The sequence below is a fragment of the Sciurus vulgaris genome (assembly GCF_902686455.1).
Source record: "Sciurus vulgaris genome assembly, chromosome: 10".
In the NCBI taxonomy this organism is placed as follows: domain Eukaryota; kingdom Metazoa; phylum Chordata; class Mammalia; order Rodentia; family Sciuridae; genus Sciurus; species Sciurus vulgaris.
The window spans coordinates 24159660-24303838 of NC_136470.1; positions in this window are offsets into that span (position 1 = coordinate 24159660).

The window sequence follows — 144179 nt, forward strand, 5'->3', positions numbered from 1 at the left end:
TTCAGTTACTTACAAAGATCAAATTGCATAAAAATAAGGTTGCTGAAGATTAAGAAGCTGAACTGCTTTACTGAGTGTGTATGTGTATGTGTTTGTGTATCACACAATACTTTGAGTGTGTGTCTTGTTAGTTGCTGCTCCACAACTTGAATCCAAATCTCATCCCCCCCAACCTGCTGCAATCCCCTTGCCTACTGGTTTTATTAAAATTTTCCCATTCACTTGGAATTCCTATCATCTTTAAAAACACTAAAATACTTGTCTCATTTCTATTCCCATCTACTCCATAATTTTAGTTAGCTCTCCATATGAACGTGACATTCAGCAGCACTTACTCCTGATACTTCCCAACAGGGTAGTTATAGTAACTTGCCATGTATTGTTTTAATTAATTAACAGCGACATCTGCTTGATGAGCTTGGTGCTTTCTAGAAGATAGGGGCCAACCACCAGTCTTTTACATTTATAACAATTGGAGTAAACCTGATACATAAAAATAGTGCAAGTTAACATGTTGGGGATAGGAAGTGATCTTAAATTGCTGTTTAAGTGGGCAAAATGACCTCAAGTATAACATGCATTAGTTCTTGGAAGCAAAATATTATGTCCAGAGCAAAATACCTTTGTTCATAATAAGCTTTATTTCCTGATATTATTTTAAAAATTTTATTTAAAAAATTATACTTTGATGTGCCATTTTAAAATGGATCTATTTTAATCACTATAAAATATTAATCAAAATGAATTAATAATATTTTAATAGATATTTTCTTGTCAGTGCTTTTAGTTTAAGGATTATACTGAGCAACAGTTGTGAGCAAATTTCATCTTTGACAATTAATATGTCAATATCCCAATTAAAACTTTTCCCAACAAATCAGCAATGCTTCAGAAAGACTCACCTGTCAAACGATTTTTCAGTAAAATCCTTTCAAGTATGTACTTTGAGTTATTCCAACTATCTCATCAAGATCTTACCAGATAATTAATCTTACATTGGTACATATATGCTCTTAGGCATTACTAAAACAAAATGCCTGACTTAAACATTAGAAAATTAAAACATTCCTTTCTTTTGCATCATCACCCTCAATTGGAAAACAGTAATTTATTATTTCTTCCTTTTAATTTGCTTGGAGAAAATTGAGAAACTCAAATAAATTTAAATGTGTTAAGTTAAAGCATATATTACTTTAAAAATATTTTTTATATTAATCAAGACTATGGGAATCTCTCCAAGAGGAGGTGTTTTTGCATTAATAATGCAACTTTTAAACTTCATATAATTCAAAAACCATTTGATGTTTACTTTTGCCTTATTCCAGATTGCTGCTAATTTCAGGGTGATTTAGCGGCCATAGAGATGGCTCAGATGAGAGCTTCAGAACTGTTTAAGTCACCCCCAAATCAGCACTCCTTTTCTGCTCAATTTTCTTGATGTCTTCCTCCTTGCTTCTCTCTGCATATAGAAATGAGACATTTTCCTTGGATTCTTGGAAATGAAATAAGAAAAAGATTAATAAGCACATACTTACACAAATTTTGTTCCATGGCAACTTTATTGAAATCATGGATAATGCAAATTTTAATTACAACATACCAGAAAATATCACATAAAATCGGGTATCTTCACAGTCTGAAATTCTTTACATTCCTCTATTTCTGACTTCATACAACATTAAACTCTTCTCTAAGAAAAACTTTTTTTCAATCACCAAAACTTCTCCAACACTTCTATTACCACTGCCACTGCTGTTATTTCCCCTAAGGAAATTTCTTTTACAAAAGAAAAATAAATAGAAAGTTTCCCATTTTCATAAGCAAACCAGTTCAGCTCTTATGGAAGTATTATGTTCTCACCTTTTCTATTTGTATGTTGCCTGGGGTGCAGTGGCTTAACATCTAAACGGACTACTGGACGAATTCCTAACTCAATAACATTCTCCCACTACTAATTGCCAGTTTCTAAGAAGTATTTTTCTCAATTTTTTATTTTGAAAAGCACATTTTCATGTGACTGTATTAATGATAAATTAAATAGTTTGTTGCTATACTGATTTATAAAGAAAGCATTAATCACAAGATTTGTTTCTATAAAATATCAATACATTCAATACCTGCTATTAGTAAGTAAATAAGATGCAGCTATGATTGATTTTTTTCTTGACTTATGGGATCTTCAAATATTTTAGTGAAAATTTCCATGTGTATTGAAATATATCCATAGATATCTAGGTGAAAGATAATGGTTTCTGATTTACCAAATATTATTTCAAGGAAGAAAACAAATGACTTAACATCATGTTCCTAAGGCAGTAGAATGAAGAGTGTATATTTTAACATTGGACTCAAAGGATATAGTGAGCTGAATGAGAAATGATATACAAGAGATATTCTTTCTTTCATTTTGTCAGAGCAACTTTCTAACAAAACATATTTGACTGGGTATGATTTATGCAGCACAATTGCTTTTTTATGTGACACTTATGTTAATCTTTTTTCCCCTTTCCATTACCTGAACATATCAGTATGTTTTCTTGTTGAAATAATTTGGAGCAGTAATTTGCAAATTTCCTCTGACAGCCCTTAAGGTATAATAAATTTCTCAAATCAGTAGAAGCCCTTGAAATGTGTTTTCAATACCCCATCTGCAAATGAAACTAGCAAGCTACAAATGTGCAAATGCACAGAAAATCAGGAAGAATGACTTTTTCACTTAAACAAAATTGGATGTCTCCTTAATTATTTGTAACCCAGGGCCATAAGGGAGTTTCTTGTTTTAGAATTTGATTTTACAACCAGGATATTTTGGTTTTCATGACTACAGTATATTTAATGTTTGAGGGTCAGAAAAAACATAAAGACAAAATTGATTCAAACACAAACATTCCTTTTTAATAAATTGATAGTTTTCCAATAAATAGAAGTAAATCAATATTAAAACTTTACCTTGGAATAGAATAACAATAAGGATTTTTCTAATCTGAATTTTGGCATATATTAAATATTTTATTCTGTGAATTACAACTAGGTAAGAGCAGATGGCAGGGGGTCAATATGTTGAATTTCTCCACAGGATGATATTCCATATCCTCTGTAACACAGTTCTGTTAATATGATAGATTTGTGATGATTTGTCTTTTAAAATCTTTCTAATATTTCCCATGTTTGACAGTTGTTCTTTTGCCCTCAAAGTTGCATAATGTAGTGATTAAACAGGTCTTGAAATTAGACCTCACTGAATGTTGATTATCACTATTCACTGAAATCTCAGTTGGAGCTATCAGTGGAACATCTCCACATATCATCTCCATGGGGTTTTAGGACTTTCTTCCTAAACAGGCTACAGTAGATGTCCAAAAGAGAATTGGCAGAAACTGTGAATTCCTTTCTTATCTAGACTTGAACCTCAAAACAATGGCATTTGAATGCACTCTTGTTCCTTCGAACACACACGAGGCTTCCTGTAGTAAGGGAGAAGAATTAGTCTCTACTCTTGGTGGGACAGTGGTAAGTTTCTAGAAAATCATATGTTGCAGGAGACACTACTTTGGTCATCACTGGAAAATTCAATCTCTTGCTTTTACAACTAAGTCTCAGATAATCTAGTTATTTTAAAGGGTGTATTTCCCCCTGCAAAAATTCTAGTTTGACTGCTTCTGGAACAGAGTGGGATATTAAGCTCAGGTCTTTGAATGAACTCCGCATACTTATCTGTAAAATAGATAATAAATTCCATCTCTAAAAAGTTATAATTATCCATCTCTAAATTTTATAATTATCAAGTGAAGTAATGCCAGCTATAATTTTGGGGATGTTGTAGAATTATATGATGACCTAAGAGGGTCCCCCACAGCTTGATGAGTTGTTTCACATGGATTTCCACGACCCTTCTGTGGCATGATAACACCCTATTGCCATGGATACTTTCCAATATAATATCAAAGCCACATGATTCCCAGCATTTTCATATCATGAAAATACCATGATATGAAAATACCATGATGTGAAAATAAGTGATTGGTTTTATACAGAAACTGGTGTGTCTAAAGTTTCTCATAACCCTGAGTTGCCAGGATAAAGAATTCTGGACAAATCACATCCATCTCAACTCACTTGTCTGTTGATGAAATCAATAACTTAGCGCACCTTGAACACACTCTCAACTGTTCTCAACACTTCTTGAGCCAAGAAACTCTATCCTATAAATAAATATAGAATTCTCCCTCCTTCTCCGATTAATGAGTTGCTTCATCATACAAAATATTCCAATTATTACCAGGAATTTATCTAACTCTAAAATCTGTTTGGATTTCCAAATTTCTGAACTATAAATTTAAATCTAAGTACCATATGCAATGGAAACCATTTTGCTCTAAATATCTATTAGTTTGGGGTTAGGTAGGCTGTGAATTTGTATTTCTGTAGAAATCTCTGAGACTAAACTTTACATTTTGTATACTAAATTTATTTATGCTTTTTAGTAGTATGTTGCATGCCTTTTTTTCTAACTCTTTCTATTAAAGCCAGAGCAGAATAAAATAAAGCAAAAAAAAAGGAAGAATATAGAAAGAAATAGAAAGGAAAGACGAAAACTTCCCACAATCATGTGGACCTTCTAGACATGTGCGAAATATTGAATAGTTCGTGTGAAGTGTTGAATGGCAACAACTTAAATTAGAAAAGTAGAAATTATTTCAACTGTGATATTTGAGTTGCATTTTGTTATAAGACCTGAAGTTACTCTGCTAAGATCTGAAGGTTATCTTATCTTACATATTTCATATATACCTTTCTACTTTGGTCATAGTGTTTGTATGTTACCAAAATTCTTAGTTGAAACTTAATCTCGTGAGCGATTAGCATGAAGAGTTGGGGCACTTTGAGAAGTAACTAAGTCTGGAGAGCTTCCTACTCATTAATAATTTGTAAAAAGATGTGGAGAGAGATGCCTGGACTTTGCATTTCCTCTGCCATAGGAAGGCCCAGCCTTCAATATCCTCTTCCTTTCTCTTTTGTAATGTGAGGACACAGCAATAAACTGTCATCTAAGACAAGGAGAGCAGCTTCCATCAGCCACCAAATCTGCTAACTTGGTTGTGAGATTTTCCAACTCCTGACTGTAATGAATAAATTTCTGTTACCTATAAATTGCCAAGTCTCAGGCATTTTGTTATAAGTGCTCAGAATAGATTAAGACATTTTGTTCTTTATCCTTGTCTTATCTTAATCACATTTCTTTCTGATGTAAAAATTTTGTGATTTAAAATCTTTATTATGGGCTTCCAGCAAAGCATTCTAATCAGTTTGTGCAGATATTTCCTTTCAAAATAAGTTTTCTTCCTAAGAGGAATTCTAGTTCCAGGTATCCTGGTACCTATAATCATTTGCAGAAAAATATCTTGAATGAGGAAAATTGTGTTGTGGGAAATAACTGTTTTGCAACAGCAATCCTCAAGAAACTGTGAAGTCCGCCATCTCACAGCTCCTCAAGTTGAAATTCTCCCAGAGCTACTTAAGGTTTCCAATTACGTTGTTTACTGAATGCTTCCAAAATCTTTATTAAAAACAAAGAATGGAATGGAATAAGTTCATACAGTGAGTATAGGGTACAAGTGGGGCGAAATTACAATATTTTGAATTTTTTGTTACACAATATTTATATGTCCTGTGTCTCTCACTCTTTGTGACTGTAGCCTCCTCCCCTTTACAATGCAGTTATAAAAATCAAAACTGAAGTTTGAGCAGGGCACATGGTCTAATGAAGATGCCTGGAATCAAGTGTACCAGCTTCATTACAAACCTCTGGGACAGTATGCATTCCCAATTAAGAATAGTTTGCCTATAATTTGCTGAGTAACTGCTTGTTAACTGCATTTCTGGGTGAGAGTCCGAAAGAGCTCCAAACAGGGTCACAGTCAACGTCATACGTAGGTAGCTGACTTGAGGTAGGTAGCTGGTAGGTTGCCACTTGACTGGCAACCAAAGTGGTATGATTTGTTTGTTAATATTTTTTGAAATCTTTTTTTAGTGGTCAATGGACTTTTATTTTTCATTTATTTATGTGGTATTGAGAATCAAATCCAGGGCCTCACCCGTGCTAGGCAAGTGCTCTGCCACTGAGCCACAACCCCAGCCCTATTAATATTTCAAATGAATTTTTCTCTCCCATTCATTTCTACCTGTAGCAGTACTCTTGAGCCTTTACATGGGCCATTTATTCTATTTTTCCCTTTACAGGTCACAAATTTATGTTCTGTTCATAACACACATTATGAATTCTTCCTTTGTCTTACAAGCTACTTGCTTCACCACTCTCTATGTTTAACAAGTCCTATGAGCTTCATCTACCCTATTCTTTATCTTTAGCGTTATCGAATATACTTAAATAATAGAGCACATTGGGCTTAAATAATATAATTGCTTGAAAGTGTGGCTACGTTTAATGAGGAAGAACGTAAGCACTACAGGCACTCTAAACTCGATTGCCCACATTCCATCTGAAATTCAACAATATTGATCCTGTTTCAGTTACCTTTGCCATCCTATATAATTACTTTCAGCAACTAGTGATAAGGATAATTTATGAAATGCAAGGGCACTTGTCTGGTTCCTTGCTAAATAGTGCCTTCAAAGCATTTCTTTATTCCATTTTGCCTTTTAGTTTAGGATTCAGGGATCTCCTCAGATACAGTTACAGATCACTGGTAGATTTTAGGAGAAGATATTATTCAAGAAAACACTTTAAAAAAGATTAACGTCCTTCATTTTTGTAGAGACAATTAATTTATTCATATACATCTATTGACTTTAATCCAGGCACAGTTATAGGTGATGGGAATAAAACAGTAAACTAGGCCTCTGTGTTTAAATGGGTAAATGCAGCCTGGTAAGTCAGGAACAGTGGTGTAGGCCTCTATCCCCCGCAATCTGGGAGAATGAGGCAGGGGAATTACAAGTTCAAGGCAAGTCTAAACAACTTAGTGAGACCCAGTCTCAAAATAAAAGTAAAAGTGCTGGGGTAGAGTCCAGGGGTAAAGTTCCCCAGTATAATAAAAAATAAAACAAAAATAAAAATAAATAAATGCAGCCTGTGTCTGTGGCAACCCTACAACAACTTTCAGACTCTTGAAGGCTGTAATTGCCAGATACAGCTTTACAATGTACTAAGGCCCCATTTTAGGTGTACTGCCAATGACCTAGTAAAGACGGAATGTTCCTAGGTCTGTGGTAGTAAGATGCTTGCCTTTAACTTCATCCTTCTTTCCTTTACCCAGTCCAGCTGACATTAAGGTTGGGCAGTTTATTAGACTCTGCAATCTCCTTTCTTCTTTTCCTTACAGGCATTGTATCAGAAAGGTCTCTTAAGTGAATAATTCCACCTTTTTCTTCTCTCTTTTAGGATTCAGAAAAGCAAAATTGCAAAGGAACAATATGATTTATACTTTATTAGATTTTTATAATTGCTCTGGAGGAAAAAAAAAAAAAACAAGGAGGAACACAAAATTAGGTGGTAAAAGGTAAGTAGATGATCCTTTTTACAGTATTTGGACAGCAGAGTTCATAGACTTCAGGAAGTAAAGCAGAAAGTATGCAGGAATCAGGGGGACTGCATTCCTGACCAGAGACCAGACATTTTATACTTGGGCGCTGCTGTGCCAGCTTACACGGGGTGGGGGGTTTGCATCTAGAGGAGGGAAAACAATGTTGAATGTTGTTGTTTTCTTTTTCTCCTTCTCATGGACAGATATTTTCTCTATTTATATTACCCATGGTGATGAAGATCATTGCATAACATGAATCAGTTAAATACAAACAGCAGGCACACTTTACCTCAGAGAAAAACACGGAAGGTTAATATTGGCAATACATGGGACGATGTTATGTTTCCATCCAGTATTGTGGTTTAGAATAGAAAAGCCACTGAGACCACAGTAACTTATTATAAACAAAGTTACTCTAAATGGTGTACATTATGTACAACAGATGGGCCAACTGCTCACAAATGAGGAGTTTATTCCTCTTTACTAATTTGTACAAACAAAAGATTTTGCTTTTAAGCCAGAGCCAGAATCTAATGATATTGAAATCTGGATCTGCCATGCAGATAAATTATTTTCTCTCTTTACTTCCCCAGTTCTTCATAATTGAAATAACCTTAAGTGATTCAATGGTGTATTACAAGAACTAAACAAATATTATCTATTATATATATATTAAACTAAATGAATTTTGAATAATCACAAGCAAATGCAGGTGTCATCAATTTTAATAGCATTGTCACTGAAGACAACACAACAAACTGGTTGAATTTAAGAACAAAGTTTCATATAAATATTTTAATTTATAAAGTTTTAATTTCACTAGCTGACTTTTGGTTCATAGAGACACTGAATTTTATTATATTTTATGTGCTTTAAAAATCACAATGCAATCATATTGATATAAGCATTATGTGTATGGCATTTGTAGACAAAATAATTTAATTATACTTGGAAAATAAAGCAATGCATAACAATTTATTATTAGCCATTTTCTGGATAATTTATCAAGACCTCAGAACAATTATTTAAAGCATATGTATGTTAATAATGAAATATCAGAATAGAGATCAAGAAGAAATATCACTTGAAATACATGCAAAATACATAAATCACTATGATACTTAGGAATAATCTAACCAAAGAGAGGAAAGATATCTACATTAAAGCTATGAAACATTGGTGAAATTAATTGAAATAAATTGAAGAAACACACACACACAAACATAAATGGCAAGACATCTTATTTTTCATGGATTGAAAGAAACTATATTGCTAAATATTCATAGTATGTAAGGCAATGTACAGATTCAATGCAACTCATTATAATACCAATGACATTCTTCAAAATACTGGAAAATACAGTCCTAAAAATCTTATCAAACATAAACCATACATATACACACACTTTGCTATAGGTGTCCTTACTTATCTAACATTAGACAATGAAATTCAGCATGATGATGTTTTTCTGTTTTATTTCTTTTTTTTGCTTATCAACTTTGCCCATTTGAGTTTTATTCTCCTGCAGGAAAAATAAACATGATAAAACATTATATGATGAATGAAGTTTCTTAAATTTACTTTTAGCATAGAACTACATCTTGAAGATCAAGTGTATTTTTTAAATAAAAAAAAACACTTTAACAAATATTTCAAAGAGAAAAGTTTAAAATATTACAAAGGCACTTGAATACACAAGTTAAAACTTTAATTTTACATAAAATTTTTAATATGAGCTACATATGAAAATTATGGATTGTTTCTCAATGAAAAGTATATAGTTGTTTGATTTTAAACACTACAGTAGGAATATTGATTTTTCAGGTAATTAATCACTAAAAGTATTTTAAATGAACAAACAAACAGAAAAATATATCCAGATATAAAAGAAATTACTCAAATATTAAGTAGACGTCATCAGCATATTAATTAATATTTACATTGGAATGGTCCCAAAGTCACACTATTTTATTGAAATGTTCATGATGATTCCAAAATACATAAATCTGTAACATACATCTTTGAAATGGTTTAGAGAAGATGACTCTATCCTGCTGAATTATAATTTGTACATACCTTTTCATGTGCAGAAAAAGTGACAAAGTAGTACATTAGGGTAAATTTATTTTAGAACAGTTGTAGAGATTATTATTTACGTAACAAACATTCACTTAAGTGTGATTCTAAAATTTATTTAATTAATAGAAATTTATCTTTCAAGTAAATTAACTAATGCTGCATAATTTCTTTTTTTACCTTTTGATATGAGAGTAGTGCATAATGATCACTGAATCTCTGGAGGACAATTTTTCCTTTCTTATAATGATTTCATCAATGGTAATCTCCTGATTAATAAAACAATGTTTATTATCAATAACCTCATAGGTTTAAATGTGTAATGACATTTAGTTTTAAAAACTCATGCATACGACAAAATCTTCATAACATAGGGTCAGCAATTTGATTTATCATTTATTGATTATTGAATTCCTTTGAGTGCTTTACTTCTTAATCTTAATCTATTCATTTCTAAAAAATATTTTAGTGTCAATTCTGTATTTAGCCTTATATGCACAGACATTAATATCTCATTTATGTGCAGCAATTTAGGAAGAAAATCTGAGTATTGAGGGGATGCTAATCAATTCCACCTACATTTCACAAAAAAGAATTGGATCTCAATATTAATTTTGGAAGCTGTCTGTTTTGAGATATGATAGCTACTGCAGAAATTCAGGAAAATAACATATCAATGAATATGAATGAGTAATAACGCCAAGTGAATAGACTATAAAAATGTATACTTTTTCTTCACCAACATTTTTATTTTTATGGAAATATTAAGTGATCTCTACTGGAATACATTTTATATATAGACAGAATATAGAGAAAATATTTCATATAGAAATTACAAATTTAAAATGAAAAATAAAATTTGCATGAACTATTTTAATATATTAAAATTAATATTAATATTAAATAATATTAATATATTAAATAGTATTCTAAAATGTAAAGACAAGTTTAATATAATTCAATTTTTCATTAGGATTCTAGATTGACTTACAGTTGACTTTACAAAGGCACTTGAATACACAAGTTAAAGCTTTAATTTTACATAAAATAATTTTATCATAAAAAGACTAAGAAAAACAAATACTTTTGACAATGAATTGAATAGAAAATTCAAGTTTCTTAACTTTGGATGTAAATGTGGTAATATTTCCTTTAATATTTATTGAAATGCATAAAAATTTTCAGTAATTATAATCGTCGTTTTAAAGTTCTAGGACTATCAGTTGCTTTTGATAATTTTTTGATGATATATACCATTTGTCTGTAAAGCTGAACATTATTTAGCAATGGGTACCTCTGATAATGTATCATTTTTATCAACTGTTAACGTGTTCCCCTCTCATTCACCTTGAGGTTGAAACTAATTTCCTTGCAGGACATTCTTCTCTTACAAAAGTTCAATGTATTCTTCTCTTCATCTAGTCTAAATCATGGTATTTCCTAATCACTGTTTCAATATGTAATCATCAGCATTTTGTTTTTACGAAGTATCAGAATCCTTTTAATACCCTTCATTCTTGAGCTAGTTCAATGGCACAGAATATTTTAAATATATTATTCAATTTAAAAACAAATACATTCAATTGAATAAAGGAAAGTAATTCATATATCTGCCCTTTAATGCTTCAGCATCTTTATTTTCTCCCTAAAGAATTGATGAAATGATCCTAAGCCCTTTTCATTCTGTATTCAAAAGACATGATTTAGTCCCATTTTGTGTTTTAGTCACAGCTTTATACAGGGACTTACAGGGAGGGTATTTTAGAAAAAGTGTCCTTATTGCTGTAACATGTTGAATTGTGTCCTTCATACAATGAGATGTGAAAGTACTGACCACCAGTACTTTCAGAGGATTTATTTGGCAATACAGTTGTTGCAAATATAATTAAAGATGAGTCATGTATAGTTTGGTATGACTTTACTACAGTATGATGGTATCCTTATAAAGGGGGTTAATGTGGGACACAGGCACAAAAGAAAATGTTGATAGGAATGAGAGGCAGAGATAGGGAGGATACTGAAATTGGGCACTATACCACAGGAAGCTAAGAGAGACACATGGAACATTTACAGCATCTTGATCAACATCAAGATCTTGAACTTGAACGTCAAACCTCCAGAACTGTAAGAAAATCAGCTCTGTTCTTAGGTCACCCAATTTGTGGTGCTTGGTTATGGCAGTCCAAGCAACCTAAAATGATTCCTATTCCTTAAACTCACTCATTATGATCTTTCTTTCAAGTATTTTAAAAAGATGATGCCTCAAAAGATTTGCATTTAACCCGCTATTTTACTTTGACCCTTATGTTTATGCGTATGTGTGTGTTGACTAAAAATTTAATCCCAAATTTTTTTTAATGTAAAAGATTACTCTAGAATAATGTGATATATGGCAAAAGCTTAAGCTTCTGTATTTTGTTTCTTTTTTTCTCTTTTATTCAAACTTCATCCCAGGACATTACTTGACTAAAAGTCTTTTCCCTAACATAAGAAGAAATTTTCTTAAAATACTTGTGATATTATTTATGGACTATATTTTTTGACAATAGAAAAATTATCTCTCTCTTTCTATTTCTTTATCTCTCTCCCTCAATGATCAGAATTATAATTTTTCTCACTCATTTTTTTTTCTAAATGGCAGAATTTGTAAGAATAGATTATTCTAAGCTATGTATTAGATTCTTCAAGGATTCAGAGAGAACTAGTTCACTATATAGACCATGAAAATTTCATTGCTACTGAGAGAGATTTTCATTGATTTTTCCTGCATTGAAAGACCTCTGCATTGTTCTTTGACAGAAGGAGTAGGAGTGTGTAACTATAGGTATTTTTCAGAATTCATCTTACAATGCTATTTCTTTAGGCTTGCATTTTCTGAATCCCTTGAAATTCCTTTGAAGAATTTATTTCCATAACCCTACAAATATTCTAATATTAGTCACAGTAGGTGATACCTAGAAAATTATTTTACTTTGCAATGTTTCTCTTATATTATCTAAATTCTATTCATTGTATCTTTATTTTTATTTATTCCAATTAGTTATACATGGAGAAGAATGCATTTTAACTCATCATAAATAAAAGGAATATAACTTCTCATTCTTCTGGTTGTACATGATATAGAATCACACTGGTCATGTAATCATATATGTACACAGGGTAATAATGTCTGATTCATTCTACTATCCTTTCTCCCCCTAAACCCCCTATCCTTCCCTTCACTGCCCTCTAACTAATCCAAAGTACCTCTAATTTTCCCTAGCGATCCTCCCACTTATTGTGAATTAGCATCCACATTCAGTCTTTGGTTTTGGAGGATTGACTTATTTCACTTAGCATAATATTCTCCAGCTCCATCCATTTACAGGCAAATGCCGTAATTTCATTCTTCTTTAGGGCTAGTAATATGCCACATTTTCTTTATTCATTCATCTGTTGAAGGGCATCTAGGTTGGTTCCATAGTTTTGTTATTGTAAATTGACCTATAAAAATTGATGTGACTGTGTCACTCTAGTATGCTGATTTTAACTCCTTCAGCTATAAACCAAGGTGGGATACCTGGGTCAAATGATGGTTGCATTCCAAGTTAGGAATCTCCATGCTGCTTTCCATATGGTTGCACTAATTTGCAGTCCCACCAGCAATGTGTAAGAATACCTTTTTTCTCACATCCTCATCAAAATTTATTGTTACTTGTATTCTTGATAATTGCCATTTTACTAGGAGTGAGATGAAATCTTAGAGTAATTTTGATTTGCATTTCTCTATTTGCTAGAGATGGTGAACATTTTTCATATATTTGTTGAACGATTGTATTTCCTCTGTGAAGTATCTATTCAGTTCCTTAAGCCTATTTATTAATTGGGTTATTTGTTTTATGGGCATTGAGTTTTTTGAGTTCTTTATACATTTTAGGGATCAATGCTCTATCTGAGGTGTGTGTGGTAAAGATATTTTCCATTTTGTGGGCTCTCTCTTCATGTTATTGATTTTTTCCTTTACGTGAAGAAGAATTTTAGTTTGATCCCATTCCATTTATTTACTTCTTGAGCTTTAGGAGTCTTGTTGAAGAAGTCAGTTCCTAATCTGACATGGGGAAGGTTTAGGCCTACTTTTTAAAAATGTATTATACTTATTAGTACTCTTATAACAATAGCTTTGTTATTTGTTATAGCCTACAGGGCTAGTCCTGTTACTCTTCCCTGGTTTAAAATGCAAATATGAATTCAGAAGTGAGCAATAACTAAATTAAGGTAACTGGTAAACATTGCAATGATATGTTATTTGCTAATATTGTATATATCAATATACTTCTTTCTATGTGAACCTTCTATGTGTACTTCTGTTCAGTGCCAAATGTTACTTAGCATAGAAGTTTGGTTCCCTAATTTAAGACAGAGTTCTAAGTCAATATTATTGACTTTATTTTTATTGATTTTCTGATATGCCCAAATCTATGTAATAAATCAAATATCATCATTCTCTACCAACTGCTAGTAATCAGACTTTTATCAAAATGTTGATATTTCCACAAATGTATCAGGCAATGTTTGCACGGAGTGCAGAATTGGGAATAAAATCTATGAGACCATATTAGTGATGATTGAGGATACCTAACCTCTGACAGAAACACACTAGGGAACAAAATGTTGTTTTCAAAAATCCTTTCAGAGGTCTAGACACAAGGATAACACTAAACTCATATGTGAACCTGTAAAGAGTGAAAGAAAACAAAAGAGAAAAACATAAAAATATCTTGACAAAGGGCTCAAATCCTGAAGGAAATAAGAATCATGTGGTCAGTTTACATATTGAATTGTCAGAATGAATGACTGAGAACAGTCATAAGGAGATAGGTTTCTCAGAAGGCTAGTGCCTTAGAAATAAGGATACTATTTATATGGCTTTCTGACATCCTAAGGAAATACAGAAAAAAAAAAAAAAAAAAACAAAAAACCCTGATTAGTACATTTCTGAAAGAACACTGAAAAATAATTTGTAGAGCATTTTATGGTTTGTATAAGGTTTGCTTTTGCTCCCTACGTGACCTTGTGTTGGAAGCTTGGTTCCATGGGTGAAATCCTTAAAAGGTGGCGGGAACTTTAAGAGGTGGGGCCTAATGGGAGGTTGTTACTGGACCCTCCCTGGTGCTGCTGTTCTTTCCATTCTGGTCATGTGAGTAATCCCTCTCATTCATATGAAATCAAACCATAATGCTATCTCCCATGATGTGACCTACCCAAGCAGGGCATCACCAGAGGATGAATTGGTCTGGCTTTGATCTTGGACTTCGACCTCCAAACCTATGAACTAAATAAATATGTTTTCTTTAAGGATTTTAACAGCCTAGGATTTTTATAATGAAACATCACTTACATTCTTAATCACATTGACTTAACTCCTATGTCACACTTAAAAATAGTAGAGGCTGAAAATGTAGTCAGTCCATCCATCCGAAAGACTGGATGATTTTGATGTATAGCTGGCAGGTTTTGTCACATAACTTTTGTGAAATAATTATTGCAAGAAAATTCAGAAATCTTACAAAATTCAGAAGGTGTATAATTTTGATAAAGTATTATATGTACAATAAGTAACAATGAAACATTAATATTAATTATCAAGATAAAATATGATTTTCAACTTTAAACAGTATTGTAACTCAGTAAAAACTATCAACATTACATAGAATTACTTATGAAAGAAACATACTTGTGGGTATTATCTTTATGAATTTTACCAATAATCAAAGAACTATGAGAATCAGTTAAAAATTTAGAAAATATATTGTAACATGTGTAGAAATATTAAAATGGAAGTGGTGAATTATAAATTATATTTTTCTAGTTTGTGGTAATTCTAATACACACAGGATATAAGGCAATGTTTATCTCTTTTTTTCTATGATCACACACAAACTTGATCATCCTAAAAGGATAATTATTTCTTATTCTTTTAGAATAAGAAAATAATTATACATGCCTTAATAATACTTGGATATAAATCTGTTTTACCAATTACTTGCTGTTCAGGAACTGTGAGCTTAAGTTTCTTCATTTATGGAATTGTGATTAATAAAAAGCAATCTTTTGGACTCATGATATTTACATGAGAAAATAGCTGTGAAAATATTTAGCAAGTATCTTTGCATCAGTTAATAATTGTTGAAGCTAACACTTTTTAAAGAAAACTCATCAATTTCTATATTGTCATGTAATTTCAACCTAGGGAAGATAAGTTAACGATATCTAGCATTACCTTCTTTGTCAATTTATATTACTAAATGTTTAATCTAGTTAATAGTTTTGATATATTTATAATTAGTTTATAATTGTCAACAATTTAGAAAGTTATTCTAGGAGTTACTTTATGGAAATGTGTTTATACAATCTCTCTTCTAAATCTTAATGAGACAAGATGAACAGAGTTTCTGGAGTTTTGTTTTTGAATTAGTTTAACTTTTGGTAGTTGCAGTGACTGTACTTGACATTACCATATAGTCATCAATTGTCTCGAAGAGTATTACAGCATAATTCCGTCAACGAAAACTCAAGAATGTTCTTGGTTTTTAATTTTATATTTGTAGTTGAATCACAACACCTTATAATATTTTATTAATTAATTAAATTGGAAAAGAGATTCTTATCTTATTCTGAAAAATCTGTAGTACCTAAGCTTTTGTATAATATAGGAATACAATGTGATATGTAACAAAACTGCATCATTTCAAATCATAACATCAGTATGACTGGATGAGTAGGTGTTTTAGTTATCTTCTTTGCTACTGTGACTAAAAGACCTGACCAGAACAATTGTAGAGGAGAGGAGTTTACTCAAAGTTTCACAATTTCAGAGGTTTCAGTTCATTGATGGCCAGCTACATTCCTTAGGGCTCAAGATGAGGCTGAACATCATGGCAAAAGAGTGTAGCAGAGGGAAGTAGTTCACATAATGATGAGGAAGCAGAGAGGGAAACTCCACTCACCAGATAGAAAATATATTATCCCAAGGGCATGTCTCCAATGACCCACCTCCTCTAGCCAGAACCTACACACTTTCAGTTACTACTCAGTTAATCCCATCAGGAGGATTAATTCGCTGATTGTGTCAATCATTTCACCTCTGAACCTTCTTGCATTGTCTCACACATGAGCTTTTGGGAGACACCTAATATCTAAAACATAACAGTAGACAAGGTGAATAATTATTTAAGCTTCTGAACTGAATTTGTGATCATGTTTTATGTCACAATAAAAGAATAATAAAGGTTTTGATAACTGCAACTAGCGTGCTAATAAAACAAATACCTAAAATAACCGGAGGGGTTTTAGAATTGAAGATTGTGTGAAGGATAAAAGGATTCTGAGAAGCATCATAGAAATAAACTGAATTTCCTTGAATCAATTGTTAGGAAAAATATGGATATTAAAAATGTTAAATGGTGAGAACTCAAAAATGAGGAAATTTACAGAATAATCCTAAATTGTCTTAGCAAAATCCGATTGTCATGAAAAGGCTTTTAGAATAAATCTATACTTTAAAAGCATTGCCAGGTAGAGTTCAGAAATAATGGAGAAATACCTCTTTTGAAAAAGAAGGAAGAAATTTGAGAAACACGGTTGAGAAAGCTTAATTTAGTTGGAAACAATACAAAACAAAAAACTTACTGAAATTTTATGCTGCCAATATCTAGTTAGTAGAATTTGGAAGTGAAAATTTTGAATGTAACTAAGAAACTACTTAAATATTAACTGTACTGCTTGTTTTTTTCTTTTCTTTTCTTTTTTCTTCTTACAATAAAATATGAACAGAGAGAAAAATTAAAGCCATACTTATTCGACAAAAAGTAACCAGACTGAGATTGGAAATTTTAAGTTCTTCACATTGATTGAGCACTAATATCTAAAATGCCAGGGGAAACTGGTGCACAGATAAAAGGAAGTATATGTCTCTTCAATCCTTTGCAAAAACCCTGAAACAATCAAAATGCCCAAGTACTCACTCAGAATTAACAGTGTCCCTTAAAGTTCTGTTTAATCAAATCAGAAGGATATTAGCACCTTAAGGTTCTATAGCCATTTTGACTGAAACAAAAAATTTCAAAAAAAGAATTCCAAGAAATGTCTTGAGAAAATATCCTTTATCGACTAGAATGAACCCAATATGACTTGCATACAGCTCATAAATTTTCATACTGAATTTATCTCATGAGAACTACAATGTTGACTAAAAGAAACTGAGAAAGTATCAAATGGAGGAAAGCTGTTGGATCCAAAAATCAGACTGGCAAATGGAGGTCAATAAACTACTTTTAGTTGGAAACTTGAGTTACTTTTCATTAAAAATAAAGGAATGATTCAGGGGACAGAAGAAAAAGTTCAGGGATTGGAAATAAATGCCTAAAAAGTGACACAAGTTCAGAAGCAGGATGTAAGAACCACAGGGAAATATTTCCAAACCCTGTAATCTGATCAAAAATTCAACTTGACTTTATTAGGATGATATTGAAATTGCTTTGAATCACTTATTCCTTCTTGTCTTCTACTCTTTCCCTGTTTGAACTGGAATGTGTATAAGTTTAACATCTTCTATACATGTACCATCACCTTATAATGGGAATGTTTAGGTAAGATAATTTGACACTTTATTTTTTATTTTTAAATATTTTACAGATTGCATTTTGATTCATTGTACACAAATGGGGTACATCATTTCGTTTCCATGGTTGTACATGATGTGGATTCATACAATTAGTGTAATCGTTCATGTACGCAGGGTAATGATGTCTGTCTCATTCCTCCATTTTTCATACCCCCCCTCCCTCTCATTTCCCTCTACATAATCTAAAGTTCCTCCATTCTTACTGAAGTCCACATATGAAGAGGAATCATTGTAGGAATTTTTTTTTTTTTTTTTTGTACCAAGGATTGAACCCAGGGTCATTTAAAATTGAGACACTCCCCAGCTATTTTTAAAATTTTTGTTTTGTGGCAGGATCTTGCTAATTTGCTTAGGGCCTTGCAAAATTGCCTAGGCTGGCTTTGAACTTGTGACCATACTGCTGCAGCCTCCTGAGTTGCTGGGATTACAGGCTTATGCCACTGCACCAAGCTGGATCTTTTCATAATGGATTACACTCAGGGCCTTTGTCTATAGCTGATTTGGGTGATTTAGAAAATTACTTTTCAAATTGCTGATAAAGTTTTAGACTTTGAACTGTAAAAGGATAAGAAACATGAAAAAATGCAGGAAAACAAGTTATTTTGTATATGCAGGGACTATAAATAATAAGAAACAGAGTGGATTGTGTTAGGCAACATTTTAAGACATCCCCCATTATGCCTCCTCATATTACCCCTGTGATTTCATTGTGCTATGTGAAAAGAGATTTTGCAGGTAAAATTAAGGTTTTTTGTTGTTGTTGATCATAACCTAGAAAGATTTAATGGATGATTCTGAGTCACATGAATCCTTTGAAAGCAGCACATTTTTTTTTTTTTTTTTTAACTGATAACAGATGAGTAAGTCAGAGAGAGTCATGGAGCAAAACTAACTTGAAAGTGGATGTCAGCTCCCAGGTTCCAGCCAGCAAAGAAACAGGACAATTCCAAGGAGCTAAATGCTACCAGAACCTCAGTGAACTTAGAGGTAGATTCTTCCTCAAAGTTTCCAGGTGAGTGCACAGCCTGGTGACACATTCATTCATTTGTCTTGAGACTTTGAACAGAGAATACGGCAAGCTAGTTGGGACTTTTTACCCGAAGACTGAAATAAAATAACTAGGTGGTATTTGATATTATACACATGCATGGCAATTTGTTAGGTGGAAATAGAAAATTAGAGCAAATATTTTTGCATTGTGGTATGTTTATAAAGCAGCTACTGGTAATAAAAATATCTAATCTGTAGTATGTGCTGATTTCCATGATAGTATTGTCACCAACACTGACTCCTACAAACTTGATATCACTTAACTCGGAATTGGAAGAAGGGTGCATAATTGGCTCTCATGAGCTCATTATAGCCAATAGAAGTTGGATACAGTAAGTACACTGCTATTCACCACTTACGCATTAAGTTTCCTTCAGATGTTGTCTATATCAATTCCTTTTCTTTGGGGAAGAGGGGTTGTAAGCAGTGATGAGCTCAAGAGAGCTTCAAAAACTACTTCATTGCCACTATAGTCTTCCATTTTTCACAGTTTTTTGAAAGTGAAGCTGTTATATTTAATTCAATATTTTTCTACATGAAGTTTAATAAAATATAGCAACCAAATATAATTTACAGGAAATAGAAACATGAAGAATTTAAAAAATATCTATTGTATTTATAACTTGTAAATTATTCATCCACAGCAATAAAAATTATTTAAACTTTCCATATGAATTATTTTCCCCTTACTTTGTGATTTATATATACACAAAACCATAGGCAGAATGATATATTGTTATTAAATATATTTTAAATTATAGTGCATTTAAAGGAATAAAAATAGAAATTTAAGTAACTTTTCTGTTAATAAGGTAGTAGGAACTTAATAAACATACAAAGATACAATGAAATCAACCTAAATAAAATCAATCAAGGAGAATAAATAGGGAAAGCCTTTTTGATAATATAATAGAGCCCACTAAAGCAATGTGTGTGAATTTACAGGACTGTACTCAGGGAAAAGAGCTTCAACATAAACTGTCCACAAATACAAGGCACAGATTTTTTTTTAATTTATTTTCTAATTTTTCATTCAAGCTCAGAAAATGCTTATTCTATTGAAAGATTATTCTCAATCTTTTTTCTTAATTACCAAAAAATATGATGAAGATGCTTTTTCTCATTTAAAAGAGTCAGTTTAAATTCCACATCCAAATATGAAATTTTAGTTACTCTTACTTTTTAATAATTCAGCACATTGTATTTAACAGGTGAGGCCTCCAATCCTGATAGACAGATAACCCAGATAACCTCTTTCAGATGTATTCTACTTCCTGGTGGAAATCATTAAGATCCTGTAGTATTTTTTTTTTTTTTCAGAATATTTAAAAGCATGATTGTTGGGGTCTTAAGCCCCCTTGCTCTTCTCGACCAGCTGCAAGGGAAGGGGACACTCCCCAACAAGGTCAGACCGGGATAGGTAGGGCCGACTGACCGCCCGCTCCCAGGCTTCCGTGCGGAGGACAATCAGATGCGTCAAGAAGACCCATCACAGCAGGAACTCATTTATTGAGGAAATCACACAGCTTTTATGTAGGGTGGGGGCTAGGCGGGACCCAATCAGCTTAAAGGTCAGCAAGGCATGGGGTGTTCACAGAGGCAAAAGTCCATAAGACTATATGGCAAGCACGAGCTGATCACGGTTTCGCGGAACTATTGTTAACCAATCCCTGACGGTGGTCCGATTCATCATCATTAACTATTGAAACCCGCCTTTGAGGCCTTGATCTTGCTCACTCGCCAGGGAGTAAGGAGTCAGCCTGAGTTAGTTAACGTGTCATTAGTCCCAACACATGATTACATAAAACATTATTTATACTTGAGTAGAGTTCTCAGAAATTAGTAGATAATAAATGCCCATTGAAAAGACATTGATCAATCAGCAAAAATCTCTATAACTTTTTCTATTTCAATTTTCTTCTTTAATGAGAAAAAAGAAAGAAAAAATATTTTTTAAATAGAATTTTGTTCAATATCCAACATTTTATCATTAGCACTAATCAGAAACATTCTATTAACCATCTGGGCACTAGTAAGTACTATTATTACTACCAGCATAAGATAATCCTCAAATGTATGTTCATGAAAAAATAATAAAAATTCCTTTGTCCTTCACATTACAGTCTAGAAGGAAATGAGCATTCTGGGAAAGATAAATAATTTTATTCCATGATTTCTCTCTTGTCATGCTTCATCACCCTAGAAAGTTATGCTACTGCATAGCCAAAGCTGGAACAACTTCCTTCCTAAATTCCAACTGGCAGAAAATAGTAAATTGATAAAATGAAGAGCCACCCACTGACCTAGAACCTACATTCTTACATTCTGCTAGTAAGAGATTAGTCATGTGATTATAGTAACCTCTTAAGACCAGTTGTGAAATGTAATCTTAACAAACCCTTGGGAATAGAAAACTTCTAATACCATGGAGACTGGAGAGAACATATTTGGGTAGGGCAGAGGAACAGATCAAGAGATCAACTAACATTCTGCATGTGAGCAAACATAATGTTTCCTTATACATTGTCCAAACTCTGAGTAATTTTGAATGGAATCACACCACATGTGAGGTTTTTTGTTGTGGTTGTTTTTCCTTTTGGTGCTGGACACTGAACTCAGGGCCTTGTGCTTTCAAGGAAAGCACTCTACCAACTGAGCTATATCTCTAGCCCCACACATGAATTTTGAAAGATCACCTATCCTCAGCTTTAGTCACTGGTAACACAAACTGAGATAGGATTTTTTTTATCTTCATTGTATCTGCCAGTCTTTATTCTTGATCTTGACGTTGTCACTTATATAGAACATCTGCACACATTTCTACTAAGGGGGAACATGTGGCTCAAATTTTTGGTAAATCATTCCTCTGACCATTACAGAGACTAATGATACTGGTAGAGTAAAAAGACATTTTTAACATTGCTTCACATATAAATGTAAAGCAGATGGCTCAAAATCAGTGGTAAGTATAGATTTCTATTTTCATAATTGAAGGAGTCATCCCAAAAGTTCTCACTGGTAGTCCATAATTCCAGGAGAGAGGCCAGGTTTTACTACAGCATTCATGACTTTATTGTACTTAAAGTCCAGTCTCCAGAGACACATTTGGACTAAAATTTACTTAAAAGGAAGCAATTTTGAAGATACAATATACTCCAACCTGTTTCTATAGACTTAAGAAAATTAAAAATAGACTTTATTTTCTGACTACTATGTATCAGTCTTCAAATTTTTAATGAACTTTTGATTAGATGATATTATTGGGTAAATATTCTGCTCGTTTTCTCTATTAAGCAAAGCTGAGAAAAAATTAGTAAGGTAAGATATGCTTTAAATATTGTTTTTGTGAAATTTAATTTTTAAATTTTTTTTAAAATTTGTTCTAATTAGTCATACATAACAATAGAACACTTATACATTTTGATAAATCGTACATAAATGGAGTACAATTTCTTATTTTTCTGATTGTATATTGTTTACCACGGGGGCTGGTGTAATGGGGGATGAAGGGCACAGTGTCAATAACCACACAGACACTGGGAGCCAGGTAAGAGCAGGTGAGAGCTGCTGACTCATTTATTGCGGAAGCTTCTTCTTCTTTTATTGAGTACCTGTCTAATCAACCCATCAATCAGCATGTCACACACTCAAAACCACCAATCATTTAGTCTCCTAGAACAACCAATCATTTGAGGGTTTTGTATTTTGCACCAATGGGGATATATGACTCCACAATTGTACATACAGTAGGATCACATCAGTCCTGCAGTCATATATGTACATGAGGTAATGACATTTGTTTCACTCTACTGTGCTTCCTACTCCCATACCCCTTCCTTTCCCTTCACTCCCTTCTACCTAATCTAAAGTAACTCTATTCTTCCCTGGTGCCCACCACCCCCCTGCACCCCTCCCCGCCACTTATTATGAATTAGCATCCTCATATCAGAGAGAACATTGGTCTTTGGTTTTTTGGGCTATTTCACTTAACATGATATTCTCCAATTCCATGCATTCACCAACAAATGCCATATATTCATTCCATTCTTTTTTAAAGCTGAGTAATATTCCACCATATATATATATATTTATTTATTTATGTATATGTATATCACATTTTCTTTACCATTCATCTGTTGAAGGACACCTAGGTTGGTTCCATAGTTTAGTTATTATGAGTTGAACTGCTATAAACATTGATGAGGCTGTGTCACTGCAGTATGTTGATTTTAAGTCCTCAAGTATAAACCAAGGAGTGGGATGGCTGGAAATTTAATTTTCGATGGAAAACATATACAACATGTATCCATTTTGTAATATGTATTTTCATAAGATCAAAAAAGATGTAGTATATATGATGACTTAAAATTAAACATTATTGATATAAAGGGCATTCATGTGAACATAAATGCCAGATTATCACAATTATTAAAATGGTTTAAAATTCAGTTGTTATTTTAGAGACTATGAATGATCCAGAACTGCTGCAGTAGTTGTGGGATGGGGGGTGTGATTGGCTTCTCACCAGGATTAATGCATTCTGATTACCACGAGTAGACTTCTTATGAACAGCCAACTAAAGATGATTCGTGGAAGAATGACAGCATTGACCACTGATCTCAGAATATATTGTTCAATGGACACTTTCCTTTTAGGTGCAAACTTCTCTTAGAAAAGAGGTTTGGTTAGGATTTATATAATTTCACCCCAATTTTTTTCTCATGGCTAAGGAATGATGTAATATTTTCAAGGATAATGGATTAAGATAACCCAATTGATATACCATTGAAACTGCAAAAAATGATAATATATAGCAAAGCAAAGTCTCACATCTAATTGGAAGGCCAGAAAAATTTAACCGTATATAAATTCATTTAAGCCAAGGGCATCATAATATAAAAGTTTGAAGATATGATGATGAAGTGAGATAATAACTGTAAAGCATTTACATAATGTTTATCATTGCATTGATTCATATTTGTTGCGTTAATATTTAAACTTACATTTTAAAATGTGCTCTAAGAAAAATTTTCAAACATTTCTTTAAAAATTCAATAAAGCTGTGATTCATCCATTTCTAGAGTTAATGTGCAGTGGAATAATTGAAAAATATTCACTGCAAGTGTTTTTATAGTCACTTTATTACCTTTTTTACACATAAAAACTTATGTAATTTATGGTTGTCATTCACATAAGTGTAAAAACATTCATTTATGATCAGTTAGTATGTAGCCATGAGCAAAAACAAACTCAAAAATGTTATTAAGACTTCCAGATAATGGATTTCATAAGTATGTTACATGATTCTGACTTTAATGTGCAATTAGTTTTCTAATTAAGCTATTGCTTTTCCATTCAGTTTTTCATGATTGCTCTTCGAAAGAAAAAACATTTTTATGACCTCTAGTCATCAGTGTGGTTTTAAATTCAGTAAAGCATTTCTGTTCACTATAATGAGGGCTTTATAGAAACTCATACTAATTATAATCCATTTTTGGGCAAATAAATTAAAGCATTCCATAGTGCTCAATAACAGTACCAATAATACTATTTACTCCAAAGAAATACTATTTTTGCAAACAAATTAACATATATGTATTAAAATGTTTATTAAACTATGCATTATCATAGTGATTTTATATAATAAACATGTAAGATATTATAGACTTTTTATACACGGATGGGTTATATATTATATATAAATTATATTACATACCTAGTATATAAATAAACTGAACAGATTTAATGTCTATCAGCAAATGTAAGATTTCACATGTGTGTTAGTTTTCCATCGTTGTGATCAAAATTTTTGACCGGAACAACTTAGAGGTGGAAGAGTTTTCACCTCTAAATTCATAGTTTCAGAAGTTCTGTCCATGGCTGGTTGACTAGATTACCCTAGGCCCAAGGTGAGGCTGAGCATAATGGCAGAAAAATGTAGCAGAGGAAATCTGCTCACTTCATGCTAACCAGGAAGTAGGCAGAAATTGAGAGAGAGAGAGAGAGCAAATTGATCCAAGGAGAAAATATATAATCCTCAAGACATAACCCCCAGTGACCCCCTTCCTCCAAGCATGTTCTACCTGCCTATAGTTACCACCCCATAAGTCATTTAAATCATTAATTCATCAAATGCATTAAGTAATTCACTTATTAGTTAATACATCATTAATTAGCTAATCTGTTAATCCAATGGATTGATCCACTGATTATCTGATAATTTCACTTCCTAGTTTAACTCAGGAGCTTCTGGGGGACACCTCACACTAGAATCATAACAATATATTAAGGTGACTACATGACATGACTTTGTATAAAAGCACTAGAATATCATGATTATGGAAAGTGCAAAGATCAGTTTTAAAGAATAAATAAAATAACATATAGGACTTATTAGAAGAGCTTAATTTTTCTATAGTAATATTATTTGCTGCCAGGAGCAATGGCATATACCGGTAATCCCAGCAGCTTGGTAGGCCAAGGCAGGAGGATCACTAGTTTAAAGCCAGACTCAGCAAAAGGGAAGTGCTAAGCAATTCAGTGGACCCTGTCTCTAAATAAAATACAAAATAGGGTTGGGAATGTGGCTCAATGGTTGAGGGCCCCTGAGTTCAATCTCCTGTATCAAATAAAAAAATTATTTGCTTGTAGTCATTTCTCTTAGGAGAGACATTTACTTGGGAGTTTGATAAGTGAGATAACTTCATAAAATTAAGGAGTTTTTTTTTTTTTTTTTTTTTTTTTTTTTTTGCGGTGCTGGGGATTGAACCCAGGGCCTTGTGCAAGGCAAGCACTCTACTGACTGAGCTATCTTCCCAGCCCAAAATTAAGGAGATAAGCATTTTGTTCTAACAGATTTTTCACATTTAAAAATAATAGGTTCTTACTGACTTGATAAAATATCTGACATTTCATGATAGAAAATTTAAATTTTCTGCAACCCCTACAGAATGTTATCCCCACAATAATATGAATGTACAAGAATGAAAAATTTGACAACATTTTAGGAATCAATTTATATTTTCTCGAGGCTTATACATGAACATGCATATATTCATACATATGTGTGTATATTCACTTATATATGTACATTTATGTATATATTCATGTAAATCTATGTATATATAAATGAATAGTAGGTAGCTATATCTAAACACTTTTATTTCTAAATTATACCTCATAATATTGATGGAGTGTAGCATTGATTAGAAACTCTGATATCTCACCCTAGATAAATATCATTGAGCTAGAGAAATGAAAGTGTTCACACAAAGGTAACCCTGTGTATTAGAAGGATGCGTGATAAGGAATTATTTCAGGGTATTCCTAGGAATGAATGGTTCTATAATATTAGAGTTTCTGATGATATTTCTTACCTAAATGATGTTAAGGAAAGACGCAATATGTATATTATTTTGGAAATGTCAAGAGATTAGGGGAAAAAAGGTTAACTGTACACAATGCTAAATTGTATTTGCCATGATTTTGGAACTTTCTGTATTTCAAGTACACACCAGAGAATGTAGTTCATCCAAAATATGATGAATGGAATTCCTGCCAAGATGGCAGCCAGGGAGATCTGAATCTCATCATTGTGAGACTCTGGGATGAACTCTTGGAATAGAAACTGGGGGAAATCACACTGAAATAAAAAAGAGCGTTTGCCTTTCTGCGTAGATAACTGAATAGGAACGAACATCATCACTGACCAGATGAACCATCTTTCCCTATTTCCTCTAATAACCCTCCCCCTGCATTGATAATGAGTCCTTGTGATATGTGACACAGGGGAATGAAGGAGTAAGACATTCTGAGAAAAGAAAACACTTCACCTTTCCAGGGCTGCGAAGTGCTGAGGCACTATGCCACTGACTGATGAAAGTAATTGTTGGGTAAGGTGAACCGTCTAAGGTAAATTGGATGGGGAAGCAGGTTAACAGCCTTGACTCAGATAACAATTGCCCATGGGTAAAAAGGAAAATAATTATTTTAATTTTGATGTTAGCATTGAGAAGAAATGCATGACTTGTGGAATATTGTTTCATGGACTTCAGAACTCAGATTATGCCTATGGCTCATATAATGGAATATTTGCTATTCCACTGTAGTTCTAGATTTCATTTTTTTATTTCCAAGTTGGACTGTCTTATTTTTTTAAAATTATTATCATTGATATTACTTTGATTGATAAATCATAATTACATACATTTATAGAGTACAATGTGATATTTTTATATATGCCTACTCTATGGTATGATTAAATCAAGCTGATCAACATAGTCATTGCTTTATTTCTTACCATTTGATATGCTGAGACATTTCAAATTTACTCTGTTATTGAGTACCTGTAATTCATGGAAATTATTGGAAGAAAGTTTCATAACTTGACAGTGTTAGAAGACTACATCAGTGTATTTGCCTGAATGAGCTATAGTGTGATTATCTTCTCTCTCTCCTCATATTGGTATTGGTCTGAACTTAATGCTACTCCTAGCTCAGGTGAGGGACACTAAGAACTCATTTATTTTTATCATGTGGGAAAGTAAAATTGGGTATTTAAAATTGGGTTTGGAGAGGAGCAGTTGAACCTTCAATATGTCTGATATGATCTTCTCTTATTCAGAAAATACCTTTAACTCTGTAACCCTGAAGTGAATCACTGGTCTAATTATCTCATTCCCTAAATTCTGAAGGATGTTATTAATCTATTTCTTGACCTGGCTGACATCTTTTCATATTTTTTTTTTCGTAAACAATGCTTAGTTTGATAGTTTTTTTCCCGAGAGATTATTATACTTAGTCTTTCTGATTTACTGTAAATCACATTTAATACTTTAATATTTTGTAGTTCACTAATTACATGTATTTGAGGATAAAAAGACTGCCTCCAAACTATGTAACATGCTTATATAACATATTTTCCCCAGATTTTTAGAGGACAACATTTTTCTCTTCCAAACATGAGGATTTCTCATTCTGTCACCTTTTTCACTTCTATGGGCATGATTTACATTAATGATTACCATTTCCAAAGTAATTGTAATTCCTAGTTTAGACTGACAACTAAAGCACAGATAGCTAAAGAAGAACAGAAAGTATAGCTTCAATACATAAATATTTAAAACATAAAATCTTAGAGTGGTGTGTTCTTAAGATTATTTTATTAATAGTGAATTTAACTAAAGATATTGGGATTTGATTATGTAACTGTATATGTGTCTGTCATTGGACCTTTCTCATAAAGAATTCCTCCATACATACTTATTTGGGTGTTTTGAGGGGTGGAAGCAGATTTCGGCTTGCCAGTCTCCTCCTCAATCCCAAATATTCAAGAACTGGATTTTCTCTGACATTAGCAAAGGTTGGAGTGTAGGTTGTTACAAACACACTGCAGGAAAAACCTTCATGAAAAATAAATTTCATATTTTGAAGTCAAGATGAATTTGGTTATTCAGGCTTTCTTTTTTTCTTACTTTTTTTTCCTTTGGTTCTTTGCAAATTTTAATCATTTTTCTGATTTTGTGAATAATGTCATTGACATTTTAAAATTTTCATTTATTACTTATTTTTTATTTGTTCTTTTTAGACAGTAGAGTGTTTTTGGTATTTTTACAGACATTGCATTAAATCTATAGGTCACTCAGGATACTATGGATGTTTGACAATATGGATTTTTCCAACCCATGAACATGAGATGTCTCTATTTTATTGTGTTCTTTTCAATCTCTTTCATTAATGCTATATGGTTTTCATTGTAGAGATTGTTCCCCTGTTTGGTTAAGTTTACTTTTTGTAACTATTTTAAATAGAATTACTTTCTTGATTCCTTTTCAGATAATTGACTGTGGTTATATAGCAATAAGAATAATATTTGTATGTTGATTTTGTAGGTACTTGAATTATTTTCCACTTTGAAAGTTCTTTATCTCTTTTTCTTGCCTGATTGCTCTGGCTAGGACTCCTATGTCAAATAAAATTTTTGAAATGGAAATCCTTGTCTTGTTCCAGACTTCAAAGAAAAATATTTTGGCATTTCCCCATTCAGCATGATGATAACTCTGAACTTTTCATATGTGGCTTTTATTATACTGAGATACTTGCCTCCTGCACATAATTTTTTCAGTTTTTATAATGAAAGGATGTTGAATTTTGTCAAATGTCTTTTCTCTTTAGATTGAGATGATCATATGATTTCAATCTTTCATTCAGTTGGTGTGAAATGTCACATTTATTGATTTGCATATGCTAAATTATTTTTGCCTCTCTGAAATAAATACTTCTTGATCATTGTTTTAGTCATCTGTTTCGCTGCTGTGACTAAATGACCCAACCAGCACAATTGTAAAGGAAGAAGAATTTATTTGAGGGCTCATGGTTTCAGAGGTCTGAGTCCATAAAAGATCAGCTCCATTTTTCAGGGCTTGAGATGAGGCTCAACATCATGGTAGAAGAGTGCGGCAGAGGGAAGCAGCTTGCATCCTCAGGGAGCAGAGAGAGAGAGACAGTCTCCACTATACAGATACAAAATATATACTCCAAACAATGCCCCAATTCCAATCTCATCCAGTCATTACCTACTGCTTCAGTTACCACTCAATTCCTAACAGGGAATTAAATCACTGATTCAGTTAAGACTCTAACAACCCAATCATTTCTCCTCTGAACTGAAAGAATAGACATTTTTTTTAAAAAAGCTGTCTGTTTTATCTCAACTCCCTAAGGTCTTCCTCCCAGTGATGGGAACAAAGCCCCTAAAGCTGTCCCAGGAAACAGCCCCGAAAAGAGAGCAAACAGAGCAAACAGTGCTCTGACAGTTAAGATAAACAGGATATAAGATTACCAGACGAAACTGTTGACTAAAATCTATGCCCTGTTGTGAAACATGTTATTAACAAGCCCAGACCCTCTTTGGAATTTCCCGGCGGCTTTGCTCCCCTTTCCCCTCGCGTGTGCGCCCCCTCCTGATGTGTGGTTTCTGCCTTTATAAGCTTGTAAGACTTCCTGCGGGGGCCTCAACTCCTCTGCTCCTGCACAAGTCATGAGTTGAGCCCCAGCGTGCTGGAATAAAGCCTCTTGCTGTTTGCATCAAGTGACGCCTCCTGCGGTTGATTGGGGTTTCCCTTGAATCGTGGGACAGAGTTAGGGTCTCCCTCTGGGGGTCTTACAGAACCTCTTACATTGTATCACACATAAGCTTTTCGGGAACACCTCATATCCAAAACATAACATTCTACCCTTGGACCTCAAAAGCTCACATTCATCTGACAATGCAAAATACATTTAGTCCATTTCCAAGAATCCCATAGTCTCCATAGTTCCAAGATTGCTCAAAGTTCAAGTCCAAAGTCTCTGAGGCTTAAGGCAATCTCACTTGTGAGCTCCTGTAAAATTAAGAACAATTAAAAAAAAAATATCCAATATATAAAGGTACTGAGTAAACATTTCAGTTTACAAAAATAGGGGTGTAGAAAGAAGGAATAGGACCAAAGTAAGACTGAAATCCAGCTGGGTAAATAAGTCCTATAGCTCCATGTCTGGCACCTGGGGCACATGGCACCTTGATATTCCCTCCAAATGGCATGTGTAGCTCTGCCCCCATGGCCTTGTTCCTTGCAGCCCAAGTGGCTTTTCTATTGGCTCGTCTCTGCACATTTCTTGCAACTTTCTTAGGATGATATCCCACATTACTGGCATTTCTTAAACTTGGGAGTTTCCACTGCAGCTTTGTCTTCCTCCTCTATCTCCACACTTTGCCTTCTCAGGGGTGCCCACAGGAACTCTGACCCTGCTGCACTTTGCCTGACCTCCCAGGCCTTCCTTTGAAATCTTGATGGAAACCTCAATGATCTGCTAAATCCAGCATCCTGCATTCCTGCAGAATAAGCACCATGTGGTTCATGCCAAGGTCTGCCACCATCTGAAACAGTAGCCAAGCCTCCAAGGGCCCTGGCTGCAGCAGCCTCTGAGGGTCTTGGTAGCTGAGCACTCTGAAAAACCTTCCTAGTCCTCCTTGTGCAAGAAGGGTGCCCCACTGGACTCTTCTCAAGAGAAATTTAACCTTTCCTCCCTTGAGGTTGAGATGGGTGTGGTCTTCCAGCTCCTGAGATTCCTTCAAGCATCTTTCTCATTGTCTCTGGGCATAGTCTTTAGCACTCCTTTAGTGGTGGTAATGTCTTTAACAGCTGCAACTTCCTTAGCCCTAGTTTTACTCCTGCCTTTCAAGTCCACTTTTTAAAATCTTTTTGTTCTGTTTTCTGCTCCTGATTATCACAATAAATTTGGCTAAAAGCTGCAAGCAATATCAGTGCCAGTACTTGAATGCTATGCTGCATTGACATTTCTTCTGCCAGATTAAGAAGTCCATTGCTTCTAAAATCAGCCTCAGAGAAAGTCTCTGAATATGGGCAAAATGCAGACAACTTCTCAGCCAGAACATAACACGAATGACCTTTACCCCAACTTCCAATGTAATCCTCCTTTTCTGAATCCTCTTGAGCCCTGTCTTCACTGACCACAGTCCTATTGCCATTTTGGTCTTCTGAGCTCCCACCAGAATTGCCCCTTAATCTCTGCTTACAACAATGTAAAGCAATTCCAGCTAGTAGTGCTAAGCATATCAAAATTCCTCCCACCAATTCCAGAAAGCTCTAAAAGCTTCTGAACCACATGGCCAGGTTAGTCACAGCAAGGACCCCACTCTCCGTACCAATTTCTGTTTTAATCATCTATTTCGCTGCTGTGACTAAATGACACAACCAGCACAATTGTAGAGGAGGAAGTGTTTATTTGAGGGCTTAGGGTTTTAGAGGTCTTAGTCCATAGATGGCCAGCTCCATTCCTTGGGGCTTGAGGTGAGGCAGAATATTATGGTGGAAGAGCATGGCAGAGGGAAGAAGTTTGCATCATCAGGAAACACAGAGTGTCTCCACTATCCAGATACAAAATATATAATATACCACAAAGTCTCACCTCAATTCCAATCTCCTCCAGCCACACCCTACCACTTCAGTTGCCACTCAGTTAATCCTTATCAGGGGATTAAATCACAAACCTACCATTTCTTCTCTGAACCTTCTTAAATTGTCTCATACATAAGTTTTGGGGGACACCTCACATCCAAACCATAAAAATCGTGGTGAATAATTCTTTTAATGTACATTTTAATTGCTTCTGCAAATATACTACAAAAACATAGTAGTCAAAATAGCATGATTTAAAAATTAAAGCAGAAACATATATCAATGGAACACAATAGAGGGTTTAGAAGCAAACCTGTACATTAGCAGTTTACTAATTCTTGATAAGGTGGTATAAACATGCATTGGAAAGAGGACACCTTTTTCAATAAGTGGTACTTAGAAATTTGGGGTTCCATAGGCAGAAAATGTAACTAGACCCTATCTTACTAGTTATAAGAATCAACTCCAAAATGGATTAAAGCATTAATAGTGAAACTTACACTATAAAACTATGAGAAGAAAAAAGGAAATTCTTCTGAACATTGGCATTTCATTAAGACATCAAAAACATATTTATGTATGATTTATCAAAATGTATGTATGAATGCATTCTACTGTCATGTACAACTAATTAGAACAAAAATTTTAAAAATTAAAACAAATGTAGTGAACAAATGCAAAAACAGACAAACAGGATTACATTAAACTAAAATGTTTTGGACAGTGAAGGAAATAGTCAATACAATGAGAGACATTAAGCAAAATCAGAGAAAATAATCACAAACTATGCATGTGACAAGAGATTAATATCCTGAATATGTTAGAAATTCAAATGCTGAACAGAAAATATATCCAAATAGACCACTTGAAAAAAGTGCAAGAGAGCTAAATAGACTTGTCTAAAGAAGACATACAAGTGGACAGTAGGTACAGGAAAACAATGGTCCATCATCATTAATCACCAAAGAATTGTAAGTCAAAACCACAAGAGTACATTGCTTCACTCCAGTAAGCATGCCCATTAATAAAAAGACAAGGTATAACAAATGTTGGTGAGCATGAGGAGAAAAGTGAGCACTTACTCTTGGTAGGAATGTAAATTTGTACATCCATTATGAAAATCAGTATGTGATGATTCTTTTTACCTGGGATCTTAATTACAGGTAAAAAGTAGTATATTTAAACTAGACCCAGTAGTATATTTAAACTAGTTTTTTCCTGTTGATGACATAAAAGCCATTGGAAGGGTTGCTACAAATGACAGTCTGGAGCAGATTACTATTGTGAAAAATGTATTATCATAAATGGAGAAATGGAGAGATCATTTATATTATTTTGACCATGAAGATGGTGAGAAGTGATTAAATTCTGAATGTATTTTGCCAAATGTGTATATTTATTCAGAACATATTAAAATGTGAAATAATATGAAAATAAATGTAAATATAAAAATCATAGTATTAATGTATAATTTGCTTATGAATTTAGTAATTAATACAATATATAAATTATCTCAGGGCATTAGGTTATACATATACATGTTTGTGTATTATACACACCAAACATTCTTCAAAGTCTACACCCATTTTTACATTTTTGTAAACAGAGAAAGTAATGCAATATTTACAACCAAATCTATCATTTGAATGCATCCTTATTCTCTCAAGATGCAATTTAAAACAAACCCTAAGTACATCTGCAGACATTAGGAGTTTAAAACATATTTAATTTATTCTCTTAAACTCAGTGAACTTGAATATACCTTTATAAATGTTTGTTTTGCTTGATGATAAAAAGTTTTCCAAATTCTCATTCTCTCAAATACCTAAAAGCAAAATAAGTAAAAATTGAATAGATAGATAAATGCATACACAGACTGACAGAAAAATGGATCGTAAAACATAAAAAGAAAGAAATGAACAGAGAAAAGAAAACAAAACAGTAAAAACCCAGAGAGTTCAAGAAGTTGATAGCAGAAGTCTATCAGAATTTATTTACTTCTTTTGTGAGAATTGTCCATTACTTCTCAACACACATTGATATGGGTCCTGACCATGGACAACTGATGTCCTGAGATGTCAACACATGACTGCTTTTGAGCTGGAAATTGCGAGCCATCACCCCAGGGCAACAATTATTGATAAAGTTATATGCAAGTGAAAATTCAGAAATGTAATCATAATTAGTCAAATTATTTTTTCAGAATTCTATAAAGATAATTTAAAGAATGTAAGGCAGTGTGTGCTTCAGTAAAATTGGAATCACTGAATTAAAATTGAATTCAATTTGCAAATACAAACTACAAAAATGTTTCTTTTTCCTTTTTCTAAAATGACTGCTTTATGTAAAATAGCTCTATTACTGTTGGTGATTTCTCACATCAGTGTGGATGTTAGAGAAGTAGGGGAAAAACTGAAAGGGACATAAATATGAAATTATTGGTCTTAAACTCTATTATATTTTCTCTAGTGGAAATACAATGGATGACAGATGGTAGGAAAGGCAGTTAGTAAACCCCATGCAGTAAATGAAAATGGAAAATTAAGAAAACAAGCTCAGTGCAAGAAAAAAAAAAAGTAGAATTATTTTACTTCAGCAACTCAACATTCAATTCTTTGTAATCCCATGAGAAATAATGGCTCTCCTTTGATTTTAATACTATGAAAAAGATGAGAGGTGATAAATAGGAAATAGAGAAAAAAGCCACAGAATTGTTCAAGACAGTTCTGGTAAATTCCCAGAATCATGCTGTGTTTATCAAACATCACACCTTGTTTGACAAGGTACAGGTTATAAGCAAGGCTTGCTAGGTTCATGGTACAGTGCACATTCTAATTACAGTAATGTGTTATACTTTGCAAAGTGACACTTGCACAATACAACCAAAATAAACATTCAAAAATTGTAAACATACTCCTATAGATACAAAAGTATCTGTTAAGCTAGGTTAAATTAATTTTCATCTTCTCTTTTGTACATTTTAGCAATATTTTTTTTATTTTCTTTACCTATCTTTGAGATGAAAACAAAAAGGTTTCTGTTTTTAACAAATGATCTTTTTAATTCTAAAAATTTTTATATTCAATTCCTTATATTGGTTGAAGTAATCCTATTGAAAAACATGTCATTTACCTAATAGCAATTTTAAAAAACTTTCCCACCCCTTCCTTCCCTCCTTTCTCTTAGTTCTCAGGTTACTCAATTCAAATAATCTCTTTGTCTTACTAATAGTAAATTGGAGCATTTGTCCCAAGTTACAATTCCATATTCTGACTAATTTCTATATTTTCTAACCCATACCATATGAATGATTATAGTCTGATGTAGAATGTAAGAACTGCTCTTATCAAATTCCAGTTTTATGACAAGGTAAAATTTATATTGAAGATAAATCTCTAAATCAACTTGTAGGAAGTAAAGGGGACATTTTAATTAAGCATTATGAAGAAATGACTACACTAACAATTTTATTAGACTCTAAGCTTAAAGTTCATGTATTATGCATTTAAATTTGTATATAAAATATGTATTTAGAAAATAATAAATTTATTATTTAAAATATTCTTTGTATTCAAACATCTTACAATATCTCTGGGATATAGTACATGTAGGATTTTGAGCAAAGAAACAGATTTAAAATTTTCTTCTAAGTTTCAATAAGAACTTATGAACATGTAGTTAAGTGTGATGATGGTTTTTCATGTTTCTCTTTGTCTTTCTCTCACCACCACAAGAAATATGCATAGATTTGAGTTCTAGCACTTTCCTGATGACTAAAATCTGCTATTGAAATTAGAAATACTTGAGATTATTTAAATATTAGATATTAACTTTAAGCATTATGTGATCAAAATGACCCTTATTATTTCCTTACCAAAAGAGTCTATAGTTATTTTGGTACTGGGCAGCAGGTTCAGGAGGTATAAAAAATAATCAACATATACTCACAGGTTGATATAATATGTAGATAATGCATAAAAATATACTCAGAGTAAAGCAGAACAAGTAGTTTAAGCTTCAAAACACAAACACATAGTTTTAGAAAATAGGGATTACTTTTGATGTCTTGGATCTGACTGTATTGTGATGAAGAAATTTGAACTTGGATTTGAAGATATATAGGATCTAACATTCGCTATTAATCTTTAATGATATGGGTCAAATGGTATGTCATCAATGTTTTCTCTGATTTATGCATGAGATTATTTCTAACCTGCTATGCTTCAAATAATAAATATGAATGAAGCTATTATACAGATTTCCTGTTGACTTTTAATGATTTCTTTATTTTCAATTTTATATTATCTCCATGAAAGCAAATATGTTGTCCTTTAAAATTTCATTATCTAATAGCAATGAATTACTTTATTCATACTTCTAATCAGTTTGTTTCTTATTTATTGCTTAACTACCCATTACATATTAAGTAAAATTTAGATTTTTTAGCCTGATACTATATGTGCCCCAATTTAGATCCAAAATACATTTTTAAAAATTATCTTTAATAGGGCTGGGGAGATAGCTCAGCTGGTAGAGTGCTTGCCTTGCAAGCACAAGGCCCTGAGTTTGATCCCCAGTACCCCACAAAAAAAAATTACCTTTAATAATTCTAATTCATATGTTTTAATGTATATGGCATATATAGACAATGGAATATTACTCTGCCATAAAGAATGATAAAATTATGGCATTTTCAGGCAAATGGATGAAATTGGAGAATATCATGCTAAATGAGATAAGCCAATCTCAAAAAACCAAAGGACGAATGATCTTGCTGATAAGCAGATGATGACATATAATGGGGGGTAGGAGGGGTTAGCATTAGGGTTAGGGTTAGGTTTAGGGTTAGGGTTAAGGAGGGGGGCAAGAATGGAGAAAGGAAGGACTGTATAGAGGGAAAAGAGGGGTGGGAGGGGTGGGGGGGAAGGAAAAAAAATAACAGAATGAATCAAACAACATTACCCTATGTAAATTTGAGATTACACAAATGGTATGCCTTGACTCCATGTACAGAGAAACAACTTATATCCCATTTGTTTACAATAAAAAAATAATAATAATTCTAACTCATATGTTTTAAGGTTTTGAAATCAAAGTATAAACTAAGAATTTATATAAATTAATCATTTAAACATTTAGGTTTAAAAATACCAATTAATAAATTACAAATAAAACATATAACTCAAATTGCAATATGATATGTACTACTCAACTATTAGTAGATGAATTCTGCCATCATTTGCAAACATACTTTGAGTGACTGTAAAAAAATTTTAACTCATTGAGAATTCATTCTTATCAGTGACAAAAATGGTATATTTGGTAAGTACTTTGTAGCATGTTACTGATTTCCCTCCATTTAATTCGTGATTTCTATTTTATTGAATAATCTATACTTTCAGAAGATTCCATAATTTTTTCTGTAGCCCAAATTATCTCTGCCTATATATTTTATTTTCATTAAGGGTATACAGCATCATAGGAATTTCTGCATGAAATATAGAAGTCATACTGCTTTTAAGTGTCTCATAGTATTTAGTATATCTACACATTACAATTGTAAATTTTGAATAATTAAATTTGAATGCAATATTTATCCACTGTAGATTCTTGATTTATTTTTAAAAAAGTATCTACCCTTCTATGAATTTTAAATAGCCTGGAACGGTGTCATTGGACATAACCACATTTAGCAAAAGCCTATTCTATCAGTCATAGGTACGTAGTATTCCCATAGTAATATTCAGTTGTACAAATATGTATATGAAAAAACATACATATATTTCTAAAGGCAAGACAAATCTGGCAATTGTTCTTGACAACCCGTTATCTCTTATTTCAACATTTTGGAGGAAGTTCTGATATTTTTAAGTAAATATACTCATAAAAATGGAATCTTTTTGTAGATCAGGTCCCTATATGTGTATGTTTGTATCTTTTTAGGATTCTCATTTTGGTCATTTGTTTTATTGTACACATCTGCACGATGAACAGATATATATTTGGCTAAATTCTTACTTGTCTTAGGCATAATTCTTAGGCATTACTTTATTTTTCTCAATAAAATGATCATGTCCATTCATTTTCTTCTTATTTTTGTCTTTTATATAGTCAATTTCAAAAGACAAAAATAAAACATTATGTTTACAGTAAAATTCTCAATACATTTTGATTACAAGTTGTCTATTAAATGAAGGCTCTAGGAACAAAGTGTAAAGCAAGATATCTGTAATGCTGTTGCTGATATTAATTGTTTAATGAAAATTCCTCAAGAATAACACCTAATCATTTTGACAAGACTATAATAAGGGATAAAAACGCAATGCTTAAAAACAAAGATTTATCCTAAAGCAAAAATTATCCGAATTTTAAACTAAGTATGAGGAGGAAACGGCAATTGCTCATACTAGCAGACATTAAATTCTGTTCAAACTTTTTTTTTTTTTACTTTTACATTTAAACTTTAGTAAACTTTATCATTACTACTTTTTAAAAATGAATTACCAACAAAATTGCAGGGGAAAAATGATAATCCCAAGCTTTTACTCAAGGATCTTTCTGATATATTTTATTTTGGCAATCTACAAAAGCAAAATAATGTGTGGTATTTTACAAAATGCGAACAGGAAGAAAGCTGTATACATTAACATGATGGCATTTTCACAAATTGCTAACACTTTTTTTTTTTTTAACAATCCTTAGCTATATACTATAAGGGCCCAAAATAATACCAGCAAGCTAGTGCTGCAAGAAAGTTAAGCATTTTTTGTGATTGCTATTCCATTAAGTATCTGAATGAATCTTTTTCTATTTTGCTATTTACTGTTATTAACAATGTGATGGCTTTTGAAACAATGCAGAACATGTAGCAGCCAAACACTAAAAATATATAGACATTTTCTTCAATCTGACAATAATATTTAAAATAATATTTTTCTACAACTTATCAAACAATTTATAATCCAGACAATACTTAATATACATTTGTTAAGCATATCTTAAATCTTGCTTTGTCTTTTCATACATTTTATCCACGTAAGGCATTTATTTGAATTTTCTGAGTCAAGAGGATTAAATTCCTTAATGATTTACCCATATATTTGCCATACTCAAGTCAATATAAATAATTTCTAGCTCTGGTTTTAAAATCTCTAAGTGGATTTATGTTGCCCCCCATTAGAGTCATAATAATAAATTTTAATTATTAATTGGTTATACATTATGCAAATATACAAAAGTTTCTAACATGGAGCATTTATTAAAATATTTAATAATTGCCTAAGTAGGTGGCATGTAGTATGGGTATTTTATTGACAACCTTGAAATGCCAAGAAGTCATTATAAAAGTTATAAATATGAATCAGTAAAAGTTTAAGTCTCTCTGACACATTTATTTAAAACCTATTATAACCATATACAATAAACTGAATATTTCTAATAGTTTTAATATTATCTCCATCAATTGGGAGAAATATTAGAATCCTCTTCTTGTATCTCAATCAAATTACATTTTGACATAACAATTGGTATCTTGAAATTTTCAAGTAGAGGTATCCAGTGATTTTAAAAATACAAAAACCATGAATGACTTTGTTTGATAGAGTTTAAAAGTAAATGAAGGAAAATTTAATTGCATCTTTCAATATTTTAAATGTGTTTAGTCTCATCAAGTTTCGTTATTAAATGTTTCTGTATTCCTTCAATGGTATAAATTGGAATCAAACATAGTTTTCCACATCAATATGTAGGTAAAAATAAGGAACAAGTACGGTGCCAGCTATTTGTTTGTTTTTTTTTTTTCCCTCTACAAATCCACTCTCCATCTTTCTCCACCATTCTAGGCCCTCAAAAGCTGACCTGCCCAGTGATCTCCTCTCTTCCAGACACTGAGGTGTGTTGGTTGTTGGAGAAGAGAAGCAGAGGCTGTAGGACAGAGTCTGGAATATATATTTCTTCCTTCTTGCATGGCAGAAAGCACTGCCTCCTTTAAGGTACTTAACGTAATAAATAAGATCTATAAATCCTTTGAGAGACAAGAGGCCAATAAAACTTCTAAACTAAGTACAACGAGTTAAAGGAATGGTAAGATAGAGGGCCCTCTTTCTTCTGTACAATCTCAACACAGACTCCAATAAGCTGAGAGGATTGGGTAGAGAAAACATATTCAATCATGATTGGGTGTAATGTCTAAGAAACAAATTTGGATTTGAAACTGATTGAAGAAGAAAGAATCCTACAGAAATACTGAGAGAACTCTAATGCTAAAAAATGGCCAGCTTGGCCTAAAAAAAAAAACCTTGACTAAGATAAAAAGCAAATGTCTCTTTGTTTCTTGTAAATTCAGGATTGGAACTATAAATGTTTACCAACTTCAAGAGCTGCACATTCCACAGGACAAATTTTGGACTTTGTTGTGAAGGGTAAATAAAATCCTTCCCAGAATGCAGAGCAAGAATCTTTTACAAAGGTTTCCCACATCCCAACAGCAGATGCATGGATTAATGAGCATTCCTTCTCTCTAAAGTAGTATTTTTTAATTTTTTAATTTTTTAAATATTTAGATATTGTTTAATGTTGGAAAGAAAAACCTGACTATCAAATATTGCATTCAAGTTCACATAATATGGGGGTTGGGGAGATAGCTCAGTTGGTAGAGTGCTTGCCTCACAAGCACAAGACCCTGGGTTCAATCCCCAGCACCGCCAAAAAAATAAAATAAAATAAATATATCAAGTGCACATACTATGAGTTATCAACTTTAAATTTTAATGAAAGCAAATACTGAGAAAAGGAACTTTGATGATTAAAAATAATGAAGGGAACATTAAGATTGATAGCTTATACATAAAAACTATTGAATCAAAGATATGATGCAAATGATTATAAAGTTTGGTTCAGATAAATAGGATTAAAATGGTAAAAGGCTCCAATTTTTGTTCTTTAGCAGTACAACACATAAGCTCTTCTGACCCATCATGAGATAATGAATGTGATCTGCAGAGAATAATGCTTTCTATGGACATTGACTTGGGTCTCTTACCCTCCAGAAAATTATATCTAAAACCCACTCCATGGCCTTTAAGAGCACATTGTTGAAACTCCATCAAGTAGATTTTGTATTTTTATAAAAGGTGCGATTCATGTGTTCTAAAGTAGTATTTACAAAGCTCACTTCATAGCATTCAAGTATTGTTATGGATCAAAGTGCTAACAACAGTATATACTACATCTTCCTATTTTATTTTTAAAAATTTTAAAATTTTATTGATGTTATTTATTGATAGACATAGGAAAATTAATTCTTTTTTTTTCTCCCTCTCACTCTCCTATATCAGTCTGTCCACCATTCATGTCTCAGTCAGTTAAAGGTTAGCTATAATTGGGCATGACAAAAGGATCATAAATTGCCTAGAGAAGTTTAAAGTGATTTTACTCATACTAGGGGAAATTGATTTGATTTCCCTAGCACAAGAAAGTTATTTTCTTAGTAGGAAAAAAAAAAACAAATATATTGCAGAATAGTGTGTAGAAGGGTGAACCAATACAGACCCAATACTCTCAATTATAGTGACATTAATTTATTTTTTGATTCAATCTTCTGTGTGGATCAAAAAATTGGAGACCCTAAATAGCTGAAGGTTTTTTTCCAGTTTGAACCCACGCAGACTCAACACACAGGGATAGCTGATATTTTTGTGTTATTCTGAAGGCATAAAATAAATATGTTGTCTTCAATCAAAGACCATCATACAAGAAATATTCTTTCTTCATCATGGAAGGGTCATCCTTCTTGATCTATTCAGACTGTCTACCGAATGAAGAATGCTCACATTGGGGACATCAGCCTGCTTTAGTTGGTCTACATACCTAAATGTTATTCTCACCCAAAACCATGTGTACAAGAACCACTGTCTGACCAAATATTGGGGTACTATACTGCCCAGTCAAGTAGGAATATAACATCAAAAATTGCATGTACTTAAATACAAAATGTTCTGTATAGTCTGCCATTTTGTCTTTTGCTCTTCCTCTTCTAAGTGATAGTGGAGCCAAGTAATGGTAGATTTCTAGGTATTGGAAGCATCACCTGAAATTTTGCTGTGGTTTGTATCTTTATGTCCTTTCCCTCTCCCTTGGGGGGGGAAAAAAAAAAAAACCACAGAGGTTGAAATCCTAATCTTGTGATGGTATAAGAAGACAAGAGGTGAAGACTTTAGGGAGTGATTAGATGATGACAGTGGATTCTCAAGAATGAGCTAAGCGTCATTATAAAAGAAGACTGAAGCTGAGCGAAGTAGTGGATGCCTGTAATCCCAGCTACCTCAGAGAAGGAAGTAGAAGGATCACAAGATCAAAGCAACTTCCACAACTTTGCAAGACTCTGTCTCAAAAAATAAATAAGTAAATAAAAGAAGTCATGAGAGAGTTTTTTCATTCTTCCACCAGGTGAATAAACACTAAGAAGGTCCAGTTAGTGAACTAGAAAGCAGACCTTCACCAGACACCAAGTTTGCCTCCATTTGAAACTTGCAAGGCTATATCTGTCCCTTCCTGGTGTGTATATGTGTGTGTGTGTGTGTGTGTGTGTGTGTGTGTTTCTTAGCAGCTTTAAGTTTTCTAATCCATTGAAGACTGAGATTAGGAGCAAAAGATAAATGTGTGTCAATTAACACTGAAGTGTTGATGTTGTTTGATATTGCAGCATACACATATATTTATATTAATTAAAATAATCTGAAGCCATAATATGATTATAGAACATTTCCAAATTAGTTTGAGCTTTAGAAATCATACTTGATTATGAGATGCTATAAGTGAACCTGCCACTAGTAATGCCAGGAGAAAAAAATTGATGTTTTCAGTAGATGCAGCAAAAAGCAAGATATGAACATTAAATCATAAATCCTGACTAAGGTAAGTGATGCCAGCAAGTTAACAGTCACGTTGGGTTCAAGTCTAAACACAAAAGCCTGCAAAAGTCAGGGTAATAAGGTCCAAGTAGGGGAAACCGAATGAATAATAAAAAAGTTCAAATATAGGAAAATTTTTTTTCCATTTTTTTATTAAAAATCATAAATTTACATAGGGCAATGTTGTTTGATTCATTCTGTTATTTTTTCCCTTCCCCCCACTTCTCCCATCCCTCTTTTCCCTCTATACAGTCCTTCCTTCCTCCATTCTTACCACCCTCCTTATCCCTAACCCTAAACCTAACCCTAACCCTAACACTAACCCCTCCTACCCCCCATTATATGTCCTCATCCGCTTATCAGTGAGATCCTTTGTCCTTTAGTTTTTTGAGATTGGCTTATCTCACTTAGCATGATATCCTCCAATTTCATCCATTTGCATATGGTTTTCCAATTTTCCCAGCACCATTTGTTGAAGAGGCTATCTTTTCTCCATTGCATATTTTTGGCACCTTTGTCTAGTATGAGAAAATTGTATTTATTTGGGTTTGTGTCCATGCCATAATTTTGTCATTCTTCATAGCGGAGTAATATTCCATTGTATATATATGCCACAGTTTCTTTATCCATTCATCAACTGAAGGGCATCTAGGTTGCTTCCACAATCTGGCTATGGTGAATTGAGCAGCTATGAACATTGATGTGGCTGTATCTCTGTAGTATGCTGACTTTAAGTCCTTTGGGTATAGGCCAAGGAGTGGGAGAGCTGGGTCAAATGGTGGTTCCATTCCAAGCTTTCTGAGGAATCTCCATAGTGCTTTCCAGAGTGGCTGCACTAATTTGCAACCCCACCAGCAATGTATGAGTGTACCTTTTTCCCCACATCCTCGCCAACACCTATTGTTGCTTGTGTTCTTGATAATCGCCATTCTAATTGGGGTGAGATGAAATCTTAGGGTAGTTTAGATTTGCATTTCTCTTATTACTAGAGATATTGAACATTTTTTCATATATCTGTTGATTTCTTGTACATCTTCTTCTGTGAAGTGTCTGTTCATTTCCTTAGCCCATTTATTGATTGGATTATTTGTATTCTTGGTGTAGAGTTTTTTGAGTTCTTTATAGATTCTGGAAATTAGCGCTCTACCTGAAGTATGAGTGGCAAAGATATTCTCCCACTCTGTAGGCTCTCTCTTCACATTACTGATAGTTTCCTTTGCTGAGAGAAAGCTTTTTAGTTTGAATCAAGAAACCCAGAATAGCTTAAGCAATCCTCAGTAGAAAGAGCAAAGCAGGGGGTATCGCAATACCAGATCTTCAACTCTATTACAAAGCAATAGTAACAAAAACGGCATGGTATTGGTACCAAAATAGACAGGTAGATCAATGGTACAGAATAGAGGACATGGACACAAACCCAAATAAATACAATTTTCTCATACTAGACAAAGGTGCCAAAAATATGCAATGGAGAAAAGATAGCCTCTTCAACAAATGGTGCTGGGAAAATTGGAAAACCATATGCAACAGAATGAAATTAAACCCCTATCTCTCACCCTGCACAAAACTCAACTCACAATGGATCAAGGACCTTGGAATCAGACCAGAGACCCTGCATCTTATAGAAGAAAAAGTAGGTCCAAACCTTCAACTTGTTGGCTTAGGATCAGACTTCCTTAACAGGACTTCCATAGCACAAGAAATAAAAGCAAGTATCAACAAATATAGGAAAAATTTTAAATTAAAATTTTCAGTGAAATTTTTCAAATTCTAGGAAAATATCTTAGGAATGTAGAAGGAACATAATATTATGTAATAAACTAATCCTCACAAAAGAAAAAATATCAAATATTGGCAATATGTTGACTGATAGAATTAAGATTAATCAGCAAAAAAAAAGATGAACAATTATGTTTATCAAGATATGTGTATAAAAATCTTTTTAAATCTCTTATTTAAAATTCATCCAATTTTGTATTCTTTAACTGTAGAATTTTCTTAATATCAAAGAATGTTTTGGGTAATAAAGAAAATGAAAGTTTTAAAAGGGACTGGCAGTCTAATAAAATTCATGATTAAGTTCTACTCCAACTGTTAAAATAAAAGATGTATTTGATATATCTTTTTATTTTGTGAAAGATGATACTTAAATATACCCATAAAATACAACACTATACATTATGCAGCAAGTATAAAGTAATATAATACAAAATCAGGGAAATAAAAATAGAAATGATAAAATAGAAATTATTTTATAGATTATTCTTATTAGTTAACTTACAAGGTTTATGCCAATAATATCAAAAGAAATCTCTGCAAAAAAAAACTCATTGAAGTTCATTTTCATTATGCTAATAATTTTTAAAAATCTTTGTTGATATATACTTCTGCAAATGTGTTGCTAAAGAAAGTGTCTTTGCTTTCAAAAATATATGCTAATATTAATACATTCACCACAGATTGTAGCCCGGTTCAATATTCAATTCAGGAATGAATTATTTCAGGTACCTGCTTCTACTTAGTTATAGTCTATTTTATTTCCTTTCCATTCCATTTCTTAGTATTGTTGTGCATCATTTTTTTTATTTTCATGAAAAAACTGAGAGAAAAGGTTTAGCAATTAGCATAAAATGCAAAGTTCACAGTTAACTTCTTCACGTGTTGTCCAGTTCTACTTGTTTTCTTCTCTGCATCACATCCTGCTTTATGCTACTGTCTTACAATTTGTTAGTTCTTTGATTTAGTGCCACTGAAGAATAATTTAAAGCCCCCAATTCAGTAATCTCAGTTTTGTATTTATTTGCCTAATCCAAGTGAAAAAAACCTCATTCAAGTAAAAGTTCCATGGAACTCAGAAAGTTAGATGGTTAGATACAGGGCTATGGAGGGAGTGACTAAAAGGCCCCTCTTTAAAAAAAAATAATAATTAATTGTATATGAACACAATACCTTTATTTTATTTATTTATTTTTAATGTGGTGCTGAGAATTGAACCCAGTGCCTCACACATGCAAGACAAATGCTCTACACTGAGCCCCAACCCCAGTCCTTACAAGGCCCCTCTTGATGTGCCATTATTGTATTCATTCATCCCTGGGGATGACTCTAGGCATGGACACCAAGCACTCTATGAGATTTTGAATAAGTTCTATAAAGTTTCATTCCTTTATTTTAATGATCACATTTACAGAAATCATAACTTAAAACAGAGTGTCCTATAACCCTCTGTGCACTTCACAAGGCATAGAAAATCTCCCTCCACTAAACTATTAGTGTATCTGCCAATACAGTCTTAATGGTTGGGGTTGGAACTATCAAAATATTTTTATTCTGGACTTATTGTGGATGGATTTTTCCAGTGCGTTCTCATAAACCTTGGCAGTCTTCTTTTCAGTCTTAACCAAATCTTGAAGAAAAAAACTCAGTATTTTTACAAAATCCACTTTAATAAATCAAAATCAATATTCAGAGAATTTTACTAAGTGTTTTCAACAACATTTCTACAAAACAGAGAGAGGGGAATGAATAGCTTAAGCCATTCTGATATAATTGATTGCTCCATTCTCTTTCTAATGGCATCTGATTTGGAGGGGAAGTCTCAGCCACAGCCTGCATGGGGAGGGATTAAATAACTTACTCTCAGAGGTGTGGGCTGGCTGGAAATAAAACATTGAAATGTAGTATTAAGAAATAATATGAAAGACACCGGAAATATTTATATTGAAATTAGGGGCTTGATGAGCAGAAAGGACCTCATGAGTCTGATCCTAACAAAGGGAAAATAATCCTTGAATGCTTTATTTTTAGTGAAACACACCAAAGGAATTTATTGCAAGGAGGGTTCTTCAAGGTAAACAAGAAACCAGAGGCTGAGTGGAAGATGGCCTGACTGGGGACTTATCACTTGCACAGTAGTTTTTCCTCCTTCAGGCAGCTGGGGCCACAAGGCTAGGTGGGGCACAGGTATCTCTTCCCACCTCTGGGGAGTTGTCTTGGAACATAGGGCTGCTGAGCCAGTAAATCCTTGGGTATCACAGAATTCTCTTTGAGCAGGATGTCTGTCAGGGCAACAGAGGTAGATTGCCTACCTCTGCTTTAGAGATGGCTCAGACATGCCCACAGTTCATTCATGGCTTCCAACAGGGAAGAAGGCAGAGTAGCAGAGATTGACTTCCTTTTTCCTGCACCTGTCCTGCTCTCATAACGGTTGAATTTTCTCTGCTCTTGTGTCTCACCTTGAGTCTGCTAACAACTATCACTTTTGGTTTAAAATCTTTTCCTTTGATCTTGTATTACTTTTATATTGTGCTTACCAGCAGTTAAGATACAAATTTCATTCATTGAATATTTATGCATTTAGAATTGGTACTGCTTTAAAATTATAATAATGATTAAAATAGAAAAGAAAACAAAAAAGTAAGAGCATCACTTTTAAGCAATCAGAAGCAGAGAACTGTTTTGGACTATTTGTGTGACTTTCTGACTTGGTTTCTCCATTTTTTTTCTGCAAGCAGGTGCTTTTTTTTAATCAATAATAATTTATGGAATTTTATAAAAAAGGGAAAGAATGAGGAATAGTGTCTTGTGTGTATTTTAAATTCTTAATAGTATCCATAATTAGGTTCTTTCCAGTTTGGGGAAGTTTCTGACTTTTTCAGTGAAATATTTTACTCAGCCTGGATTTTTCTGTCAGTGTGACTTTATACAAATAAAAAGCTAAGAGAAGAGAGGACAGAACTATGAAACCTGACAATGAAGGTGTGATGGGCTGACAGATCTGACTCCATGAGAATGTTATAGGCGAGATTATAAGGGAAATGACTAAACAGACTCCATTTTGCTCTGAGACTCCGTGCTTTATAGGAAATAAGTTTCTCCCATGGGAACATCCCGCCTCTGAACCCATCATCAGTTACTTAGTGTGATATGTCTAACAATACAAATGACAATTCTTATGCAATACAAAAATCACCCTCTTTTGATCCCTATTGCTCCTAACCAATGAACCATGTAAACCGTTGTCCCGACCCGCAGGATTGCAATGGGAACCTGGAGGGGGGAGCGGGGATTGGGAGAGACAAGAGACACGAGAAATGGAGACAAGACAAAAGACTGATCAAGTCTCGTTTATTAGGGGAATAAATCCAGTTAATATAAAGTACAAAAACCAATCAGGGGAAAGCGCGCAAAGGCAAGACTAGTCCATGCCACCAGAGCTCAAATAAGGAAGTGTACTTGGCCAGTTGTGAAGCACCATGCAATCTAGTCTGATGCACCTGGTATTGTCTGACAGTTACGTGTGCAGGAGCGGCACACCCCGCCAGCATCTGGCAGGCTCCATTTTAGCTCAACATGTGGCAAGGCGGGGGCGTGGCAAGGTGGGGGCGTGGCCTGCCAGCTCTGGACAAATGGTAATTGTGTGGTTGTTAGCAACCATTCTTTAGTTTGTACCTAGGTGACTCACTTCCCCCTCTGTCCATGATCTCATGATGTTAGTTTGTAATTTAAAATCATAGCAACAGACACTTATGATTGATGCGATTTTTGGTATAAGAACCCCTACAACCCTATGGTTGGGGCTCTTCTCCCGATAGCCATTTTTTAGGGCATAGTGTGAGACAGTCAGTGGCCGGGTTAATAAAGACTCCCAAATTTGGACTTCTCAGTGGTGATCAGTCTGTTCTTAAGTTGCACCCCATAACAAAGAGTGTATACTACTGGATGAAAACAAGACATGCCATGACTACAGAAGAAAACAGAAACTGTTAGTAAAAATTGTCCAGACTCAAGAGAGAAATAATCTAATGAACAATTATTGTTTTCAATCTTTGGCTTAACTGTATCATCTGGACTCAGTATTTTGTGATGCTCAATAAATACTTCAAGCCTACTTTGGTTCAGAGTTCCTATTTTGCTGTTAGCTTCAAAATACTTGCACTGGGTTTTTCCCCAGGAAAATCAAGGACATGAAAATATACCAATACACGACCTATTTGCCCTTCTAACCATAAGCATAAACATTTTCTTCCCTGGGGTTGCAAGGGAATCTTTCATCAAATACTTTCAATACAGGTTAAGACCTACGACCATCCTTGTTCGAGTCTCTATGCCCCAAGAGGACACTTAAAAATAATGGGAAAGTAGTGACACCCATACACATTAAATAAGGCCAAGATATTCAACAAAGAAGTTGGTTTTACTTGAAAATAACGTCTTTACATATAAACATTTTTAGTGCTATCATTAGAAATAATTTGAAGCTGGGCCATGGTGGTGCACTCCTATAATCCCAGGGGTTCAGGAGGCTGAGGCAAGAGAATCACAGTTGCAAAGCTAGCCTCAGCAACCTTGAGGTGCTAGGCAATTCAGTGAGACCCTGTCTCTAAATAAAATACAAAAAAGGGCTCAGTGGTCGAGTGCCCCCGAATTCAATCCCGGGTACTCTCCCTCCCCCTTCCCCAAAAAAAATAAGATAGAAAAACCCTCTTTAGATCAACATGAGTAAAAAGAGTGGTAGAATGGAAAAAAAAAGTAGATTCTGGTTCTTTGATATAAAAGAATGACTGTTCCATAAACACACACACACACACACACACACACAAACACACACACAACAAAAGCTTAGAGTTTTGTCAAGGTGATTTTTTCTTCTTTTTTTTGTGTTTCTCTTTTAGTTTTAATTTTACATTTTGTATAAAAATCTCAAGCCTTTAAAACTGTCATTTGAGCAAAAGGTACTCAAATTCTCCCTTCACCAAAAAAATTATTTAAGAAAAACCAGTTAAAAATATAAAATGTGATCAATTCATAATATATATTTTGATTGAATTATTTTTAACTTAAGAGGTTTTGTTCTGTTTTTACTTTTTTTTTTTTCTGAGCATTTTTGGGTTCACAGCAACATTCAGAGGAAGGAACAAAGATGCCCACATACCCTGTCAGCACACACGAACAGCCTCTTCATATCAACACCCCCTACTACACTGGTGTATTTGATGCAATTGGAACCTACACTGACATATTATAATTGCCTAAAATCATTAGGCTTTATCTTGGTATTATATTTAATGGATTTGCACAAATGAATGAAGACTTTTATCTACTATCATAGTGTCACAAAGAATATTTTCACTAATCTAAAAATCTTCAGTGTTCAACCTCTCTATCACACCTGTTTATCCAACACAAGGCAACCACTGATTATTTTACAGTTCTCACAGTTTTGGTTTATCTAGAATGTCATATAGTTGGAATCATATAGTGTATAGACTTTTCAGAATAGCTTCTTTTACTTGGTAATTTGCATTTTGAATTCCTCCACGTTTTCCCATGGCTTGGTAATTTATTTTAGTGCTGATTAATATTTTATTGTTTGCATATACCACAGTTTATGTATCCAGTTTCTGAAGGACATCTTGATCACTTTCAAGTGGAATAAAGTTGCTCTAGACATCTGGTATGTAGATTTTTCTATACAAATAAATTTTCAGCTCATCCAATTAAATACCAAAGGTGCACTGCTATATAATAGGTTGAAAGTCTATTTGGCTTAGCAAGAAACTGCTTAATTAACTTTCAAAACATCTGTATCTTTTTGTTTTCCCACTGGTAATAAATAGAAATTCATATTCCACATTCTCACCAGTCCATGACACTGTAGAATTCCAGTCATTATAAACTATGAAGCTGTCTTCCAAAGTGACTGCATTAGGAGATAAACATTAAATATCATACAATGAGGAAAGTGAATCCTTGAAAACAGACAAGATTGTATAGAGAAACTAAAACATGATATCACAGTTAAGTAATTAATTGATAATAATTGACTACATGGATTCCGATAGCACCTGAAGCTTCATAATAGAAAGAAAATTTGTTTCTTTTGACAGAAATCATGATTATGAAAACATACAAATAAAACAGTATTGGTGTTATTTTACATGCTAATCTGAATCCAATGGAATCTTGAAATGTTAGAGAATGCACCATTTGAGTTATTCTTACCTCTAATCTAAGGTTTGAACTATCCTTTCCATCTTTTAGCAAATGAAAATTGCCTCCAAAGAAACCCTCAACCTTCTAACAATTTAGAAATGTGAAGTGTAGAATATCAAGGCTCTCCCATGGAAAATGAATTGAAACAACTGAACTAACCTAAAATAATCAAAATCATCTATCAAGAAGTATATACATAGCCACACAGACTAAGAAAATGCATGTGATTTTAAAAGAAATTTGACTGCAGATATTTAATGTCAAAAATTCTATAACTTAAATAACCACTAGAACATGTTAATATTCATTCAGTAATCTTGTTGTTTTATTAATAACTATTATTTTGCAATTACATACTTGTAAAATCTTAAAGAATAAGAAGTCATATTTATTTTATTAGATATCAAGAGTTTCAGTAGAACATTGATTTAGTAAAATAACTGTTATATTATAGTCACTTAGTGAAAAACCATAAATAATAATGAATTATCTATAATCCAAATTTGAATATATTAAAAGTATAAACACTTTGGTGTTTGTGCTACTTAAATTAATTCTATAGTAACATCTTCATAACAAAATAACTTACAGTTCAGATTCATACTTCTATAAACAAAGCCAGGAAAAAATGCTGATTTCATTTCTGTAATTGAGACAAATTGATTCTGAAGCATCTTGTGTCAAAAAGTAAAGCTTCTTTCAAAGACTTAATGAAATCAGGTTGAAAAGATACAGAAGCCAGCATATAATATACTGTCACTGGCTACATTGAGAATTATGCTAATAAATAGGTGATTATTTTCTGAGATCTATTTATATACAGTTAACTGAAAAGTTATGAATATAAAGATAAAAATTTAACATATAATGACGAGGAACAGAATAGAATGTTCCTTTGAGTTTTGCCATACCATCTTCTTGGTATTTTATACTCATTTGTTTATTAAATTTGGAAATCAGTAAATCATATGTTCCATTTAGTAGGAATTTTCTGCTCTCAAAACATACACAAATCCAAATTGAATCAAGTGTAATTTTCTGTATCTTCAACCACTAATAAATGCACAATTCATTTAATCCTGATATTCTGGAAACCACACTTTTATAATCCCTTTAAACAATAAAATATCTAGTTGGAAAATAAATCCTTTACATATTTTAGGACTTATCAACTTTAATGGTAACTGCGCATTTCTTCCTCCACAGCAGAGTAAAGTGAAATAGAAAACTATCATCTAAGAAAGTTGACTAATACTTACTTTGAGCACACAAATATTTTAACATTAAAATTTCCACAAAATAGGTGTTCTGAGAGCTTCACAATTATTATAATAATTTTACAGACTGCAGTACATAGGAATATGATATATAGATTAAAGGAAGTCAGGAAGTTCTCAACACCTAGAAAATGCCTTGCTGTCATTATCAAATACTTACCTGTGTAATAAATTCCCTTTTCATCCTAAGAGTAGCTGCCAGGTCCCTCTGGGACTGCATATCAAGTATCCTCTATCATTGGAAGACTAGGTCTGCTGAATAAAATTATAAGATGAAGAACTGTTAATCATCCAGTGCCTTGTGGAATCTCCTGTACCATATTAAGGCAGATAAATGCATCTCATTACACATCATACAATCCAATAGAGAGCCAAGGGTAAATCACAACCACATCAAAAATAAGTCTGATTTTTCACAAATCACAGATTACTCTTTATGATCCCTACTTTCAGAGGAGACTTTTACTTTGAAGCTTCAAAAGGATTCAGCTTGTAGCATCTATTCCAGGTTGAGTAAACATTACAATGAAGACCAGAAAACATAGTTGGAGGTCCTCTGTCATGAGTTAGAAAACCCCTAGCCACACAGTGACTACAGGATTAATATAATTTTAACTTGTTTACCTTTAGAGTTTACTTCTGCTTATATACCCCTATGTTCATTTCCCCATGTTTCTGTTACAGTTATATTAAAATAGAAAATGACAATATTTAGAAAGATAAGAATTCAACATCAGGAATAATAAGCACATGCACACACACAGACACATACACATACACCACGAACACTTACACACACACACACACACACACACACACACAAATACACACACATAAAGGTGATATGTTCACCATAGAAAGAGAACTATGATGAAATCAGTCTTTCATAATCCAAATACCTTCACATGCTTTTCAAATTTAAACTTCAACTAGTAAAATATACTTAGTTTACTACCTCAGTGTGATAATTCATTTTTTTCTTCTAAATGAATATTTCGCCTGATATTAATTTCAAGTATTTGTGGTGCATCTGCAGTCAGATGTGTATCTTACCTTGATCCTGACTCTCCTGGTTTTAAAATGTGTAGTGGATTTACTTTTTAAATGTATATTATAACTTTGTCCAAGTTAGTTTTCATAGAGAGCAATTCCTGGAGGGTTAGAAGATCTTGAATTGTACACACGTATAAATAGGACCTACATATGAGATTTCCTAAGAACTGAAGTTGATGTGTTCTGGCCAGTAGTTACTTATATCTCTTTCTGCATACAGATATTTAGAAATTAGAAAAATTCATATTTCAACTACCTAAGTGAATGCAATCATATATGTATGATGTGATTGGAAAACAGAGCAGAAATGGTAATAGGTGAGTGAGTCTGAAACTTCAGACCTACTTAGGGTTCAGAAACACATAGAATGGAAAACAGTACTTCAGTAAGTCAGGAGTGTTGATCTCACATGCCATTGAAATATGTCAATTATCTACATTATCTACATAGTTTTGTAACTTGCTAGATAAAATAGTGTAGCTTATTACTAAATTACCACAAAAAAGTTAATTTACAAAGTATGATCTTTTATTAAATCTGCAGCACTGTTTCTTTGTTATTTTTCCTTCAAAGCTTTGTCATTGCTGCGTTGAAATTTCTTGTAGAAAGTGAATAAAAGTATATGAAGAAAAAGAATTGAAATACAACTGGCTCTAAATTTGAAATAAAATTGCTAAATTTTAAATTTGTAAAGACATACAGAAGCCTATAGGAGAAAGTAAAATAAGTTTTCTCACAAAATTTATTAAAAACACCAATGTCATTAACAGAATCCTCTTGTGATCCACAGACCAAAAAAATTACATCATAGCAGGACATAGTGATTAGTGATATACTCCTATAATTTTAGTGGCTCAGAAGACTGAGGCAAGAGTTTCTTGAGTTCAAACCCAGCCTCAGCAAAAGTGAGGCACTAAGCAATTCAGTGAGACCCAATCTTTAAATAAAAATACAAAATAGGGCTGGGGATGAGGCTCAGTGATCGAGTGCCCCTGAATTCAATCCCCAATACCATTCCCCCACATATACGACATCATTAAAATACAAAAACTCCCTCCTATGATTTAAAACAACAAACAACTCAAAGGTAAAATTGGCAAAATATATTAATAAGTTCTTCATATGTTGAAAGGATATGTTAGGTTAAAATTCCCAGGATGACATAGCTTTATGAAATTAATGTGAATTAAAACAACTTGAAAAAAAAATACTGGGTTTATCAGAATGAAAAAAATAAATACTTTCAGGTACCATTGTCTGGATTTTAAAGTAGCATACATTTCTGCAGATTAATTTGGAAGCTTCAGTATTCAAAATATGTATTTCCTTTATTCCAGCAATTTCACTTTTAGAAATATGTTCCACAGAAATTTTACACTTGCATCCATTCATTACATAACATAATTTAAACAAAGAACTTAGGTGCTGGTGATTGTCTGTGAGGATACTTTAGCATTTTCACATTTAAATGTGTAATTGAATTCAATTATTGGTATACAACACCAAGGAAAGGTCAAGTCCATTTACAGAATTGTTCCTGGACCTTATTAAATTACTGAAAGCTTGCTGTATAAGGCTCCATGACAGAAATGTAATTTAAGTAAGTCTTGGTTAGCTTTTAATATGTGTTAGAGTTATAATTTCATCTTTGTAGATAATGAATTTTTTCATACATTAACTAATGCTCTTATTGAGTATTTTAAAAGAATGACACAGGATAGATGGGAAGATGGGCTTTGTAGCACATGAAGAGGTTTCTGCATTTTTGAAGACCAGGAAATCTCAGGGTTTTAATGGGACAAACGGATGTGTCACCTAGGGAATGTAACACTCCTTCAGCTTTCAATGTTTATTTCTGTCCAATTAAAGCTTTCTGAAAAGAATCTGGAAAGAAAATGAAGGTTTAAGTCACCATGGATAAAAAGAATAATGATTTAAAATCATAACATTCTATATGTTAAGAAATAAGGAGTGTGAATATGACTGTGCTCATTATTATTTTGTGCCAGAATTTTTACATTTTAACGCAGACTGAAAAACCGAGTTATTTGAAAGGGAGTTAAGAAACCCATTTCACCTTTGAGTGCTGTTAATTCTCACCTCTTTAAAATCTTACACACCATTGGACCAAGTTTTCTGTAGGTGGGTAGGCATGTGCAGAAATCCCTGCTATACTTTTGTGTTAAGATTGATTTTTTTTTTCTTTTAGTGATGCAGTAAATGTTTATTATTTTGTAAAATGCTTCTATTGTTAAGCAGAATATGTTTTATTTTGCGGAATATTTGTTGGGTTCATTTGGCTTGGCTCAAATAGAGAGTGCTATCCATTCTCTTACCTGGTTTCTTACTTCCCACTTCATAATGAAGCTTTAACAGTTTCCTTTTGGTTTTCTTTGGCTGTTTGTCACTTCAGCTATTTATGACTCTGCAAGCAATGTCAACACACTATTTAAGCTTAGGCACCAACTGTTCTCACTCTGGAAATATTAACCGTGAAAATCCTTCACAGGGAAACCACACTGACTTCTAGCCTTGATCTTATTTATTATGACATCGATATATTCTTGTCAGAGGAAAAATAACCTAACATTTTATATATTTAAAGTCATCCATTTTAGATGCTTTTGACTCCATGATATGCATTCCCTGCAATAGATTTCTTTCATAATCTTCGTAACTTTCCTGAGATTTATTATTACAGAAACAAAAATATAGGAATTATTTACAGAACAATCTGAAATCTGAAACACGATTTCCCTGTTACATTCTCCTGTCATAGGGGATGCATTTGTCAGATACTTAAAATTTCAAAAAGTATACATCATATTTCTTAATATAAATATTACTTATTGTGTTGATGTCTTACAAAGTTACATGAGTATTGTGATTTTGATGGAAATAAATCTTCCACATATTCCAAGGAATATATTTCAAAACTTCTGTACTCCAGGTGTTATTAATCACCCAAAATATAGTGTGTAATATACAAAGAAAGTTGTGAATTTGCTTTATTCTACTAGAATCCCATATTCTGAGGATATTTTCATTTCTTTAGGGAAGGTAATAACAGATTACAGTGTTTGGGATCTAATTGGTTTCACTTTAGAAATTATTTAATCTCTTCACACTTAAATAACATGGACAGAGGGATGAAGATTTCGAACTTTTCATCCTGAAACCTCTTGATTCTGTACAATGTTTCTTTCTCCTAAGAACAGTGTCATGAAACATTACCTTGTACAGGGTTTCTATTTCCCACATTTTAATTAAATATAAATTTAATATTGTTTCTCTGAGGGCCATAGGGAAAGAAAAAGTGTTATCATATGTTTGTGGTTTAAGTTATTTCAGATGTTCTATTTTACAAGAATTGTGTATGTTTTTTGCCCATTTAAGATAGTGAGCTTGTAACAAAACTTAAACATTCTTCAGTTTTGTGTAATTACTAAATCTGTATCTATAATATCCTAAAAAATTCTCCAATTACTAAACCATACTGAAGAATGTTAGGGTAACTGACAAATCAGTAGTTATATCATTTTACTAATAAATAAGTCAGAAAATCATTTTAAAATTCCATGCCACAAAAGTTGAGTGTTTAAAAGACTGGGTTTTTTTTTTTTTTTTTTTTTGGTACTAGAAAATGAACCCAAAGGGGCTTTGCCACTGAGCTATAGTCCTGGCCCCTCCATTTTGAGACAGGGTCTCAATAAGTTGCTTAGGGCTTTGCTAAATTGCTGAGCCTGGCCTTGAACTTGCCATTCTCCCACTCAGTCTCCTAAGTTGCTGGAATTACAGTTATATTACAGTTATATGCCACTGAGTGAGCCCAGCTTAAAATAAACTTATTACTTAAATTACCAATTGTTATAAGTAACCCAGGGGTTTCATTATTTATTCATAAACTATGTTAACAATCATAATGGTTTATTTCATTATTTTACAAAATAAAACTAAAGTTAAAAAATTAAAAAAGAAAATCAAATATTTTAATAAAAATCAAAACTAGAGAATTCTGTGTTTTGGGGTAATCCATAAGGTTCAGTTTCTTCCTTTTATCTATCAAATTAGATAACATATACTATGAAATTTTGCCTAAAGTTACCTCTGTAAATACTTTGATTAAAAATTTCTCTGTGCCTAGTAAACTGTAAACTAACATGATATGCAAACACACTGGAAATTTTGCCTGTAAGGAGTATTAAGTTTAAGTTAATCACATGTTTACAGGAGAGAGATGTGAGACTTAAGGATGTGAGTTTTAACCAGTCTGACTCTCTCACACACTTTCCTTTATGTTACTTTCTTTTCTATGGCTATAAATACAACATGCCCCTGTGATGGTTGTACCATTCTAAACCATTTAAGGTCCAGGTTGCTGTCTAATTCTAGAATCATAAATGAAATCCATTAAGACGTGAAAAACTAGATTTATCATAATTTTCTCTTTTAGCATCCTTTAAAGGTGTTTGTGTTTTTTGTTTATTTGTTTTATGTGGTGCTAGTGATTGAGCCCAGGATCTTGCACATGCTAAGAGTTACCAAGTGAGATATATCCACAGGCCAGAAGGTTTAGTAACAAAAACAAAGAAAAAAAAACAAAAACAAAAACAAAACATCGCTGATAGTTTTAGAGTTATAAGTTAGCAATAAATCTATATATTTGGTATTGAACTCAGTGGCAGTTTACCACTGTGCTATATATAACCCCAACCACTAATTTTTAATTTTGGAACAGGGTCTCACTATAAGTTGCCAAGACTAATTTTAACTTGCAATTACCACCTCAGTTTCCTGAGTTTCTGGGTTTATAAGTGTGTGCCACCACATCCGGCTATTTTAGCTATTTTTAAATTAAGTATTTGTTCTATAGTCTTGGGAGGATCCATTTCAATATTATACATATAGGACAATGGAATACGAAATATGGAGACTGTGTCCTAAAACTGCATGGTCTTTCTATAGTCAACAACAGATATTACAATTTTTATTAAAATGCTATGACCTATAAATATTTTAATGCAATGTAGTTATTCTTTTCCTATTTCCTTTTCTCTAACTGTGTGAAGTATTTTTCTATATTTATGCAATATGCATATATTTAAATAGGGATATAGAAGTGGGATTAGGGTAAAAATGAACACTATCTCCCAGTTGTAATTGGTTTGATTTCTCTGATGCTATGAAGCTGTAAGATATGACATTCTCTAGAAATATTAAGACAATTTTATATAACACTTCATCAAAGGCTGAAGTAATGTCAATCTGAAATATCTGAAATCACAAAAATGTTTCCCATTAATAGTCAAATTAAGTTTGGTGTTGTAATACAATGAGTAGAATTATATTATCTATTAAAATATACAAAACAACTAGCATCTTCAGACTGTCACCATTCTGATGTTACAACTTTGAAAATATGTATTTAAATTTTATTACATAATGTGTTTTATTTTAATTGTGAGTAATAATTACTCAATATAGATGAATATTTTACTATGGGCACAGAATTCATGACTTAATATTTACTCAGGAGGAAAAAAAAGTAAACTTTTATAGGCATATAGAGAAATGATATTAAATTTAAAAATTGCATAAAATGTGAGAGAGATAAAGGGTTTTACAATCAAATATTATCTGAGAAAAGATAAAATTTCTCATTTATTTCTGAGTATAATGTACCAAGCATTCTTGTTGGCGGGGTAACAGAGTAAAAATATACACTAATACTAATGAGGAGAAAAATTGTAAAATGTTTCTTCCAAAGAGTTAATATAAGTGAGAAAAAGATTTGAGACAAAAAAATATTCAGGAGACATACAAGGAAATACTATTCAGCCATAAAAAGACTGTTAAGTTATTTGAAATGAGCCAGGTACAGAAGACAAGTACTCCATGATGATCTCACATAGAGTTTGAAACAGTTGTTCTCAGAGATGTTGAGGGTGGAATGTGGTTACCAGAGCCTTGGGGAGGAAGGAAGCATACAGGTTGATCAATGGGTGATAGTTATAGTTAGATAAGAATTAGTTCTTTTCAGCTATTGCACAGGTTGTCTATAGATAACTGTCATGTATTATATCCTGAAAAGAGGTATAAGAAATTATTTGAATGCTTTCCCAATGAATAAATGATAAATGTTTTAGGAGATAGATATGTGTATCTTGATGTAAACTTTATAAAATATACACAATAATTTTATATACCACTCACAATAATAAATTTAAATCAAATTTTAAAAATGTATGCCAGTGGAAAATATTCTCATCAAAGGAAAAAAATTTGTCTGTCCCTCTTGTACTCTCAGTTAACACAGACCTGATATATGCTCTCCATTGTTCCTCACAAACTTATTTCTCCTGATTTTCTGTTTTTTTTTTTTTTTTTTTTTCTTTTTTTTATGAAGATTCCCCAGGGTAGGTTGATGAGATTGATTTTTTTTTTTTAAATTGCACACTTAAATGTCTTTAATGCCAACTGATATGAGTGTTCAAGGATTTTCACTTGAAGTAGCCTCTGGATAATCAGACTGTGATTACTCTGAGCTACCCAAATTCAAGAGTTTCCCATCAAGAAAATTCCATGGTCAAAATGAAGTTTGTGCCATTCTTTTTTTGTAACTTTTTAATTTTAGTTGTTCTAATTAGTTGTATGTGACAGTAGAATGCATTTATACATTTTGATAGATCATACATGAAGTGTAATCTTTCATTTTTTTGATTATGCACAGTTTGTTCTCCAGTCACGTGTTACCTACTCATCACACTTAAGTACCTGGCACACACAAAACTATTATGAAAATGACTCTGAGCCTGGGAGAATCAAAAGTCCAAGTCTTCTTTTAGCCATTTCTAATCAAAACCAGATTTCAACCCTGCCTGACGTTTATTCTGTCAAAGTTTGTCAGTATCATTTCTCAACTTCTATTTTGACATATTGATAGAATCTTTGAATCTCATCTCTATATTATCAATCACTCTGATAGGTACCTATTAATTTTATCTTTAAAACTAATTTGCACTTATACTTCCACCTAGTGGAATTCAAGTAATTTAGGTTTTCTAAACGTGGCCTACTTGTCCCCTTTGCATGTTTTCTTTCCTCTTCTGTCTTTTATTTTGCTGTGGAAGTAATCTGTTATGCTAGTTCTCTTTATTCCATCTTATCTTGTCTGATTTTGTCTTATTATTTGGAAAATAAACTCAAAAATTACCTTTTCCAAAATATGCTTCTGTTTTGTAATCATTTTCCAAATTGCTTTACCATTTTTCCAGTTTTCACTTCTCATTGCATTCTTCCATTCTACCTGTGATGCTTTGCATACTGGAGTAAAACTGAATAAGCTATCTTCTATTAGTTGGACAAGAATTGAAGTTGCAACTTTAACTCTTAAATATAAGTAGTATAACACAAACACGAATTAGTTCTCACTCATGTATCTGTCATGGGTATTCACTAGATCATTTTTAGTAAAAAGAAAAATCATGCAATCAAGGTTTTTCCTTCTGGAATTCTTCTATTCTTTGATCTTTTGCTACCAAGGAGAGTCTAGAAACATTCTTCAGGCTAACGCTAATTTGAGGACACTCAAGTGCCAAGGGGGATAAGGAGCTTTATTCTTGCTGTACTAAAGAATAAAAACATGATTTCTGTGAACGCATTGCATTTTTACCACAACCTTGTGTTCCAGTTTTCTCTCCATAAAATTCATTTCCTCTTAAATCTTCCCGTGATAATATCTCATTCTCTGTCAACATCTAACTTTATCACTTTCTTCAAGCTTTCTTGATATCACTAACAGATTAATTTAAAACTTATCTTTGATCCCATCTTACCATCTGTAACAAATTTCATTATTCCTGCATTTTAGTCAGTCTTTAATCCCTCAAATCATTGTGTATTTATTTTACAAGGTAGTCATATAATAAAACATTTATTGAATTAGTTATTTAATTATTAAAAATTCCTCTGTAAAACTAGATTTCTTCCAGCATACCAAAAAGATATTTGTTCCAACTAATTATTTGTGTGTTTGTTAATGCCAACATAATTACTAAAAGACAGTGACTATTCAATGCATTCTGAATAAAAACAACCTCTGAGTTATAATATGTTCTTGTCTCACAGTCTCACAAAACTGGCTACTAAACATTTTATAAGGCACTTTAAAAAATTCCCATTCATTCTTGTTCCAGTTTTTTAATTAGTTCTTGCCACTTTTGTTTTCTTCAGTTAATTTAACTCTCAACATATTGCAGCAATTATTGCTGCCTACTCAAGCACATTTGTAAAATTGCTACATATTATGCATATTCATACTGGTACATTAAAACTAAAGTAAAATTGGCCAGCAAAGGACTTAGATCAGAAAAAACATTTGCCATAACACTGGTGTCTCAAATGTAAAATATAATACTCTATTCTGACTGATAGACTCACACATGTACAAGAACACACACACACAGAAATGTTGATATATACACAAAGATTGCTAAATTTATCAATATACACATATCAATACTAATATAACCATTCAAAGGGAGTTTCAGTGAAATATTATATGCATAAAGTCATGACATTGACTCTAAAATAAATGTTGTTAATAATTCCCTTTTGAAAGCTACATTTTCTATTGAATAGCAGAATAGAGAGCAGAGTGAGATTGAAACACTACTCAAACAAATTGGAAATATCAAAACATTGTGACTTGAAATGTTAGCAGATATCTTGTAGACTCTATTTAAGATTTTAAATAAGATTATTAGGAAAATACTAATTAAAATTTTCATGAAAGACAGACAAATAAGAATTTTGACATCCAATAAATACAATCAAACATATGCTACATTTTTGAAAGGTTGATTTCTAGAAAGATGTATAAATGGCTGGAAGATTAAAGAAATGCTTATGTCTAAGTGAAATCAAGAAAACATTAATGGTAAATGATTTTAATGTTAGCAAATTGGGAGATATAGAGCCTGAAGTTTAGAGAAAGGAAGTTTGGGAAGAAAATGCAGGAAGTCATGTATCACATGTTAAGGTTGTTTACCTGTTTTCTGTAAAATGAGTATCACTTAAAAATGTAATTCTAGTAAGTTCAGTCAGGTATTACAATAAAATACCATAGACTTCATGACTTGTAAGATGAAAGAAATTTATTTCCTATGGTTCTGGAGAATGAATGTTAGATCAGACTATGGCCACGGACCTATCTTTCTTCCTTTTTTTTTTTTTTTTTAATACAAGGAATTGAACCCAGGGTGCTTAACCACTGAGCCATATCCCCAGTCCTCTTTTGATTTTTTATTTTGAGACAGGGTCTCACTATGTTGCTTAGGACCTCTCTGATTTGCTGAGGCTGTCCTTGAACTTGTGATCCTCCTACTTCAGCCTCCTGAGTTGCTGGGATTACAGACATGCACCACCATGTCCAATGAGGAGGGCCCATTTTCTGGTTCACAGAAAACTGTTTCCTTAATCTATCCTTTTATGAAGAAAAAAGTAGGGACGGTTCTCTGGGGTCCTTTAATAAGAGTCCCAATCCCATTCATAAGGACTCCTTACCTATAACCTAAACTCCTAGAGGTCCTGCCTTCTAATACCATCACTGGGCATTAAGATTTTAATATCTGAATTTTGTGGGAACACAAACATTCAGTCCATTGCAATATTTAAACATAGAAATAAAATGATCACATCTGTTATTCAGATGATAATTGTATTATCTATGAAAGAAAAGGAAATAGTAAAAATACTGAAGACAGTTCTGTGTATGTCAATTTTAATACCTGTTTAAGGTTAAAAAAAAACATGTTAAATTGATTTCAATAGGAATCATTTGGCAAAATATGTTACCACTGAAGAGAACAACTATGAGTTGATAATAACTGAAATTATAGAATTAGATTGGCACTCCTATATTTTAAATGTCTACAAAGTTGGGAGTTATAAGGTGGTGAAATGGGAGATTATTCCTATATTGTCCATATTAAAATTGCTGTAGCATTCAAGATGGAGATTAATGGAACATTGTTATAAAGACATGTCTTGGCAATGTGATAAATAAATTAATTATAGAGGTATAGTTGTAAGAAGTATTGGCATGACACTTAATTTTCTTAATTTAATTGCTAGTGTGAGTTAAATAGCCAGGAGAAAAGTAATAGAATTTAAAAATAATTTTCATGGGGAATTCTTAGAGAAACAACTTTTTAGATGAAATTTAGAGGAAAATAATAGGATACACTCTTCATCAGTATGTCAATGTGCAGCAGTTCACACTCAGTTCTCTGAATAGAAAAATGGGAGTGGTGACTTGTCTGGGGAAGACACAATGTGGTTCTTTCTTAAAATTACATTTTACATGTATTACAAAAACAACACAAATACAAATAAGACTTTAAAGGCTCTAAAACAATACCAAATGCATCCAATATGGTATATAAGTCTATGATTTTAGACTCAGTGTTCCTAAGTACAAATTCCAATTTCAACTATCTTAGGTTTGTTTCTGTAGGAAACAATGTAAACCAATTTTTTTTCTCATAACATAGAGATAATAATTACATTTATATTACACAGTTGACCTGAATATTAAATGAGGAAATTAATGAAAGGATCTAGCACAAAGTGTTTTAAAATGTTAGTTATTTATCATTATAATATGAATATCTATGTAAATAGATATTCAAAAAATGTTCATTAACATGTTTGTAAGGTACCCAGCACTATTCTGAATGTTTAAGTCTATGATCGTTTAAAAATTTAAGTCTTTCCTTCACAACACAAGTCAGTCTCTCCTTCCATGTTAGTATAGTTTACAGAGCTTTTAAAACTATAGCACAAAGAGCTTAAATAACTTCTATGTCACACAGTAGGTGAGCCGAAATCAGGCTTTGAAAATGGTATTTCTGATGCAATAGTTCATCTTTTACTCTTTACACATGCACAAACACACACACACACACACACACACACTCCCACCACATACCTATACACAAGTACTTACCCTGTTATTCTTCATATTAGTTTTACGTGAGTTTTTTTATGTATGTTCTTCCTTTATCCTTCATCTTAACTTAAATAATATCTACCTACCCACTGATCTAAACAAAACAAAGTTCTCAGCAAATCTATTACTTGTCATAACACTTATCACAAGCTATATATCTGTTAATTTATCCTTTTTAGTTGCTTTGTTCTTTAACTCCTCCACTTAAACTTCTGTTTTTGTTTTTGTTTTTGGTGGTGCTAGGAATTGAACTCAGGTCATGGGGCATAATAGGCAAGCACTCTACCACTGAGCTACAGCCCTATAAATAAACATATCTTTATACAATAAAGGATGAATACCACAAATTCAGCAGAGAGTAGACACTTCATATATTTTTTTTCATGAATAAATACAAGTGCATAAGGGGAAGGCAAACTTATGGGGTTAGAATGTGTTTTTGTTCTCACTTGCCCATTTTTTTCTTCTTTTTGTTCCTTTTATTACGATGCTATATAGACTCTTCTTACCAAAAGAACAAGATATATTTTTCTGCCTCATTTATTTTTATGCTACTGTGATTCGCTCAGGCCATTAAAATGAGGCACATCTGACAATGACTCTATTCTCATTCTAGTCCTTAGGAGACCTTGCAATTTTTTACTTTCAGGGGAAAAGTGTCTGTCATCATCTTAAATAATGTTAAGCGTTTGTGTTTTGAAATCATAGACTTTGGGATTCTGTCCTGAACTACTTTCTCTTCATAACAGTTTTTTTTCCTGTTTACTAATCTCTAGAACATAAGTTAGAAAAATAAAACCTACAGATCATAATGATAATGTAATCAATACTTGTAAAGTTGGACCCACGTGGCATTGCTACAAGGTTGTACCTTTTGCCTTTTAGTTTCATATTTGTTCCCTCTATATATCTCCAGAAACTTGGATGATGTGGAACACAGTTGTTATTGTCATTACTATTATTTTTCTGCTGTTTTCCCCCCCACCTTAGTGCCTTCAAGTCTTTGGGATATAGTTACCTGCCTGGGTAGCTTCTGTGAACATCAGATGTGACTTCTCTAGGTTACTACAACACATGATGTGCACCAACTTCACTGGCTTCTCTTCCCCTGGTTTCTCAAAATTACTTCACAACAAAAGTTTTCATGAGGATACCAAATAACTCCTAAATTCAACTGAAAAATTTGGTGATCTGATTTAGTTAACAAATTTTTCTGGTACCATGTCCAGAAACGGTACTAGTTTCCTCCACAATTTCTCATTTACAAACCACTTTAAGTAAAATCCAGTCTCATCTGAAACTAGGACACCATACCTGGAAGTGTGGTCATTGAGCTTTCTCCACTCTATATGTTGAAGCCTTCGGTATTGGCCCTGGTTGAAAATAGATATGAATTTGAAGGCAGAATAACATAGAAGATATATGGTATAGTCAACCACCTACCTGTTCAGGCTGTGGTAAGCATAAAAGGAGAGGATGTGTCCACACTGACAAGTTCATTGTTGGTCATTTTAATCATTCTCTATATGAAGAGAGAAGAGGATACTTTTCTTTCCTTGCTTATATTATACCAACCCAGACTTGATGATCACCAGGCTTGATCTCAGTTGGAGAATGGAGAATATATCACAATAAAATGTACTATTTAGAAAAGAGAAATAAGAAATATTCTGATAGGAACAGAGACAAACATATTTCACATTATGACTTACCTAATTGGTTGTATAATAATTTTAATCAGTGTTTTACTATTAAATTATTATAAGTAAGGAAGCAACTAGCCCAGTCCTGTGCATTCTTCCTGCCAACTAGGGAAATCATTTATCTTAGGTTTCGTTGTACAAGGGCTGATGAACCCGAAGGTAGAAGTGTATTTGTTAGTGGAAGGTCCTTTATTTTATCTGACACTTTATTTGGACTCAAAAAAGTATGCCTTCAGGCACTAAACTTTTACCTGACCTTTGCTGAAAATTCAGTCAATGCCTAAATATAATAAAGAAGGAAAAATCATAATGGAAGAAGAAATAGCTGTAGGCAGTTATTGAGTCCCTAGAGACCCCATAGTATCAGTAAACACCTGCCAGGGCCAGGGATGGCTATTGTGTCAATGTTTACTGACACTTGAAAATTGTCATCAATTCAACACCTAATAATAGCAGGATGATTGTGTTGGTTCCTACCATGAAAGAAGCTTTCTCTTGCTTTAAACCAACCTGAAATTTCTTTCTTCTACCTTTGGTGGACTATTATAGAGAGGACACTCTTTCCCCTTACTCTGCCAACCCCAACCTTTAAGTATTTTCTATATATACTGAACTATGAAGATATAAGGGAAAAATGTATTTGTAATTTCAAGAAATAGAGTCAGAATTGTTGCTAGCCTATCTTTTATTTCTAGGACATTTTTGAAAGGATATCAAACAATGTGGTTTTAAGATTTAAGGAATTTCCTCCTTAGAAAATGAAATACATGTTTATAGATAGTGCTGCTTTATTTATTCATAACTTACTTGAGTTGTGCTTACTCTCTTGACTCAGAGCTTTTCTGTGATAAAAATGTTTTATTTCTGGAAGAAATAGCTTCTATAAAATAGATTATTCATGAAGTTTAGCTTTAGATTTTTTTCTCAATGATATTTACAGTACAGTATATTCCTTAGTATTTTCTTTTACAAACAAATACATTTCAATATTCTTATTCTGGAAAAAGAAAAAGCTGAGTGTGATTGAAGCTCTTAGATATTAGACTCACACTTTGGAATCTCTATACATATATGTATGCATATACCAAATGAATTTTTGGTTATTTAATGAGACATAATTTCAAAACTTGAATCCTTGTTACAAAGGAAGTGCAATTATTAAAGTAAGAATGCTTATTTAAAATTAATTAACATCATCACCATAATTAATATTACACATTTAGAAGGTACATCTGGGATATGTCTTACCTATGCCTGTTTAAGCTCATTTCTAAATCACAGTGTTACTTAAAATTATTCAGGACTAGATGCTTCTGTTTCTAACTTACATAGCTGTCATCCTGTCTGGGGTAGTCTCATTCTTTTCAGCACATCATCTACACTTTAGAGCACTTAAGCCTGTTAGTACTCACCACATACTCTCTTTTCCATTTCTATATAGAGACTGGAAGTTTTATTTCAATTTTACTGAATAATTTCATTCTTTTTTTTTCAGTGAGTTGTATGCCATTTGTTCTTGCCTGTTTTAACATTAATTGAAACAAAATTTGGATATTCCTTTCAAAATATTGTTTACTTATAGGAGCTTGTATTTGAATAAATATATATAGCACACATTAAACATGTTCTAAATTCTAGAGTGTGTCTTTTGTCTAGATCTTTATAAATGCAGATAGCTACATATATACTATAAAAACCTTTAATCTTTTAGTAATTTATAGGAGGTGTTTTGGTAATACATTGGATGTAAATTACCACTTGTAAGATTACCATTTTTTTCCCTGCTCCTGGGAATTGAACCCAGGGTCTCACATTTGCTAGGCAAATGTTCTACCACTAGACATGCCCCTAGTACCAAGATTCCCATTTTAAACTAGACAACTCCATCAAAAATAACCAGAGAAACACCCTAAGAGAGAAACATAATAAAATTGACTCTAAAGAATAAAGTTATTTATTTTAAATTTAAATATTAGTATATTTAAAGAAAATTCATATATTTTAGGTATATTTAATCCATTATGTGTTGGTCACAATAGAGTCATAAACTTGGAGAAATTCTGAGTAACAGTAAGTAGAATAATTAATAATGACATTGTATAATTTCAGAGGATACTGTGAAATAGAATAACAAAAATATTCTTATAACATTTAACTGATATTGCTACTTTAAAAATATAATATAGACATTACAGATATATTTATTTTATGCTCTACTTCTCTGCATTTTACCTGAAATTTTTATGTTGAACTCATTAAATCTTCCTAAATAAGATCACTAAAATTTGACAGTTCATATGTTAAGGGAATGGGGACAAGAATGGAATAATGGAAGCTAAGGCAGCGTAGGTTGAGACCACGTTGGGAAGATAATGAAATTTTACATTAAAAGGTTTAAAACAAAATCTTCGAGTAATACACTCTAGGAGACAAAGGTTCCTTTATGCAGTAGTGAATTGCATGATCAGATTTTCAGCATCTGATACATAAGTGCGGAAGCAGTATGTATAGAAAATTGCTACATAGTCTAGAAATAGAGAATGAATAGTGCTATTGCAGTGAAGAAATGCCCTGAAACTGTGGCATTAAAAGTCAGAGACATCTACTTTCTTTTCAGTGGTGCACTGTCTGTACTGTGTTATACACAGAGCCTGACCTTGACTGAAAGTATAAAGAACACCTTAGCATCTTTTTGATGTTTCTGAATATGACAGGCCATGCAAAATTAAAGTGCAAACAATGAAAACTATGTAAATAATAAATAAGAGAAATCTAATATATACTAAACACTATAAGACTATAGACACTTTGCATTTATTTTCTTTTAGTTTTCACACACAAAAAAATTAATGGCGTAGGAGCATTATTGCCTTTGTTTTGGTGGTTAAAGAACGTAAATCAAAGATATAAAAGTCAAATAACTTACTGAAGTTGCTCCCAGACATGAACTGCACATTCATATCTTGTTCTATCTGCTTCAAAAGTTCATGCTCTGTCACTTTCTGCTTAACTGTACCCTTGTAATTCCCTCAACTTAAGTGGCCAAATGACAATCAAAACCATGTTTTTAATTCATGTCTTTTCAATATTGAGTACTTCAAAAAAGAGTGAAAATTGTACCTTTATTCACAAGTTCAATAATCCCATGTATATTTCCTATATTCATAATCCATGTGCATTTATGTGGTGTATGTATGTGTGTACTTTATTGTCTATGTGTCAAACCAGTCTTTTCTCTCTGATGTTACCAATTATACAGGTCCTGTTGATTAACTAATGTTTTATTTGCCTCATAATCACTTAAAGCCAGATCATTTTCACTAAAATAAACATATTAATGCATTGAGTGAAAATTAAATAAAATGTCTTCATTTTAGCGGTTCCTATTTCATGACTTTGTTGTAATTTTTATTGTCTTTCTTTGTATTATTCCAAGTTTCTTGATCTGTATGTGTAAGTATCCAATAAGATCATTATTTCAGAGTAGTGTTAAAATTTTAATGATATAACAATTACATAACATAATAAGTAGAGTATCATAATGTCTTACATTAAATCAAAGCTATATTTTAATATATAAAGTCAGAAATTACCTATTTATCAATATCAAAGTGGATTCTCTTAGGTTTATAAAGTTTTTGTATTTAGTAAATGATAGTGGTATTACCAATTTTCTACATGCCATCTAAGAAATTGATCTCCACTAGTAATATTGAAATTACAGAAGATTCAAAAAAAGATTTTATATAGAACAGAATGATTGATAGAAATACCAAAAGACACATATTATGGGGACGGACTAGAATCATATTGTGATTTTGATTTGTATTTCATTAATGACTAATAATGTTGAGTATTTTTATGTGATTACCAAGAGTTAGTAAGTAGTATTTTGAAAAAAAAGTCTATTCAAATATTTTTATATTTTTATTGGATTGCCTTTTAATTGAGTTGTGAATGTTCTTTATATATTCAAACATAGTAGGCTTTACATAATATATGATTTGCCAATATATTTCCCATTTCTAGGTTGATTTGTTTATATTTTCTCAATAGATTCCTTAAAATACAAAATTTTAAAATTTGAATTTATATTTATTTTCTCTTTTGCACTTGTAATTTTGAAGTCAGATCCAATAATTCATTTTTTCCAGATTTTATGCATTTACACCCATATTAGTTTCTAAATTCAAAACCTAATAATAGCAAAATGATTGTGTTGGTTCCTACCATGAAAGAAGTTTTCTCTTTCTTTAAATGAACCTGAAATTTCTTTCTTCTACCTTTGGTGGACTATTATAGAGAGGACACTCTTTCCCCTTACCCTGCCAACCCCAACCTTTAAGTATTTTCTATATATACTGAACTGTGAAGATATAAGGGAAAAACACATTTGACACTTCAATCTATTTTGAGTTAATTTCTTGCACATGGTATTAATTATGATTTCAACATCATTTCTGCAAATTACTAAACTCTTCAATAGGACTTATAGCATTTTATTCTGTGTTTCTTAGGTTATTTTTTAAATTACAAGATCATGCCACCGTCAATACAATTTTACTTCATCCATTCTAATCTAGAAACTTTTTAGTTTTTCTTTCCTCATCAGCCTAACTAGGATTGCAAGTACACTGCTGAATAGAAGTGACAAGAATGAACATCTTCACTTTTTTCTAACTTTTGGCACAAAGTTTTCCAACTTTCACTATTAAGTAAAATATTAGCTGTGTGTTGTTCACGAATTCTGGTTTTCAGTTTGGAAATTTCTCTTTCATTCCTAATTTGATGAATATTTTTGTCACGCAAGGGTACTGGACTTTGTCAAATGTCTATTCTGTTACTTGTTGATATGATTATGGAGTTTTCTCTTTTCTTAGGCTATCATGCTCTAGAACATGCTTGTTTTTCTGTTGTTTTCTTTTGCTTTTTAATATGTTGAAATGATCTTGTTTCCTGGGATAAATCACACTTGGCTATGGTGCATGACTCTTTATTTAAGCTCATTTCAGTTACATAGCATTTTCTCCAGAATTTTCATATCAATTGTAATGAAGAATATTGGTGCTCTTTTCTTGTCCTTTGTTTATTTTTAGTATCAGGGTAATACTAGCCTCATAGAATAGGGTAATACTGGTCTCATAAAGTGAATTAGGAGGTATTTCCTCTCACTGTACTTTTGCTAGAATTTGTAAAGCATTTGTATTAATTTCTTTAAACAGACTTGTGTGTCTATTCTGTTTGTTATTGTTTTTTCTAGGTCTGTTATGATAGCTGTGTCTTTCTAAAATTTGTTCATTTTATCTAGCTATTTAACTTATTGCCACATAATTATTCACAATATTCTTTTAAAATGTTTTTTGTTTCTGTTTTTGTGAGGCAAGAAGTGATATTATCTTTCATAACTTCAGTAATTTGAATCTTTTCTGTATTTGTCTAGGTCATCTAATTGATCTTTCGTCAATGTTGATCTTTTCAAAGAACAAACTTTCTTTCTTGATTTTTCCCCATTTTTTTCCCATGTTCTATGTTTTCATAGAGTAATCCTGCAGTAATCTTTATTATATCCTTTCTTTCCTTTGTATTTAATTTGCCTTCATTTTCTAGATTCTTAAGGTTAAGGTCAATGTAGTTATTCAAAATCATTTTTCTTATATAATGTAGGCATTTACAGCATAAATTTCCCCCTTAGCTCTGATTCAATATACTTCATAAGTTTGGTACATTTTTTTCATTTTCTTTCATCTCATATTACTTTCTAGTTACACTTGTGATTTTGTTCCATTTTTAATATCTAATGTCAGTCTTTTCTGGTTGAAAAACATATTTTGTATGATTTCATTTTCAAAAAAAATTATCAGTCCTATTTTATGAACTAACAGTTTGTTCTAGTGAACATATATTCTGTTGATGGTGGGTGCTCCTGATGTATGTTATATCTATGTGACGTAGAGTGTTAAAGGCCTCTTTTTTTTTTGATATTCTATTTTTCTCTCTGTCTATCTATTACTGCAAATGACTTATGGAAATTTTCAGTAAGGGTTTTCTGATTGTGTACTCTCTCTAATTCTATCAGTTCTTGTTTTAATTATTTTGAGGCTCTGTTCTTAAGAGTATGTATTTATGTAATTCTTCTATCTCCTAATGGATTGACACTCTCATTGTTAAAAAAAAATCCATCTGTATCTCTAATAACATTTTTTATTCTAACACCTACTTTTTCTGATATTATTATAGCCTTCACAGGTTTCTTCTGTTTGGTTTGCAAAGTATGTACTTTCTATACTTTGACTCGCAATCTGTTTAGGTTTTGTATATGAGTTATATCTGTTAAAGCCAGTATACATTTTGAGCAATATTTTTTTATCAATTATTCTAATATTTGACTTTTAACTGAAATTTTAAAATCATATAATAATCTTGAAATTATGGATAAGATAGGATGTCTACATACTATTTTGCTTGTACTATATCTTTTGCCAATTTTGGGATGTTTGATGCTTTATGGTATTCCTTGTGCTAATGGTTCTCTTTCATTTTGTTCGTTTATATTTCTTCCTGTTTCTCAGACAGGTGAATCTAAATTTATTAATCTTCAAGTTTATTGGATGTTTCTTTTGCCAACTCAAATTAGATGCAACTCTAGTAAGTTCTTTCAATTAGTTATTGCAATTTTCAACTTCAGAAATTCAAGTCTGGTTCATTTTTAATAATTTATCTCTCTTTATCAGTAAGAATTATTGGGTGGTAAATCATTCTCATATTTCTCTTTGTTGCTTAGCTGTGATTTTTCTTTAACACTTTGAATTTGTTTAACCTTTCTATATCAGTGACAACATACAGAATTTGTTGGAAAAAATTATATTTTTCTTCCTAAGTCATACCTTCTTGTTTCTTTGCTTGTCTTATGCTTTTTATTTAAAACTATACTTTTAAATAATATACTATAGTGATTGTAAATATCTGATTTTCTGATATCCAAAAGAAATTTCCCTAAGATTTAATTTCACTTTCTGTTCATTGTTCTCATTATTCATTGAGCAACTTTCTGAACAAATTCTGTAGAGTCAATATGTTTTGCCATGTGTAGCCAATGAAGTTTCTCTTCAGTTAGTTTCATGACTTACTGATGATTAGACAGAAATTTCTGTAAGTGAATGGAACCAACAGTTTCAAATCTGATGCAGTAGTCTAAGATCCTCTGAACTTGGTTGGAGCTTAAATCTTTCTCATATTTTTCATGACATTTGAATTCCAGATTCCCAGGAACATGAATCAGTTTTAGTTTCCCCTATGGACTTCCAATTCCCTACATATTTTTTTTTTCTTTCAGGGTTTTTGGCCAACAGTGATCCACTAGCTCAGCCATGGTGTTAAAAAATTGCCTCTGATATTTTAGATGAACACTCGTGGAGAGAAGGCAGTCCATGGTGTGCAAGCTAAGGATCACATTAAAAACAAAGAGCCTTGAATGCAGGACCTTCCCAGAATCCACCAGATAGTGGTTGAAAAATAATGGCTGTTCTCTGAAAATGGGGGCTTTGTAGAAACATAAACATTGCTCTCTGTAAGTTGCCTGGCTACTGATTTTCACTGTGATTGCCAGCTGATTACTAGAACTGGGGGGGAAGGGGGTGGGAGAATAGAAATACACTGAGTGACCACACAAAGTTCTCTCTTCTTACTGTGATCCAAACACCCCTGTATTCCTAATGAGCCTTTTTTAATAGTTACAGTTCTGAAAAAGTTGAGTTTGGTAATTTTTGCCAGTGTTTTTGTTTCTTTGGTAAAAGGTAAGTGTTTGTGTCAGGGTAACTGGCACAAATATCCATGAGAGACACAGCTCTGAGTTCAAGCAAAGGTTAAACAGTCTGCCAAGCTGCCCCTCTGCAAGGAGCAGCAGCCTGGACGGAAAACTTCTAAACTATATAGTCATGTGCAATGGAGTAGTTAAAAAATGACCAGTCTAGCCCTGTGACTGTTGTTTGAAGTCTTTGCTCTGGTTTCAGTAGTTAGGAACTCTTCAGGGAAGGCCTACTGGGAAGGTCATACCTGGGTGGGCAGGTGCTGATTTTCAAAATGGAGTTACTTTGGCCTAAAGACCTAACTGTTTTAGAGTTCTTCAACATTTTCACCAACATAGCCATGTACTCAAAAATTTTAAATGGTTATCTGTTGCTGCTACCTAAAAATATAAACAATAGGTTTCAGCAAGGTGTTTTAGAAATTCATCTTTAGAAAAAACACCTAACTTTAAAAATCATGAACCCATTATATTTATCATCATTGAATGCTAGATAATATAATTCCAACAGTCTAGTACCAGGGTCTATTACTTGAAAATAGTCTAAAATTTCAATGGCAAAATGTGTCAAAAGTGTGAATCGAGTAAAATGTTACACTGAAGCTTACTAAAAAGATTGTTTAAATCATATGAACACAGGGAGAAAACAAGTGAAATTTGGAAAATAATTTCTCTCCATTCTCACTTATTCTTTTTCTGTTGATCATCATCCAGTGAATGATTAACACCTCATTCGTAAGGCCTTCAGGAGGGTGAGTGTACATTTAGCCGTCTTCATTTGAACTAGATTCCTCTGTCCAAATAAAGATCCAAGGGCAATTACAGAAGTTCAAGGTCTATATCTTAATTAGGAATTTTTTTTAAGTATAGGGCACACGGTTTCCAGACCCTGTGAGGTATATGATATTTGAGGTTTTATTGTTTTTTTTTCTTCTTATATCAATAGCACCAAGGAGAGTGTCTCAAACAATGTAGATCTAAAATAAGAATTTCATGGGTATATTAATAGAAAATACACTTTTAGATGTTTTTCTTGATGATTGAATTTATCCAGGAGCAGCAAAAATCCCAATTCTTTCTCTCATAAATCATTCAGCCAAAAAGAATGAATAAATGAATAGATAAATTGGAAGGAAAAAGGGTGGGATGACCAGAAAACTAATTCAGAACAGGGAAGGGGAAGGGGAAGTCTTCTAAGTGTTACAAGTTGATTTGAAATCATCATAGGATTTTAACTAGAAAAGTCACAAGAGTCATTTTACATTTCAAAAAGATTGCTACTATGCAGTAACGCTGTTGGTGGTGGTTTTTGTTTTGTTGGTTATTGTTTGTTTGTTTTCTGGCAGAGGAAAATGTAAACACAGAGACCAATGAAGCAGTAATTTCAGTAATTTTTAAAGAGTTGTTGTTCACTTACAAGGTGGTAGTAATGATGACAATGGATAATCTGAATGTGGATCAACATAATTTGCTGATATACTAGTTAATAGGTTGATAGAGACAACGGAATAGAAATTTACCCTAATTTTTTTTGTGTGCTTTCTTTTTATCTTTTTGAATTACTCAGTGGTAATTTTTTTACCTCATGGAGCTGTAGAGTACAAAGGTTAGTGGACAGGCAAAGAACTTAATTTTTCCTACCTTAAGCTAAGTTTGCTTAGTAAACACAAAAAGGAGCAGCTGTTTGGATCATTCTGCATCTGTACTTCAAAGGAAAGGCCGTTGTTTTGTTGAACAAGTAGTGATTCTGTAACTCATATATATTATCTTGTTAGAATGTGATATCTTCATGCAATTGTTTACATTTACCAATACTTTGTTTTCTTGGAAGTTTCAATTAAAATGCAGTGTTTTCTGATTTGGTAGTTCAAAGTATTTATGAATCCAACAACAATTCGACTTGACATTTTTGAAAAGAGCAGTGTTTCCTCTCACTCATGTCCAGTGTGGGCAAGGGAAAGGATTCCTGCTGGAGGGATGGGTTGACTGCAAAACAAAAGTTAAGAAAAATATATATATAATACAAAACAAAAGCTAGGAAATATATAAATATTAATATGATATATAATATAATATACAAGCTAAGAAATATATAATATAAATATCAATAATATGATGTATATTAATATACTATATAATTAAATAATATAATACAAAATATAATATATAATATATATTATATAATATATGTAATATAATATAATACTATAGTCTATAATACATATTATTAGTATGTAATATATAATACATATACATATATATATCAGAAATAAAGACAAAAAGGCAAGAATATCTTTGAAGCAAGGGCAAGCCGGTTGGGCCATCCAGGATCTGGCTCTAACAAAGGAGCCACACTTGCTTTTTTTATAGTGGTACAGATCAAAGGGGAAGGTAGGATCTTCTTTTCAAAAAACAGGCCGGCGAATGGAGGTAAGCAGGCCATTTGGCTCTAGCCGGTCACTCCCATCTCCAATACTTGATTTAAACCTGAGCGGTGAGCTAATGCACTCAGGAGTTCTTGAACAGTTAATATGCAACTGTGAGTTCCTAAGCCAGATATTCCTGGTTAATGACTGCAAGTTGGCTGGTTCTGACAGGCGTCCTGGATGGCTCCCCCAAAGTGGGGTAAGCAGGCTGCTGGGCTTTTAGCTGGTCACTCCCACCTCCAAGGCTGTGCTTGAACATGAGCCATGGGCTAGGATAGGGCGCCACTTGAATCAGGCATTCTCCAACCAGTGGATTCCAGCTGGGAATTCCCGAGACCAGGCTTCTCTACCTAATGGCTCTAACGTCTCCATTCACACACTGCTCTTAGATGCTTCCGCAGTTTCTGCCTGATTTTATTACTGATTAATAGATTCATATATGGATCATGGATTTTAAGTGTGATGTTAAACAAATGCAAATAATATTAAAAAAACAGAAAATATCCAGCTTATTACAAAAAGTTGAGTTTATGAGGTAATTAAATCACTTTTGGAAATGTTATTTCATAATTATTTTTCCAAATCTTTTATTTGCTATAATAAAAACTTTTAATTAATTTATAAAAATTTTCAAACTTTTTGGTCGACTTTATTAATATTATGGAGAACACAAATATATTTTAAGTGGGCTATGCTTATTAAGATTTACCATATCAGTAATTGAAATTATTTTATAAAATGTTTTTCTCATTACTTGTTAAATAAATAGCATATGTTTTCAGTATTGCCATATGTTTTCACTAGTACTAGTGAAAAGAGTGGAATCATTTTTTTTTTCTCAGGTTCTGACAATAGAAAACAGATTTACTCTATTTTAATCTTTGGGATGTCACAAATCATAAGTCCTCTGGAAATTCTAATTTTTTCTTTTGAGAGAATGACAGAAAAAAATAAATAGTAAGAAAGTAAATAATAGGACTGGAAGTGTAGTTCAGTGCTAGAATGCTTGCCTAACTTGCTCAAGGCCCTGGGTTTGATCCCCAGCAAAGCAAAAAAATGAAACAAAACAACAACAAATATACTGAATAATGGCTTAATATCACTTAGTATAATTATACAAATAGTTTTGGACTTCTAAACTGCAAAGGTCTGTAGACTACATTGTGAAACCTCTGGAGTATATGAACACAAATTCTTCCTTTATTATTTTTCTTGTTTCACTCATTTATCTTTCCTCACCTCCATTTTCTTTGCTTTTTCATTTAGTACAGTTTTGAGATCTCACACAACCTGGGACTCATCTCATTGTATAAGACAAAACTTCCTAAACTTTCCTGTGAACTTTGTTAGAACTGATGTGAAATTGGGGGTTTACCATCTGTGACAAAATATTAACTTTATGGAAAAAAATTTTTTGAACACCCAGGGTCTTTAGAGTGTGTGTGTGTGTGTGTGCAAGAAACAGAGAGAGAGGGAGAGAAAGAGACAGAGAGACAGATCATCTCATGATTTTTATATTAATTGCATATTTTCAAAAATTACAAAAATGCCCATACCATTTATTCCAATAATGTAATATTCTAAATTGTGTTCAAGTAGAAAACAAGACTTAACAACTGCTTGCACAGGTGCTCCACTGGCAATGAAATCTTTGTAGTAATTATTGCAGCTCTATCTCTCTGTATCATTGTGCCTCCATCATGACTAATTTGCATCTCTCATAAAAGAGAATTTCAAGAAAGCGAGAGAGGTGCTATGCTGAGAACAACTTTAGAAACTGTAGACCCTTTAGACCACATGGAAGGAATGAAGGTAGATAAATATAGTTACTCCTGCTAAAATGCTTTTTTTGGAACAATAAATGTGTTCCTACATGATTGTTTTATTAGTTAAAACTCTGAAAGTAATGGAAATGCTGTGTTTACTTCTGCATGCTTTCATTTGTGAAAAATGCTGTATGAAAACACAAACTGCTCCTAGCTGCACAAAACTGCATGGTTATAAAATGCATACAACCAAATATCCACCTGCTGCTTCATTTCACCATGTGTCATCTTATAAGGTTATGTTTTCTTATGCTTTTGCATTTGTGAATATGTGTGCAGTATTTTTTCCTTAAAATTCTAAGCATACTTAAGTGTTCTGATTCAATATCTCAAAAGCATTGAAGAAGTAGAAAGTAGCTAGAAATATACTATATATTACAAGTACAAAAATTCAAAACAAAAGTTTATCTTTTAAAAATACTTTGCTATACAATTCACTTAAATTTATATAAGGTTTTTGTGAGTGTGTGTGTGTGTGTGTGTGTGTGTGTGTGTGTGTGTGCATGTTTGTATCTTTAGGCTGGTACAACCTATTTTTATTTTTTTATATAAATACCCTCAAATAGATGACATACTCACATGAGACACACTTTCATCTTTTTTCCTAATTTTGTAATTAGTTACTGAATAAATCTGATATCAATATTTTCAGTAGAGTAGCAAGAACTCTTTTCCTTCCCCCTGATTCATAATCGACTAAAACCCATCAATATTATGATTAAAATTAGTGTTCTGCATTTAAAATGAGATAAAACCAAAATACATCATTGTATTTTTTTGAAAAGTGTGTTTTCAGTAGTTTTTGCTAGCGTTTTCAGCTGGTTTTATCTGTGCGCTGTCAGTAGAGAGAGGTGAAGTGAGTGAACATTCTGTACTTTCTTTTCTTGCTAGTGCATGTTCTCATTGTCCTCTCAGTTTGAATGTTTTTTTTTTTTTAAATATTGAATGGACTGACACACATAATAATTATCTCATATTGATTTATGTTAATGCTTATCTTATTTTATTCTACAAAGAAAATGACCTCCAAGCACTCCCAAATAATAAAAAAGGAAAAAAATTGAAGGTGAATAAGTAAGTTGTAATAAGACTGATTCTTAACACATCTGCATTCTTTTAACATTAATTGATCATACCATAAAAGCCCATTTAACAGCACTCCCCCATACAAAAGCCCAGCATTCATGAATGTAGCACTGCAAAATTTAGCTTTCATCACTCTTTATGTGTCACATTTTCATATTTCCTTATCACCATTATTCTGTCTGTCTCTTCTGAAAATTGCTAGGTACACAATAACTGAAAATAGTTTTTTTTTTGTTTTTTTTTGTTTTTTTATCATGTTGGGCACTATTTGCATATTACCTGCCACCTAGTGAGAGAAGCCCCTTTTTTATTACTAGTAGTAGTATTTTAATTATGATTTGAATTTTACATTCTGTTGTTTTTGCTGGCAGGGCATACCACAGATTTTTCTATAATAGACACGAAATTTAATGAACGTTGGTTTTTCTTTGCTTTAGATCTTTTCAAACATCAAGGTCTTTCACTTGAATCTAATTAATTAAGTCCAAACGATGAAAAATTTCCCCCTTAATCCTCTTTGAACTACTCTTATATTCTTTCAAAAATAAGCAATAAACTTCCCTAGAAGTCATTTCAGTAGTTGCAAGTCATTATATAAACAAATGGTTGCAGGCTAAAACTAATAAATGACTAGAGTCCTAATATAATGAAATAACAAATAATATTAACTTGAAATTTGAGTGAATTTAAAAATAGCATTAAAAAATGTGGCGACTATGATGATATAAAAACCTCCATTTAGGGCTCAATCTTGTTAACCTATTTCTCAGGGCAAACTTTGTTTAGTCATTCCTTCTATCTGCTTAATTTATTTAATCATCCAATTAAATGGAATTTGGGCTTTAACTTTTTGTCATTTTTAACTTAGACTTATATAGGAAACAATCTTGGTGACACAAGGTCAAGTTAAAATGGTTTTTAAATCTAGACAAAAGAGTTTGGTATTTTACCAAGTGTTCACATTTATAATGGTTTTTTGGTTTTCAATGGAATGTACACAAGGACGGTTGATACTGAAGATTCTTCAATATTAAGAATAGAAACTAATTTTTTTTGATCTGTCACCAGCATGGATGACCCTGTTTGATCTTATATGTTAAAGAAGAAAAAGAAAAAGACAAGACTCAAACATCGTTTGTGAGCAAAAGCTGAAATGCAGAGACTAGTTTTCTTAAACTTTCATATTTTCAGACAAGAAAGATCCTTTCATAATGCAATGAGGAGCATGCAACATGAAGTCAATATCTCAATTTTACCATATGAGAGTAATAAGTATAATTATTAAAACCAAATTCAGAAACCAAACAAGTACCTGAAAAGATATGCCTATATCTCTATGCAATTTGTTTTCCTTCTACTGTTAAGAAAATACATACTCGAAGTTTGACTCAGCAAGTCAACACTGGCAGAGCTTGGTCAGTATATTTCATTCTAATTGTTTTACCTTTACAGTAGATATGTTTCTTTGTCCCATTGCCACCTTGGCAGGTCACTAGTCTCATCAGTCACTTAGGCATAACTATGCTTGTTAAGCAATCATCAGAGTAAAATCAATATTAAGCATAATGCTCCCTGCACTGTAGAAATGAGAGTGCTATAAAGCTAAGCAATGCAAAACTTGATTTCCTGACCTTAACTTTAAAGGTTTTTCAGGGGGTGGAATGTTGCTCAGGAGTCATGCACCCTAGTTTCCCATTCTCCTTGTCTTTATTCATGGCTCCCAATTCTCTATTGTTTGACATCCACCCATATTTATTGTGCATTCCTGGTGCCTGGCATTGCAATAAGTAGCCTGAGATTTACAGTTTGTATTTGCTCCTTGCCCTTAAAAGGCACTTTAATGGGATGAACAAATACAAGCAAACAGATTATATTGCTAAGTTCATAGGGCTAGAGTAGGAAGCAAGCAAACAAACACAAAAACAAAGAAAACATTTACAAACTAAATGTAAGGATTACCTAAGAACTTTTTCCTGTAAATTCGAATTATTTTAGAAATAGAAATGTATATTTAGGACTTTGACATGAGAGAAGAAGTACTAATTTCCAAAGAAACCTAAACTACTTGTTTGAAACATGCAGTATGATAAAGCAGTCTTGGAAAACTAAGACTATATTTTAGGAACAATAGACAATATATTCATATTTCATTTAGCAGTAAAACACAAACAAAAAAATCTAAAAAATAAAAATCCAGTCTTGTAAAGGTTGTTTTTGAAACAACGAATTGTGTATAAAATGCAGAAAAATCAGATACATCAGATTCAAGAACTATATGGAACACTGCTGTCTTCTGTCTCAAACATCCTCTGTAAAGTTAAAGTACATCTCAGCCATTCATAGAGAAACTTGGTAGGAGTACAAAGAAGCAAGAAGATTGCTGGCCCTCAACTCTTCTTCAGTCACAATGATGGACTTGAACCCTTTATTTTTTAATTTACATATTGATTCATCCAGTTTTGCCATTCTGGGCATAGAACCCAGGCTCAAGCATGCTAAGTGTTCACTCCATCTCTGAGCTGTCCCTAGTCCAGGATTAATCCTGTTGATGATATTCCCCTCCTGTCTTCCCTCTATTGTTCTCTAGGTTTTCCATCACTTCATCTATTGTTGAAATCTAATGTAATATCATTATTGTAGACAAGCAACATAAATCACATATCATAAATAACATTTTGTAAGTTTTTATAGGAGTAAATTACAATTTAATTCACTCTATATAAGAGTAAATTATAAGAGTAAATATGAATTATTTTTAAAATTTGTCAGTATAAGGAAGCCAGACTTGAGGATATAGGATAAATTTACCGGTTGTAAGACATTGGCATAATTGTTAAACTTTCCCCAAAATTTTATCTCATTTGTAAAGTAATCGTTTTCATAATGTCTTTCTCTTATGGTTGTTTTGATGATTAAAACAATCCATAAAAGAAAATAGAATAGCATCTAGCACAAGTCCTCAGTAAATATTAAATGATTTATGATGTTAATAACATCTCACAATAGAAATTTTGAAATTTGTGTGTCAATTCATCGTATCTTACATCATATTATGGATATCATAGGTGGTGTAAAAGACTTACAATATGATTCCACTGTATATTTGACCATACATCAACAGTATTTTCCATGATAATATCATGATACACAGTAGACCCAGAAGAAAATATTTCAGACATCTTGCCTACAAAAAAATCAGGCATTCCTCGGTCGAGTTTTAATCTCCAGATCATGAGTAGTCTTTCTGTAATTAAAATTCCCCCTTCAAATTCAAGGATATTCAGAAGCACTTTTCATGAGGCAGCTTGTAACAGTATCCTTAGGTGCATTAAAATTGATCTTTATTGTTTTTTTACTTTTTATTTAATGCAAGTTTCCCTGACATTTCTTGGGATAACTGTATAATTGATGCCTTTCCTAATACCTAAAAATGCACACATGAATCATTTAGACTCAACATCCATGCTACCACCAAGGACATACAATCCCGCCTCTTCCTGATTCACTCTGACCCAGTTCATGAATTTTTTCATGGTAATTACAATAATCCTAAAGCTCAATTCATAAAGTAGATAATTCCTTCTAAGTCATTTTGGTTTACAGATCTAAAGCACTTTTAAAAAACAATGCTATATTATCTTCATTACATAGAGATACATGCTCCTATCTGTAACCTTATTTTATCTGCCTTTAATATCTTTTTCTATTCAAAAATGATTCAGTGAGTAGGCAATGACACACTTCTTTGTATACAGTACCTAAAACTGCCTTTGAATACACTTTTAGGAATGGTTTTGGGGAAATGCAAATATTTAAATTTCAACTTAAGTAAGTATAGTCAAATTTTGTTTTTTAGAATAGTTGTAATATTTACATTTCCATCTTTGATGTAAATTATATCATGTTTTGGCAGTCTCTGAATAGTTTCTCAATAAATTGTAATTAAAATCAGGCATAAATAATTTTGTGTATGAAGAAAGATGTGATAAATATGATGGAGAGAACCATTAAAGAAAGTTTGTTAATGTCAATATTATAAATTTAGATTTTGTCTGGTAGGCTTCTAAAATAAACAGATTTTTCAGGGGACATGTTTTGTAAAGTTGATAAACATTGAAAATGAAAAAGATTCAAGTTTATTTTGTATGTAGATATATAGTCAGTGAGCGAGTGAGCTAGTAAAATCCAGAGGGGAAACTAACATAACTTGGGTAAAAGTGGGATGTGCCCTGGACTTGAGTTGAATATAATGTTTGAGGCTGAATTGGTGCTTGTGATAGTGAAACTGTCTGGTGATAAAGGCTAACATTTTTTAGTATCTACCATGCATTAGGGCTATTTGGGTTTTACACAGAGGTTTATTTTTTATTTCCAATATTTTATGTTTCTCAGATGAGCAAACTGAGTCTCACATATGTAATAGTATTTTAAAAAGAAGGTAGAAATAGACAAAAGTTCTAGAACAGAATTTATATGTTTATATGATATTAGATAAATACTGTTGCTGATGACAGGGACGAAGTTTTGGAGCACAGGTTCAAGTCTGGATATATTGAGTTGGTTTCTGAGAGGATATGTTTTATTGGTTATCAGAACATCTATTCAATTTTACATGGAATGAATCCCCCTAAAGGATTTAGATCTATTTATTCAGTCTTGAGCATTCTTATTGGCACAGAAGTAGAATCATATTTACCTTAAGAAAGATTATACTCAGTTCACAGTTTCTTATCAAAATGCTGACAACAATCAAACTAGAAAGCTTTAGTGAACAAATAAAAGAAGCAGCAGTGGCAGATGTACACAAATAAAAATATCATATTTAAATGTATAGAATTATGGTCTCAAAATAAAGTCCTATTTATGGCATTTTGGATTTACTCATATTTTAAATTCAGTCTTGATCTCAATTTAAAATGCTGACTTTCAGAAAACAGATTCTCACTATATGTCATGTCTGTCATTGGTATTGCTCTCTCCACACTGTTAACCTTTTAAAGGCAAAATGTTATTTGTTAAGGCCATTAATAAAAACAACACATTTGATTGCATCATTAAGTGCACTTAGCATGAAGAATTCACTAAAAACTGTGAATTGGGTTAATGTACAAAACTTATTCCCCTTTATATGTACATACATGAGTCTTTGATATTTTACTTGTAGGAGTAAATTTAACCATCCATTTTTATTGCAACTGACTCTAGGCAGAGAAACTTCACCTTAGTATTTCTACTTGCAAAAAATGCATATTTGAACTTTTATATTCATTTTTCATGGATAAAATATAATTTCTACATTTACTTATAAATTCTAGGCATTCTGAAAGTTGACACACTAACATTTGCTAATCCTTAAATATTTTACTTTAACTCTCTCACTTAAATTAGGGGTCTTATTGTGTATAGAAAATGACTTAATTCCATATTTTTCATTCCTTCACTGAACACATTTTTGGACCCGTGCTATATTCTATGCATGGAATACCTTCCCGGATACACAACTTGTAGAAGTGAATAAAACTTAATGGGTTAAATATTTAATAGAATAGATATATAAACCATGGATTATGATATATTATGATGCATTGTGAACTGAACAAAAGCACAAAGTGTAATGACTGTGTCTTGGAGAAGAGAATTGAGTTGGTCAGCAGAATTGGTAAAGAAAACACAAAGCAAGAGTCAATGTGAGATAGCAATGACACATTTATCAGCATTTTGTTCCTCCAATGGCTCCCCGTGACTTTAGAAAAGTGACCCCAATCAGGTCAGAGTACCCGATCCACGCAAATGAATTTGACCTACAAGTTAAGTACTTTTTGTCTCCTGTAGACTGAGAAACATGAGAACTGTGGATTCAAGGCACACAGATGCCATAATAAATGAAGGCATAAGGTACCAGCCATCAAAAAGATATATGTTAAGTCACAGAAGAAAAGGTATAAAAATTGCCCTGAAGCCAGATTCTAAAGTACTGACAGGATGTATTTGATAATGTACATATTACTAATATGGTGCTAAATAGCAGGGGAAAATATCATACAAGCAGTTAGACGGAGTCAGCTCCTAGAATGAGGGAGTGTGAGGAGATGTGTTATAAGGAACCACAATAGACAATCGAACTCAGGCTCAGGGCATCATAGGCCAACATGAGAAAGGAAATGAAAAAGGGTCTTCTGAACCTTAAACAAATGTGACTTTATACTGAAGTCATTAGAGGCTGCTAAGCATGTATATGGATTTTCATTATTTAAATAGAATTTTTATTTTATTTAAATTGTCAAATAGTTAAATATAATATGGGAAATTAGAACTGAAATGTGTACCCGTTCAAAGAATAAATGTTGTAACTTTGCAAATGAATGACAAATAATAAGTCACGAGTAATTGCTTTTGTCAGTTTCCTATTAGTTTAATCTTGTATTTTTATAAAGAAAAGGTTATTTTGTTGTTGCTTTGGTTTTGTTGCTTCTTGAGGGTTTTTTTTTTTATCTTTTGGAAAAGAAGAAAGTGAAGAGGTCAAATTGTTGAGAGGAGCTTTTCCTTGATATTAGAAGAGCACCTAGAAGAAGGTAATTTGCATTTTAAACAAGCATATTTTTTTCATATGTATATGGTATAAATGGATTTATCATAAGACAAGAGCTTCAAATTTAAAGTCAGAAGTCCTGAGCTGAAATTCAGACACAATCATTAATGGGTTTATTATTTACATTCAGCTCTCATAATTATGATCTAAGTAAGAACTATCTGGATTAAATGTGTGTGTGTGTGTGTGTGTGTGTGTGTGTGTGTGTGTGTGTGTGAGTGTGTGTGTTTCTTTTGCAGTAGATGCTTTGGTTTCTGACTCCATAGTCTGAGGGATATTTGTGTTCTGTCAATGTTTCAAAAGACCAAAATGGCTTTGAGAAACACACAAATAAATCTGTAATAATTGAGTTCAGAGACCATAACAGATAGAAGGGCATAAATCTGGAGTACTTGGCCTTCCTGGTGCCCATAAAATAGTACCATATAGATAGATTCTTGGTTATACCTCCTTATTAAGGTCATCCCTAATAATAGGATGAAGCATGGATCATAAGTTCACACAGTCAGTTGCTAGGAGTTGGAAGCCATTTTCAAGGATGTATTTAATATAATTACACTTCAATTCAATATAGTAATACAATTATTATTGTCTAAACCTCTTTATTTTTATACAACTAAATAATTGTCATGTTTTAATGCTAAATAAAAGTGAATACTAAATACTAAGTTTAATCAGAAATATTCTCAATTGGAAAAAATAGAATAATTTTTTCAAACAACTGTGAAACCTCATTCTAGTATTAATTTATAATGCTTCTATATTTTCTTCAAATATCAGTAATCTTAAATAAAATTTATTCTCATTTTACTTAAATCTCTCAAATTATTATATTCTGTTTAATTATTTTAATGTCTACTAATAATTGTTTACAGCAATGCGTCTTTATTTTTATATTGAAGAAAGAAACCAACAAAATGATGTACCCCATTTGCATACAATGAATCAAAAAGCAGTCTGTAAAAAGTTTAAAAAATAAACAAATAATTAAAAAAAGAAGAAAATGACTAGAAGTAGACTTAAAAAAAGAAAATATGGTATATGATAAAATGATTATGAAAAGGAGAAAAATAGAACTCATTAAATCCCATGGGAACAATGATCTTACTATCTGGATAGCAATGTATTACATTCATTAATTGGAATTTTATTATGATCATGAAAAAAAACTTAAAATTTCATAAAGTATAAAATTACAGTAAATGATATGATTATTTTTTCTGTGTAATTAGAATTTATTAGCTTATTCAATGAAAGCAAAATTCTTAATCCAAAAATTAATAAAACTATCACACAAAATTTAAAACTCAATGCAGCTTTTCCCTTTAGTTTTACAAAATGACAACAAAATTTCAAATGCATTAAAAAGAAATGATAGGAAAGGAAGTCTGACAAAACACTGAAGCTTGAATATTTAATATTGTTTTACATAGAATAAAGCTTTTTCCTTTTCGTCACATAGTAGAAAGCCCTGTGGGACTGGTGAAGTGTTTTAAACTTTCTGATGTCTAGCTTCCTCTCTTACATAGTGAGTCTAATAATGTCATCGCTCTGATTCTTGTGATGGTTAAGTGAGAGGACATGTGTAAAGTGCTCCATGTACCTTAGTTCTCTCATTCTGAGAGGAGGAAAGCACGGTAAAGAGATGTTAAAACTTCTGTTTCCAGGTTTTTGAAACATGGATATACATTTGCTACTCATTTAGGCTCATGTCTACTCTTGAGGTATCCTGACTTCTAGTAAAAACCCATTGGTGTGATTTTTTTCCAGTGTGAAATTGCTTCTAGGTGAAAGCTTCACCTAGCACATTGTAATCTCTAGAGAGAGGTTCATTCAAGGACTAGGCCCCTGGCAAGCCATGCTTTTATAAGTGTCTACATTCTCGGTCCAGTTCCCTTCATCCCTCTTTCTCTTTATCTGAGGTCAAGGGCAGCCCTCTGCTGGTGCCTCCCTGAGGCTTCCATACGGGGCAAGACAGGTGGGAAGAGGGTCCAGGAAGCTTGAGAGAAATTCTCAATTACACTTTTCTTTATTGATTCAGTACACAGTGCTTTTTCAATGCTAGTCCTCTCCCCTTAGCTTCCAACACCCCAAGATCCACAAACTTAGAGGACTTTGGATCTAGTCTCCATGTCTGTGCTGATTGGGTTGATGCTGACTTTCTCCTGGAGCTTCCACTGAAGAGGAGAAATAGGTGCTTTCTCTGCTTTAGATTCTGGCTTATCCCATCATGGTAAAAATGAAAGGCTTATTCCAGAGTTTTCTCTGTCCTTGTTACTTTTTGGCTCTTGCCTTAGGATTCATCAAGTTATTAAAAGGCTGTTTTAGTCTGTTTGTGCCACTATACCAAATAATTAAAATGTGCAATTTCCAGACAACATAAATATACTTAGAGTTCTAAAGGTTTCGAACTCCATACGGTCTGTAATCCCAGTTATTTGTGAAATTGAGGCAGGTGGATCTCAAGTTTGAGGCCAGTCTGGGCAATGTAGTGAGACCCTGTCTAAATAAATAAATTAATTAATAAATATAATGAGGTCTAGTAAATCCAAGATTAAGGGTTTTTAAAAGTTTATCATCTGGTAAGAGGTGCTCTCTCTCTTCTTCCAATGTCGTACATTGAATGATGCATATTCTTGGGAGATGAAGACATCTGCCCTACCCGACACAAGGGAGGAAAGAGAAAACTAAGTCCCATCAAGCCCTTAAGAAGGCACTAACCTCTGACCGCCTGGAACTTATCATTACCTCCTGTCCTACCTCTTAGTGCTGATGCATTGGGGATTAAGTATCCACAATTTTGGAGGAGATATAGACATTTCAACCATAGTACAAATCCTCCAATTCATCTTTCTGTTATACATCTTAGAATCACATTGTCAAACAGATATGAAAATATACAGTATAAATATAATAATAGTAGAAAAGACATCATCCAGGATCAAAAGGAAATCGCTTATCTAACTAACCATTTATCCTCTATGTATCTATCATCCAACTTTATCTACAAATAATTATACAATTAATCCCTTTAACTTACAAACTTCTCTATACTTTGGTATTTTCTACATTTCAGTTATACAAGTAATCATCTTAAACCTTAAGATTGTTTATAACACTAAAACACAAATATATACCCACAAACATTTTATCTGGTTGGAAAAATATCTGTATAACATTTGGAATCACAAAACTTTGGTGTGAATCAAGCTTTATCTATCCCTATAGTTTCCTACTTTGCATAATATTCCATAGCCACTGCTCTTCATCCGAAAAGTTGGGAAAATCATATTTCCTGTCTGTAATTTAAGAATTAAATGAAAAAAATGTACATAAAGTGCCTCACCATGGAGTTGCAGAGGGTTATTTCCATGTTAGACATAAATCCACACATTTATATACTATGAAGAAAAGAATTACATGTAGTGTCAAGAACATTTTCTCTAACATTTTATTTAGTACACATTATGAGCACCAGATGCTCAGCTGACTAGACCCATGGTGGACCTAATCCTGTGTAAGACTGGAACTTCAGAGAGATGGTGCTACAAGAGTTCAAGAAAAGAAGCTATTGGATTGTTCCAAACTGTGGATAATTTATAGATATCTGTAATCATTGGTTTGGGATATTAATTCCAACGAATGAAACAGGGAAACAAACATGGACATGTGATTACTGGATCAGTTAACCGTACATATGTTTCTTCAAAACGTGTGCCAAGGCATCATGGAGCTTCAGAGAAAACTCAGGGTGCTGCCCTAAGGCAATGAAAATGTGTGAAACAATCACCACATTTTCCAGAAACCATTCACATTTCTGTGCTTAAATTGTTTGAAACTAATGTATTTATTAGAGTTCTAAATTCCTTTTTGCCTAGGGGAAATGTGAAAAAATTTTACCAATATCCTAAGAGTATTTGATGCCAAATGTGTCATAAGAAACCATATTCTTATAGGAAGACAGTGTTTTGGGGTAGCTGGGCAGTGTTAATGTTTCATTCATAGTTCAAATTGTGATTTTCTTTTACTCTCACCTCTTTCTAACTCATATTGTAACTTCCTCAGCTCTTCAGATTTTTCTCCAAGTTAGAACTAAACAGATCACCTATCACTTCACTTGTAATAGAGGTCACACTACTTGTCTGTCGTTTTTCAGATGAAAAGGCCAACCTCATGAAGTTTAAGGATATTGCTATAAATTTGTTATAGAATTAAACACTGCTTGGTCAAATTTATCCTGTGATAGTGGCTTTGTTTATTGTCAGTATATTTAAAAATCACAAATCCATTCTATGAAAGTGCTTATTTTCTCTTTTCTCTTTTTGGACTTTTAAAGTCTAACTCTCATCAAAATCTGTATGTTATATTTAATTTCTTTTGAATGCATTAACTTTTTGCCCAATTATCTCCTCCTGTATCAGATTCATCTTTCTTCAATTCCAACTCTTATCAATATTTCCTAATAAAATTTTTGCACACATTAAAATGTTTTTAAAATTTTGAATATGTAATATGTATTTTCTTAGATAATGCATATTATATGAAATTAGTTATTTTGTAATAATCCAATCCTTTTTATTGTATTTATTTCCTCCATATATCATTCACTACTACAGTATGATCATAAAAATAATGACACCCTTTATAATATTTCTTCATAAATGATTTTCTGAAATTAAAATTATACGATCATTTCTGTAATTTTTTTGTTTTCATTAGTGTATCATACTTGTACATAATATTTGGGTTTATTTTCTCATAATGATAATGCATGAAATATAATTACTTCACTTCAGTCCTCACCACTTCTCTTTGCCTCCCTTTCTCCATCCCTCAGTTCCTTCCTCTATTCTACGTTATATTCAGGCTAAATTGCTGCAAAAAGACATATCAACTTATGCATATATATTTATCTATTAAAATTATTTCTGTTAACATATTGTCTAGCTATTTTCTTGCCTTGGAAATTTTCTGCCTTTCTTCTAGTAGTTATGAGCAATGATTCTATAGTTTCCTAGATGTTAAATCTCAATATTTCCTCTATAAGATAATATCTTACTTATAAATGGATAAGCAGGATTTAGTCATTTGATTCTTGTTTTATATAACTATTATATGAGGTATTTCCCAAATAAATATGAGGTATTCCCCAAAAGTACAGGTAAAAGACATTGCAAACAATGTTCAGAGATTAAATAATTAGATGATGAGAGTTGCAACATTAGCAGTGAATTATTCTGCTTGAATGGATTGACTGGGTGGGTACTACAGGGAGCTAGGGTATGACTGAAAGAAGTAGGTGACTGGGGTCATGCCTTTGGGTGGTATATTTTGTCCAGGCTGAGAAGAGCTCTCTCTGCTTTTTGGCTTTCATGAACTGAGCAGTTTTACTCAACCACACACTTCTGCCATGTTCTGCTTCACCTTAGATTCAGCTATGGAATTGGCTAAGCATAGACTGACTCTCAGAAACTGTGAGCCAAAATGAAGTGTTCATCCTCTAAGTTGCTCTTGTCACCTATGGTGCTCACAGTGATGCAGACCTGACTAAAACAATGACACACTAAATAAAGGAGAGGTCTAAATTGATTTTGGGGGATTTCAATGCCTTCCTTGAGTCACCACAAATTTACTGTCTGGGGCCATTCTTAGAACTTGTAAGAAAAGAATTGATAGCTCATTTCTTGTCCTCAAACATGACAGCTCACAGTCATTATCTTTTATCAATTTACTCATATCTAGCTATCATCTTGGTTCATCCCTGACTGCTTTTATTTCTCTATCCATCGGTGTTTAATCCCAAGCAATCCAGTAGTAGGCTTATATGTTCACAACAATTTTCTTGTGAGCTTTATAAAAATGCATCACCAAAATTACTTATTCAGAAAGTGTACTATGGGGCCCAGGAACTCACTCCAAGCTATTTCGGATATATTTGAAAGACAAGCAAATATTCAAAATGTCAAATTTTGTCAGTAATAAGATTCACAATGTGTTCTATGCTAAATAGTAGTCCAGTTTACTATGTTAACAGGTTGCTATGTTAGTCCACTGATAAAGAATAAACCAATTACCAAAAGAAGGAAAATCACCCACAACTCTATAAGCGAATATCGTAAAGGTTGGAAACAATTGCTCCTGACTTTAATCCTGCTGCTCCCTATGTATGCTGATATTAATTTCTTGCCCATTAATTCAAGGAGATATATAAAGAGTTTAATTCCAATTATTGATAAAATTAGCACTGCTTATTTTGTAATATAATTCTCAATCACTTTATTATAAAAAATGTATTAACTAAAACTGAAGGTAGGATTTTTTGTGGTGTTCTAAAAATATTATAATTATTAGTGTTCTTTGGATATCCATATTACTTTTAATTGTTGTTTCCTTCAGCGAGTTGATTATAAAACCAACATGAATTGCATTTTAATCTTATTTATTGACTAAAATTTTAAACAAATTATATATTGCGCTGAAAGTCATTTATTTATTTTTGTTTGTTGTTTTTTGTTTTTTGGTACTGGGAATTGAATTCAGAGGCACTCAACCACTGAGCCACATCCCCAGCCCTATATTGTATCTTATTTAGAGATAAGGTCTCACTAAGTTGCTTAGTACCTAGTTTTTGCTGAGATTGGCTTTGAACTCCTAACCCTTCTGTCTCAGTCTTCCCAACCACTTTGATTACAGGTGTGTGCCATTGTGCCCAGCTCTACTTTGTTTCGACTATATAGGTAAAACTTTATAGTAATTGAGATTCACTCTTAGCTCTGCAAGCTGATATTAACAATATTACAATTTAAGGAAATAACGTAGACTTATAGACATGAACAATATCGCTAAAATTATCTAATATTTAAAACCAACCAGTAATTGTCGATATCAGAGACGGAGTCCCACTGAGAGTGAGTGACGAACAATGTCCCCTGTATAGACATCGGAGACCAGGCTCTGAAGGCACAGTTCTAATTTGACTTAGGATTGTACAAGACTCATATAGGCACATTATCCAATCAGGTTAATACACTTGTTAAAACATAACAGAACCAACCTATAGGTAAGCTATACATTGAACTAATGTAAACAAACCAAGTATGCCTAAGTGATTCTGCCCAGCAACAAGACTGAGACAAAGGACTGGCAGAAGGGCAGGCTCCAGCACACAGCATGAGGGAGGCAGCATGGGCAACCTCACATCACGGCTTGCTGGGATGCTTGATGAGTGAGGCCTTTCCTCAGCTTGTAGCTCAGCCTCAGCAACTGCAAAGACCTTCATTCCATGGCGAGTCTTTACCATTACCTCAGTTTTTCTGTCCAGACTGTTTGGCTTATTTAGACCATGGTGTCAGTGACTGCTATCAGATAAGCTTGAGGAATGTTCCCTACAACTAATGATCAATGAAATGAGGGTGAAAGAGTGTCATGTCTATATCAAAGAACAAGATAAGTATATCCTTCAGTTTTCTACCACTCCAATGGAAATCCACCAATATCTAAGAGTTGGGCTATGTACTTTTTATACATCTACAAATTGATTGAAAACATTTCTAATGACTAATATAGTTTTAAATTATTCTAATGGAAATTCTAGAAACTATTCTATCTTCAATAAGAATTGATAATGAAGATAACTTTTATTTATACGGTAGTTTCTTATAACATTCCTCACCCATTTACACAAGAAAATGAGGAGAAAAGGGCAATTAGTGTAGTGTTTTTTTTTAAATCTAATAAATTTTTATTACATTTATAATGTGAAAAATATGATAGATTGTTTTCTTTGAGGGAAAACAAAGAAACTAAAGTTTGCTTAAGAGAAAAAAGTCAACTAAGAGTTTTTGAACAGTAATACACACAACAATCTTTAAGTTGTCTGTGAAAATGGTTTTTCATGAATCTTACAAATTTCCAAGTCCTGTTTTGCTTTAGAAGATATATTCAAATATATTTTCACAGAAAACACATTTTTACCATGGATAATATGAAGATATAATCATTTCACACAAATCACATGTTAAGTCCAGGAGTTTAAAATCAAGTAGTAGTTTTGTCTGAACCTGTGAAAATTTTGAGGATTTCTATGTTTCCTTTACTTTTCAGCAGGGGTGGTAATGAATTCTAGCAGGTTAAAGGAGGACCAGAATCAAATCCCTGGCAGGGCCTTTCAGGTGGTGTGCACTCCTTGACAATTCTTTTCTCTGGCCCCCACCAAGTACTCAGAAGAACAATGGGGCAGAAGAACTGAGAGTTGGTTTATGGCAAGGTAGACACTGCAAGCCCAGGTCTGAGAAAGAATATGTGAATTTTAAAACAGCTCTCTCAAATACAAACCCTGCATAAATACCTGGGTTGGAACTTCACTGCACATTTTCTTAAAAATAGCAGTGAGCTATTCTTTATTTAGGATAAAACATGTATGGCATTTCCACTGAGAAAGGATTAGATTTCCCATCCTTAAAGAGAATTTATTATTTTTTTTCTAGAATTCTTATAAGATAGTGACCTGAACAAGCTGATAAATAGTTCTCCAGAGACTATTAATTATCCTAAAAAAGAAGATGAAGGAGAGTGGTATTGAGAAAAAGAAAGAAAAAAAAAAAAACTCACTTTCAATTCCAAGCTTATCTTTTAAAAGTAACAAATTTTACCACAAGAAAGGGAAATTTATATCCCTTAACTTATCAATTTTGCTCTCCAGCTATATCTTTTAATCTCACATCTAACAAAAGGAAAAAAGGATACTTTATAAACTCTCTGATGTCACAAGATGATCAGACTTGGGAAACTGCTAAACTTCTATAAGAATTGAATCCTCACAAGTGCAATATAGGTAAAGTTGCTTTGGTCAAAGGAACATTAAATATAAATATATGTGTTTCTCAGAGTATAGATAGTGACCTACAGCTGTTACATTTCTTTATGACTGAATGCCCATCACAATTGTCTGCTGGAAATGATTTTCTCAGTTCCAGAAGCCCCACTATTCTTTATTCTGAAATGCTTATTCACTCTTATCTTTATTTCTTCATAAAATTTACCATATGATGGAAGCATTTTGCTCTACATTTAAGAGACCAAGCAACTAAATTACCCATACAGTTTTTGGTAAACTAGATTGTCAAATGACTAGTGAGAAATACACAAAATTAGAAGCCATGGTAGTCATTTTTATGACATGTATTCTAACGAGAGTGTTTTGCCCTGTGGAACCACCCCATGGGGTTGCCCTAAAAGTAGGAGATGAGAAATTCCCACAAGGAGATAGGGCCAATCGAGATTCCAGAGGAAGAAGCACCAATGCCAGGATAATCAATCTGAAGTACTTACTAGAGGAACTTACCTCCAGAGTGGTGCAAATTATTCTTATGAAGAATAGTGAGAGAGAAGGGATGCTCTAGTGAGTGTGTCTGGAACAAGAGGCTCAGAGTGTGGAGTTTAAGGGTTTAAGAACATTGGTCTAAGGACCAGAGCCAGTCTCTTCTGTCTCCTCTCTCAGTTCCTAAGAATATTCAAGACCTTGGCTGAGACTCTCAAGCCAAGGCATCTACTTGGGTCACAAAAGTCCAGGCATTCTATGATTTTTCTGTCACAACCCAGAATAAATGTGGGAGAAACAAGAGGGTCCTATAGAGAGAATCTGATGAAACTACAAAGTTCTCAATTAAAAAATCTACTTTCTCACACTTATGAATAATTGCCATGTCCTGTATAGCTAAACTTGTGGTTCCAGCCAGAGGTGATGGGGGAATTAGAAAAATAAAGACTCACATGCACAGAATTTGTAGCTAAATAGCTGTGATCAGGTGGAATGCTTCTCTCTGAAGGAGAAGCAGAACTAAATAGTTAGGCCAGCAAACTTTATTTACATATGTCTCATTATCAGGTTAAAGACTATGCAAGCATTATTTTCTATACTCAGAAAGTTACAAACACTTAGAAACATCTGTGCAGCTTTTCCTTGGTTCCAATCCACAGTTGCAAAGTTTTATGCAACTCTCGAGAAAGTTCATTTTTTAAAGTTACTGTTAAGTAGGTTTAGGATTAGCAGAGTTGGTCAAACATTGTGGTTGTCTAGCATGAGAATTCCTCTATTTACAGGAGCTATGTGCCTGAGATCAAGGTCAGAACTGATAGAACTCTTGCACAGAGCTTCCTCAGGCAGGGTATTGCCACAACAGTTAGGCATCCTGTGCCCTCGCACCTACACACTCCCAGGCACCAGACAGCCACAACCACGAGGTCATCAGAGACTCCACTCTCAGTCACTGCTCTCTCATTCTCTGTCATTTCTCTCCATGGATAATTTACCTTGAAATTCCAATTTCAATATCCCTTCAAAACCCTCCAATAGATAATATTAGCAAATAATCCTACCACAAAATTGTAGTATACACATATTCTCAAATCTATTATAAGTTCCAATATTAGAATGGAAACCAAGATTAATCTTTCCCCAATTCTTTTAATTGGTCACTTTGAAAGGAGATCCAGTTAATCATGTGCTATGCTCATAGGAGCGCCATGAATGTTAATGACCATAAAATGCTTAAAGAACAGGAAGAAATATAATTCTAACCTTTCATAACTAATTAGACTACAACTTCTCTAGAGTCCACTATGATTCTACATTTGCTCTGATTGAATTATAATTTGGAAACAAACAAAAAATTCCCAAAGCCTATAGTGTATTGATTCAACATAATTTAATAAGGGAATATGCACTTTTGAAATAGAAATACTCAATTTCGCTGCCTATTTTCTTTAATTTCACTTAAATAAGTTTTTTAAACACTAGGATAAGCTAATCCAACCACTTCCAACTTTCATTTTCTCATATTCTCCATATATCATATTTCTGCTCTTGCTTTCTCAATTGGGAAAATTTTAAAAAATCAAAAGAGACACCAAATTTGAATCCACAGGAAGCACTATTAAGAAGAGTGTATGCAACTAGGAAAACTAAGAACAAATTCAAATTATTTTTTCAAAAAGAAATTTTAAAACTATTCAATCTATGTCTCAAAGAAAAATTATATTTTTGTTAAGAGTTAATTAATTACATTTCTAAATCTCAAAACTGTGCTTTCATGTCTTGGGCTTTAAAAACCCTCTCTGTTTCTTTGTCTTCGGATGGGGAAAGATGGAAATACTAATGTCACTTAATTAATAGAATATAAATAAAAGAAGTAGAAATAAAAAGTTGTGTGTGTGCGTGTACAAGTTATTGCTTAATGACTGATAGCTGTTCTTATTATAAAGATTCACAAAATAGGAAAATTATTATGAAAATTTTAATGACTATTTTGCGCTTCATCATAACCCCGATGCAAATTTACATACTCATAAAACTAAAAAAAAACATGATCCAACATATTTAAAGCCAATTGGCATTAGATGTGCACATCTTGGATCTGGGAGCAGTGCTTGGTGGGAAATTAATCATGCATGTAGCTGCGGATTTGATCCCCAGCATTGGGGAGTAAGGAAGGAGGACATGCACATATTTAGTGGAAAATACAGTTTATTTGTACTGAATAAAATTGAGTGTGTGAATTTTACTCAATAGTATAATTATTACTTATTTTCCTTTACTCTATAAACAGCTGAAAGCTCACTGTGTACTATAGTCTGTTCTAGGTACAGATATTGCACAGTGCAAAGTACTGTCCTTGCTTTCCCGAATTTAGGTAACATGTCACATGTGGCAAATGTTGTGAAGAAAAATAAGAAGAAAAGTGAGATGGGCTCGTGTGCAGGGCAGTGTTGTTTCATATGGGGATTCAGAAAAGACACTTTTGTCTGGTATAGACTTGAAGAAATTGGAGGAGGAATAATTTTGAAGAGTATTGCTTGCAGGGAAACAGAATTCAAAAATCCTGAGCAGGAAGAATTGTGAGGAATGCCAAGAGAACTGTAAGTACAACAAAAAGTGACTAAGGTGCTTCATAGGTACAAAAATATTTTATGTTTTAAAATATTTAGAAGCATATTAACTACAAAACCCCAAAAACTTAAAAGTTCTTGATCAAGGCTGATATTTATACTGGATTTGATTTGGCCCCTTCAATTTTATTGTCAAGTTATTATATAAAGATGAAAAAACTTTTGTTGCTGATACTTTTCATTAAATTTCCTGTCTTCTTTCAATATCCTTGAATATGTGAATTCTAACTTATTAGTTTGCAAGTAGTATAAATATATTCAATATTTCAAAGTTTTTAACATCTACTTATATCATCACAAATTCTAATGATAAGGTTCTAATTGATTTTTCTCTAAGAAACAATCTTCTCATTCTTTAGTCTATTTGTAGTAAGAGAATTCCATCCAGATAAGCAGAGAATATAAAACAGTTGCAGACATTTAGGATGTTGAATTTTAACATAAAGATTTAGTTAATGATATAATTAAGAAATAGCTTGTGCTGCTCAGACTTTTTTTGGAATATTTGCAAGAATAAAATTTTGTACTTTAAATTTCATTAATAGTGGTTATTATGAGGTATTTTTTATTTCCTATACATCTATCACACTTTTATAAAATTAGTATAAATTAATCTCTAGTTGATATAATCACTCCAAGGATGAAATGAATTGATTTATGTAAATTATGAAGAATAGGTCCTGGCACATTACAAGTACTCAAAGTTTGACTATTACTTTAATTGTACTTTGGAGAATTTAAGCCAAGAGAAGTTGACAACTGCTCTAATACCAAATAAAACTTGATAATGAATCCAGAGTAGAATAGAATTGGAGAAGAATTTGTCTTGGGAGAACTATTTGAATCTCATATTTTATTTTTACTTGAAGCTTATGGATTTTGAGTTATGTATACCAATAAACTCTTTTTCAAAGCCATTTTGGTTTAGATTTCTTATCATTTGCAAATTATAAAAATCACTCTATGGTACAAGGTAAAAATAACCACATTTACAATTGAGATTAAACTGGGTAAAGGCAAGCTGAATAAAAGAAGGGTCCCTTTCACAATGGACTGGAACACTGGAAATATGATAGTAATTCTACTGTATAATTGCTCTGACATTTATCTTGAATTTATATTATTATTTACCTTTACTACATGGCTAATAACTGCAAAATATGAATGCCTTACTATAGCACTTATATTTTATTCCCATTATAGATTGATAGCTCTTGTGGTTTGGAATGTCCCCCAATGGCTCATGTGATGAAGGCTGTTCCCTACTGCAGCAACATCCTGAGGTGGGACCATTGAAAAGTGATTGAATCTTGAGGGTTCTTACCCCACTAGAGAACTGGCTCTTTGATGGATTGAAAATGGGAGGACGTTAGTGGGAGGTGGTAGAGAACTATAAGTGTTGGAGCCTTGTTGGAATAAACAGGTCACTAGGGTTACCTGACCCTTGTTCTTTTCTTTCTCTCTCTTCTGCTTCCTGGCTGCCAGGTGAACAGCTTTGCTCTATCATAACATTCTGTTGTGCTATTCAGACTAACCTTAAGCCCAAAACAATGAGTGGGTTCTGAGCTGAAACTAATGAAACTGTGAGCCAAGGTAGATCTTTTCTCCTCTTAGTCATTTTTCTCAGATATTTGTCATAGTGATGAAAAGCTGACTAACACAATTGGCTGAAAAGGTACATCTCAGTTTATTTCAGATTGTCTCTATTATCACATCTCGGGCTGGAGGAATTCCCTATGAGGAATATGCCTTTGAAGGGGAACAAGGAATGAGAAAAGAATCTGGAACAATCCAATACAACAATGCAATTTCAAATAGTTTCTGTTGTGACCCATACCATAATTTGATATATTTCATAGTGTCTCAAATCTCATGGGCTAAACCAAATCACAGTACAGAGACACTGTCAATGGGATAGGCAAGTATAATTGTTAATCAAAAGCACAGACAAGACATTGACGGTGTTTGTATGCAGCAGGATCTAAAGGATGATAGAGATTGAACAATAACAATAATACAATCTACCTGGACCATCAAGGAACTTGTTAAAAAATAATACAATTTCAAGGTACATAATTTTCTTTCAGTTTTAATGACATTATTTTTAAATGTTATGTTAGATTTAACATATCTTATTTAATATAATATTGGTTAGACTGAAAACCTTTTAGACCCACTACCTACAATCTAAAATGGATAAAACAATGGTTTTCTAGACTGAAATTATTTTGAACTATAGTTGAGAAGTGCCAAGTTGGAGAAAAATAAGGACCTAGAATTCCCTTGGCGATTCTTTTCCCTTTCTTTCATTTGAGAATTTGATTGTTGTTTAAACAATTGATTTGCTTTTAATGTAGTTCCTAAGTTGTAAAGGGAACATTTTTCTCTGTTTTGAAGAGGCAACTATGGGTCAATTATATGAATGAAATAATTTACTCAGTATTGTAACCTCATTAAGAAGGCACTACTAGCATCCTTCTTGTGTGAAAACAGAAAATCAGTACAGATAGCTTCAGTGACTTGCAGCTATACTGTACACAGCTAGTAAATTGTTGAGCTGGTCATCAAGTCTAGTGGACTGGATTTTAACCTAAGTGATCTAAATTCTTAACCTCTGAACATACTCTGCCTTTTACCATGAACGGAGTAATAGCAACTTGTTAAGATATTTCTGAAATTCTCAGGTGTATTCTAAATGGAAATACCTTTTCTTTATAAGACATTTTGGAATGGCAATGGCAAAAGTTAAGGATGCAAGGACATGCTTTACAAATTCACAAAAGGTTAATGCATTTTTGGCATATGATGTTTTCAATTTGTAATGGATTTATTGAATTTTTGCTCCATGAAAATTTAGGGAGAATCTGTACTGTCAATGTAGAATTCAGGTGCAAATACGCTATCATTCAAAAGTGAAGGTGAAATAAAAAGACACTCATTAGAAAAATCATATAAGTATGAGAAGTAACAGATACTTCCTGAAGGAACTAGAACTTATTTTTCAGAAAAAGAAAAGGAAGACTAAGGAATATTGACCCCCAAAACAAAGGAAATACAAGCGCTGCAATACCAAAAAAAGATATTACTTTACATAATTATTCATATGAAGAAGGGTAGAGCATTGAAATCATATATACAAATTTAACTATGTAAACCAACTTAAAGCCATGTAAGACAAAATTGTTAATTTCCCTCGTTTAGAGATGGAAGCATGGCAGAGCTATGAATAAAATCTATTTAAATTGGGTATTTATTTTGACATGGACATTTTCTTATAAATTGTGTTCAATCGTTTAAGATTTCAATACAAAATAGAGAAATAAAAAGTGAATTGTTCACACAGAAAAAAGTCACAAACTCATTCACTCTAAAGAAATACAGAAAATGTTAAAAGTGAAAAGTAAAGAAACAATCCCCACATAATTAAAACCTTCAGAACACCCAGAATTAGGGCAGTAATTTTGCCTAAATTGGCATAAAATGACCACTAACTGTAACTGTGTAAATACTTATTTTAGATTTTTTTAATTTAGCAAAAACAATTCTTCTAAAACAAAATGATTTTGAAAGTATTCAAAGAACAGAACATGATGTCAAGTAGTAGTATCAAACAAAATAAATTGTAAAGTGAAAATGTATTACAGCATCTAAATAGTGATATTATTTAATCATAGAAGAAACAATTGAATAATACCATAGATATTTATATAGTTTATGAAACCTCTACACTATTTTATTAAGAAGGATATGGGGGGAGGAGAAAGAGGGAGAATATGTATCATTTAAACAATAGAATACTGTGCATGCTTTTCCAAAACCCATAGCTCGCAAATTAAAAAATGATAATAATGATTTATGAGTATGGTTCTCTTAACATATTAAAATAACACTAGGAAGCAAAGACAAAATGATTTAAATAAATCTATATGCTTTCAAGAATTAGAAAACAGAATTATAACTAATCTATGGTCAGAGGTAATAATATTGTAAAATATAACTGAACAGCATATAGTGGAGGGAGATTTATAACTTCAACATACAATCTTTAATTACATATTTTATAAAACACAGAAAATCCACTCCTGTTTAAAATAAGTAGAAAAGTGCTAAAAAAGAACATAAAAACATTAAATAGCATGAAAGGGAGTAGTAAAGATAAGAGTAAGAAATAGTGGTAATGATGGAAAAATTTTAAAAATAGCTTTTGCAAAAATTAATTCCAAGCAAATACCTAGTCAAAGCAATTTTGAGGAAAATGTGCAAAGTTGGAAACATTTTATTACCTGAGTTCAAAAGAAAATACATAGTTAAGATGATCAACAAAGTAGAGGACACAGAACAATGGAAATCAAAACAGACACATTGGCCAATCAAGAGAAGAGAAAGAGCAAAAATTATCCCACATATTTGCAGTCAACTGATTTCTTACAGAGGCACCAGGAACATATAGTAGTAAAAGTGCAGTTTCTTAAAAAAATAGCAATGGGAAAACTGATGTATGTACACAGAAAAGTGAAAAGAAATTCATATCACTCACCATATATAAAAATCAACTAGAAATGAAATAAAGACTTCAATCTATGACCTGAAATTATGAATGCACTGGAAGACAACTTAGAACTCTTCAAAACATTGATCTGGGAAAAATTTTGGGTATGACTTTAAAAGCATGAATGAATAGGCAATGAATAAGCAAAAATTGATAATTGAGAAGCATTTCAAACTGAGATGTTTCTGTACAGCAAAGAAAACAATCGTCAGAGTGAAGAGACTACCCACAAAGTGGGAGAACAATTACAAATTAATCCTGTGACTAGTTGACTAGGTGTAAATGTCCAGAATACATAAGAAACTCAAAAAAAAAAAAATGAATACCCTACAAAAATCTAATTAAAAAGGGACAAATGACATTTCTCAAAAGAAGATATACAAGTAGCCAATGAGTTCATGACAAAAATCATCAGTGTGAAGCAAAACAAAATCACAAAATGACAGCATCATTTCTGCTGTTAGAGTAGCTATTCTTTGCTTTCAAGGTCCCCAGTCAGCTACCCTCAGGTTTTAGCTAATAAATAAAGAGTGTAAATCAGTTGGGCTTTACTTTTTCTATCTAACCTCTTATCCAAGGGATTTTGAAAAACTCATTCCTACTTTTCAGATGTTTATTTCTGATGTTTATTCATTTTAACTTCTTGAAACAGGAAATGATATCTTTGCTATTTCTGAGAAAGATGGGGCATTAACTTTTATTTATTCTAGTTTAATATAAAACTGTTTATGTGTTCCCTTAGATAAATAGGGTTTACCAACTGTTGACTTTGAATTTTTAAAAATAATGGAAACTGCACAATCTCTATGGTGAAGCTGTTAAAATAACTTGGAGCAGTCAGTAGAGCTATCAGTTTTTAGGATCAATGAGATTTAATGGTTATAAAAAGGAAACTATCAGTGATTTATCAAATGTTAAGGAAACAGGCAAGAAGGAATTTGGATGAATCAGCAAGTGCCTCACAAACTATCCATGCCCAAACTAAAAATGACCAAAATCAAATAAAAGTAGCCAGGAACACAGTTCAGGGAATTTGACTATAACATCTGACATGATGATTTAGTGAGCAGGTTTTATGCATTTGGCGGAAAAAATGTCAGAATGCCCTAAACCTCATTCCATAAATAATACACAGAGAAAAGGCAAATTGCTAAAATAATTTTATTCTCCATTGTTTCCGAAAGCAGCCAAGTTAGAAATTATCTTGTACACATCAGTGGGAGAGATGTGTGAGAGACATGAAGGTATTTGGATAAGTACATTTTAAAACTTGATTTTTCAGGTGATAACATTTGCATACCCTAAAGTTTGTCACTTTAGCCATATTTAATTATACAGCTCAATGGTGTTAAGTACATTAATTGTGATGTACAATCATCACCACCATTCCTGATAACTTCTCATGTTATGAGAAGTTCTATCCTCATTAAACACTACTCCAATTTCTCTACACCCTTCCTCATTAATTTCTATTTCTATGGTTTTGCCTGTTCTAAGTTCTGCACATAAGTGAAATCACACTAAACCCATATCTCTCACCATGCACGAAACTAAACTCAAAATGGATTAAGGACCTTGGAATCAGACCAGAGACTCTGCAGATTATAGAAGAAAAAGTAGGTCCAGATCTTCAACATGCCGGCTTAGGACCAGACTTCCTCAACAGGACACCCATAGCACAAGAAATAAAAGCAAGAATCAATAACTGGGATAGGTTCAAATTAAAAAGCTTTCTCTCAGCAAAGGAAACTATCAGCAATCTGAAGAAAGAACCTACAGAGTGGGAGGAAATCTTTGCCAATCATACTTCAGATAGAGCACTAATCTCCAGAATCTATAAAGAACTCAAAAAACTCTACACCAAGAATGCAAATAATCCAATCGACAAATGGGCTAAGGAAATGAACAGACACTTCACAGAAGAAGATCTACAAGCAATCAACAAACATATGGAAAAATGTTCAACATGTCTAGTAATAAGAAAAATGCAAATCAAAACCACCCTAAGATTTCATCTCACCCCAATTAGAATGGCGATTATCAAGAATACGAGCAACAACAGGTGTTGGCGAGAATGTGGGGAGAAAGGTACACTCATACATTGCTGGTGGGGCTGTAAATTAGTGCAGCCACTCTGGAAAGCAGTGTGGAGATTCCTTAGAAAACTTGGAATGGAACCACCATTTGATCCAGCTATCCCACTCCTTGGCCTATATCCAAAGGACTTAAAATCAGCATACTACAGAGATACAGCCACATCAATGTTCATAGCTGCTCAATTCACAATAGCCAGATTGTGGAACCAACCTAGATGTCCTTCAATTGATGAATGGATAAAGAAACTGTGGTATATATATACAATGGAATATTACTCAGCTATAAAGAATGATAAAATTATGGCATCTGCAGGGAAATGGATGAAATTGGAGAATATCATGCTAAGTGAGATAAGCCAATCTCAAAAAACCAAAGGACGAATGATATCACTAATAAGTGGATGATGACACATAATGGGGGGTGGGAGGGGATAGTGTTAGGGTTAGAGTTAAGGTTAGGGAGGGGGGCAAGAATGGAGGAAGGAAGGACTGTATAGAGGGAAAAGAGGGGTGGGAGGGGTGGGGGGAAGGGAAAAAAATAACAGAATGAATCAAACAACATTACCCTATGTAAATTTATGATTACAGAAATGGTATGCCTTTACGCCATGTACAAACAGAGAAACAACATGTATCCCATTTGTTTACAATAAAAAAAAAAGAATTTTCTTCCTTTTTTAGGGTGAATAATAACCCACTGTGTGTATATCTAAGGAGATTCTCTTGTAAGAGTAAATGGTTGAACACTATGTTTTTATCCACTCTGGCAAGTTTTGTATTTTGATTGAAGAATGGAGGTCATTTATATTTACATTTACATTTAGAATAATTATTGGTAAGGAGTGCATTAATTTTGTCAATTTTCTATTTGTTTTCTATATGCCTTGCAGATTTTTTGTTTGTTTGTTTGGTTGGTTGGTTGACTGGTTTTGGTCTATCATTCCCTGCATTGCTGTTTTCTCTTTTGTGTTTAGTTGTGTTTTGAAAGGAAATTTTAAGCACCTTTCTAATTTCTTTTGGGGCATATATTGTAACTAATTTCTTTGTGGTAGGCATAGAGATTACATTTAACATCCTAAAGTTATCTTAAAAGCTAACTGTAAAGTTAAAACCTTAAAGCTAACATCCTAAGTACTAATTGCATTTGTATTACATTAACTTCAATAACACACAAAAACTCTTCTCCCTCATGTGACACATGCTCTTTCAGTTATTGATGTCACAAATTCACATTTTTATACATTGGGTGCCCAAAACCTTATACTAAGACTCTTTTATTGCATTATTTTTGTCATAATAAAACCAAGCCATAAAATTCATAATCTGAAATTTAAGAGGAAAATTGTTGCTCTAGACCAAGAATTGTGTATGTGTATGAGCAGACAGACATGTACTCTTACTGAAATAGGAAATTCCCAATACAATGGTTCTATTTTTGCTAATACCTCATATTTCTGAAACTGCATTCAAAATATCCATTTAATTAAATTTCACTTAATAAAAGTCTACTAATTTTTAAACATTAATATAAATAGGATGTAATATCGGGAGTTTCAGTATATATATATATATATATATATAACTAACAAAACTCAAACATTATTTATTCTGGGAATGAATGACTGCTTAAAATAATTTTAAGTCAAGTAATATTTGGGAATATTAAAGTTAATAAATTGGAATCTGTTTTCATCATGCAGAGTACCATTTCTCTTCACTATCTTATGTTGATAAATCTACTGTGAAAAAACTACAAGTGTATCATAACTTCTATTTTTACTCTTCTTTATTAGATAGTTTTCAATATTTTCTGATTGTTATTTACTTTAAATATCAAAACTCATGAAAGGAAATGTCTGCAAATATTCTACACTTTTGACAAAATGGTGCTGTATTTCTCATAACCTCCAGTGCCTAGAGACATGGAGAAGAACAATTTCACTGACATTTTTCATGAAAAACAACATCTTAAATCAAAAGAAGAAGAAGGAATGAAAATCTGGCAAAGTTCCTTACAATTGCAGAATTAAAGTGAAAATCTCAGTGCACTTCTTCAATATGAGCATTTAATTTGAACATCATGTGAAAGAAGCTACAGAGTATGTTTGCTGTTTCAATTCCATTTGCAATCTTTACAAGTTTTAGGCTGACAGATATGTAGAATTAGCAAGAGGCACCTAGCAACAAAGACCAAGGTATTTACTGTTGTATAGGTTTTCTAAAAAACATACAGGAGCCAAATACTTTTCTTTGCAACCCATGTCTTATAATACTTTAAAAAAAGAAAAGAAACTAGAGCACTTACTACTCATTTAATGGAGATAAAAGATTCTCAACACATCTAACTTAATAATTTGTGAAACATTTTTAATTTCCTGGGCCTACCTATTAATATATAGTATAAAATAATTTGTGACCATTAACTTCAGAAATAAATGTCTTCAGTAGAAATAATTATTACTTTTCTTCCACTCAATCACCAAACAAATGGCTGCTATGGATCATGAAGAAAGATAATTTCCTGTTTGAAAAGAGTCTTAGGATTTCTTTCACTTTGTATCACTGTCCATAATGCTACTAGGACCTTTTTCTTTCATGTCCACAATTGAATTATCAGATTTTGGTACTATTTTAAATATATTATCTTGATGTAATACTCCCCCTGGGCAACTGACAGAGATAAAATTCAGCCTACAAGTGATATCTTTTTAAAATGTTGCATAATTTTTTAAACAGATATGAACAATACTGTTGCTAAGAACATTAATATTGCTATTGCTGGTCCTGTTCCTCCTTCTCTGCCACCATTACTGCTATTATGACTATTGTTAATGTTATTTAATTTCTTGAGTGAAGGCTGGTGATTGATGGAACAAACATTATTTTGTTTGCTTTGCCTTTCATTTTGTGTTTGTCTCTTTTTTCTTTTGTTTTTATTGTTTTATAGGTAACAATGTAAATGTATCTAGCAACATATATTTTTAATTTCCTCCTTCTCCCTGATAATAACCAGTGGTTGGGAAACAGTGTACGTCTTTGTTAGTATGTTTCAGCAAATATCTAAAGCAAATGAAATCTCTCTGCCATGAACAAATAATGACAAAAGAAAAAAAAAATATTGAGAAGCAATGCATTCCCTTCTCACATATTTGCCTTTTGCAAAATCTTCCAACATCCTCAATCCTCCCCTGACCTTGTCTCCCTCCCTTCTTCTATCTTTCTGTCTCTGACTCACTCAGTGGATAGGTATATATTTTTTCAAAACCAACTTAAAGTTACATGCATGTGTCTTATAAACTGATTTAATTAATGCCCTAACTTAAATAGACACTCTGGAGGCTATATGGATATTAACTATCTACCAGTTAGTGCCTCCCTTAATATAGTTAATTGAAAACTTTTCCACATCTAGGGTCTGTCCTGAAATATCTGTGAGATAATGTGTGTTATTTTCCTCAATCCCTCCTCTCCCTCTGTCTTCCTCTTTCCCTCTCTATTAGTTTACAATCTCTACGTCACCTCCTGTAGCTGGGTTTCCCAGAACTTTATGCTGTTCTCTTCTGTGCCACATATATACCAATTACACTTAGGAGACTTCTGTAAAATTCACTCATGTCAAAGAATGAAAAATAAATGCAAAATAATATGGTACCTCTCCAAAGAGAGAATTACCATTTCAATTGGGATACAATTCTCAAGTTATACATGTCTCTGGTTTTTATATTTCACAAACATAGCCCCTTAAAATATGTATAAGCTCTTCAGAGAATTATTAAGCCCCTTTCTTGTTATTTCATTTCTTTTATTTTTTGACAGGATTTATCAAACTAAGCAAATAATAAATATTGGATAAAGATTAAATCATGCATGAAAAACAATGAAGTTCTGTGTTTTTACTGCACATTTTTTTATAATCGACAAGATCAATAAAATTATATTTGCTGAATGTTGTCCTGAGGAAGGGTCCACTATGTCATAGAGGCACAAATGAGATGCAGGTGACAAAATTTTGATTTGCAAAAAATATTTTAGGATATTATATCTAGGAAAAGTTATGAAAAGCATAAGACTAGTTGTCAGAAATTATAAATGTGAAGGGATTTTTTAAGACAAAGGAAGCAAAATGCTTCCTTGGAAGTCTTGGAGTCAATGATGGAGGAGAAAAGTCTGAGGCATTCTGAGTTTATTATGAATAATGGAGAGATACGCATGCCCTGCATATACCAGACCAGCCCAATCATTAGTATTCAAAATATTGATTTTAAATTGTAATGTTACAGAAAGTACAGTTGAATGCAAAATAAATATAGCAAAGTTTGTCCCAATTAACTGAGAAAGAAAAATGATAGGCCAAAATAAAGGATTTTGACATGGTTCTTTGATAGAGGATGATTAAAATTATTATATATTGAATGGGGAAATAGCTTAGTGGTAGAGTGTTTTCCTAGCACACACAACATCCTGGGTTTACTAAACATCCCCACTACTACTACTACACAAACACAATTGTCAGGTATTTCCTATATTCCCCTGTGCAGATAGTTTGAGGTAAAAGTTCAAGTGCAACCACTGAATGAGGGTACAATATTATGGGGCCCTTCCAATTTCACAATGGAGTTTTTTATCTTCTCTGGCATCATGCCAAAATGGGTTTGCTTAAGCACACATCAAAATGGATAGCTCTAGTCATACAACCACTTGGTGTGCCCTGGCCAGGGACATTTTCATCACTATAACCTTGCAACTCTCATCAATGCTGTCCTTATTGCTCTATTGAAGGAAATACTATCTAGGCTATTCTGGGATGATATACTTGTGGTGCATTTTTTGTCATCAAGTATTAAATTCATTTTACCTCCTCATACTCTCTGAATCGTCTGATGTCATCCTCACTACTATGTCAAGAAACAAGAGCCTTTATTTCTAATTACTTGTGATTGAATGAGATTCAAGTAAATATTTATGTTATCAATATATTTTAGGAATCCTTATCATATATCCAAGTCTCCAAAAGTAATTTATTGTATTATTAAGCCATATTTTCTACCTCTTAGATAAATATATTGTTGTTTTTTTTTAACCATGGTGAATGTTTCCCAAGACCCTAACAGGTGCCTGAAACAACTATTTATATTGAATCTTTAATACTATGCTTGTTCCTACACATAAATGCATATATAAATGTAATAATCGTGTTTCAATTAGTCATAGTAAGAGATAACAACTGTTCTGGATTGGATATACGTTGTACCTGGAAAGCTCATGTTAGACAATATACAAATGCTCAGAGAAAAAATGATTACATTATGAATGCTTCAACCTAATTAGTGGATTAATCTGTTTGATTGATTAGTAATTTGAAAGGATTACTGTCCTGGATGAAAACTAGACTGGTAGCGTATGGCTAGCGGAAGGAAGTCACTAGGGTCACGGACTTTGGGATTATACATATTGTCACCAGCTCTCTTTGTTCTCTCTCTCCTTCTCTTCTTCCTGGACACCATGAATGGAGCTCCTCTGCTATGCCCTTCCATTATAATGTGCTTGGGTCTAAAGCAAAAGAGTAGGCTGATTATGAACTGAGACCTCTGAAACCAGGGGATCAAAATAAACTTTTCCTCCTACAAGTTGTTGTTGTCAGGTATTTTGGTCACAGTAATGAAAAGCTTAATAACACAACTAATGATAAAAGAATAATCTCTAGGCACATGGTACATGCCTGTAATTCCAGTAACTCTGGAGGCTAAGGAAGGAAGATCACAAGTGCAAGGCTAGTCTCTGATATTTAGAGAGACCATAAGCATCTTAGCAAGATGCTATCTCAAATCAAAAATAAATAAATAAATAGGACTGGGAATGTGACTCAGTGGTAAAGTACTCCCAGATTCAATCCCTCTAATCAATAAATACAATAAAATAATTAGAGAATATTCTATAATAAAAATTACATGAATGGGATCTGTCAAAATTCTCTAATTGTACTTTCAGCTTTTCAGTTTAAGGAAGGAAAGAGTTTATGGCTTCATTTTTGCATATTAGAGTTGCTAATGTCACTTGTAAGTTTTACACATTTATAAGAAGGGCAGGTTCTGAGATTATGGTCTCTGAAAAATTTTTTATCAGCTACTCATGAGAGACTGAGATGACCTTTGATCCACAGGTATGGGAGAAAGTGACTGATCTGTTTATTGTCCTAGCCCTGCTCCTCTTAATACCACAATTATGGTATTGAACCTGTACTTAATACAAATCAGCATCAATAGTTTTGGTGAGATTTTGTGCCATGAATTTTAATTTCATTCTGCCTTCAGTGTTGGGATCTCTGTTACAGTTAGAACTATAATTCAGCTCCATGAATTTATCACTTGGATTGGCTTGTCAAGGTCATACAGAAAATCAATTATCTACGCACAAATTCGTCAGAAACCAGTGTCTAAGTAAAGAAATGTGTGCTAGCACTTTTCAGCATAATGCAATCCTGGCATGATTGAGGAAAACGTCAGAAGATAAGAAAGAAAAAAAAAATGCCCAATATATTCGTATTATGTTTTTAACTGGCCATGCATGGTATGAAATCAAATAGATTAATTTTAGGATTATTTTACAAGAAGTTGTATGAATAATTGTTGCTGAAAAAATCTACTCAAGGAAGGAAACAGGAGATTTATTTGTCTACCCATTTTCCCTTTAGCCAAAGATTTGCCTCATAGTGCATTAATTCCTTGGTCCTGTTCAGTTGTGAATGCATGGTGCTTAGTGTTTCCCATAATGTGTAATATTCCAGTCTCCTCAGGGACATCCTACAGAGGATGGCAAGGAACCTACAGTATGAGCTGGAAAAATGATATGCTTTCAAACTAAACCTATAAAACGGGGAAGAAAGTCCATCTCTGACTACTAGCTGCAGTGTTGTGTGGGGTTGGAGACATGCTCAAAGGCTCCCAAAACAGGGAATTCTAAGAGGATAAGAGATACATAAGATGTGTGTGATACATTCCCCCAAAACTCTCTAATAACTAATGTTCTTTGGCCACTAAATCTATTTTTCTTATAATCAAATCATTTGAACTCAAATACAAATGTAGGCATATATAATGAAAGAGATCGATGGATTATATTTTGTTATAAGATATATATGTGTCTGTATATATATGTGTATACATAGATGAGCTTTATTGTTAAAATATAAAACAAAGTAAAATTAAAGTAAGTTGAGATATCTCTTGATATTTCTGCCTTTATTATAGGTAAATGTTTTTTATAAAATATCAAGAAAAAGAGATTTTTTTAGTTAATTCTGTTTAATAATAGCACTAGCTGTGTTTTACCAACACCAAATGTTTGCCTTGTGTTGTCCATAAATACTCTCAGATTATACTATCCTAGGTATAAACATAGGCCTCCTTCCCCCAGCCTCCAGCTTCAAATTCTACCACTGGTCTTTGCTGAAGTTCTATTATTCTGCATCATTTTTACTTATGTTTGTCAGATAGTAAAAATTAAATATGATATCAAGAGAGAGCAAGTGATTTGTTTATCTTCTACTGAAAATTCTTGAAGTAGAATAAGATCCCAAATGTCCTAAATTTTTTTCACATGCTGTGTGATAATATTATCAAGATCATTGAAAAAAATAATACCATTGTGAAGGACATACAACTATGAATGTCTTTTTCAAACACAGATATAATAGATATACCATCAGAAATTTTATTAGCAAGCTTCAGGTTCTTTCTCTGGGTAGAGACTTCATTCCACCTGGGAAGATTTCCTGAACCTCTTAGTACTGACTCATACCGAAACCTGGGTTTCTATTGTCCCTTGCTGTCCATGTGTAAATAAAAACCAATTTTCTGTAACTTTTTTGAATATTCTATCTCACTATTCTTGGTCAAGTATAAAATTGTAGTCCAAGATGAGTGGACTGAAGTGGTAACCTTCAGTGAAACTGCTTTGAACAAATAAATGTCTTTCTTCAGAATGGAAATGCAGACTCTAAAATGAGAAAATTTCTGTGCCTATATACGTGCATGTGTGTTGGCTTTCAAATGTATTTTATGTACTATTTATATGTTTTTAAATTACTACCAGTTATCTATTATTAATTTGCTAAAATTAATTATTAAATTTTAATACACATATTATTAGTTTACTGGCCTTTGTGGCTATAAAAAAAGCAAAAACCAAATTTTCTCATTTTTAAATTACTGACTCAAACAGAAGGTGACTACATCTTCAGGGAAAATATAAGAAAAAGACTAAAAAGACAATATTTTTGCTTGACGTCTTTTTCTAATTATTTCCCTGACATTTAAATGAAAGCTCAGGTATTTAACAAAAAATAAGTAGATTTTAGCGTCCAAAACTACTTTTTTGTCTTGGTATTTGATTAGAATACCAACTAAATAAAAATATTAGCATGTTTTATTAACATATTATAATAGTATAAACTAATATTTTACATATGTGTCCTCCTACTTTTTCTTCTAGATTTTTCATTTCATAAACCAACTTGTCTAAACATTTTCATTTCATTCTGAAACTGTTATATAGAATGAATAATGTATACTACAATGCTTTCTAGCAGTCATAATATAAATCTTAAAAATTATTTATGAGAAAAAAATGTTATTTATAATCTTAGAGATAATGCTAATGTTTATTGTGAATTCTATCAACTTAAATGTTATATGTTTAGACACTAAATGTCTATTGAATTGAAGACCCATTATTCAATTTCAAACCTCTTGTAACTATGGTTTTTCTACATAAACACAATAGTCTTCCTTAGTTTAATACTTTGATTTGTGTATTTCTTGGTTCTTATTTGGATTCCTATTACTCTTCTGGTTGGGCCAAAAGGGTTCTAGGGAATATTAGTTACTTTAAAATAATATTGTTTAGGGAGAAGCACAAATTTATAAAATAGATTACAATAATTCCCTTTAGGTGCTTTCATGTAGAATCCAAGAATAATTTTTTACAAAGTTGCAAAATTTGACCACTTATGGGTTTGATTCTGTTTTTATTAATAACTTACCAAATAGATAAATTCACCAAACTCCTGGTTTGTAATGATAATAAAGATGCCTAGTACTACCTATGCAAATTCAGCATCCCTGTACACATAGCTGCTTCCTCTACTCTGGGTCTGATCAGGTAAATATAGCACTCCCATGAAAATCCACTGTAGACTGGTAAAATTCCACTGAGGAAATTTTTATTCAAAAGAAACTAAGACAGTTTATACATTGTGGAAGTCAAGAGCACTGCTGGGGATTGAATTGTTTGGCTAGGACTTTACCTGGGCTGCTCTTATTGATCTTTAGTGCCGGAGTTATCCAAGAAGACTATGACTATTGATAAAATCAACTGACTAAATACGGTTTCACTTCGGTTTTTACAATACATGCTATATAGGGCATGAAGAGTAGTATTATGATTTATTTGCATTGATATTGTGATTCTGCATAGTTATTCAATCATATTAGAATATCTATGCTTCAAATTCATTTGTGTAAGTATATGCATGTATGTATGAAACTATTGCTATAGAGGTTGAATTAAAGCAGTATTCATTATTCATTAGTATAATTTTGAGTAATTTGAAAATACCATCAGAAAAAGAATTAGGAAGTCATTTAAGAAAATAAACATTTTTCACAGTTTTATCTAAATTTTGGTTTAAGTTTACAGGCTGATAAATGTTTCAAGATTAAATATTTAGAGTGGAAACTAAACTTTTTGATAGCCAACTTGCTGTAAGTAAAAGAACCTCAATTTTTTTTCCTTTATAATGAAAAATTGCTGTTGCTTTTCTGTTTGTTTCAAATTATTTCTAGTAATAATGATATTAAGTGTGAATAATTGAATAAAAAAAAAAGAGAGAAAGAAACATTCTACCATACTGTAGATAGAAACCATGGCCTTCTACATGCTACGTAAGTTCTCTACCACTCAGCTAAACCCTCAGTCCTAGAAATATTTTTAATGGTACATTTAAGTGTACTAAAAACAAAGCTCATATCATTTTATTTGATGAAAAGATTCTTTGCAATTGTTCAACAGTCATTTTCTACCTACAATGGCATTTTCCATATAGGCAGACTCTCCTCCCACTTGGACCACCAGGCTATGATATTAGGGAGTCAGTAGGAACACAAAGGCGACTGGAGACAAATGCTTCTGATGCTCTTGTCATTATGTCCAGTCATTGTTTCGGTGCAAATTTTTGCTCATTAATGCAATTCTATTTTCTCCCACAATTGAGAGAATGGAATTTATGGGGACTTTGGAACTGATTTTCTAAATTAGAAAGGAGACATCAAGTTGAGTCATAGACATCACAATATGATTGACTAACTATACAGAATAACAATATCAATGAAAAATATGCCAGTAGAAAAAATAACAACCAAAGCGTCTAATATCATTTTAAAAGACTTCAAGGGAATAGTTTTAATAAGATAAAGCATTTTCAGTATTAAGATGCTATGTTTTTATGTTAATTAAATCTCAAAATGTTGAATTTCTAAAGGTTGAGAGACTAAGATCAGAAGAAATTTTGAAATATAGCTGACATAATTAAAATATTCCTTTTTTTGGCATTTTTTTTTTTTAGATTTTAGTTCTCAGTTGTCAGAGGCTTTTCAAAAAATAATATGGACATAACACATTCATTGAAAAAGGCTGATGTGTTAAAGGTGAAAGAATAAACAGTGAACAAAACCTAATAATATGCTGTACCCTTTTGAATTAGAGTAGTTATTTGTGAATTTCAAGTATTCTCAAAGGTTTTATGTTGTTTACCTAGACAGAAAATTGTTATAATCAGCATTCTCAATAGTATTTGGTATTATTTCAAAGCTAAAAGATGAACTCAAGGTTTTTGTTTATAAAATATAAACCACTAGACAGTTTGGGGTTGGAAACCTTAAGTTTACGGTAAACATACAATTGATTTTTAAAATATATGACACATAAGTATTACTAGAAGGAAATTGTGTATTATTCTATTTTATTAATAAAATGAAACTTCTTAAATTATTATATCGAAATACAGATGAGTAATTTGCACATTATCTGTAAAGAAAATGAGTATCTATTTTAAAAAAACAGGTACAAATAATTATTTTATAAGGGCAAATAATGGAAGACAAAGATGAAGGGAAATTTAGTTCAATTTTGATCCCAATCTAGCAGTAAACATGACAAACCAACTTTGTTTAATGTGATATATATCTAATCTTATGTTTTATATATAAAATATGATTAGTAATATAACTCAAAGACACTAATTAGAGAAATAGATCTCAAACATGGATACTATGGGAATCTTTTAAAGGGTATACTTTCTAAAAATTCCTTAAATGTAACTTCAGTTTCTCCAGGTACACACAGATTCTAATTTGTAAATACCAATGTAAGAAAATGAAGTCCTATTTAATGTAATTGTTCTATAAATGAAAATTGTAGCAAAAATTGTGGAGTTTAAAGTTTATAATTGATCAAATAACAACAGCCCAAAAAGTATACTGCCTAAAGAAGCAAAATGTATGTCACTCATAGACAGGACTCACCTGACAACAAGATCATTCTTGAGAATGATCCAGAGAGTCTGCATTTCCTACTTTTATCATTGCACACATATACCTGGTAATAAGACATTAAGTGTTCTTTCCCCTTACATGAAACACATTTTTCCTGATACAGGTGGTAAGTGTGTTTGTGTGTGTTGGCTGATCCCTTTACAATGTTCTGTTTTGCATGGTGACAGTGAACATGGTGCTCAATGACCACATGGGTCACCATGGTGGCATTTGCCATTTATTATTTTGGAAAACTTCCTGTAGAGTTGGTATATGGTAGTCAGAAAGGAGGAAGAACAAAGGAGATGAAAAGATGTAGAAAATGATAGAAATCAAAGAAGAAAGTCCTCATGTTGTGTGAAAGCAACAAATCTGTGAAATAGGCATGATCATTATTTTACAGAAAAGAAAGCAAATTAGTGATTAAATCATTCATCAAGAGTTGTGCTATAATATCAGAGGCAGGATTTTAACTTTACCTATCTGATTCCACCAATAAACGTTTAAAAGCAAATAAGTAACAACACCTTCTTTAATATAGGCATTTCTTCTTTATATTGAACACATTTTCTCTTTTTCTTTATAGCTGCCAACAATAGGTTTTATTCCTGATTTTTGTTGTTATTCTAGTCTCCTCCATAAATTGTTCAAAATTTAAAACTATACTATGTATTAGCAGCTTAAAATATACCAGAATTTGGAGTTGTAGAAGAACAAAATGAATTATAGTTTGGTAACAATGACAATCTTTTCAAAAGTAGCCTAGAAGAGAAACAAGTCCTTAGATGCTTCAATAAATGTCTCTTGATGATCAATATGAATAAACATTCAGGGAACAGAAAAAGAAATACAGATATTTTAAAATTATTATTAAAAATCTCCATTCTCTCAACTTAGGTTCCTCTGTGTATTCTCATAAAGAAATTTCATAAAACCTAACCATTACCAAATATAATCTTTGATATCTCTGCTAAAAACAAACAATTATGAAAAAAATATAATAAAGTCAGCAAAATCTTTTCTTGATAGTAATAATGTATGCATTTTAGCACATTTACTAAGAGCTTGTTCTATTGCCACTTCAAGCTACAGTGTGTAATTACAAGAAGGATCTGGAAGCTTGCCACATGAAACAGGTTTCAAGGCCATAAATTACTCTTAATTATCAAAAAGAGAATGCATAAAGTGACTTTCACACTCTTGGGTATAAAACACATCAATAATTACTGTAAGACACCCTGTTACAGCTATAATTCACTCACTTGATAATATCACTGCCCAATTTCCATGGCCTACCTGTTTCTTCTGCTGTTACTCATTATCCCCATTATTCCTTTCCCACTGACTCCTCAATTGGCTCATTTCCATACTCCCCATTATGCTTACCAATAATCTCATTAAAAGAGTTCAGCTCACCAAAGAGTACTTGTTATATCAAGCATAGAACTGACATTAGACTCATGCCCCATGGGCTATATTCAAGTGTTTCGGTAGAAATAAATTCACTCTGGTTGCTGTTCTATGGCGAAGTATGTGGCTATGTTATTGAGATCAATTACTGAACTCTTGAGCTACACAACAGTTTACAGCATGATAAGAGGGTAAAAAGAATACTGCTCTGTGAACTGGCCATTGACTGAAATATCAAGTACCTCTTCTAACAAAGTGCTAGCAACTTAAATCTAATGTAAATAGTGTTTGAACTTCATATGCTGAATACCTGGGGCTACTGTTGTGCATAATTAAACACCAGTGCAGCCTTTGAGACTAAAAGGACCACCGAGGCCCAGTTAGTAACATAACCAAGAAATTAAATGATGGCCAATGTATCGTGACTAAATTCCCTTTTTCCCAATCTTAATTTTCTGTACTATTTTATTTTGATCCATTTTTTCTCTCACTTTTCACTCTCAAGGGAAATTGGATATGCTCTTTAGATGACAGTTTTAGTTTGAAACGAAAACACACTCACCAAAAATCTTGGTCCAACATCAACTAACTCTCCATCAAGGAAATTAAAGCCCAGGTTTCCTCTCTCAAGTACTCTGCCTGGTGGAAGGATCAACACCTCCTGCCCGTATAGGTAACAGGCTGGCAGGACTTTCACGTGCATTTGTGAAGGATGGCTAGTGGTGAAGGGTGATTAGCAAAGGGAGGTGGAAAGTATTCCCGAAGGAAGGGGAATTGTACAAGAGAGTAAACAGAAATGTTGACATTGAGTTTCCCCCACAGAACCTGAGTTAGTGGCAAGGTAGAATGTAAGTTCTATCAAACTATTTTCGTGGTTAATACATTTTTATAATTACATGAAACTACCTTTTTGTTTGGTATTGTGCCTGCTGCCTAATAATGAATATAGTTTCTATCTTCAAAAACAGAGTTGACCCCTTCATTTAACCCTAACTTTCAAAGCTAAGTAACGTTTTTCATATTCTGTCTTGTTCTTTAAAAATACAATGATTTTATTTCAGGAAGTAAAGGTAGCATAGTGATTAAAATTATTTCTGCACTTAAATATGTTAAAATAACCAACGTACCAAATTCTAGTAATCCCCTTCTCAATAATATAAGACAGTTATTATTCCTTTTCCAAAACACAAGTGCTTATATTGAGGCAGTCTTAAAATCATACCATTACCTTAGGTAACACTGAACATCATCCCTATGTTTCATCACTCATCTAATAAATAGCTAGTATATAGCTATCTTTTTATAAAAAAAAGAAAAGAAAAACAAAGTCAGACAATGGGTTAAATATTTTCAAAGGAAAATTTGAGATGGATGATTCTAAGTATCATTGGCTTCTAAAAATGTTTTAAAAAAGAACCATTAACTGAATATAGGTAAGTCTTAAGAGAAAATTAAACTCTTTAATTTCTGTAATCCATGAATAATTTTCAAGTTAATATTTCTTACCAGGTTCAAATAATAAATAATGCATTAAGGTTCAAAATGCCACACAATTTCCAAACTCAGTGAAAAAAATTACATTTTGAAAAGATAGAATGAAGCTTTTCTTTTCTCCCACTAGAGTTTCTAATCTTCAATGAAGGATTTTTTTTTTTTTTTTTTTTTTTTTTGCAGGAGCAACATAACTTTCAGTGTATCAATTAATTAACGATTCTGACAATGCTATCTGTATAGTTGTTTACCATTTCTCCAAATATTTTTAGAACTTCCTCTAATGCTTTTATAGAAAAATATAATCCTTCTGAGCACATTTCTGTTCAGAAGACAATTTGCAAATTTTATCCTTTGAGAAAACTCAGAGTGACAGGAAACCTCTGGTTTAATTAGAAAAATACACTAGTACAAATTCTAATGGGCATGGACATTCATTGTAAGCAATGTTCTTCAACATTCTGATTAAAAACATTCTAAAAAAAGGTAAAGTGTCATGAATGAGAGAGTTTTCTTTAAAAAAATTAATATTAATGAACATGAAGGTTTTTTGGTTGCTTCTAAGTCAAATACTATAGTTAATATCATTGCTGAATTATGTGATTGCATGTGTATTATTCCTATAATTGCTACAAAGTAAAGTCACACTTTAATTGGCATGAAATAAATAATTTCACATAATGTTAGAATCAGGACAGCAGTAGACCCGAGGTACTAAGCAGTACCCATCATGGACACAATGAAGAACCAGGAAGAAAGCCTATGTCCCAGCAGGGGGGCAAGAGTGTGCCCATGAAAGGCATTAAGTTTTGGCCTGCATGGCTTGTGTCCTGTTGCACTGAGCCAGCAAGGGTGGGCTACTGAAGTTTGAAAGACATCATATGTCATGGCCCAGTGTGGAATGGTGTCTTTTTTTTTTTTTTTTTTTTTTCAGATTAGGTGCTGAAAGCTTATAGCATTCCTTAAAGAGGTTGATAATGAACTATCCTATTGTGTAAACATGAGAGATGTCTGTGATTAAGACATGGAACAACCATCACATACCAAACTATGTGTTTGTGTGTGTTTAAGATGCTTTTACATAGAAATGTTGTGTTATATCTTACCAGACTATAATTTCATTGAGTTCAGGAACTCTACTCAATTTGTATTGATAGGCTTTATAATTTTAAGTCCAGACTATATATGTGTATGGTAATATGTTTATATATCCATAACCTTATTTTAATGCTACATATGAAATACATTTGTCAAAATAACTCTTCAGTCTCTGAAAATTTTTATCTATAATCTCAAAGTCAAATCTTTGAAATAATAATGATTTATTTTACTCTATGTGTACTTTTCCTATCTGTGCAATATGAACAAATAGGACTAGCCTGCATTGCTTATGGCTTTCTTAAGGGTTTGATTACTATACAGGATGTAACACTGTGTCAGTGTTGATCATGTTAAAATCATGTAAATGACTGTAAATAAGAGAAGTATCAAATATAATGTTAGCTTGAGAGGACATTATGAACAAATACAATTATAATACATTTTCTCAATGCACGTAATTTTTATAATATTGTTTATATTATAAGGGCAAGAGTGTTTTTGTATTGAACTTCAAAAAGTTAAATTCACCTTGTCACATCTATATCAATACACTCTATCAGCATCTTGGGTTTAATTTCTTTCAAGATTTTTTTCAGTATGGATTGAGAATCAAAAAGCCATGGTTAACCAGTGGGAGGGTAGGTTAGGAACAGGCGCAGGAGCAAAGTGTAAGCTAGTAAAGTACTCGTGCAAAATTGTAAGTGATCTTTGTACTTATTTGTTTCTTGAATCTTCGTCTCAAAAGTAACATTTTTACAGAGATGTGCTACTTACAATTTTACATTGCATTATCAAAATTATTCTTTTGTGGAAGCTCAAATATGAACACACATATTGTTTCTTTACAATTGATTAATTGCTGCTTGTGAGAACTTTAGGTTAAAAGACACATGCTTGTTTAGATTCTTGACACACAAAGTTAACTTTCTTTTAGAAGAGGTCAGGGATACTGTCTATTTTGGACAAATAAATGAGCATGCCTCTTACTGCAATCATGCAACTTCCACTTTCAATTCACTCAGTCAGGATTCCATTATCAGTGCTGAGTTATGTAACAACAACAACAAAAAGAATAAAAATTCAAAGAAGGAATTTCATTCATAAACCCTATAGATTCAGAATGGGTAAGTGCATAAAACAATTTATTTACAAAGAAAAGAAAAATAATTTTAGTATGCAGTTGATATTTGCAATAACTTTTTGCATATATTGTATTCCATAAAACCTTATACATTGGTGCTACTCTATCATTTCAATATTAAATGCAATTTCAGCATTTTGCTTCCTTTTTATATGTGAAAAATTTATTCTGAGCTGTGTGTGGTGGCACATGCCTGTAATTCCAGTTGCTTGGGAGACTGAAGGAGAAAATTGCAAGCTGTGGGGCATCCTGCTCAACTTAGTGAGACCTGGTCTCAAAATTAAAAAAAAAAAAAAAAAATTAAAAGTGCTGGGGATTTAGTTAAGTAGTAGAGTGGTAGCCTAACATGCCCAAAGCCCTGGGCTCAAGTCCCAGTACCACAAAACAAACAAAGAAAAACTAAACCTACATGTCTAAGAAAAGCTCACATTTTAAGCTCACCTTTTCTAGAAAAGCTATGAGCTAAAGATTGTCATTACTGATAAATATATTTGTGGAATTTGCTAATACTATGAAACAGATTAACAATCAAATCATATTTATATTCACTGTATGAACTATACTTGTAGGTGCTGTTTAGTTCTGTTTTCTAATATTTTATTAGGAAGTTAATTAATTGTGTGGAGAACTATGCTAACATAATAATGTTCGATGTTAGAGTTTTGCCTTATCAAAAATGAAATGGAATACTTAATTTTTTCCTGTGTTCTGTATCAAATTATATTACGGAGATTTAGAATAGCTTGAAAGTTGGAAAGAAGGAAGCATTTAATATAGGTCATCCTCACTTGGAATTTCTGATGCTTCTTTTTAGTTTTGTACAGAGTTATTGGTGAGCTCTTATATTGAGTATGCTTTGACAACAAACGCATGAACCAGGAAATGATCCCTTTAGTAGCTATTTTAAGAGGTCTCAACAGAAACCTCAGGTCCTGCCTCACATGTTTATTTCCTTAAAAGAATCTGATTCTATAATAAGACTTCTTTTTTTTTTTCCTTTCAGTATTCTTGCTGTTTAACATAATCACTGCAGCTTTTCTAGACAAATGTGTTCACCTCATATTTTTTTTCTTATAGTAACTAAGTTATAATTTAACACTTGTGTATGGCACTTTCCTAGATAAGAAATGATCTTTAGGTGATTCTTCAAAAACTGGATTTCTATGTTAAACCAATTATATTTTATATAACATTATTATCCTTAGATTGCATTATTTTTGTTTTTTTACATTTATTTTTTAATTTGGTCTTTTTAGATATATATGACAGTAGAATGCATTTTGACATATTATACACACGTGTAGTAAATTCACATTTTTGTGGTTGTACAGGACGTGGAGTTACACTGATTGTATATTCATATATGAACAAAAGAAAGTTATGTCCAATTCATTCTCTGTCTTTCCTATTCCCCACCCCTCTCCCTTCCCTTCATTCCCCTTTGTCTAATCCAATGAACTTCTATTCTCTACCCCCACCACTTATCAGAGAGAGCATTTAAATTTTGGGGATTGACTTATTTTGCTTAGTATGATAGTCTCTAGTTTCATCAAATTACTGGCAACTGCTATAATTTCATTTTTCTTTATGACTGAGTGATATTCCACTGAGTACATACACCACACTTTCTTTACCCATTCATCATCTGAAGGGCAGCTACTTTGGTTCCATAGCTTAGCTATTGTGAATTGGGCTGCTATAAACATTGATGTGGCCATGTAACTTTAGTATGCTGATTTTAGTCCTTTGGGTATATTCTAAGAAATGGAATAACTGAATCAAATGGAGGTTCCATTCCAAGTATGTGAGGAATCACCATACTGCTTTCCAGAGTGGTTGCACTTATTTGCCATCCCACCAACAATGTATGAGTGTACCTTTCCCCTCACATCCTCACCAACATTTATTGAAACTTGTGTTCTTCATAAGCACCATTCTGACTGGAGTGAGATGAAATCTCAATGTAGTTTTAATTTGCATTTCTCTAATTGCTAGAGATGTTGAACATTTTTCATACATTGGTTTTCTGATCATATTTCTTCTTCTGTGAGGTGTCTGTTTAGTTCCTTTGCCCGTGTATTGATTGGGTTATTTGTTTTTTTGGTGTGAACGTTTTTTGAGTTCTTTGTGTATCCTGGAGATTAATGTTCTATCTGAGGTGCATGTGCTAAAGATTTTCTTCTGTTCTACAGGATCTCTCTTCATGTTCTTGATTGTTTCCTTTGCTTTAAAGACCCTTTTTGGTTTTATACTATTCCATTTAGTTGGATTGTTATTTTCTATAGTCCATGACCATTATATTTATTTTCCATTTTTTAAGACTTTAAATTGCGTTTTGTATTATGAGACTTGTTTCTCCTAAGTGAGCTTGTCTTATAGACCACTCATTCAGTTTCTCAACATAATTTTGCTGTTTAGTAACATTATATTACTATAAATAGTTCTTTTCAAGAAATGCTTATTTTAACATTTTTTTCATTTTCCTTCCATTCTTGTATTTTCACTTCAGCAGGTGCCCAGTGCATACTTTACAAAATGTAATAAGTGCTAATACTTTTTAATAATGTTATATATTATATATAATTTTTGTACTTCCTAGAATCATTTTTCTGTGGCTTGTTAGCATTAACATAGCCAGTTAGCATTTTAAAGTATTTGATATGCTTATCATCAGATTGGTGAATGATTTATCTAAACTTTTGTATATTTGCAAATTACCTTTCAAGCCTAAAACTACAGCAGTCTACCTTGATTTATAGAGTTATAACTAAATAATCATTTTAAATTGTGTAAAAATAACAATTCCATTGTCCTTTTTGAAAAAAAAATATGGTATATACATGCTACTTCAAAATTGTGTCTATTTATATTCTTTGGAAAATGTATTATCCTGTATAAAATGTAAACAAACAATGGATATATTGATATTTATTTAAAATCTACATATCTATTTATATATACATATAAACATATTTAATAAATACTAACATATATCAAGTAAATGACATTTATGTCACAGGCTTATAACTGATATTTATTGAGGACTGTGTTAACATCTCTGTCTCAAGCAATGTCATCTTGGACAAGTTACTTAACCATGTCTCCTCATGCGTAGAAATAATAATGGTACATCATGTAAATTTGCTTTGAGAAGTACAATATTTAATATAGGAAATATTTTTATGTGGATACTTAAACTAAAAATAAAACATCATTTATATTCACTGAAAAAAATAAAATACTTAGATATATACATTTTAAAATTTTCTTGTTTTTATTAGTGCATTATATTTATACATAACAGTGGAGTTGATTGTGACATTTTCATAAATGTACATAGCACGATTTGGTCCATTTCATTTGCAGTATCTCTCCTATCCTTTCACTCATTCTTTCCCTTCAATTCTTTTCCTCTATTCTACTGTGCTCCTGTCATTTTTCATGAGGTTCCCATTTTAAAATTCTTTACTTCTCTCTGGATTTCATATATGAAAGAAGATTCATCCACTGATTTTCTGAGTCTGGATTTTTATAGAACAACTTGTTTTTTTAATTAATTTTATTTTTATGTTATACTACCTATGCTGTAATTACTTCAGCATAATATTTAGCTAAATAAATTCATTCATATATCATAATTATAACCTAGAAAAATTTACCTCAATTAAATTATTTTGCAGCCTTTTCAAACATATATTTACATACTATTGAAATTATATAAATTATCAATTTATAACTTTGTAATTATATTAATGATTAAAAGCAAAATGAAATGATATCCATTTTGCTTACTTATTATGATGAAAAATGATGGCTTATTTTATACAGAATTTGGAAAGATAATTAGGGTAATTCATGGTAATTTTTAAGTGAAAAATTGATATATACTTGTGCACTGAGTATTATGGAAAAACAGTGGTACTTATTGGGTTTTATATTTTAAAAAATATTCAAATAAAATATATATTTAAAAATATATATTTTAAAAAATAAAGAAATAAGAATTGTTCTCAGTTTTATTAGGGTTCATTTTGACATAATTATATAAACATGTAATATAATTCTCTCTAATTTGGTCCCTAGTACCTCCCTTTTCCCTTCCCTCCTTCATCCCCTTTTCCTGAAATATGAATATTTTTGGCAGTCATGTTTCTTTAAAAATATTTTGATTTTTCAAATTATGAATCAATTTCAGAGCTATGCATTAAAATTATTATCATTTAGAAATAAGAATTTCATTGTTCTATGATCTGAGATTGATTACGTGATAATGCATCATCTTAAATTACATTTTTCTGGCAAAGAACCTCCATGCACTCATAATTTTGATCTTATTAATTTAAACAACAAAGAAAATTATTTAATGACATATCTAAACCTTATAAATCCTAGAGGAGCATGTTACATTTCAACCTCACACTTTATTCTTTTCATTCAAAGTTCTAAAAAAAAAATACATTTTATTATCTTATTCCAGGAAATTAGGATTTCCTTCATGTTGTTTTATACTGGAAACTTATTTTAAATGTTTATTTCAGTGTATCCTGCCAGATTATCTGACTTTATTTTTATTTACATAGTCAAATATTGAAGAATATACACTTTTGTAATAATTAAAATCATATACTTTTTTCTTAATAATAAATAAATTATACTGAGCAACAAGCAGAACAACACAAAGAACATAGTTGTAGGGGACTATCTACATAGAAAACTTAATTAAAGGGTAGGATCACAGATCTAGATGTTGTTAGAAATAAAGCCAGACACGTCACACAGTGCTTCTTTACTTAAGTTAGTATGGAAAGTGACGCTTGTCCTTTGGAGTCCTGGTAAAGCAATCTCATGGTAAGGAACATATGCTTCATGCCTTTCTCTAAAATAAATTTTTTAAATTTATTTTTATTGTAAACAAATGGGATACATGTTGTTTCTGTTTGTACATGGAGTAACAGCATACCATTTGCATATTCATACATTTACATAGAGTAATGATGTTTGATTCATTCCATTATTTTTCTCCTTCCCCCCCCACCCCTCCCACCTCTCTTTTCCCTCTATACAGTCCCTCCTTCCTCCATTTCTAAAATAAATTGAATACAAGAATTTGAATTTCCTTAGTGTGGTAGTCAACTTTTTATTGAAGTGACCAAAATACCTGAGAGGAACAACTTCGAAGAGGAAAAGTTTATTTGGGCTCATAGTTGTAGAGTTTCAGTGAGTGGTCAGCCAACTCTATTGCTCTGAATCCATGTTGAGATAAAATATCACAGCAGAAGAACATGAGAAAGGTAAGTCGCTCAAGTCACAGAAACTAGGAAGCAGAGAGGGAAGGAGGAAAAAGGAACAAAACATAATACCCACAGCCATACCCCAAGTGACCTATGTCGCCCAGCCATTCCCCACTCAGCAATCAATTAAAATTATAAATTTATAAAAGGACTCATTCCACTGATTAGTTTACAGCTCTCATAACCTAAGCATTTCAGCTCTGAACATTCCTGCATTTCCCCATGAGTTCTTCAGGGGAAATTTCATATACAAACACTTAGAAATAACACTTCTCCTTTTTTTGTTTACATTTTTTTTGAAACTTTGATGTCTGAACATATTCTCTGTAAGCCACAGAAGGCAAAAAATAGGCTGAATTTATAAGGAAGTACTGTGTTTGTGTATATATAAAACAGATATTTAAGAGCCCATCAGTTAAATAAATACTGTAACAAAGAGAAATGTTTGCCTTCTCTGCAGGTTGAATGAAAGTCTGATATTTCTATATATTTTTTCAAAGTGGATAATTTAAATGTTTTCTGTACAAATGTATGTTGTCTCAGCATAAAATTTGACTCTTTGTATCAATAAAACAGAACAAATGAATTTAAATGTACCTGCTTTGGAATCTTTATTTTCTTAGTAACTGACTCTCTTTTCTGTAAACAACACATTAGATATTGAAGCAACTGCGTCTAAAATTATTTCCATTTGAAACATTCTTGATCAGAAAATTGATGACAGTTTTGAAAATTAATTATTTTATCAGTATTACTTTTATATAGCTCATGTTATAGTTTTAGAGAAATATTATTGATATGGAATTTGTCAAAAGTGGTAAAATTTTTTAGCTAAAGTATTTGATGATGGTTTCAAGGAATTGAATGATTCTATGTAATTGAATGATGATGGTTGTAAGTAATTGAATAAAGGGAACTTTGTGGAGGTAGGTAAGAGAATCCCTGATTGGCAGAACATCCAGTTTGTAAACTCTGTGAGTATTGATCATTGTAGTCACAAATACACAGCTAGCTTATCCAAATGTCCCAGCAAATTATATCCATTTACTCATGTATTCATTCAGTTATTATTGAATATATTAATTATTTCAATAAATGTCATGGATGCTCTTCAATTTTAAGTGTGCTGCTCTTGTCCAGTGATTAGTGATGAAGAAGTTAGATAAGGTCCTGCTCCTCTGGAGTTCTAATTCTTAGAAGATACAAATGGAAAACATTTACCAAATAAATATGTATGATAATTTTAGGTAGTTATAAATTTATTTCAGATATAAGTAGGATAAAATAATGATCTCATGAGTTGTGACTATTAGACAAATTGGGTCAAGACTGAAATGGTTGAGGAAATATCATTTGAAGGGAAAATAAATAAAAGCACTGGACTTGTAAAATTCTTGTAGAAAAAGGTCCCAGGCAGAAGGAACTACATGTACAAAGTTCTAGTTAGGAAGACACTGGAGTATTTGTGGAGGAGAAAGAAAACATGTGTGACAGGTTAGTTTTGGATATAATTAGTCTAAAAATTTCTTGATGAGGCATTTAGAAAGAAACTAGAGGGCAAATTTCTAAAAAGTCTCATATAACTCAATTTTACTAATCTCAGATCACTTAAGTGAACAGTTTCAAGTGCTTGACCCATATTTGAGAACTTTCCAAAAATATCAATTGACAGATAATAGTATTTCTAAATAAGGAAACAGAAGTTTTGAAAGGAAAAAAATTTCCAAAGTTCCACCTCTAGTGAATGACATTCAAAATATGAACCACACAGCCTGAATTCATATCTTGCTAGTATATTCACAGTATTACATTGCCTTCTTTTAAAAAGATAAAGTCAAACAGGAAAAGAGTTAATTATGGGGATATAAAAGTAGAAGCAGTAGTACCAGTCTGACATAATAGTTGCTTGGCTTCAAGTAATGTATTTTGAAAAGAAAGTACTGTGGTACTGGTAAGCCATTTTAGTAACAGTTGCTTTATAAGATGAAGATTATGCAAAGATATTTCTGTGTTTGAGAGTTGAGCAAGGAATCTGTGGAGCTTCTGTTAATTCAGTAAATGAATACTGGGGCACATTTAGAACCACGATCAATTCAATTTCAGACATACTAAATTTCAGGTGCTTTTTAGATATCTAAGTCATGATATCTACCCAACAGAGGAGATGGGAGTCTGTTTGTCAAAAATATATCAATAGGGACAGAACCCCATGGCGGTACAGGCACTCATCTAAGGAGGGAATAGAAGACACAGACTGAAGCATAAATACAGAAAGAAATTAGGCAGAGAAGGAAGATGCACAAAATGAGAAGGAAAGGTTTAGGGTTCCAGTGGAAACAAACCAATAGTGTAGGGCATAAGGAACATAAAACCAGAAAGTATTTAGAAGGAGTGATATTCCAAGAGAGAAGCAGTCTGAAAGTAGATTAAGATATACAGAAAGACAGAAAAGAACTTTTGTTTAAATGACAGAAGACATTTCACAGACTAGGAAGAAGAATGGACAGTAATGAACAAAACATGGACAGAGTGGGTAAAGGGGAAGCAAAGACAGGAATATAATATATAAATGCTGTTATTACAAACATCTTGAATTTTGTGTCTGGATGGATATACTTTAGAGGAAACATGAAGTTGAGACAAGATAATTATTTTCTTTTATTAGCTCATCATAGTTATACATAGCAGTTAGGCTCATTTTGACATTCATGGAATTTGATTTATGCCATTTCAGTCCTGGTCCCTCACCCCACAATGTTCCATCCCTTTCTCTTACCCCATATTTTGCCTCCTCTATTCTACTGGTCTTCCATTTGTTCATTTATTTATGTATTTTTGATTGTGCTTCTTAAATATATATAAATGTGAAACTCACTGTGATGTACTTGTGCATGCATATAGTATAATTTTGTTATATTAGTTTTGTTATTTGCTTAGATTTATATTTTGATATAAACTCTGTTCCAGTTTGGAATATGTTACATAAGCTCCTAAGAAGAAAGTACATTCAGCTGTTTTGGGGTTAAATATTTTTAGATGTCTATTAGTTCTCTTTGACTTGTAGTATTTTTTAGATCAGAAATATCTTTATATTGATTTAATGTTTGGATGACCTGTCTATTGGTGATAAAGATGTGTTGAAATCACTCAGTATAACTGTATTTGTGTACATCTGAAATTTACTGTCAAGATAAACTTTCTTAGTGTAATTAGGTATTCTGACATTCAAGTTATATATATATAACATATATATATAAATATATATATATATATATATATATAATCATTATGTCATTATATCTCCTGGTTATATTGTTTCCCTTTACCAGTGTGTAGTGACCTCCTTTGTTTTCTGATTAATTTTTTTCATAAAATATGCTTTGTCAGATAAAAAAGAGTTACTCCTGTTTGTTTTCAGACTCTATTTGCAAGGAATATTTTTTCCATTCTTTCACGTTCAGCCTGTGGGTACTATTGACTAGATAAATCTCTTGCAAACAACATTAAGTTGGATCTTGTTTTTTAATCCTTTCTGCTAATGTTTTTTAATTGGGGAGCTGAGACCATTCAGTGTCATTCTGGATCTGTGTTTGCTGTTTCCTACTATTTTGTTTTGTTATCTATATTTAATTCTGTCTTGATATTCACTTAGTTTATTGCTCGTCTAGTGATCTTCCTTCCTGAGGGTTTTGGGTTTGATTTTGAGTTCCTCTATGAGTATTATATCTGAGCATTTTTTTGTGGTACTGGCTTAATGGTCATGAATTCTTTCAGTTTACTCTTGTCATGGAAATTTTTCATTTTACATTGATTCTAAAGATAGCTTTGGTATTTATATCAATTTTGATGACAATTGTTTGCTTTTAGAACTTGGGATTTTTTTATTCCAGGTCCTCCTTTTTTAGGATATGAGTTGAACACTCAGAAGTCAGTCTTACTGATTTGCCTCTAATTTTGATCTGAAGTTTTTCTATTTCAACATTAATATTATTAGAGAAAATTCTTGTCATTTTTTTAACTCATCCATTTTTTTTTTTTTTTTTTTTTGGAATTTTGACTTGTCTGTTTTATCTTGACAATATTCCCCCTATATGTAGATGTGAATGTCAATCTCATTTATAATGTGTAGAAATTTTTCTGCTTCTATTTTACTGAAGAGATTCTTATTGCCTTTAACCCATGTCTCCATGTTCTTTTCTATCCCAATGACTCACAGGTTTGTTGTCTTCATTTATCCTAGAATTCTTGTATATTGTGATGATGGTCTCCCCCACAACACCCAAACATACCTTTATTGAATACTGAGTTTTTAGTTTTATATACCCAGTCTTCAAGGCCAGAAGTTGTTTTCAAGTTCTAATATCCTATTTTCTATGCAATCTAATCTGTTGATTTGCTTTATTTGAATTTTCAACAAGACTTGTTTAGTCTTTTATTTCCAAGGGTTCTGATTGATTTCTCTTCAACATCTCTATCTCTTTATTAAAATAGACATTCATCTCCTGCATTGACTCTCTTAATTCCTTAGATATTATTCTACTTCATTTAAAACTTTAGTGATCAGTGTTTATAATCTTTCTCTGAAATTTTAACCATTTCAATATCTATGGGATCCCTTTTGGGGAGATTGTGAATTGTGGTGAAAATTTGTTTACCTTTTTCTTCCTGTTTTCATAGACCTTGGACTTATGAATCAATTGAGATGAATTCCCTTCATTACACATATTGTGTGTGTGTGTATGTGTGTGTGTGCAGTTATTTTTCTTATTCTTTGAATTCTTTCTGTTTTGTTCTCACTGAATTGCTTAGTGCCTCACTATTGCTGAGGCAGGCTTTGAACTCACAATCCTCCTGACTCAGTCTTCCAAGTCACTGGGATTATAGGCATGTGCCACCTCCTCTGGTGGAATTACCCTTCTTAAGTGAAGAGAAAATTAGGTAAAAGGCAAGAGAAGTTTTGAAATATTTAAAAAGTGAACAGAGAAGAGGAACACAATAGGTGGCAGATGACAGCTACAATAAAAAGTGAAAATAACCAAAAATAATAAAATGATGAAAGAAAGGAGGAGTGAGCATGAAAAATTGTCTATTAGAGGGGGAAGAGAGTAAAGAAGGGGAACAAATAACAAAGTACAAACATACAAACAAATAAATGTAAAATCAATATAAGTCATACCAATTATAACTTTACCCCACCAAAGTCAAAGGCCAAATTATAAACAGGAAAAGGAGGGGCAATCCAAGATGGTGGACTAGAGGGAGACTGCATCTCCAGTCGCTCCAGAACCAAGGATTCAAGAAGGGGAGGCATTGAGAGACTCGGACTAAAATAGAGCCACGGGGTGAGTCTCCCCCATCCGGTGAAGCTCAGCCTGGGTGGCAGGCCTGGATTGGGGCGGCTTATTAGAGTAGGGCAGGGCAGCTAGAGTCTTCCCCAGGCAGCCCTGCACACTCGGGTGGTGGGCTCCTCCCACAGGGCCAGATTCTCCAGCTTCTCAGAGCAGGCCCCCCAGTGAGAGCCTTTCTGCACATAACCAGCTCCAAGTCCCTGAGCCAGCGTGGTGAGCTTTGGCCCACAGGTTGCTTCAGAGACCAGGACAGGGCAGCCAGGGACTTCCCCAAGCAGCCCGGCTCCCTCCAGCGGGAAGTGCCTTACTAGGCTAGCTTCTTGGAGCAGACTGCCCACTGAGAGCCTTTCTACACAGAGCCAGCCTCAAGTCCCCAAGCCAGCGGAGACCTCTGACCCGCAGGCAGCGTCTGGGACCAGGGCAGGGCAGTCAGAGACCTCTTCAGGCGGCATTGCCCCATCCTGGCACAGGCTTTTTCCAAGATGGCGGACTAGAGGGTGACTGCATCTCCAGTTGCTCCAGAAACCGATTCAAGAAGGGGAGGTATTGAGAGACTCGGACTAAAATAGAGCCACAGGGTGAGTCTCCCCCACCCAGGGAAGCTCAGCCCGAGCGGCAGGCCTGGATACGAATGGCTTATCAGAGTAGGGCAGAGCAGCTAGTCTTCCCCAGGCAGATCTGTGCACTCCAGCAGTGGGCTCCTCCCACTCAGCCAGCTTCTTGGAGCAGGCCCCCCAGTGAGAGCCTTTCCACACAGAGCCAGCCCCAAGCCCTGTAAACAGTAGAGGACTTGGGGCAGCTTTCCATGGAAGCACTACATTATCAAGTTACTCCAAAACTTCAGCCTACTGAAGGCTGGGAGGTGATACACTGGAAATCTACAAGGACACTATAAGCCAATAGAGGAAATCTGCAATATCACAGAGTCCCACTGACATCTGACCAATATGAGAAAACAAGGGAAAAAAATGTTCCAAACAAACCTAGATAATATATCAATAAAACCCAATGACAGCATAGCAGAAGAAATGTCAGAAAGGGAGTTCAGAATGTACATAATTAAAACAATCAGGGAAGCAAACGAGGAAATGAAAGAGCAAATGCAGGCATTGAATGATCTCACCAATCAAGAGTTAAAAGAGAAAATACGGGAAGCAAGAGATCATCTCAATAAAGAGTTAGAGATATTGAAAAAAAAAAAAAAAAACAAACAGAAATCCTTGAAATGAAGGAAACAATAAACCAAGTTTAAAAATCCATAGAAAACATAACCAATAGGATAGAACACCTGGAACACAGAACCTCAGATATTGAAGACAAAATATTTACTCTTGAAAAAAAGTTTACCAAACAGAAAAGATGGTAAGAAATCATGAACAGAATCTACAAAAATTATGGGATATCATGAAAAGGCCAAATTTAAGAATTATAGGGATTGAGGAAGGCTTAGAGAAACAAACCAAAGGAATGAACAATCTATTCAATGAAATAATATCAGAAAATTTCCCAAATCTGAAGAATGAAATGGAAAACCAAGTACAAGAGGCTTATAGGACTCCAAATATAGAAAATTACAACAGACCCCCACCAAGGCACATTATTATGAAAATACCTAACATACAAAATAAAGACAGAATTTTAAAGGCCATGAGAGACAAGAATCAGATTACATTCAGGGGAAACCACTAAGAATATCAGCAGATTTTTCAATCCAGACCCTAAAAGCTAGAAGGGCCTGGAACAACATTTACCAAGCCTTGAAAGAAAACGGATGCCAACCAAGAATCTTATACCCAGCAAAACTTACTTTCAGATTTGACCATGAGATAAGATCCTTCCATGATAAACAAAAGCTAAAGGAATTTACAAAAAGAAAGTCAGCATTACAGAACATTCACAGAAAAATATTCCATGAGGAAGAGATGAAAAACAACGATGCAAATCAGCAACAGGAGGAACTAGCCCAAAGGAATAGCCAAATAAAGGAGAAACCAAATCATGTCAAAAAACAAAAATGAGTCAAATGACTGGGAATACAAATCATATCACAATAATAACCCTGAATGTCAATGGCCTGAACTCATTAATCAAAATACATAGACTGGCAGATTGGATTAAAAAGAAAAATCCAACAATATGCTGCCTGCAAGAGACTCATCTCATAGAAAGAGATACCCATAGACTAAAGGTGAAAGAATGGGGAAAAACATACCATGCACACGGACACAGCAAAAAAACTGGAGTATCACTGCTTAAGGGAAGCATAAATCAGCAAGACATAACAATCATAAATATCTATTCCCCGAACATTGGCTCATCCATGTACGTCAAACAAATCCTTCTCAATTCCAGAAATCAAATAGACAACAACACAATAATACTAGGCAATTTTAACACACCTCTCTCACCGCTGGATAGATCATCCAAACAAAAATTGAATAAAGAAACCATAGATCTCAATAACACAATCAACAATTTAGACTTAACCGACTTATATAGAATATACCATCCAACAAAGAATGAATACACTTTCTTCTCAGCAGCACATGGATCCTTCTCTAAAATAGACCATGTCTTATGCCACAAAGCTACTGTTAACAAATACAAGAAGACAGAGACACTATCTTGTACTCTATCAGATCATAATGGATTGAAATTAGAAATAAATGACAGAATAGAAAAAGAAACTTCTCCAATACCTGGAGATTAAATAATACACTATTATATGATGAATGGATAACAGAAGACATCAGGAGGGAAATAAAAAAATTCTTAGAAGTAAACGAGAACAAAGACATCAAAATCTCTGGGACACTATGAAAGCAGTACTTAGAGGAAGATTTATTTCGTGGGGCGTATTCAATCAAAGAAGTAGAAATCAACAAATAAACGACTTAACACTACACCTCAAAGCCCTAGAAAAAGAAGAGCAGACCAACACCAAAAGTAGTAGAAGACAGGAAATAGTTAAAATCAGAGCCGAAATCAGTGAAATTGAAACAAAAGAAACAATCGGAAAAATTAACAAAATAAATAGTTGGTTCTTTGAAAAAGTAAACAAAATTGATAAACCCTTAGCCACACTAACAAAGAGAAAGAGGGAGAAAACTGAAATTACTAAAATTCGGAATGAACAAGGAAATATTACAACAGACACAGTGAAATACAAAACATAATTAGAAGCTATTTTGAAAATTTATACTCCAACAAAACAGAAAACCTCGAAGACATCAACAAGTTTCTAGAGACATATGAATTACCTAAAACTGAACGAGGAGGACATACACATCTTAAATAAATCAATTTCAAGCAATGAAATAGAAGAGGTCATCAAAACCCTACCAACAAAGAAAAGTCCGGGACCAGATGGGTTCTCAGCCGAGTTCTACAAAACCTTTAAAGAAGAGCTCATTCCAATACTTCTCAAAGTATTCCATGAAATAGAAGAGGAGGGAACCCTCCCAAACTCATTCTATGAAGCCAATATCACCCTGATACCTAAACCAGACAGAGACCCATTGAGGAAAGAAAATTTCAGACCAATATCCTTAATGAACATTGACGCAAAAATTCTCAACAAAATTTTAGCAAATCACATACAAAAATATATTAAAAAGATAGTGCACCATGATCAAGTGGGTTTTATCCCAGGGATGCAAGGTTGGTTCAACATCCGGAAATCAATAAATGTCGTTCACCATATCAACAGACTAAAAGTTAAGAATCACATGATTATTTCAATAGATGCAGAAAAAGCATTCAATAAAATACAGCATCCCTTCATGCTCAAAACACTAGACAAAATTGGGGTAGTGGGAACATTCCTTAACATTGTAAAGGCCATCTATGCTAAGCCCATGGTCAATATCATTCTAAATGGTGAAAAACTGAAAGCATTCCCCCTAAAAACTGGAACAAGGCAGGGATGCCCTCTTTCACCACTTCTATTCAACATTGTTCTTGAGACTCTAGCCAGAGCAATTAGACAGACCAAGGAAATTAAAGGGATACGAATTGGAAAAGAAGAACTCAAACTATCCCTGTTTGCTGATGACATGATTATATATGCGGGGGCACCTGGCTCTCCTTGCAGTGCTTGACAGAGTTCCACTCAAGGATGATTGCAGAGACTTATCCTAAAAGGATTGTAGCCAGATGTATGCCTCCCTAGCTTGGATGTTATTCTGTGGAGTTTTCCTAATAATATATTACTCACTTCAGTCTGAGGATCTTGCTAGAGGTGATGGGAATAATTCTATAAATTTCCAGAAAAACATCACGGAGACAAAACACATGTTGAAACCCTGTGATGTTAACCTCACTACAGGAGAATGTTTTTATTATGTTAAAAATCAAACACTACATTTACTGGCACAGCCAGAACCTGTTGGGCACAGAAATTTATATATAACAATGTTTCCCCAAGTTCTAAGCACAAAGCATCTCCCACAGTAGCTACTAGATATGGACCAGCTTATTTTATCTATGGCAAGCCCTGGTACCCCCCCCCTAAAGGCAAGCCCTTAGAGAAGGTAGATATAGATCTCCCCCTGTCTCCTACAGGGTGTTTAATTCAGATGATGGTTTTGTTTATGTGTGGTGGTTTTGTTATGTGTGGTATTCCTACAAAGAATATGTCACCCCTATAATAAACGTTGGTACATAATAACCATTGGGACCACTGCCCTCCTGTAACCCTTAATTCAGCAATTTAGATATTAACCAGATGGACCTAGTAGAAATGGTCATGTGAGATTGTCTATCGCTTTACCCCAAAAATAGTAAGAATAGTCTTAGGTCATATAGAGTTTAGATATTAAGGAAATAAACATTGTATTAGCTCATTGACGTAGTTAGATATGCTAAAAATAATTGTGATTAAGGATAATCTTAAGGTTACTGTTTTCTCATAATCTTTCGGTGAAAACAATTTCTGCCTATGCTTTGGAAACTTCTTTGATATTATTAGTCACAAGCCTGTCATCAAAGTCTGAAGAAAAATGTATATAAACCCAGCCTTCCCCAGAATAAAGTGGGATTGATTGCAGCAGAACTAGAGTCTGTGTCTTTCATTCTCCATCCATCGCCGACGCTGTCTCCCCGCGCCCCGTTTACAAGTGTGGAACCCATGGACTCCAGCTAGGGCTGGACCCCGGCATATATATTTAGAGAAACCTGGAAATTCCAACAGAAGTCTCTTAGAACTCACAAATGAATTCAGTAAAGTAGCAGGTTACAAGATCAATGCTCATAAATCCAATGCATTTTTATACATACGTGATAAATCTTCAGAAAGAGAAATTAGGAAAACTACCCCTCAAATTAAAAAGCTTTATCTCAGCAAAGAAAACTATCAGTAATGTGAAGAGAGAGCCTACAGAGTGGGAGAATATCTTTGCCACTCATACTTCAGATAGAGCGCTAATTTCCAGAATCTATAAAGAACTCAAAAAACTCTACACCAAGAATACAAATAATCCAATCAACAAATGGGCTAAGGAAATGAACAGACACTTCACAGAAGAAGATGTACAAGCAATCAACAGATATATAAAAAAATGTTCAACATCTCTAGTAATTAACAGAAATGCAAATCAAAACTACCCCAAGATTTCATCTCACCCCAATTAAAATGGCGATTATCAAGAACACAAGCAACAATAGGTGTTGGTGAGGATGTGGGGAAAAAGGTACACTCAGACATTGCTGGTGGGGTTGCAAATTAGTGCAGCCTCTCTGGAAAGCAGTATGGAGATTCCTCAGAAAGCTTGGAATGGAACCATCATTTGATCCAGCTATCCCACTCCTTGGCCTATACCCAAAGGACTTAAAATCAGCATACTACAGAGATACAGCCACATCAATGTTCATAGCTGCTCAATTCATCATAGCCAAATTGTGGAAGCAACCTAGATGCCCTTCAGTTGATGAATGGATAAAGAAACTGTGGTATATATATACAATGGAATATTACTCTGCCATGAAGAATGATAAAATGATGGCATTTGCAGGCAAATGGATGATATTGGAGAATTTCATGCTAAGTGAGATATGCCAATCTCAAAAAGCTAAAAGACGATTGATCTCGCTGATAAGCGGATGAGGACATATAATGGGGTGTAGGAGGGGTTAGCATTAGGGTTAGGGTTAGGTTTAGGGTTAGGGATAAGGAGGGTGGTAAGAATGGAGGAAGAAAGGACTGTATAGAAGGAAAAGAGGGGTGGGACGGGTGCGGGGGAAGGGAAAAATAACAGAAAGCATCAAACAGAACGAATTAAATTAAAAATTCATGATTTTTAATTAAAAAAATAAAATTAAAATTAAAATTAAAAAAAAACAGGTGAAGGAGAAAGCAATTAAAGTGAAAGAAAATTATATGTGTGTGTGTATGTGTGTGTGTGTGTGTGTGTGTGTGTGCATGTAACTTACCACAGAGAACACATCCACACACTGACACACATGATCTTGAAGAATGGGAAAATACTAAATGTTAAAATAAAATTCTGAAAAATTTAAATTTACATTTTAAAAAAGTGTAAAAAACGAGGGTGAATAAGATAAAAATGATTAAAAATTCTTGAAGTGAAGGACTTGTTTCCACTGAGTTGGTCAAAACTGCTAGAAAGGATGTACTTCCAGTCTTTGTGCTTATTTTTGGCATTGCAGCCCTTGGGTCAAGGGCTGATTAAGGTTTGTTTGGTTCAATGTCTTTTTGTTCCTCACCTAGCTGCCAGGCATTGTGACCAGGACCCAGAGCTTTTTGTAATAGCTCTCAACTTCCTATCTTCCCATTTAGGGTTAGATATAGTGGGCAGTACTGACAAGTAGTGTATTTCCATAGCAGGACTAGAGCACAGTTCTAAAGTGAAAATTGCATAGTTGGAATTTAATCTTGACTGACATTTAGAACTCTGTCATTTGGTAGTTCGGATCTTACCCACGTTTCCTGCTGCTATGGTGATCTCTGCTGGATGTCTTTGTTCAGGTACTTTTCATAAATTTCACTTTTAGGGTATAAGCATAAACCTCCACAGGGTTCATATTCACTGCTCTGGATGTGAATTACCTATGATCAGATGCTCTGGAGTGAGATGCTTCTTTCTGGCTGTTATTGGTGTCTTCCCAAAAGCTCTTGAGGGTGAGAGCAAAAGAGGAAGTTCTCTCCTTCATATCCAAAGGCTGGATCCTCCTGGGCACAATTCCCTTTGTGGTTAGACATACTTTGGGTCCTCAATAGGTGACTTCTGGGTTTGGATGGCAACTTTTTTATGAATTCCTGATCTTCTGCCTCTGTTTGCTGCTGTGGGGCTTATAAATATGGTTCTTCCCATTTCCCAGTAGACTATCAGCTCATTGGCCAAGCGGTTTTGGTCACTTTGGCTTCACTTAACAACTTTCCCCACTGACTCTGGCTCTAATAAGATCTGCCTCACCCTCATTTCCATGGGTTCCCCAAGTCAATGTTTTTCCCAAGCTATCCTCTCCCTTTGCCTGTGCTTCCCTCCCATCAGCAGATCCTGCAGTAGCCACAACCACAACACTACAGTGCCACCAGCCAGGGTCTCTAACATATTTTTTTTATTATGTTCAAAGAGTCCAGCTTCCTGTGTCTCTATGGTTTCTTTAGTGTCTGGTATTGAATTTCAGTGACTTCCATGAGTTCCCTCCTCACTGAGGAGCAGTCATCCAGCTCTTTCTGTGGTGAGCTGAAGAACTGCTGAGGAATACACCCTTCCTGTAATCACCACCTTCTTCTCTGTGAAGAAAGATGATTTTAATGGAACTATTGAACACCTATTGGACCGATTCATTGAAAGTAGAAGTTGTTACTTAAAAAGATAAAGGGGACATGCCAGAAAGTTCTGGAATAATCAAGCTGATTTTTTTCCCCAAAACAATAGCTGACATTTCAAACATTGAAAAGGCAGGGATATAATTAGGTAGGGAAAAAATGATCAAAGCACTTGCTACAGGAGGTGCTTAAACTCACACAAAATAAAAAATATATATATATGTAAAGGTTTTATATTTTGTTTTAATTACCTTAGTAGAAAAGCTTAAATTTGATAAGTGTTAACACAAGTGAAACAAGCAGTTGTATGCATATACTGGCCAAGATTCAATCAGTGCAGCTTCATTGGATGACCAATCACCAGTAGCCTAAATTAAAACTGTACTACTATTTCCTTCAGGATGTCCACTTTAAGAAACTTCAGATCCAGAGGAAGATTATTTTTATTGCTTAATGTATTTGAAATATTTTGGCAACACTGGTGTATTACTTTTGTGAATTAAAAAAAAAATCACTTTAAAATTTACTTAGTCCTTCTAGAGAAAAACAAATGCAAAAAGAAAGTCAACATGATTATCCAGAAAGAAATGTGACATGTTGTTAATTCTTCTATACTTTGGTGACAGATAGATGGATGGGCAAACTGATGAATAAAATATGTGACTCTCAATGGACAGAGAAAAACAGATGTTGCAACAACTCTTTCAGTAAACTTTATATATAATGACAACTTTCCCATGTCAATCTAATATTATTGAGAAGAAAATATTTGTGACTAAATTATATTATACCTAATAGATGTAACATCAATAATTTCATAATCTTTGAGGTGAAAAATAAACTTTTCCATATTATCATCCTAGATGTATGAATCAAATCTGAAATCTGACTTTATGAGATAGTATGTATATTTTTCATGAGAAATATTATAATGACAACACAGTACATATCTGGCAAAAATTAACCTACCTATCTAAAAATTAAAAGATAAAATGATGGTTTCTTTTGATTTGTGAAGGTTGAGAGGAATGACAGAGAAAAAGAGACAGAGAAATACAAGGGGGAGGGGTAGCAATTCTCACTACAAAAGTAAGTGGAGTCAAGTATGAATTAACACTGTGCCATTTGAAATGTAAGAACTGAAGTGAATTGAAAATATTTCCAAGAGTCAATGAAATGAAATCAGAACACAAGGAATTTGGTGTAGTCCTATAATGTCTGGACATGCTCCAGAGGAGGTTTAAACACTTCTTCAAATTCTCATTTGTCTGGCAGTATTGACTGGTTTCATTGCCATTTTAATAAGGCAATTGGAGCTCCTTTTTTCATTGACCTTCCCTAAATGTGCAGGAGGGATTATTGCATCTCAGCATTGACAGGACATTCTAGATGGGTTTGGATCTTGTCTTTGCAAGATATGTAAATATGCTATGATTTCTAACTGCTATATAAGCATTATTCTCAAGTACATGTGATTTTGAATTGAGTTTTTCTGCAGTTAATCTAATGTATTTACATTGACTATAAACACACTCTGTTTTCATGAGAATCTACTGTTTAATTGAAAAGGAAGAAAAAATATTACACCGTGTCAGTCCAACATAATTTCTACCATTTTAAATTTATGTAGTTATGTAGAAATATTTATTTTATTCTATAATAATTATTAAACATATCTGTTAATGATGAGAAACAAAAATCTCAATAATACAAAACAATTTGCTTTATTTTGAATGCTGAAATATAAGAGTCAACAAATGATATCCATATTCTCTGGCATTTAATCTCATGTTTTTAAATATTTTATTTCCTTATTGTATCTGTGCTTAAACCTTTTTTATAATAACAATGGTCATTATTAATAAAAACATAATATTATGAAATGACATCTAACAGACTGAATTTTCATCACGATGTATGAAGTTTTTTGTGAAATGCCTTCTAATCAACTGTTCATTTTTATAGCTTATTATTTCTGTCCTTTTCCCAGTCATACTCTGTTCTCCAGCACTATAGCGCAACTGAGGACACTGTTTCATTACTCTTTAGGCTTATATAAGCTGCTACTTCTTTCAGATCTCTCTCTCTCTCTCTCTCTTCAAACCTCTGTGAACGTATTTTCAAACATATTTTCATATGTTAATGACATTTATTTACTAAATGAAATATGACCTGCATTGGTCTTTCCTAACAAAGCCCAAATTTGGATCACTACCCTTTTATTCATAGCACTTTTTGAAATCTATTGATATTTAGAGAGCATTAGGATATTTATTAAAATCTTTATTTTAATCACAGCTGAGTTTATTGCTAAGCTAATAAATCTTTAAACTTCATGACTTCTGCTTTACAGTGGAACTTTTCAGGGAACTGGGATGAATACTAGATGTGTTCATGCAGTATTTCTAAATAAGATCCAACAGAGAAGAAAGCCCCATTAAACTAAGCCCAGTATTCTGCATGCTGCTTTTCGTCTTGGAGAATTTGTTAACTCTGGTTTTATAAGCCAAGGAGGAGACAGGTTCTAATATAAAGGGTGCCCTTAGGAGTAACCACAGTCATTTGGAATAAAAAGTGGCACTCCGACTTCCTAGGGAGCTGGGACATAAAGATCTAAGATCTCATATGGAAGGAAGAAGCAGAGAAGGCTACCAGGTGTTTAGCTTTTCCTTGGAGACATTTGCTGCTTCTTAAACTTGCAGATCATGAGGCAAAGAAGCCAAGTAAATAGTACAAACAAAAACAAGTAAAGTAGAATTTTTAGTAGTCGTATGTTGCTAAGGAGACAAATATTGGAGTTCAGAATTCTGGAAGGAGATGGTCCTGAATAAAAACAAACAAATGAATAAATATATAAAACAGAAAAAAATAGTATGGACCTCTTTGAGCAATACAGAGTGCAAAATGAACTAGAGAGGGGCTTAACTACAAAGTCTGCAGTCAAGAGAAGGCTGCTGTGACCTGCTCCTCTGCTACTTGCCAGAAGATACATTTGGGGGAATACTTCAATTGAAGTTTTGCTTTTCTTTTTCTCATGACTATGTTTACATTCACTCCTTTTCGTGCATAAAGATTAATGAATCATGCATGAAAAAGACACAGATATGAAACAGACAATAAAATCTGACCCCAAATTGTTAATAATATTGAAATTACAAAGAGCAGACTTATAAAACAATAGTGATTATTTAAAACAGTGGTAAAGTGCAGAATTTCACCATGCAACAGAATAAATAGAAAAAAAAAATGAAATGGGAATTCTAGAGCTGAGAACATACCAAAAAATAAGATAAATAGAACAAGAAAATGGTCGTATTAGATAATTTCATTCTGTTGTTAATTTCATTAACAGAAAATAAGCATAGAAAAGTGTGAAAAGAAAAATGAATGGATATACACAGAAAATAATCTGATATCAAGTTTACAATTAGAACACAATTTCACTTGGTTACTCAGCAACATCAAGCAAAACAAATTCTTTAGAGCTACTCCACCCAAGCAAAGATTTTCAGTGGTGTTGGATAATCCTAATTAATTTCTTCTTATTTCATGACAGGCATGTGCCTTTGTTTCTCTGGTGAAATCTGGTCAGTTGGTGAGTTCACATAATGAATGTATTCCAGAATTCTCACTTCTTTTGACTTCTTATCCAATATTCAGCAAAGATGTGCAGAAGAGTGGTTAGAACAAGATCTATTAAATAAGACTTCCTGTCTTCATACTCTTACTGGGAAGTTACCAGTTCCATAATCTCATAAAGTTTACTTAATGAACTCTGTGAACCTCTTTCCTTATCTCTAAAAAGACGAAATAAAAATGATACAAAAATGGTAAAAAGAGAGAGATAATGATATAACCCACATCATAGAGCAGGGAGAAAATAAGTTACTACCTAAATTGTGATTAGAACAATGATTCACACAGGCTAAGCTCTGAATATATTTATATTAGTATTTTTTATTTCTACTACTAAACCCAAAGTTTGGAATATAAATATTTTAATAATTGAAAAGTCATATAGAGCATTGGTGACTCTGAAACTTTTTTCTAAATACTTCATTACAAGATGCACCATCCAAAAATCTCTATCCATAACTCATGGCAGTGAGCATTATGGTGAATAAAGGAATTGGAAACTTGTAAGGAACAGTGCTCATTATGTGTGTATACATATGAAGAGCTTTCACCTTCTTTATTAGTTAGCTTGACTCTGATTAAACATAAAAAAGAGCACAGAAAGATTTGGAAGGACAAATGCACTGGTAGCAATATTGAATGGGTGAAAAATTGTGGATTGATTCATTTAAATTTGCTAATGTTGCTGGAAAGTCATGTCTCATTACATGCAACTTTGGCAATTTGTACAGCACCATAATTTCCCAAGAAGACAGATTGTTATGTATAAATGCAGTGAAGGTGTGTTAGAGGTTATGGACATGTGTATGGAGATGACTG